A 129562-nucleotide genomic window follows, 5' to 3' on the forward strand; every position below is an offset into this window, starting at 1 on the left:
TTCTGCTTCAGACCTCTTCCAACCCTGAAAAACAATTTCGTGATCTCATATCCACTAACTTCTCAGACTTTCATATTATTTTTACTGATGCAACCCTTAATCCAAACACCAATTGCGCTGCTTCCGCCTTCGTGGACGAGAGCCGCAATTTTTCGTGTGGAACTCCACTTCAACCTTTCGTTACCATTCTTACAGCAGAGCTGTATGCAACCTTTAGAGCTATTTTATACTCACAAAAACTTCACTCTTCTAAAACTCTGATTGTCTCGGACTCTCTTTCAGCGATCAACAGAATCAGGGACTGTCTTCTTTTTAAAGACAACCCTCAACTTGTTTATAAAATCCGTGATCGAATTTTTCTCGATTTACCCTCTATTAGGGATCTCAGGTTCTCTTTTATGTGGGTTCCCTCACATATGGGCATTTCGGGAAATGAAAGAGCTGACGCGACTTGTCGAGAGGCTAACCTTCATGGTAATAGAATCAACTTTGGTGCCCCCTTGAGTGATATCAACAAGACCGTCCTGATTCCTGACCGGCTCTCATGGTCCTCTCACCTCTGGCCTTTTACTGAGGTTGATCGAAGTAACCATCGATACCTGTCCAGGGTGACAATCAAATCGGTTAAGCCTTGGTTTGGTGAACTTTCCTTACCAAGAAATTGGATCAATACTATAACACGTGTCAGATTTTTTCACATGTATACTGCCGACCACTTTGAACGAATAGGCTGGGAGGTGGCCGCAGGATGCCTGTGCGGCGTCGAAAGACGGACCCTCCACCATATTTTACACGATTGCCCTAGATTGGGCCCTTATAGGCCTAATTTCTATTGCTTTCTCAACAAAAAAATCCCCAACACAAACCCGCGTGATGTCTCAGTTGTCGATCTTGTCTTTAACCCTAACGACGAAGTGGTAAGGGAACTGGGAGGCTTTATCTGCAGGGAAAATCAAATAGTTTAAAATTTAAAATGATCTTATAATTAACTTTGTCTCAGGGGAGTTACTTCCCATTCTCCCTTTTCTTTTCGTCTTCCCTTACGGCTATACTTTCAGCTTGGTTTGAATTTGGCGCCATTGCGATCCATACTTACTCAACGGCGCACCGCCTTGCTGTTGGGAGTACCATCATTTCAAACTTGCCTTAATTCATCTACTCCAGCACTCAATATATGTACGAAGCTTGACACACATTCTAAAGGTGCTTTTATACCTCAAATTTCGATCAGATGAACATTATTTCTGGACCGTGAAAATGCGTGAAAAGTCGTTTTCACGGCGGGTATTTTTGAATTGTTTTAAACAAAAAATGTTTTTTTAAGAAATATAATATTAAATAATTGTTTTAATATGTAAGAACACTTTAAAATAGTGATAGAGAGATGATTTGATTAAAAAATTTAACAAATTTTGCTTTAAAACGTTTTCTGATACAAGAAAGTGTAAAATGACGATGTTTGTGAAATGGATTGTACAGTGTACATGTGTACATGTTTCTTTCAGTTATTCGAAACAATTGAGGAGGTCAATCAAATAACTCGATTAGCGCTTAAAACATCGCCCTTATGGTATTTCGCCGCTTCAAAAAAGGAGAAAAATTCAAACTCAAAATTTGAATTTTTGGAAAACGCTATCTTGTAGTAAATAAAAAAACGCAACTTTTTTCTTAAATACTTTTTTTCGTAGGACGAATATTATTTGCATTAGAAATTGAAAACAACAAAATTTTTCTTTTCAAATTTAATTAAATTTTAAAACATAAATCGTCGTTTTGAAGACAAATGTGAATGGATTAACTTGGAATTTGGTATACAATCTCAGTTGGGTCTACTGAAACGAAAAAAATCATAGAAAACTTAAAAATTATTTATTGTTTAATTATTTTTTATTGTAAGCAATGACGTGTCAGCAATATAACTCTTTTACATTCAATGACAAAAAGTATCTAGGGAAGTTTTGAGTTGAGCAATCTTATCGCAAGGAAGTTGTTCCTCAGTATTCAAGGAAGTTTTCTGGAAAATTCCAAAACAATTTATTGAAAAATAAAAAAGTAATGCAATTTTCAAGGAATACGCGCCGCGCGTCGCTTTCGCTGCAAAAGCATCTATTTGGAAACATGTACTAGTGTCATTTTTATGTTGTTAAATTATTGTCATTATTATTACTGTTATTGTTTATTGTTATTATTGTTATTAAATTATTATTCATTTTTATTTATTTCCAAAAAATTATTATTATTATTATTATGGTTAATAATTCTATAAGCTTTTTTCTCGTTTGTACATGAGTATTTATTTTACAAATTTTTTTATTTCTACAACTTTTTTATAGTGCACATTTTTTAGTAATATTAACTTTATAAATTTACAACATGCTTTATGTTTTTACTAATTATTATACATATATTCAGTTAACAAAGAAATAGTTAGATGATTTTAAATAAAATTATAAAATATAAAAATAATACTTTATAAAGTTGTGTTAAACATTCTTACAATTTTCACGGATATTGTCAATTTTTTCAATAATTTTAATCATAATGTTTTTATTATTCTACAGTTTGTTAATAATAAAATAATTTCATTTTTTAAACGATATAAAAGTTTTTAAGTTTAACTCCAATCTTAGAATAACAAATTTTTAACTTGTTTTATATAATCTTAAACCATTTTTAATGGTTTTTTTATTTTCTTAACATCTTTTTTAATAGTTTTACTTCTTTTCGCAATTGTTTTAATAGTTTTACTTTTCTTTGCAACATTTTTAATAGGTTTACTTTTTTCACAACGTTTTTTAACTGATTTCGGTTCAGTCAAACTAGTTTCAATTGATTTAATGCAGGATTTTTCAATTAAATCATTAAAAAAAATTTTGCCTTTAGGACTTAAGTATTGAAGTAAAGACTGTACATCCTGTATCTTTTCTTTACTAATTCCAATTGGTAGAGCTGGACGCGTATTTAACAAATTGTCAAATTCAATCTCCGAAGTTAAAATATAATGAAAAGCGCTTTCTGTATAATTTCTAAATAATACGATTTGCCCGTTTGGAAAATAAATTATTCTCACGGCTTCGCTAACTTTCACTTCGTCTTTTGGAATATTCACATTGTGTGGAAGATGAACTTCAAAATCATGCACACTGATTTCAGAATCTTTAATAAGAATAAATGGAGGATTTCTCGAGCTTCTAATTATTTCAAAATAATCCTGATCCGTTTCGATTGTTTCCATTTTTTTCTTTTTCGCACCGTACATTCCAAAATTTCTGTCGCAAGAACAATAAGAATGTCCACGCACTGGATACAAGTGTTGGATTTCTAGCTGAAGTTTTTTCGAAAGCAGAGATAAAAATGACATCATCAAATAATTTTTATTTTGTCCACCGCAACTGTCAGAAAACAAATAAATTTTGTCGTAGCAATCAAGGTCTAGTTCGCGTTGGATGGAATCAAAAAGAAAATTACAGACAGTGTTGCCACCTTTTTTTAAACTTCCTTCTAAAAAATTGTACATATAACTGCGCTTACGTTTACCTAAAACATTTACATTAAATATGTGCAACCAAATTAACCTTTCATAAAATTGATCGGAAACTGGTAATTTTGGTACGCCCAAATTTTGCCCAAAATCAAATTCGAGACACAATACATTATGTTCAGATATCATAGACGTTTTCAAAAGTTTATAATCATCAACATTTTGTTTGTGGCGGGTTAGATCCTCATTAGTTTCGCCGATATTTGTAAATTTAAAACACAAATCGCAAACATCTGTTTTGGGCTTGGAAAAAGAAAAGTTCAGATTGTAATTAAAATAATTGCAGTAAGTTTTCTTTTTTATTGATGGCGGTTTTCCAAATTTTTTTATGTAATATTCAACAAATAATGAATATAATTTGGTCAAAGTCAATTCTGAATTTTCAAAATATAACAGTTTTGTTTTTTCTAAACAGTAGTGCGAAGGAGAATGAGGAATAGTTAAACAGTGTTCAAGAATATTCTTCTTTAGATCCTCAGTTAAGCGTAAAACGTGGTTTTCATGTCTCCCAGTATTATTGTCAAGAGATTCATTTTTAACACTTTTTTTTTGTATGGTGGTGAACCTTCCTATTTTTATGCTTAGCAAAGTACATAAAAACTTTTGACAAACAACGAAACGATTTACTGAAGAATGGAATGAATAGTCCCACAAAATTCTATTCTTTCCCTGAGAATTCAGTTTAGTCGAACTTCGAGATTTTTTTGTAATTAATTCACTTAGTAAAATGTTTTGTGATTTATAATCACCTGCATTTTTCCAAAAAGAATAGAAAAATTTTTCTTGTTCCGAATCTTCTATCATTTGATAGCACATTTTTGGGCATCAATATTGCACAGGGTGAAAATGCTTCGCAGAAATTAATTTTCCAGTAACAGAAGTATATTCTTCTCCCTATTATAATAAATAAAAAAAATTGTAAATATAAAAAAACAATAATAGATAATAAAATAATAAAAAACGATAAAAGTAAGAAACATATAAAAAATATAAATTAAATAAATAAATAAAATTAATAAAAAAATATCTACATTTTGAACATTTATTTATATTAATATTTTCTCATTAAATTAAATTTTGCTCAATTTTTTCTAAAATATTTTAAATTAGAATTTAATTTAATTTTAGTTCAAAAATTCTTAGAAACATTTGTTTCAGTTAAAAAAATTTATGTGGCACAAACTCTTTAATACTTATTTTATTTGTAAATACTATCCATTTAATTAATTTTCATATTCCATTCAAACACAATCAGTAAAGGAAAATCAGAAAACTTACTGTATTTCTATCAACTTTTCTTTTGTTCTGTTTCCAAAAATTGTAATTTCTTGACCTTTTTCTTCCTCTAAAAAGATTTCTTGACATCTTTTGTGACAAGAACAATATACAATAAAAAATTTCCACAAATATTTAAAACCACAAAATTTACACAACAGAAATGTACGATAACAAATTCAAACCAACACTAACTTCAAATTTTATCAAAACTTCGATTCACAGGTGAAACTCATGTTTAGATTGTTTATAAATAAACAGAATGTCGCGTATCAAATCACACAAATTCACAATTTAATACAAATAAACAATAAAGAGTATTACAGATTTTATTATAATTAACTAATGTTTTTAGTTTTTATTTCATTATTTTAATAATAAATTTTATTATTTTTATGAACTATTTTTATAATTCTTGTTACATTTTATTATTTTATTAACAAAAACCTTGTTTGAAATGTCATTTTCATTATTTCTAATATTATAAATAAAACTTATAAATAAAGTGTTTAAAAACATAAGTATCAGATAATATTACTAAAAAATGTGCACTATAAAAAAGTTGTAGAAATAAAAAAATTTGTAAAATAAATACTCATGTACAAACGAGAAAAAAGCTTATAGAATTATTAACCATAATAATAATAATAATAATTTTTTGGAAATAAATAAAAATTAATAATAATTTAATAACAATAAACAATAACAGTAATAATAATGACAATAATTTAACAACATAAAAATGACACTAGTACATGTTTCCAAATAGATGCTTTTGCAGCGAAAGCGACGCGCGGCGCGTATTCCTTGAAAATTGCATTACTTTTTTATTTTTCAATAAATTGTTTTGGAATTTTCCAGAAAACTTCCTTGAATACTGAGGAACAACTTCCTTGCGATAAGATTGCTCAACTCAAAACTTCCCTAGATACTTTTTGTCATTGAATGTAAAAGAGTTATATTGCTGACACGTCATTGCTTACAATAAAAAATAATTAAACAATAAATAATTTTTAAGTTTTCTATGATTTTTTTCGTTTCAGTAGACCCAACTGAGATTGTATACCAAATTCCAAGTTAATCCATTCACATTTGTCTTCAAAACGACGATTTATGTTTTAAAATTTAATTAAATTTGAAAAGAAAAATTTTGTTGTTTTCAATTTCTAATGCAAATAATATTCGTCCTACGAAAAAAAGTATTTAAGAAAAAAGTTGCGTTTTTTTATTTACTACAAGATAGCGTTTTCCAAAAATTCAAATTTTGAGTTTGAATTTTTCTCCTTTTTTGAAGCGGCGAAATACCATAAGGGCGATGTTTCAAGCGCTAATCGAGTTATTTGATTGACCTCCTCAATTAGTTGAATTTAAATTTATTTGATAAACATTTCAACTTACCGATTTATTTTCAGCACTCATTATTTATTACAAGTTAAAAAGAACCGACATAACATAAACAAAACTCTGAGAGACACTCACAAGGAAGAAGCACTGTACAAACCATTTCACAAACATCGTCATTTTACACTTTCTTGTAGCAGAAAACGTTTTAAAGCAAAATTTGCTAAATTTTTTAATCAAATCATCTCTCTATCACTATTTTAAAGTGTTCTTACATATTAAAACAATTATTTAATATTATATTTCTTAAGAAAACATTTTTTGTATAAAACAATTCAAAAATACCCGCCGTGAAAATGACTTTTCACGCATTTTCACGGTCCAGAAATAATGTTCATCCGATCGAAATTTGAGGTATAAAAGCACCTTAACCCTCTTCTTCATTTTGTGGTTGTTCTGACAGTTGGCTATGCCTCAAGTCATTTAAGAAGAAGAAGAAGAAGAGTGGGTGCTCCTTATACTACTTCATGGTGCGGTAACCAAAAATGGTTTACTGCGCAAGTATATATAGAGCCATAATATAGCAGAAGAGAATGTGTCAAATCGCACAAGACAATGTTATGATAGAGAGGTTATAAGTAATAATATTATTGTTAATTATTATTATTATTGTTACGATGGTAAATAGGTTTCTCCTATTAAGTATTTCATTAACCTGATCATATCTGATAAGGTAGAAATTTAAACTCGTACAAATATTTTTCGTGCATGGTTTCTGAAAAAAATGGATCGCCTCTCGCTGCTGGGGTATGATCCCAGAACCTTCTTATTGCCGGTAAGATGATCTACCAATTGAGCTACAGAGAGACCCGATTCCACTCAATTCAGAAACCATGAACACGACTTTTCAACGTCAATATTAACAACTTTAGAAAATATCTAGTGAGGATGGTAATTTTGTTTCGTACATACAAATTTGACTGTTGGTCAATTAAATTTCTACCTTATCAGATATGATCAGGTTAATGAAATACTTAATAGGAGAAACCTATTTACCATCGTAATAATAATAATAATATTCAAAACAAAATTACCATCCTCACTATTATTATTATTATTATTATTAATCAGAATAATATTATTATTACAGTTCTTGGCGAATTTTCAAACTGCAGTTCAAGGTATTTTATATAAATTGCAGGTCTCGGATTATACGACTTTTTCCAATTTTTTTGATAAAATACGATTTTTTTCGACTTATTTTAATAAAATGCGATTTCTTTTAATAATTTTTTTTACAAATTTTGAAACAAATTACGGTCTTTTATTATACAATGCAAATCTTCGTTAGATCTTCTTTATTTCCATTATTATTTAACTTAACTAAAATTTTAATTTTAAAAAAATAAGAAAATAAAATTATAAAGAAATTTTAATTCAAAATGTCTTGAAATTTAATTAATTTCAAAAATTTCAACTTTAACTCTTTCAAAATTATTATTTAATAAAAAATTTTATTTAAAAATCTGTAAAAATTGATTAATTATTTCCTAAAATTTTTTTTACCGTCAAAACTAAAAACTGTGACAAAATTTTAAATTCTAATATATTGCTTAAATCATACTTCCAAAGATTATAAAAATGGAACTTTAAGAATTTATTTTAGAATTTTGTACTACTTAAATAAAATTTAAAAAATTTTTCTTACAATTAGTGAATTTATACAAATATTCTCATTATAGAATTAATAAAATGAATTTAATATCTAATAACATTAGTTATTTAAGAGAGAAAAGATGTTTTAAAATTAAATTATTTATTTAAAGTAAAATCAGGGTGTCCAGCAAGAAGTACAATAAAAATTCCCTGACTTTTTCCTAAACTTTTTCCAATTTTTCTTTAATAAAGATTTAATATTAAAAAAATGAAAAGTATAAATTATTAAAGTATTTTTAAGATATTAAAAAACATTTTATTTATTAGCTTTATACACTTTTTCTTGCACCAGATAATTTAAAAAATTCATAAAAATGTTCATTTTTGGCAAATTTTTAAAAAGTTCTCTGACTTTTTCCTGACCGCTAGACACCCTGAAAATATTCATTAACCAATTAAATTTTGTTAAAATAAAAAAAAAATTTAGAAATTATATTTACTATCTGCAGAAAAGATTTCATACAGCTAAAGCTTTATAAAAAAATGTTGAGGATATTTTGTAAATAAACAAACATTTACATTTACATTTACCCGAGGTGTATCAAGTTAGAAAAACAACTTTTGTAAAATCAAAAATCTCATATTGGAGAATTTGCCGCTAATCATTCGTCAAATTCCCAATTTTGCCGTGTTTGATTTTTTAAAATAAACAGGGTGCACTGCTAACTTGATAACAAGTTAGCAGTGCAACCACTGTAAATAAAAGGATAAAAAAATCTGAACACACATAATTTTGCCGTAATCAAATCCCACAATTAGTTTCTCAAAATATTTAAAAATGACACAAAACTTCACAATATTCTATCAGAATTTTGTAAAATTTATATTCTTTTATCCTCAAAATCATTTTAATATAATTAGTTGGTCGAAAACGACTTATTTAACAATAAATCTATAAACTCAACTATCAGACTAACGACCAAATTAATGATAAAAAATTACTAATCGAATCTTATTTTTGACAAAGATTTAAGACTCTACTGTTACATTTCTTCGTTTTTAATTCTTACAAAAGTCAAATATTTTATTTGACATATTTTTCCTTCACGAATAATTAAATTAGCTGCAACGGCAAAATCCCAATGCATCGAAAAAGTGTCAAAATTATTTCTGACCGAGACAAAAAATACGTCATATTAATTGTATAATTGATTTCTATAATTAAAAAAGAAAAAATGTATCAAAACAGTCGAAAATTACGGTCAGAAGTAATTTTGACACATTTCCTTTGCTTTAAGATTTTTGCCGTAGCAGCTAATTTAATTATTCGTAAAGGAAAAATACGTCAAATAAAATATTTGACTTTTGTAAGAATTAAAAACGAAGAAATGTAACAGTAGAGTCTTAAATCTTTGTCAAAAATAAGATTCGATTAGTAATTTTTTATCATTAATTTGGTCGTTAGTCTGATAGTTGAGTTTATAGATTTATTGTTAAATAAGTCGTTTTCGACCAACTAATTATATTAAAATGATTTTGAGGATAAAAGAATATAAATTTTACAAAATTCTGATAGAATATTGTGAAGTTTTGTGTCATTTTTAAATATTTTGAGAAACTAATTGTGGGATTTGATTACGGCAAAATTATGTGTGTTCAGATTTTTTTATCCTTTTATTTACAGTGGTTGCACTGCTAACTTGTTATCAAGTTATCAGTGCACCCTGTTTATTTTAAAAAATCAAACACGGCAAAATTGGAAATTTCACGAATAATTAGCGGCAAATTCTCCAATATGAGATTTTTGATTTTACAAAAGTTGTTTTTCTAACTTGATACACCTATTTTCCCGGTCGATGGTAAGTATTGTCAATTTAGTTAATATGGTATATACGTGATGCGGTTACTTTTTACTAGATATTTTAAGAAAAAATGTGAAAATCCAGGATTTCCTATTTTTTTAAAATTAATTATTTTCATCTTTTCTGTAAATTTTTTATATTTTGTGTCAAAAAAATAGAAATTAATTTTTTAACTTTTTCTCTTAAAATATCATGTAAAAGCTTATTAGAAATAATATTGAGTTGTTTACTTAATCTAAAAAGTGTAAATTTAAACAAATTTACCTTTTTAATAAGTACAGATTCTATTTAAATGAAATTTTAATGGTAGTTTTCAAATTTGTGGAACAATTTCCACAAAAAAATTAAAAAAATTTTTTTTGAGGCACTCTAGACTATCTATAGAAAAGAATTCATTGGGATAAAACAATTAAAAAATATTTTAGGCTATTTTATAAATGAAAAAAATTTGGACTGTATAATAGTTTTTAAAAATAGCCATACGAATTATTAGTGGAAAGGAAAGCAATAATTTGATTTTCTTAAAATTATCTATCCAGCCAAAACTATTGAAACATTAATTACGAAGATGATATTGGAATGAGAGGTGAATGGATCATATATTATAAACGAACCTGCTTTAATGAGACTATTTCACCAGTGGATTTCTTGAATTTCTTTAACTGCCTCAGGAAATACCAGAAACGTGACTTTGCTACAATTGCATCGGGTGCGAAGATCCTCATCTTATAGAGAGGTGTTGTTTTCTCCTTCTCCGTGGGCAATTTCCGCCCAATCACCTCGTACTCTTTCAACTGTTGGAAAATATTTTAATTGTTAATGTGGTTAGTGTAATTGGTGTCTTAATATTCTAAAATACTTTTGCTTTGCAAACGTATTTTAAACAAGTTATTACATTTTCTGTGTTATAATATTATCACATATTTGAATGTACTAAGGAATAGGATTTATTCTCAAGATCAATAAAATAGTTCATTTTAATAGTTATATAGAGATTAATCAGTTAGAAAATTATGTTTTTCAATTTTTAAGATTCTCAAAAATAATCTTGCTCGACTACGAAAGCGACAACGAAAATTGACTATATTGGGAAGTGATAAATTTTACAAACTGCTTTACATAAGTGTATTTCAATTGCATATGTTTATAGGTTAGGGAGCGATTTATTGTTATGCATGTTTTTTGTTTATTAAAGGATAGTTATATTATGGCATATCAAAAACTTTAGTATTTAGGTAACATATATTTCGGGAATGAAAATGTGTAAGCAGGTATATATATATATTTATATTTTGTATAAAACACGTGGAAGTGTCAAGCAGTCATAAAGCATTCTCGGAATTGATGGTTGTGACATTGTAAATCAGTAACTTTCATTAGATTTCACTATTACACTGATGACATAAAACAAGTTTTTTCTAGTATAATTTTACGAAATTCCACTAAAAAGATTTAATTAACTTACTTCCCCTTTTGCTTTCATCTTTACTGCCTGTTTCTGTTTTTTCAAGCAAAGGGTTTGTGTACTATGATTTTGCACACAAAAAAAATATACTTTAGTATAATGCAGGTACGCTAGGTGGCGACGCCGCTGTATGAATGTTACGGGCGGAGTTACGTAAATAACGCGTTTTACTCGGTGTTATGGTGATTCCACAAATGGAACGCGCGTCTGACGCGCGACAATTGATCGTACGTATACGGAGCAGTATACGTATTATGCGAGAGAGTCCGTCTGTTGAAGTACAGCAAAGTACGCTCCGTATACGTATTATGCGAGAGAGTCCGTCTGTTGAAGGCCTTTCTCCAATAGGAACCTAAACTTTTGCGTTGCGTAACTGACGCGTTGATTTTAGCATTGGTTGCCAATAGCAACCGACGCAATGCATACGCAACGCAAGAGTTTAGGATCCTATTGGAGAAAGGCCTTGAAGTACAGCAAAGTACGCTCCGTATACGTACGATCAATTGTCGCGCATCAGTCGCGCGTTCCATTTGTGGAATCACCATTAATCAGTGATGGGTACGTATAATACATGACGTATAATACGTGGTTTTCTACGTGTATAATACTACGTATATTACGTGCCAAGTTTTCTACACGATGTATATTACATTTGATCACGTGATTTAAGAGCGGCAATTTTAAATTCTTCATTAAAATACATCATTCATTACACTTTCCCAGGGCAAACCCTCTTTAAAAGATTTTCTTTTACTTTTTCTGACCATTTCTATTTTATTTTAAGACTTTAATTTAAATAGAATGATAAGAAAAATTCGTTATGGCAAAAATCAGAGGATCATAAATAGATGTCAAAATGTCAGTGGTTTTCTACATGGTTTTATACATTTTATACGTATATTACGTCGAAAACGTATTATACGTACAAAACTTCGTGTGACGCGTCACAACCCATCACTGGTATTAATCCTTGAGAGGAAGCGGGAATATTGAAATGAAAACAAATGTAAATTCCGTGAAACGGAGTGGAAAATCCTCTTGAAGGAAGACAATTAATCAATTATTAATCATTCTAACTTCTAGATTAAAACCACATAAGTTTATTGAAAAGTTCGGAGATACATCGACCATTAGAGGGACAGAAGCGAGAGAAGCTCTCCTTTAGGAGTAAGGTTAGAGCGAAGACACAGCTCTCGCTACGAGTTCAAATCAATCACCATTGCGCATGCTCCGGTATATAGTCTGCTCTATGCTGTATCCAGCATCACTGCACTGTATTTATACATTTTCACTGTATTAATCTAATTCCATATATACTTATTTCGCACGTTATACAAGATTATAAATTAACTATATAAACACAAATCAATAAATAAGTAAATAAATATATGCATACATATACACATACACACACATACATATACACATATATATACATACATACACGCAAACATATACATAAAACGTTGATTTAGAGATGATGATAATAACGTTTTGCATTAATTAAATTAGGATTTGAATTATAATATGAAAGAATTGTCGTCGCGAACATGAAGTTCTTTGTTTGCCTAGTCTGTGGCTTTTCTATATTTTATGAGCCGAGTTGCGTCTGGTCAACACGTGTTTAGTGTCCTATAGAAAAAGAATTCACAACCTTTTCAAGTGGATTTTTATGATCTTTTTGAGGTTTATATTTTAAGTTGAGAGCAAGGGAAACTTGGGATCGTATTTCCTATTGCCATTTTACCAAAATGTTTATTCTGAAAAATGTTTATTTTGTACATTTTGGGAACAAGAGTTTGAAAGGAATTAAAGCGTGACGGAATTATTTAAAATTAGTCATGCTTTTTATCAATATCTGAATAGTTTTATTTTAAGAAGAATAAAGTATTAAGAGACAGTTAAATTAATTCTTAACAATTTTTAATATTCAAATTTAGCGCTTTGATATATCGTAATTCGAGATATCGAAAGTAAAGTTGAGCGAGAATACAGTCGCTCGTTACATGAAGGTATGGATGGGGCTGTATGCACTGAACTCTATATATCTGGAATGCTGTCTGCCATTGATGGTCGCGAACCGAGAGAGAGGTCTGATTCTTGTATCCCTCTCCTTCTTTTGTTAAACTGCGCAGGCGTAGTACAATACGTTCCAAAAGTTTACTGTTAACTGTGTTAAGTCATGTTCACGTATACATACTGTTAAATATTTTCTAATGGACCTGTACCGACAAAGAGAGGAATACAAGAATCGACCCTCTCTCTCGGTTCGCGACTTTCAATGGCAGACAGCATTCCAGATATATAGAGTTCAGTGGCTGTATGAAGGTACTATGGGCCACCCAAAGGCACGTACACATGTAGGCTAAATGTAGCAAAATCGAGTTGAATTGAACCTTCCAATTCTGTAACTCGTTTAGCGCTCGGCCGTACGCTCACTGAACTCTATATATCTGGAATGCTGTCTGCCATTGAAAGTCGCGAACCGAGAGAGAGGGCTAATTCTTGTATTCTCCTCTTTGTCGGTACAGGTCCATTAGAAAATATTTAACAGTATGTATACGTGACAAGAAGACTAGAACCAGGAGGTGAAACTTCCACGCTTTAGCACAGTGAGTAGTGGCATGGTAAACGTGCACACGGTGGGCGTGTCATTTAAGTTCGTGTACTGCTAATAGAACGAATTTAAGAATTCTGCGCATACTAACCTTGTAGGTTTTGCAGGGGAAATTTCGTAACAAACAGCTGCAAATGTTTGCGTCTGCTTGGTTAGATTAGAAATGTCAAAAGCGAGATAATAAACATAAAATAGTATTTCAATTTTTTATAGATTATTCTACTTTCAAACTGAAAAAGTCACTAACATAATGGATCAAAGTACGATGCAATTTAATTTCAAAAATATTGAAAAGAATATGTCTATGTTAAAATTACCGAGCAAAAAGTGGATGACAGTAAAATTTTTTTTATGAAAAAGCAACAATTTTATTAAATAATCGCATCAAAAAATTTATGGGTAAACCATTTGCCATAACCGCATAAACAGAAACTTCTTCTTCTTCTTAAATTACTTTAGGCGATGCCAACTGTCAGAACAAACAAACAGAAACTTAAAAACAGCGTCTGCTACATTTCAAATATCAGTGTCAAGAAAGTATGCGCAGAACACTCAAATTCGTCTGAATAGCAAAGCACGAACGATAAGCCACGCCTTCTAGTGGCTTGTTTTTCACGCCGCATCTTTACAACGGAGTTTCCCCTCCTCTTGATACGTGAACATGACATAACACAGTTAACAGTAAACTTTTGGAACGTATTGTACTACGCCTGTGCAGTTTAGCAAGAGAAGGAGAGGGATACAAGAATCAGACCTCTCTCTCGGTTCGCGACCATCAATGTCAGACAGTATTCCAGATATATAGAGTTCAGTGCGCACGCTCTATTGGTAGTCGGGTAGCAGCAAGGGAGCCATTGACGATCGCTGCTACCCGACTACTAAAGGCGCTTGTACACCTCACAAATTCTGAGTATCCTCGGAATTTGTTAGAAGTTTCACTAACTTTGATTGGCTTTGCTCATAGAGAATTTCTAAATTTTTCTATCTTTTAGAAATTCTCTATGAGCAAGGCAATCAAAATTAGTATAACTTTTGACAAATTCCGAGTATACTTAGAATTTCTGAGGTGTACAAGTGCCTTAATAGAGCGTCCGTCCGAGCGCTAAACGAGTAAAAGCGGTTCCAGAATAGGTGCAAAAGTCAAGTGCAAGTACAAGTCCAAATGCAAATCCCATGAGTGCAAGAGAGATAGATAGGCTACCTATCTCTTTCGCACTTATGGGATTTGCATTTGGACTTGCACTTGTACTTGGCTTTTGTACCTATTCTGTACGGAAGCCTGTACGGCTTACGAGCGTCTCGGACGCAAGTGGCGGTGTTTCGTACCACAAGTGGCTAGTGTTCTAAAGACGGTAAATTACGTCAAGAAGAAAAAGAAGATTGCGGTAATTTACCGGTAAATTACCGCTTCATTTTTTCTCAGAGAATTTACGAGAATTTAAAAATTCTTAAATTACTATAGTATTTCTGCATACAATGACCAAAGTTATTGAAAAAGCATTGCAAAAAGGTATTTTTTCTGAATACAGTTGTTTTAATAGTGATCCAAAGTTTTTGAAATTATTTAAAGATTTTTATTTAAAAACTTCGCTATTTTAAATTACTAAGACTGTTTAAAAATATGTTTAAAGAGTTTAAATATTAAACAAGTTAATATTTTAAATCACTAAGATTGTTAAAAATGTGATATAAATTAGAGGTAGAATTTGATACACGTGATACAGAAAAAAAATTGTTAAAAAAGCGTCTAAACTAGACTAGCACTTCTGAATGGCTATGTAAATGTAGTTTTATTTTTTGTTTCATTCAAATAATTTAGCAACCAAAGATAAGGTTATTTAAGGCGGCTTCCATAAATGATGTCACACTTAAAGGGGGGAGGGGGGGTCTAGCAATTTGTGACAACATATAGAAAAAATGGCGCTAATGTATGTAATAAATGTGACAAGGGGGAGGGGGGGTCAAAAATCCCCGAAAAACCCGTGACATCATTTATGGAAGCCACCTAAAAGGAATTTAAAAGATTCATTTTACGCGTAAACTAAAGTTGTGTGAATTTTATAGTGAACAACATCGTTTAAAAATTCAGAACATAACGTGTTTAATTACAAACAAATAATTTTCCAAGGTTAAATATTTTACTCAATTTTGCAATTATTTAGACTGTTAGGAATAATTTCATGTGATATAATTTTGTAAGTCAGAACAGAGAAGAGTTACGGTTTTTTATATTCATTGTTCAAGCCATATGATTCATAAATTATATAATTTTATATAATAACACTTCTGTCAACTATTTTTAACCTACATACTATAAAAATACATATTTAAATTAAAACAAGTCAATTATAAATCACTTAAATGAATATTCTCGTATATTCTCGTAAATTCTCTTGTCATCGATAATTTACCGCAATTTTCTTTCTTACCTTCTCCAGTTTCAATTTTACCGAGAATTTTAAAACACTACAAGTGGCACGAAGTCCGTCCAACTTGTGGCAAGTTCGTTAGTTCGTGCCACTTGTTGGACAGACTCCGTGCCACTTGTGGAAAGTGGATTTTTTGAAGGGTCATTCACAAATATGACAATTCCGTTGGATCCTGTTGCTATCTATTTCGTCAGTGCTTTTCATTTCAATTTCATGTGAAGAAGAAATGAATTTTATAAGATATTAGTAATATTAGCATATTAGTAAATGTCATCGAACAAACTTTTTATAGTTCACACATAAATACTCATTCCAAACGTAAATATACATATTAATAAACTAAGGATTCCAGTAAGAATTAAGCGCGGAAGTTTTTTCTTAGTTTCTTTAATTTTTCTTAGTTTAGATTCAAAATAAGATTTTTTGGTTATGTTGTCATTTTTTAATTTAAAATACATGCAGAGAATTTTATTTTTTAAAATCAAAAGTATATTTTTATGAATATTAAAGATTAATAAAGATGTCAATATCATTTGATTACACTGAAATGTAATCTTTTACATGTATTTATTTATTTAATTAAAAAATAACAAATTCATTTTTATTCAAAAACATTAAACGGACTTGCCCGGATGAAATTATACTTGAAATGAAAAGCACTGACGAAATAGACGGCAACAGGATCCAACGGAATTGTCGTGTTTGTCAATGATGCTTCAAAAAATCCACTTTCCACAAGTGGCACGGAGTCTGTCCAACAAGTGGCACCAACTAAAGGTGCTTTTATACCTCAAATTTCGATCAGATGAACATTATTTCTGGACCGTGAAAATGCGTGAAAAGTCATTTTCACGGCGGGTATTTTTGAATTGTTTTAAACAAAAAATGTTTTTTTAAGAAATATAATATTAAATAATTGTTTTAATATGTAAGAACACTTTAAAATAGTGATAGAAAGATGATTTGATTGAAAAATTTAGCAAATTTTGCTTTATAACGTTTTCTGCTACAAGAAAGTGTAAAATGACAATGTTTGTGAAATGGTTTGTACAGTGCTTCTTCCTTGTGAGTGTCTCTCAAAGTTTTGTTTGCTCACAAGGAAGAAGCACTGTACAAACCATTTCACAAACATCGTCATTTTACACTTTCTTGTAGCAGAAAACGTTTTAAAGCAAAATTCGCTAAATTTTTCAATCAAATCATCTTTCTATCACTATTTTAAAGTGTTCTTACATATTAAAACAATTATTTAATATTATATTTCTTAAAAAAACATTTTTTGTTTAAAACAATTCAAAAATACCCGCCGTGAAAATGACTTTTCACGCATTTTCACGGTCCAGAAATAAAGGTGCTTTTATACCTCAAATTTCGATCAGATGAACATTATTTCTGGACCGTGAAAATGCGTGAAAAGTCATTTTCACGGCGGGTATTTTTGAATTGTTTTAAACAAAAAATGTTTTTTTAAGAAATATAATATTAAATAATTGTTTTAATATGTAAGAACACTTTAAAATAGTGATAGAAAGATGATTTGATTGAAAAATTAAAGGTGCTTATATACCTCAAATTTCGATCAGATGAACATTATTTCTGGACCGTGAAAATGCGTGAAAAGTCATTTTCACGGCGGGTATTTTTGAATTGTTTTAAACAAAAAATGTTTTTTTAAGAAATATAATATTAAATAATTGTTTTAATATGTAAGAACACTTTAAAATAGTGATAGAGAGATGATTTGATTAAAAAATTTAGCAAATTTTGCTTTAAAACGTTTTCTGCTACAAGAAAGTGTAAAATGACGATGTTTGTGAAATGGTTTGTACAATGCTTCTTCCTTGTGAGTGTCTCTCAGAGTTTTGTTTATGTTATGTCGTTTCTTTTTAACTTGTAATAAATAATGAGTGCTGAAAATAAATCGGTAAGTTGAAATGTTTATCAAATAAATTTAAATTCAACTAATTGTTTCGAATAACTGAAAGAAACATGTACACATGTACACTGTACAAACCATTTCACAAACATCGTCATTTTACACTTTCTTGTAGCAGAAACGTTTTAAAGCAAAATTTGCTAAATTTTTCAATCAAATCATCTTTTTATCACTATTTTAAAGTGTTCTTACATATTAAAACAATTATTTAATATTATATTTCTTAAAAAAAACATTTTTTGTTTAAAACAATTCAAAAATACCCGTCGTGAAAATGACTTTTCACGCATTTTCACGGTCCAGAAATAATGTTCATCTGATCGAAATTTGAGGTATATAAGCACCTTTAGCAAATTTTGCTTTAAAACATTTCTGCTACAAGAAAGTGTAAAATGACGATGTTTGTGAAATGGTTTGTACAGTGTACATGTGTACATGTTTCTTTCAGTTATTCGAAACAATTAGTTGAATTTAAATTTATTTGATAAACATTTCAACTTACCGATTTATTTTCAGCACTCATTATTTATTACAAGTTAAAAAGAACCGACATAACATAAACAAAATTCTGAGAGACACTCACAAGGAAGAAGCACTGTACAAACCATTTCACAAACATCGTCATTTTACACATTCTTGTAGCAGAAAACGTTATAAAGCAAAATTTGCTAAATTTTTTAATCAAATCATCTCTCTATCACTATTTTAAAGTGTTCTTACATATTAAAACAATTATTTAATATTATATTTCTTAAAAAAACATTTTTTGTATAAAACAATTCAAAAATACCCGCCATGAAAATGACTTTTCACGCATTTTCACGGTCCAGAAATAATGTTCATCCGATCGAAATTTGAGGTATAAAAGCACCTTAAGAAAAAGCATGGAAGCATTCGCTCGAAATAAGAAATCGAAATAAGATATCGAAATAAGATATCGAAATAAGGAATTGAAATAAGGATAAACATTGAGAAAGTAAAATACATAAATAAAAAAGGCGACTTTCGTTTTTCGTTAACACTTAATTACACTTTATTAAAAACGTACATATAAATATTACTATTTCACTAATAATGAGAATTATTAAAATCTGACTGAAAGAAGTTTCCGTGATTCTAATGACGTAAAGAAACATAACCTACTAAATTGAAATCACTCGATTGGCTGCAAAAAATTGCGCGCGTTTATTTTGAAATGTGTAATTCAACTTTAATATATTTTCCTACAAGAAAAAAGACATTGAATATATAAAAAAAATTTTATTTATTTAAGTAGTAAAATTACAATTTTTTAATGATGTTAATAATTTCAAATAATATTCCTATTTAATCAAAATTAAAAACATGATATATAAATAAAATTAAACATGAAACAGTTAATATATTTTAATGTTTTAAAAATAAAATAATCATATTATTTTGTTAGAAAAATATTTTTTAGTTTTTTTTTTTTATTTAAATTGTTAAATTAAAAAAAACTGTTAAAATTCGATTAGATAAATTTAAAATACAAATTTCTTAAAAAATTTATATAATATATTAAATTTATTCATTTTAACAAAAGAAGATTAATTTTATGTGCAAAAAATAATTTTTGGAAATAAACAATCATAAAATTAATTTGAATTACGAAATTTTTAATTTAATTTTAAATTCTATTTATATTTATTAATATCGTTATTATTTATCAGTTTTTTTATTATTTAAATTGTATATTAAGAAACAAAAATTATTAAAATTCGATTAGATAAATTTAAAGTACAAATTTTTTAAAAAATTTAAATAATATTAAATTTATCCGTTTTGTAGGTTGTTAGGCCAAATATTTCCTCTTAATTTGATATATTTTACCGAGGGGGAATTTACTCAGGTAGTCAAGTGTACACTCTTCCTGTAATACTTGTGTAATAACGTGTAATAATGCGTTATTACGGTGCTGTAATAACGCAAAAAAATCTGTAATATCTCTGTAATAATGTGTAATACTCTGTAATAACGTGTAATAACTTAGTAATAAGGGTAATATAAGGTGTAATACCGGTAGTCAAGTGTACACGTTTTTAACTAGTAAATTCCCCCTCGGAGATAACAATAAAATTTTTAATTTAAAAAAAAAACTGTTTGATCAACCAAACATTTTTGTTGACGACATAACAAAAAAAAATTTGGTTGAGGTAACCAAACATTTTTGTTAAGCCAACAAAAAACACCTTGTTTTTATTATTTTTTAATTGATATTATTATTATTGCTTCCTCGTAGGAAGCTTTATAGTGATGACAATTTTCGAACTTCCTAAAATCAATTATTTCAATAAATTTTTAACTAATATATGTAGTTATATTTTGACATGAGGAACAAATGTCCGCATGTATGTGTGTGTGTGTGTGGATGTGTGTATGGCACCGCTTCTTGTGTACAAATGAGGACCCCGATTCTTATAAGGAGACTTACGCTTGAAGCAGCCGCCTTGCGACCAGTCAGGTGGTCTAAAAATGGAAAAAAATAAAATTCAAATTTTTTTTAAAACGCTATCCTGTAGGAAATGAAAATCCGCACCTTTGTTCCTGTGAGATTTTTTTATAAAACGAATATTAAAATTAATAGAGGTAAAAAAGTAGAAAATTTTTTTTCTATATAATTTAATGGACTTTTAAAACATAACTCGTCGTAATTTTGCCAAATATTAATGGATTTTTTTTGAAATTTGGTGTATTTTATTCAGTTTATACTATTAAAGACGACAATCATAAAAAAATCATGAAAATTGTTATTATTTAATATTAAATAATAATAAAGTTTTAATTTTGAAAATGTGTTTTTCAACCTTCTACTGAAAAAGTTATCGAGGGAATTTTCATTCTGGAAAAACTTCTGGCGACAAAGTTTTTCCTTACATATTAAAGAAGTTTTTCCAAAAGTTTAGAATTTATTCTATAAAAAATAAAGAAGTTATAAGGAAAATAGTGAAAAACTATTTTTCCTTATGCTGCAGCAGTAGCCATGACACCTCACGGCTTAGTTTCTTCAGGGGCGTTCTTATTATATAATTCGCCCTACACTCGATCATGCTAAATAATTTGGCATACAAATTTTTGATATTACTACACTGAGAGACCTTTTGCACCGTAGCCGACTTTCGACAGGGAGCTGCGGAGCATTCTGTTGGTAAGCTACTCACCAACATTTTGGACAGTCACGCTCCCAAAATTGTACCGCCGCACACCAAAACCATAGTGGCGCTACTGTCACTTACCTTGTTCCGCTGCAGTCCAAAAGGTCTCATCAGTGTAATAATTAAAAAAAAAATAAAACTTTTTAAGCATTGAAAAGTACATGAAAAACTAAATATAAAACCCTTATGAAAAAATAAGATCCCAAAAGTTTTGTAGCAGTTATACGAATTTGAATGTAACCGCCTGTTACCTGAAAAATCAAAATTTCAATCCCCTCTAGTTTTTATAATTTCTTAAAAAATTAGTATATTTTGAGAGTTTGATACTTTCAAATATGACAATAATTTACCAAAGTATCAAGCCAATTCAAGAACTTTTTTTTGGGGTGAATTTTTTCAGAGAATGACTCATGTACAATAAGTTAACTATTTTTTGCGAAAAAATTAGCCTATAATCTTTGCTTAATTAATATATTAATAAAGTTTTAAATCGTTAAAGTGGATATGACTTAATATTACCCATTTTGGGTGGAACTTTATGCAAAATATTAAAAATTATTATTTATTTTTTAGCTAAATTTTATTCCCTAAGTATTTTACTTATCTTAAAATTTATTGTTTTTTTTTAAATTTAAAATATATGTGTGGCAAAATTTCTGAAGTGATCCAATTCAAAAAAAAGTTTTCTTAGATCGGGCTGTAATTTGCATAACATTTATTACTATGGGTAAGTACTTCACCCATAAATTATTATTAATTTTTATTAAAAACTGTAGAGGGGGGAGAGGTTTAAAATTTTGGTGAAATATGAACAATGCCCAATGGGAAATAAACCATTGGTTTAATAATGGCCCAACATTGGTGCAATGATGGCACACAATATTGGACCACGATTGATAAAATCTTGGGATGATCACGCCGTTGCCAATCATTGGTAGCCAATATTGTTCCATCATTGGATACCAAGGCAAAAAACAGATTTCAAAAGCTTGGTTATTAATTGGCTACAAAGATTGGGCCAGTATTGGAAGCCAATCATTGGTTATCAACAATGGTCTAATCTTTGTAGCCAATTAATAACCAAGCATTTGAATATTCGTTATATGTCTTGGCAGCCAATGGTGGAACAATATTCCCTGTTGAAAATTCCTATGTGAGAACACATATGGGATCCCATCCAGGATCTCTTGTGAGTTCTTATGTGGGTTCCCATACAGGTTCACACATAAGATCCTGTATGAAAAGGTTCCTGGGATGAACTTGCGTGAGATCAAGCGCACGATCTTATGTCTCTGTAAAAGCAATAACACAGGATCCCATGAGGTTTCCTGTGTAGGTTCCTATATGAACAACACGATAAATAGGAAACCTCATGGGATCCTGTGTTATTGCTTTTACAGAGACATAAGATCGTGCGCTTGATCTCACGCAAGTTCATCCCAGGAACCTTTTCATACAGGATCTTATGTGTGAACCTGTATGGGAACCCACATAAGAACTCACAAGAGATCCTGGATGGGATCCCATATGTGTTCTCACATAGGAATTTTCAACAGGGTTGGCTATATCAATGATTGGCAACGGCGTGATCATCCCAAGATTTTATCAATCGTGGTCCAATATTTGGTGTCAATAGTAAGACAAGAAAAAACCATTCTTGGCCCATTATTTAGCCAATCGTTACCATTGGAATTTCCCATTGGGTGGATTTTCTGAAAAATCATAACTATTGTATAACAGGGTGAATAAAATTTTGACTTATATGATTTCGAAAGGTTGTTTCCTGCTCTTTCGAATAGTGCAAAATTTTTTTAAAAATTCCAAATTTACCCTTTTTTTGAATATTAAAAATATTTTTGATTTTTTTTTTAATAAAGGACAATTTTTTACCCTCAAAATGAAGCTTAAGATATACAGGGTGTTCCAAAAGTACGGAAACTTGCAAATATTTCGAAAAGTACGCATTTTCGTGATACTTCTTTTTTCACTGTTGGGTCCCGGGACCTATTTTTTGGGTTCAAAAATATAGATCTTTTTTTTGGGAACAACTTTTGTTTTGGATATTTTTTACGAAAATGCGTACTTTTCGAGATATTTGCAAGTTTCCATACTTTTCGAATACCCTGTATACTATCAATACCAAAAAAACTGAAATATCGTTTTTTTTGTTTTCGAAATATTAATTAATTAACTAATTAATGTGAATAAAAAATGAAATATTTGTTAATAAACAGTTAGTTAGCATTGCAATTATTCAGGGCCGGATTTAGACCCACGGTGGCCCTAAGCACTAGACAATACCCAACCAAAAATTTCTGTATTATACCAGAGTTGACTACTGGCGCAGTACTGGTTCAGTATTGGCTGCCGAGGCTGGGCAGTCTGTACTGAACCAGTAATGGTATTTTCATTGTATCCGTACTGGTGCAGTACTACCCTCCCAGTACTGGCAAACCAGTACTGAGCCGATATTGAGCCAGTATTGGCTCAAATAGATTTTCTTTTTGATTAATACTAGTTTACAAAAAGTTCTAGAGTGAACCCGATGAATCTTTTTGTTTAAATATTTTGTTAATTAAAATTTTTTCAATTTGATTTTATTTTTCAAAATTAAAATGTACTTTATTTTGCTTTTCTGTGGGTAAAATTATTTAAACAAAAAGTTTCCTGAGACCAAGTCTAAAACATATTGCAAGATTTTTTTTTGTTTTCAGATATGCAATAAACCAAAAAAAAATTTAAACGATCAAACTAAAAATAAATAAATTTGTTTATAAGATATTAATATTTTTTAAAATAAAATTTATAATATAAATTTAATTTAAAAAATGAAATACAATCGCAAGTAAAATTGCACAAATGTTATATTATCAATAATATAAAATATATAATTAACCTTTCTTAATAGAAATTATAAAAAATAGTTAAACCTACGCAAACTTATATATTTCAATGGTCAATAAAATTATTGTAATTTCTTTCTGGATGTTATTCTTCAATTTTTTCCAAAAGTGAATTATAAAGAAAAATTTAATGTTAATTTAAAAATAATTAGAATAATTTTTTTAATAATTATGTACCTAACTTCAGGAATTTAGTATTCATTATTTATTCAATCATTATATTTGTGATGAGTTAATTTGTAAACTAATTTCGTTTTATGTAAATTGAATTGAATTCAATGTTAATTTATTTATATTTGATATAATAATTAATAAATGAAAGTGAATAATAAAATAATTAAATAGTTAATTGCATAATTATATACATTATATAATTAAGTATAAACATTTTTATTTTTACTGAACTGTTTTTATATATTATTATTCCTAAGTATACCAAAAAAGTATTACCTGGAGTGAAACTTATCTCTGTTACAGGCAAAGTTTTCTTTTCGTATACAATAAATTACAAAACTGCCTGTATACTCGGCCAGTACTGAATCAGTAGTGGTTACCAATACTGGTGCTAACTCTGGTAGCCAATACTGGTAAAATGTTATCATCCCAAAGTTACGCCAACTCTGTCGCTATTACTGGGTTCCAGTACTGCGCCAGTATTTGACAGTACTGCGCCATTAGTAAATTTTTGATTGGGCGTATTGTAGTTAGGATGTGTTAGGAATAATTTTAAGGCAATCAAAGCGTACCAGTTATGTGTGTGTATTAAGAAAGACTCCCACTACCCTCGAATAGAAAAGGAGAGAAAATCTTAGAAAAGAGCCATTGGTGGTTCCGACGTTCTTCTTTTTTTCACGGCTCCTGCTTTTTCGTACAGTTTTAGCAAATTACGAAATGTTCGAAAATTGTAGATTTGAATTAAGAAATAATATTTTCAGTTTTCGTAAAATATTTCCAGTTAAAGGAATTCGTAAAACTATACCAACTTTTATTATCAAACCAGAATGTTTCGCAATTGAAAAACAAATAACCCCTCCCTGGTGGCCACATTTTTTCACATAAAGAGCTCAAATTTGGTACACTTATGTATTTTTACGTGAAAATTACAGGAAAAATATAACAAACATGATTCGAATCGATGTCAAGGAAAAATCAAAAATTTTTTAAAAAAAGCGTTTAATCTTCCTAGCAAACACACTATTTGACCAAGACAGTTTATATTTGGTGTACATGAATATTTTTGCGTGTAAATTACAGGAAAAATATAGCGAGCAGGATTGGAGTTGATGTTCATATTGTTTTTAAGGAAAACTCATATTTTTAGAAAAAATCATGAATTTTATTCAAAAGACGAAGAAAATTTTATCTAAAGGGCTTAAAATTTATACATTTCCCTACTGAAAATTCTCATATAGGATCTTACATAGGATCTCACATAAATTCATATATTAAAATCCACATAAAATCCAATGTGTCATGTAAGAAACTATATAGGATCCTATGAAAAATCAGATAGGAAATTGAGACATGATTTGAAGTAGGATTCGATGTAAATTCTTACAAACGTATTCTTAGGTAATAAGTTATGTAAATTCCTATGTGAAATCCCACAATTTTTTCTGGTCACATTTTTTCCTTCAATTTCTTATGTCAATTTCTCATGTCAATTTCCTTCGTGTTTTCTCATTAAAAAACATACCAAAATTCATTGCTCAATCCTTAACCAGAAATTAATCTTACAGTGATCTTAAAATGTCCGCCTCAAGGTAATATTACCGACTGATTTGAGTTATTCATAAAGCATAAAAAACGTAAATATATTATAAGTCAATTTGGCTTGTTGTTAAAACTCTGGACTCGTGTGCTTTGAGTTCGGGGTTCGATTCCCTGGATGGGTAGATTTTTTTCGTAAAGAAATGTTCCCATAATATTACTGTAATATTCTCTTGTAATATTCTCTTGTAATATTACCTTAATATTACGGTATAATATTACTGCAATATAACTGTAACATTACCTTAATATTAGCGCGTAATATTACAGTAACATTACCGGTAATATTACCTTGAGGCGGACATTTTAAGATCACTGTAAGATTACTGTAATATTACAACGTTATATTACGTGCTTCTTGGGTATATGAGAATTTTCAGTAGGGTTTTACGTATTTTTACGTGTAGATTACAAAAAAATATAGCGATTATCATAGCGTTTTGAAGGAAAAACTGATAATTTTCGATCTATGTGACTATGTATCTAGCTATGTGTTTTTACGCTCATATATTGCATGAAAAATTAAGAAAAATTGGAATTTTTCCACCTTCCTTCATACTTTAACCCCCTCAAATTTTAAGTTTAAAACGGAACCCTCGGTTTTAATGCGAGTGCAATCGCACTTGTCTGATTTTTTTATATTATGTACTTTTATGTACTTTGATGCGCTGATTACGAAAATTATAGTGACAGTACCCGAAAATTTGATATTTATGGTGAAAATTATAAAAAAGTTCCAAAATTTATGGTTTTTTTTGTTTCTTGGGTAAAATATGCAAAATTAAAAAAAAACTTTCAAACAAAATTTATAGATCTTATTAAAATACATTTATTATATCTGATGCATTTTTTTTAATTTTGCATATTTTACCCAAGAAACAAAAAAAACCATAAATTTTTGAACTATTTTATGTTTTTCACCATAAAAATAAAAATTTCGGGTACTGTCACTATGATTTTCGTAATCCGCTCATCAAAATACATAAAAGTACGTAGTATAAAAAAAACCAAAAACATTTATAAAAATTCAAAACTCAAAATTTTTGAAAAATTCCGAAAATATTATAAAAATTGTTTGCCTATTATCGGGAAAAATAATTTGAAAAAAAAGTTTTAAAATTGATGCATTTTTAAGGAAGTTATAAGCATCCAAAAATTAAAAGTCATGAAAATTCTCCAATTTTCAGAATTCTATAATTCGAAAACTGCTTGCTAAAAAAGTTTGAAAAAATTCATGGAAGTTAGTGTCAATTGGTACTAATAGAAAAAAAACTCAAACAATTCGTAGATGCAGTTGCAAATGGACTTTCACTTTGGCGTGGAATACATCATATGTATTTTAATTTCGTTAGAATTATAATTTGTTTATAAACATTCATTAATTTCTATTAAAAAAACATTATTTGAAAAAAAAATTTATCCTTTAAAAAAATTTGGTGGCCCCCGGCAAGCTGGGGCCCTAAGCAACTGCTTATTTTGCTTACGTATAAATCCGGCCCTGCAATTATTTATTAACAATCTACTTATTCAAAATACTTCATATAGGAATCGTTGGATGCGGAATTACGTTATCTTTCAATTATTAAGTTCAGAATTACGGTAACTTTATTTGTTTGTGAAAAATTTAATTTTTTATTAACTTTAATTAGTTAATTAATTAATATCTTGAAAACAAAAAAAACGACATTTAAGTTTTTTTTTGTATTGAAAGTATATATTCTAAGCTTCATTTTGAGGGTAAAAAAAGTATCCTTTATTAAAAAAAAGTCAAAAATATTTTTAATTTTCAAAATAGGGGTAAATTTGGAATTTTTAAAAAATTTTTTTGCACTATTCAAAAGAGCAGGAAAGAACCTTTTGAAATCATATATAGGTAAAAAATTTTTTCACCCTGTTATACAATAGTTATGATTTTACAAAAAATGCAATACTCACATTTTGGCAATTGAAACACTTCAGGAATTTCGACCCATGTAAAAAAATGTTATGTGTTAATTTGACAATATTAAGAATTACACACATATTGAAACTTTTAAATGTGTAGTTATAGTTTGACAATCGATCACCAGATAGCGTGTCATAGTCTGATTGCAGAGCCTTAATGCTAAAAAAATGATCGAAAATGTGAATCGATTTATCGATTAAAATCCTGTTTAATCAGGTTTTGTTTTTTAGTAGTATCTGATATCGTAAGTTTTTGTAACTAGAAAAAATGTTTAAAAAAATTTACTGGAAAAATGAAAAAAATACTGAGAAGGAAGGTGTTGTTTGTTTTTTTATTTGGAAAGGAGGTTGGACAATTTGTTAAAGAGTAAATTTGCTATACAACTGTTGAAATTATTTCTATGTAAATTAGATGTATGCTATAAAGTTTGAGAGTAGATTGGTGGAGAATTTAAGTTGGAATCATTCTGAGAAAACAGTGAGTCGCGCATTGCGGGTCTACCCAGGTCAGATAGTGCCCCCACCACGATGCCTCGTGCTAGGAGCCAGTGACTTGCCAAGAAAGAGCAACAGGCCAACACCACAAGGCACCAGCACCAGCCAACACGCCTCGATGACGCCTCGCCTTGGCTCGGCTGGGTGCTTGGGCGACGTGTGTAACGCGAACGGCACCAATTTGTGATGAAATGCTAATGCCTTTCTTAAAAACCTGTGATGTTTGTGTCGCGTAACATCGACAGTTGTTTAACTTGTTGTTGTACTCGATTTAAATGCAAGTGATCGGACAAGTGTTCTCCGCAAATGTTTTGAGTGTTTGCCGAGGAAAAGAAAGCAGAATCTTGTTCCTTGACTATCAGCGGGTATTGTTCGCGAACCGGAAATTCGTTACCGTTAAAGACAGTGTAATGGCTGAGTGCAGGTAAGAATTGGGAGCACTGTGCTAAAAGCAGGGAAAAAGAGGAGGAAAGAAAGAGAAAGAGGAAGAGAGGAGGTGAAGTTAGGAGCTGAAACGAGCGTGGAGAGGCAGAGACGAGGACTAGCACTCTCGCAGTCGCAGGTAGTCGTGATAAAGAGCGCAGGCCAATAAGATCGGTGCTTGGCGATCGGCGTTGCATAGCAGTGAGCGGACTCTGAAAAGGGCAATTGTTAGTGAATACCTATTATTGAGTCTTTTCGCCGAAAAGAAGGATCTGGTAGCGAAGGAAATATTTGAAAAAGGTAGTGTCTGTTACTGGCACCGAAGAGGGTGGGGCAAAGAGGAGGTGAAGTGCGCGACTCGAGACGGGGACGGTACGTGTGTGCGTGTGCATGACGCACACGATCGCGATAAACACTCGAGCACTGAGGCCAAAGAACGCGAGAAAGAAAGGGAGAGAAGGAGGAAACAAGAACCGTCAAGTTACAAGAGCCGGGATCCAAGATGGCGCTCAAGCAAGAAGTGGATCAGTTGTCTAAGAACAACCTGGTGGTTCGGGTCGACCAAAACTCCGAATCGGACCTGCAGGCGCTGTTCGACACCGTCCTCAAGCCCGACTCGAAGAGGCCCCTGCAGGTGCCTCTTCGCATGCGAAACCTGCCGGATTCCTTCTTCAACCCCCCGTCGACTGGCAGCAAGAGTCCCTCCATTGCACACTCGCGGGAAAATTCGGCCGACTCCGCATTCGGAACCGCCGCGGTGGTCGTTGGTTCCGCGGGTGCGGCCGGATCTGCAGCCAATGGCGGAAACTCGGGGACCGGAAGCAGCAGCAACACCAGTGGTGCCGGTAGCGGCGGTTCTCCAGCTTCTGTGAACCAAGGCTTGACAGTCGCGCATCCCCGTGCTCACAGCAGTCCGGCATCTCTTCAACAGACATACGCTTCTGCACAACAAGCCACACAACATGCACCCCAGCCCCATGCTCGACACCATCACCATCAGAAACAGCGTAGTTACGATGTCATCAGTACTGTCGATGACCTCGGTCCTTTACCTCACGGATGGGAGCAGGCACGGACACCTGAAGGCCAAATATACTTCCTCAAGTAAGAACCTCCGTCTATGTATTCATTTCTTTGCAGCACATTAAACAATACAATTTCCCCTTTTACAATATAATCCATAAAAAGTCTTTTCACAGACTAAATTCAGGGTCACATTCTTAATTTAAAAATGTATAAATCCAATCTTTAATTGTCGAAACCAATTTTAATAATATTTGGTATTTCAACTTACACTAATAAACGAAGGTTAATTTTTGTTTTTTTACCAGGGCATTTCGGATAGACATTTTTTTGCAATAACAAGAAATCCTAAGATCGATTCATTAAAAACTTTAAAAAATTATAAGTTTTAAGCGACAATGCAGGGTAACCATAAGTCAGGGAGAAAACTTTATCCAAATTTTGATGGGTTCTAGTTTCTATTTACTCATATTGGTTTTAACTATGATTATTATTTTGTCATCTATTTTCAGAAAATAATTCACCTTTTTACTTACTTCCAATTGCAAAAAATTATTTAATAATAATTATTATTAATAAACTTTTCAAAATCATTTTCAATACTGATGGATAAAACGATTGCAAATAAATGTGGGGTAAAATTCCTGTTGTTTATTAACAATCCACTAATCCAAAGTACTTCGTATAGGACTTGTTGGATGTGGAATTATGTCAACTTTCATTTAGTAACGTCAGAATTACGATAATTTTATTTTTTTTATAAAATATATCACTTTTTATTAACTTTAATAATTAATTAATAAATATCTCGAAAACAACGAAAAAGGACATTTCCATATTTTTTGTGTTGAAAATACACACTTTTAACTTTAAAAAAAAATAAATAAAAAAAACGACCGAACTTAAAAAAAAGTCATCATTTTTTTTGATTTTACAAAAAAAGGGTCAAATTTCGATTTTTTTGAAAATTTTTTTACACCATTCAAAAGAGCAGAAAAAAATCTTTCGAAAACATATAGGTCACATTTTTTTCATCTTTCTGTTTAAAAGTTACAAGTCTTGAAAAATTCACTGTTTACATTTTTCAAGAAAATTCAACCCCCTCCCTCTCCTTCAGTTTTTGAAAAAACCTAACAATACTTCGTGATTAAAGTACTTACCCCCAGGGCTAAACTATGTGCAAGTTACAGCCCGATCCGATCAACTTTTTTTTCACTTAGTACGCTACAGGAATTTTACCCCATGTATACGATGTAAACTTACATTATTATTATTAAAATATAGTAGAAAGAATATTTTTTTCTATACATTATATTAAAATTGTGTAGTTAACATATACATCTGTAATTGTCATAAGTTATTATGGGACATAGGGGCAAAACGGGATAGTTGCCTTTATTCATACATCAATGAACCAATAATGATCGTATCGCACATAATGTTTAACCAATATGACAGTTTTCAGGTGATAAAAACATTGAACGATTGTACCACGTTTTTTCTTTTTACCACGTTGTTTCATGAAAAAAACTGTGTTCGGTGATTTTCTTCTAACTTATACATTTTGTTCAGAACGTGTTCATTTTGTAAATAACAGCATTTTTTATAACATCTTTGTTTTTCATAAGTGTCACTCATTACTCTAGCAGGTAAACATTTGTTTAATTGTTTGTTGAATCATACTTTTTATTGGTTAACTTTTTAGTGTCATTTCGCATGAGGGGGCAAAATGGGATATGAAGTTTATTTTATCATATAATTAAAAACACATTATTGTAAGTACAAGAGTTAATTAGTTTTGTATAAATGTTTCATTTTTCTTGTAGAAGGGTAAAAAAATTATAAAATAAAGACAAGTAGAGAAAATTGGTCAGAAGAGAGCATGAAAAATGCGGTGGGCAAAAAATGGGTTTCAATTTAGCAGCAAAAATATTTTCTGTCCCTCAAATGATTTTGGAAAAAAAGGTGAAGATGCAACCTTCACTTTTGAAAATTGCAAGCAATAATAGGTTGATTTTTTTGGAAACCTCAGCTTGCTTCTTAAGGTATCCCATTTTGCCCCCAGGGAAGGTAAAATGGAGATATGTAACTTTTTTCAATTTTATTAATTTTATATATTATTATGTAACAAATGTTCACATTAAGACTGCATAATTGAAGACTGGTTCTCAAAGATTATTATTCCAATAAATAATAAAATACTGATACCTATAATAATGTTAGTTTAATTGAACTTCAAACTTTAGCTATCCCATTTTGCCCCTACATCCCCTAATTATATTGTAAATTTAAAGTAAGCTTACTATGTAATATGAATGTAAGTTTGCACTGTATACTTACTTAATGGTGAAAGTATTAAACTTACCGTATATTTTTAAGCTTTTGAAAACTGTGTAGCTCAGGTTGGGGTGCATCTTAACCCTTACTTTGGTCGTTTACTTGCACTCATTGTCAGTATACAGTTAAAACATGTGTCCCTAAGGGATCATTCATAACTACGTCATACTTGTAGGGCGAGGGGGAGGATCAAACTGCCTATAACGAACTGGAAAAAAAATTTATTTGATTCAAATAATCGATTACTTGACTATTATCAAATAATTATTATTTGAATCAATTAAAAGGTATTTGTTTCAAATACAGAAATTATTGGTTCAAATACAGTATTCTCTTTTTTAAGAGGACAATTCGATAATAAGTAGATAGAGAAAAAGAAGGTTTTTTGAAAACTGTTATTTCTCCAAAACTATGACAGGTAATTTTATAAAAAAATTTTATTTTAAAAGTATAGTAACTTATACTTTTTTACAAAAATTGGTTGTTCATATATTGCTGTTACCACCAACCTAATGCAGATAGTAGTAAAAGTATTGCGGGCGTGATATCTTGAAAACTTCTCCACCGCTTTTGCTCAAGAAGGTCACAAAATTTTCAGAACACTTCCCACTATATCGTACGAACCCAGGTATAAATTTCAAGTCGGTACTACAAGCCTCTTAACTATTTTTCAAGATGCTAATAAACCTATGGGTATTCGAAACAAACTTTCAATAAATTTTTTGTAAAATAAATAAAGTTCTTTAATATTAACAATAATTGGGCGAAACGTTTATGTACATGTAATGACCATAGGTCTCAGGTTAAGTAGGTATACATTTTTTAAATATGGACGGTCGATATGTCTTGTTAAAATAACAAATTGCATAATAGTAAAAATTTACGGTTAAGTATACATTTTTTAAATATGGACGGTCAATGTGTCTTGTTAAAATAACAAATTGCATAATAGTAAAAATTTACGATTTATTGCATCGGTATGCTTTTAAAATTAGAAAATAATACCCCTGTACAGACAATAGCCTTTTTCCGTTTTCCTTCAGGTCTCGTCTTAGTGGTTACTTCTTTCCCCTCGCCTTCTTCGTTTTCTTTGACTTCGTCAAGTTCTCACTTTAATCTTCAGGGTCGTAGTATTAAGGGTACGGTTGGATCCACTTTAAAGCCTAAATAAATTTCATTTTTTATTTACTAAAATAAAGAAAATAATTTAATATTTTTTGAAATTATTATCTTGTTTAAATAATTTTCAGCATTGAATTTATAAGTACATTTTCTTTAACAAATTTTGTATGTGCTTGCCGAAATGCAATTTAAAAAAAATTAAGTTACCCTGAGTAAATTCTTAACAAATTTTAATTTATGAACTACATCAACCAGTTATTACTAAAAGAAATAGCTATAATGAATTAATTAAAATTGTCTGTAAGTATTAGCACAGACTTCCTCTTCACAAACAAGAAATTTATTAACAATAAATTCAAAATGAAATACAATAAAATTTAAGTTTAATAAAATATATAAGTTTCTAATTTTTCAATTTTAAATATTATTAAAATTTACTTAACTTTCGTATCGGTATTCAAGTAAAATTTTTTATTTTAATTAATTTTTTTTTACTTTTTCTATAATTATTGTTTAAACGAACTTTGTATTTTGTATACTTTATTTTCAAATAATCAATTTTGTATTTTGTTTATAATTTATTTACAATAAACGAAGGGGAATTTACTAGTAAAAAAATGTAATACTTGACTCTTTATTACCATTATTAGATATTATTACACTTATTACATGTAATACATTATATTACAAAAATACATAGTAGGTATTATACTTTATTAAAGATATCTTACTGAGTATTAAGCTTCATAACTGTCCAAATTTGAATAAGTTAAAAACAACTAATTACTAGTATAATCAGAACTCATTTTTTACTTCAGCAATTAGTGAAAAAGAACTATTTATTAGTAAGAAATAACTGAAAAAAGAGCCAAATTTTATTAATTTACTAGTTTATTTATTTATTTTATTATTATTAAATTATTTGTTAATAGAATTCCTACTTAAATTTTAATTACTTTAACATAATCTAAAATTTTTTTTATGATTCCGATATCAATCTTAATTTCAACTATATTAAGTGTAAAATGTAAAGAGTCAAACCACGTCAATGTATTGAATCATCAACATCTATTAGACATTCTTCAATGATATAATTAAACACTTGAAAATAATGCCATTGTTTCAAAAATTATACTTTACATTACACTTATTTAAGTACAGGGGGGGATATGTATTGAGGTTACATTTCACAAGTGCACTTTTAACTCATATTAAATTATAGTAAGTTTACGGTTATCATTTAAATTAGTAATACAATTTCAAAATATTTTACTATTTTCTCTAGTAAAAACATAAATTCTACTAATTCAGAAGTTAAATATGAAACTGCCAATTAAATTAGTAAAAATTCTATTAATTAAGATTTAAAGAGTAAAAAGTTAAAACTTAACAAAACATTGAATCCTCTACTTTTTATAATTGTTTTTTTCAATGAGTTTGTATTTAAGGTTTTGTTACTTTCATATAGGACAACATACATATTATCAAAGCATCAATCCAATCCCAGAACCTTTTTTTTGAGTTGTCTTTCTTCAGAATGCCTTTTAAAAAAAAATCTTTTAATATCCAATATAGATAAGAGTCAAAAGTCCTTCACGCACCAAAGAAAATTTGCTCGTTATTATAGGGACAGCGAATGGTGGGGTCCAAATTCAAATTTTTTTACACGATTCAGCAAACACTTTAGTTCCTGCTTAAGAAAATTTTTCAGCAAATATTCGTTACTATTATCTAATTCATTCCTTTCGGTGCATAATTCATTTATAATAATAATAATTAGGAAATATTTTACAATAAGCAGAAAAGTATTTTAAAAAATACTAAAGATGTACATTTTCATTGAAATGTTGATTTTTATTAAAATTTATGAGAATAAATGATATTAAAAATTTTCAATTAAAAAATAGAGTGTAAATATATGAATATAAAAACTTTGTTGGTTATTATTTATTTGTAATATAAATGTGATAACTTATATGTATTTCGTTTCGGATATTTCTATACTTCACTTGATCGTTCTTCCATATCGGGGAGAGATAGATCTTTCTACCTGCACAAGAAAACTTGTAGGAACAAGGGATTGTACGAACCAGTTTGAAATGAAAGGATACCTTTTTGAACAGTGACGGATTTATCAAGTGGTCTTGTGTCGGTAATATTAAACTGTTTATTACATTCTAAATTGTTTTGGTAAAAAATTTCCTCAGTATTAACAACAATCGGTAATAGTTGTTTTGAGTTCAGTTGAAGTAATAATAGGAATTAAAAGTTTATTTTGTAATCAATTAATAATTAATAATAAAACGCATTATTAAAAATAATTACAAAAGTTATAACACTTGTTCTCTCTAGGGGTTGATACGTGTATATATTATGTATACAGTGAAAATCCGTTACAGCACCTTTCAATTTAGTAGAAAGTGATGACATTGCCTTCCGTCAAGCGAGTGTGAGTCTGTTGCTCAGGAAAGTATCAAGGGAGTGTTTGTGTGCACCTGTTAACTAAAAATAAATTCGCCCTTAACAATTCATGATGTCTTATAACGATATTACACTTGGTTACATAATAAAAATTAAAAAAACGATATCTCCAAATCACTAGTGACCACTGTTTTATAAGTTACTTTTTTTAGTAATTTGTTAAGTTACTTACAATTAGTAAAGAAAAGTAACTAGTTACAGTTACTTGCAAAATAACTTAGTTTCTTTTAAAGTTACTAAAAAGTTATTTTAAAATGTGTCTTTTCGTAATTCAAATTACTAAAGATTTGCATTCGATGATTAGAAAATTTTGATGTGACATAGTTTGCACTTTCGATTGTAAGTATTTTCTTCCATGGAGTGAAATGTGAAAAATTCTGAAATTCCTATCTAAGGAATAAAAGATTCAGGATTAGACACTTCGTTTTCGTTACTATCAGAATTATGTATTTCATCTAATATCTTCTTGTGCTATCACTTTGCGCGCCCTTTTCAAAATGCGAAATTGTATTTTAGAACGTTTTTAAAGCAATGAAAATTGTGCAAAGAAAGTGAAGAAAACCCGATATAACACTTATTAGAAACAACTTTACAAGAACAAAAGAATGTTTGAATGAACAATGTTTTGCCGCATAGAAAACTATCAAAATATTGGAATGGCCATTGTAAAAGGAATATTTCGAGAGATTTTTCAGAACTTTTAAATTATTGTATTTTTTATTTATTGGTTTGAGCAGAAAAATGTGTATTGCATGACGAAAAACTCTCGATTATTAAAAAAATATTTCTCACAAAATCCGAATATTATTTCAGTATATATCTTACGGGCGTCCTGGTTATATCTGATGTTCCTTGGAAATTAGGATAATCTTACAATAGATAAGATATTTGGATACCGTCAGGATTAATACAATTCATAATAATATATTGACTCATGTATACCTTTTTACTTTGCAAGCAGAATACCTATATACAAATAAGAAAAACACGCAGTGCTACACTGCGTCATTCGTCATGTAATATCTCGTGGAAGAAAACGTCACTATAAAAAACCGTGTGATTAGAGTAAAAGACTTCAGCTTTCATTGTTAAATATATTTCTGAGAGTTAATAAGATTTATTTTTTCAAATTACGCAATTTTGTACCATATTTTAGTTTGAAAAATGAGTGACAATCGATCATATTTTTTCTGATATGTAAAATTTTATAAATATTAAATTATTAAATTCTGTGTTTTGGGAAAATCCATAAAGAATGGTGCACTTTTACGGGGAGGGGAACGTCAGCTATTTGTATCAACCTGTAGAAAAAATCGCGCTAAAGTATGCACCAGTATATGTAATATGGAGGAGGGTGACTTGAAAAAAGACCGAAATAATACAATGTTCTTCATGGATGCTCCCTTTGTAATTCATTGTCACTTTTCATCTTCTCATTGAGAACTCGCATATAATTTCAAATTAAAAAAAAAAATTTTTTATTCATTTTATTATTTGTTAATTTATTAATCATATTATACTTCTATGATTAATGTAGCATTTTTTCAGTGTACACGGAGAAAAAGAAAAAGTAATTTTTACTACTTTCAGAGTAAAACTGGAGCAACTCGAAGTTTCTGCGCATCTCTGGCAATTTTTACTCCAAAAATAGTAAAATTTATTATTTCTGTAGTAAATTTTACTGTTTCCGTAGTAAGTTTTACTATTTCTAGAGTAAATTTTACTATTTTTGGAGTAAAAATTGCCAGAGATGCGCAGAAACTTCGAGTTGGTCCAGTTTTACTCTGAAAGTAGTAAAAGTTACTTTATAAAAGAAATCTTTTTTCTCCGTGTAATTAACAAAAAATATTATTAAACTTTAAGTGAATAAAAAGAAAATTGTCTTTCGTGTATAACAAACGATTTTTTGCGAATATCACTCCTTGTAAAATATTTGTTTCTTGTATCAGCACGTGTGTTTTATAAACGACTTGATAGCACCACAAATCCTTGAAACATTCTAAATATCAGTGAATAAACTTGCATGGGGAACTGTGTCGCACGAGCACCTCAAATTATCGCATATTACGCATTGAGTTATAAGATGTTGAGATTATAAAACTAATTCGTGCGGATTGAAAATTTATTTTTAATAAAGTGTGCATTGAAAAAACGAATTATAATCCTTTCTTAAATTTAATTCTGCAATTTTATTTTCAATGTTATTGATTGTTATTGATTGATTTTTTAAAGTATGAAATTTTCTTTAGTGGTAATCCCCTGACACTTCCACCAAAAATTTAATTTTGTTGATAAAATAAAGGAGCCCAAAAGAACCCCGCACCACGCATACATGGGTAATTGGGGTCCGGTGAAATTTCTTGAAACTTAATAATTTTGTACATTTTGACCTCCTAAACAAAAAATGTGTCCTTAAAAGGCAATACAAAATGAAGAACTATATCTATGGGAAAGCAAAGCGAACACAAACAATTTATTCATCATCTTGACAGCGGTTTTTAATTTTGTTTAGAGAATTGAGTTAGATCGTTATTTAGAATTTCATTAGGATTATTGTATTATAGCGATATCTCAGACATCCTGTATATGCTTCATGTGAATAAACATTACTTCCTTCTGCCGGTAATCAGATATTTATTTGATTTAATCATGAACTGCTTTATGTAAAGACGAACCTGACGTATAACACCTTGTTACCAAGTTATACCGGAAATGGATGTAACAAAAATGGAAGGAAGGAAATTGCGCATCCATCATGTCCAGCGAAGCAATACGGTGCTTTATATGCCATCACGTACCGATTAAAGCACACATACACACAAGTATATAGAAATAGAGATACACAGTGCAGTGTGCTCTTCAAGTAAATCTACTCATGGGGTGATGACAAATTTTACTATAATGTAATTATTATTAATATCAATTGGTGACTCATCTTTAATGTAAATTCAGATTAAGAGAGATTACTGCTTATTTCCAAACAAGATGAGACACCAGAGACTTCATTGGAACTCATTACGTTTTATAATCGTCTTCTCTTAAAATTACGTACTCTCAATACCCGTGCAGAAAATTTGACCAGATCTGGCAACCTGATCTGGGCCCGATCGAAAGGAAACAGGGAACCCGACCGGGGCCATGCCAGTTGGCCCGATCTTATAGTAATTGTAATTTTCAATAAATTATCATTATTTATCTCTAATTGATAAATAAAACAATAAAATTAATCAACATTATTTTATTTTATGAATCTGCATTTAAAAAACACCTTATAAAATGAAAATGAAATAAAAGTTGAAAAAAATTATTTGAATAATTGTTTCGTTTACTCTCTAAATCTGAATTAGTAAACTTGTTCACTAATTTAAATTAGTGACTCACTTTTTGCTTTAGAATTAGTTAAATTTTACTAATTGTTAGTAGAAGTTACTAATAATTAGTAAAATTTTACTAATTCATAAGCAAAAAGTGAGTCACTAATTCAAATTAGTAAACATTCTTACTAATTCAGATTTAGAGAGTAAAAAATGTCATAAAATGCTATAAATGTATTTTTACTAATTTTTTAAAAAAATTTAAATATGGCAACCAGGCCTGGCCCTGGTTGGGCCCGTAGAAATTTACTAACCCGGTGCCAGGTCGGTAATCGGGATGAAAAGTGGCAATTTCTGCACGGGTATTTATAAATTATCGAAAACTTTATTTTACTGATATTTCATTAGAAGTACACACCCATGTGGAAAGATTTCGGAAATTTTCCAGAAGTAATTTCCGGAAATCCTTCCACATAGGCACTAATTTAAAAGTATCAAATTGATATAAAATTTTTTATCAATTTAATACTTTTAAATTAGTGTGTATGATATTACAACATTTTTTATTAAACAACTTTCAAATTATTATTATTACTGAAAACAATCCTACAAAGTAAGTGAACAGAAAGAGAAAATTAATTTAAAAATGAAAATTTCAAACTTTTGAAACTTAAACATTTTCAGTGTAACATTATGGTGTAAATTTTTTTTTTAAATATACTAGATGTTTCGTAAGCTGAAATTTTACCCTTCTTTAAAAACATTACTATATTAATATTATATATCTGAAATTAATAAAGTAGAATATTTTATCAGGCGCGTAGTCATAGGAAATACCATACCCTATACTGACAGTAAAATATTACGTGTTTACCTCCCCCTGCCTCTCAGGACCATTGCGTAATTTAGGAACGGCCCCTTTCTCATTTGAATTCATTATCAAATATTACCATGTAATCCCCTTAATTCTGTTTATTGCAACTGCGGTTAACGTGAATTGAATGCACCCGCAGTTGCCTGAATTTTCATTCAAGGGAAATTACAGAAAATCATTCACTGACTGTAGTGGGTTTTTATTTTTTCTGTCACAGCTAACTTTTTATCAGCCGTAGTAAATGTATTAATTGCTATAGCAAATTTTGTCAGCAAATCCACTGCGCAGGAATAATTTTTTAACATATGTATTAAAGTTCATTAATATTTAGAAATGTAAACGTACAGTGAGTTTATAATAAAGTTCCACTTTAAGTTTTCAACAATCTTATGTTGTAAATTCGTGCCAAAGTGACAATCCAAGCGATTAAAGTTTGAGTGGGTTCAATTGGTTGACAAACATATTCGTTTATTATTCGTTTTTGAAATCTGTGTCCTTCCATAAAATTATTACTCTGAGCGCTGAATCAAAGGAGTAACCGTGTAAAGAAAAGATGGAAAACGGTGCGAGAGCATCTATTTACGAGTTGTCCGGCGCCGCTATGTCCGGAGTAAAAATACATCTTGGTTTCTAAGCTGTAAGCCACCGCACAGAAACACTCTGTGCTCTCTGAGAGCTACACTGGTAACACTTTACTTCTGCAGTTCGTTCCTCTGTTCATTGGAGGCATGCCAAATTTCAGCCCTCGGCCTCTTCGCATTCAAAACTTTAGCTCCAGACCCATTCTTCCATTTGTCTCTAGACCATTATTTCAATGTTGCAAACATATGCTAAAGACTAAAAAGAAATTATCTTGAATAGATAGTAAAAAGAGCAACTTACTCTCAAAGCAAATAAATTTTCATTATTTTAATATTAAACTCAGTCTATTTTTAAGCTCCTTGTGCTACTTTTACGAATGCTCTCTTATTTTTGGATATCTCAAAATTAGTCATTTTCTTTTCTTACTTCAAGAAATCAAACTGACAAATTACTAAACTATTTTTCTCGATCTTTTAATTATTTTGATAGTTCTACTAAGAACCGAGATGTTAAATCAATAGATTCGTTGTTGTATATAAATAACAATATATCCCATATAATTTTCGAAATAGATATCATTATCTTCCTATTTGATAATGGAATAAATTCTTTTATACATTTTTAAAAAGTTGAATTTCCATTGGCAAAATTAGAAATTTACTACTTTTAAAAGAACTTAAAAAATATATCGTGTATGAAGCTGTTTATTAAAAATGTGAATAAAATTCGAGACAGGAATAAACATGGAGAAAGATTGTTTTGCAGACCGCTTATGACGTCAGAGTTCAAATATATACTATACTCTGTTCGACGAGAGAATGCCTTTGTAAAATGACGATTTTCATTCTTTTAACGAAGAATGTCATAAAAGTGAAGGGTTGGCGTGGATTTCAATCTTGGACCACCCCTTTTTAAAAAAATTATGTCCATTCGTGGCCTGCACTCACCCTTTAATATAGACTTGCGATTAACTTTTGCTCCACAGATTCATGAGGATTCTAAAAAAGGCAAAACTCCCTAACTGCTGCTCGGTATAAAGATTGTTACTTAAAATTTTCCCTCACCCTGAAAGAAAAAGAAACTACGTGAAGGAAGGCATTCTTTCGTTGAACAGAGTATACAATACAGAGACACGTGTTGATGTCAGACTAAATTTCTTCGACAAAATAGACTGATACAATGCCCTGCCTAACTGAAGCTGAAAACTAAAAGTGTTCAGTGAGAATCGGTTGTGCAGTAAATGCAATCTTAAACTGTTCACACCTCTTAAATCAAGATTTTTTAGTATGAACATGTGTTTATTTTTTTTTATTTAAAACGAATTAAAAATAAGCCTCTTCGGTTCATTTTGAACGTATCAAAATGAAGCAGACAAGATTCACTTTTAGAATTGAAAATATATCATTAAATAACGAATAATTTTGTAGGTACAAATAAATAAATTTTTTTTAAATCCACAGAGTTTTAAAATACAGTTTTAAGAAAAACGCGTTTAAAGTTTTTTAACAGTATAATTTATTAAAGATAATTTAACTAAAATATTTATTTAACCTTTTGAAGACTTAATTTAAAATCATAATGAAGAATCACAATTTTTTATTTTTAAAGAATATTTCAGCGAAAGTACTTAAAAAAGCCTTGATTTCAGACCATTTTTGAGACTGATTTCATTTACACGGAAAGAAATCTTGTTAGAATATTTAATATTTTGACACTCATATTTAGTATATTAAGTAAATTAATTGTATTATGAAAACTCCAAATGTTAAATTCTAATACGCCCTGTAACAAGTATTAGAATAAAATATTTCATTTTCTATATTTAGAATTCCGTTAACTGGTATAATCATTTTACATTTTGATATAGTCGATAAGAAAGTGGATTGGTGGTAAATCCTTATATTTACATATAATACTAATAGAAACTTTTTCTTTCAAAAAATGATAGAAAAATATCAAAAATCACCGAAGTTTGACGAAGTTAAGCGAGTGAGTCCGACCGGGTTTGACCGATCACTAACGTGTAGTCACGAAAAAAAAATGTCAGAGAAAAGTCAGGGAATTTTTTTCTTTAAGCCTTGCTGGACATCCTGATTTTAAAGTAATTTTTAATACTGCAATATGAATTAAAAATAATTTGAATTAATATTTAATAATAAAATACTTTATTTGTTTGCTCATAATTTTTATATAATTTTTATTTCTGCAATATAGACTAGAAAAAGTTTTGATAAAATTCTTTTTCTAAATATAATTATAGAATATTTGTTATAAGTTTTGTTCTATAATTAAATTAAATGATTTTATGATAAAAATTGTTCTTTGAAAGGTAATAAAATATTTTATTATTTCTTAATAAATAATTATTTTTATTTTTAAATATTTAACAATGTAACATTAAGTTTCTCACAAGTGCAGAAAAATCTGTCTATTTAGTATATAAAGAAGTTCAGAATTTCTCATTTCAACATGAATTATGTATCTATATGCGTTGCGTTTATGTATGCGTATTGTAGTTAGGATGTGTTAGGAATAATTTTAAGCCAATCAAAGCGTACCAGTTATGTGTGTGTATTAAGAAAGACTCCCACTACCCTCGAATAGAAAAGGAGAGAAAATCTTAGAAAAGAGCCATTGGTGGTTCCGACGTTCTTCTTTTTTTCACGGCTCCTGCTTTTTCGTATAGTTTTAGCAAATTACGAAATATTGGTTCTGATTTTTCATATAAATTTAGTAAATAACAATGTGCTAGACTGTTTACTTCCTATACTGTTTTTTCCTAAAGGTTTTTTCCATATTCGGAAACTGTAGATTTGAATTAAGAAATAATAATTTCAGTTTTCGTAAAATGTTTCCAGTTAAAGGAATTCGTAAAACTATACCAACTTTTATTATCAAACCAGAATGTTTCGCAATTGAAAAACAAAAATATCAAAATTTCTATTCAGATTTATTAAATATTCTAACAAGATTTCTTTCCGTGTATACATAAACGGAGTTAGCCCAGCTGGACAGACTTTGTTTTTTACATTGTAGTTAAGGTTTTTTGCCTGAAAACTAAACTTTGGAATTAGAAATAAACGAGATTAAATGAAAAATATATTGTTAATGTTCAGTATGGTGTCTAGCGCAGCGATCAGGGTAGTCATGGAAAAGTCACGGAACTTTTTAAAAATTTAAAAAAAAATCAGAACGAAAAGGTTATAGAATTGGAAAAACTTTTAAGTTTTGGTCATTACTTTAAGTAAGGTTATAAAAAAATGTTACATACTGTAGGAAATTTGTAATTTTAACAAATTAAAAGGGGTTCTTTAATGAATTTAATGTTTGTTTAATTAGATGCGTTCTATAATTCCATTCCCGAACAATGTTTACTTAAATACTTGACGCAAACTATATGTAATATAGGTCAAAACAAGTAAACAACTGTATTAAAAAATATATTTCAGAACAGAATTTGTCAGTATTTTTTTTTAATAACCATATTTCAGATTTTACTTTTATTTTCTATAAAATTTCCAATTCATTTTCACTAAAAAAATGTTTCGACATAAGCGAGTTACCTTATTAACCCTAGACAGTACACTGGGGTAGAAAAATACATTTAAAAAAAATCAAACTTGGGCATTTTTTGCAGATTTTGTGTTTTTTTGTAATTTTTTGATATTTTTGATACTATCAAAACACAAAAAACGCTACCTTCTTTCTTATAAAAAATGAAGAAAATGACATACCTAATAAAGTTATTTGGCATTAAATATAAGTATTCTAGCAACAAAATAATTTTGGGGTGTTTTACTACCTCAGTTGTTGCCAGCTATGTTGTACTGTCTAGGGTTAATTTAAACTATGTCATTGAACTCATATATGCTTAATTTATTTTATTTATCGTTAAAATTTGAGAGTATTGGAACTCACAATTCCTGTATATTCACCATGTATGCCTTGCGTGAAATCGTGTTTGAATGGCCTTTCAATACTTTTTTCACCAGAAACCCTAATTTAATTATCGGAACTAAATATTTGTTATTAGTTAGTTAATGTTGTCATTATTAATCTTCGAAAATTAAATATTTCAATAGCTTGTTTGGAGTGGTTTATGTAGTTAATAATTTATAATTATTTGAGAGATACGAAAACTCACAAAGTTATTTATTTTTAGTCATTTAACAAGAACAACAACATGGGAGGATCCTCGGAAAACGGCAGCAGCAGCAAGCGTGGCGGCAGTAGCGGCAGCCGTTGAAAGCGGGAAATCATCTACAGGAACAACAAATACTCTCGGGCCGTTGCCGGATGGATGGGAGCAGGCACGCACGAATGAAGGAGAAATTTATTTCATCAATCACCAAACTCGAACGACTTCTTGGTTCGATCCTCGGATTCGTAAGTTGCTGTGTTGAAAAATTCTTAAAACATTTCTAGCAATTGATCTTTTGCAAATTTTTTAATTAACTTTTACAATGATTCATTGATATAATAACTTCATTTTTGTAGCTACTCATCTTCAGAGAGCACCTACATCAGGTGCAATGTTGCCACAAAACTGGCTGCAACAACCAAGTGGTGGAGGCATTCAGAACAATCAAACTCTCCAGGCTTGTCAGCAAAAGTTAAGACTTCAGTCATTACAAATGGAGCGAGAGCGGCTGAAACAACGTCAACAAGAAATTATGCGCCAGGTTTAAAAACTATGTTTTATAATTGTTGAAATTGAAGTCATTCAATTTTGTAAAATTTACATGTCCTTTCAACTTAAATATAATTATGATAAAATCCATAAAATGTGGGTTCCTACGTGGAAAACCGAATGGGACCGCATATAAAATTGCCCACACAGCACCCAAAATTCCCTGAAACTTGACAGAACCTGACACGGCGAGGTTAGGAAACTTCAGTGGCAAGGTTCACACAAGTTTAAATGTTTAAATGTCCACATGAAAAGAATATTCACACGAAACTTTGAGGAAATATTACACTATAAATATTCACGTGCAATGTTTAGTCAATGTTGTGTCAATATTGACATTACATTTTCGCCTAGTTATAAAAATTTCGTTTACTAATATAATAAGTATAGGTGAATATTGACACAACATTGACTGAACATTGCACGTGAACATTTATAGTGTAATATTCCCTCAAAGTTTCGTGTGAATATTCTTTTCATGTGGACATTTAAATATCGACACAAACTTGTATGAACCTTGTCACTGAAGTTTCCTAAGCTCGCCGTGTGAGGTTCTGTCAAGTTTCATGGAATTTTTGGTGCTGTGTGGGTGTATACGTATTTGGAACAGGAATTTAAATAGGAAAAAACAGGAATTATATGAATGGCCTTTATGAAATCTCAGGTAAATTCCTTCTTTTAACTCTGATTCTGATATAGGAGGTTTCTCACACATTATAGAGAAAATATACTGCGCAGCCAAAAAAGTTGTAGAAAACTACTGCGCGGGATTTTGAAACATAGTGTGAATTCATATATAAATCTTACTCTTTTTCCTGTTCAAATTCCTGTTCCATATACCTTTAAGGTTTTTTTATTTGATTCCATATAGTTTTCCACCAGGGTAGAGTAGAATCTTAATATACCGAATAGACAATAGTCTTATTTTAAGACATTGACAATAATTTTTAGAAACATAAGTAACGTAAATAAGGGGAGCTTCACTCACTTCCCTTACAAAGTAGGGTAAGGTGAGGAATGAGAGCGCCTTAAGGAAAAATATAAAAAAACCATCTTGTTGTTTTAATAAAATATTAGTTCCAACACTTTTAACTCTTTTTGTTATCTATCTTTAATATTTGATAATATAAACTTAAATAAAAAATTCTAACATTAACTTTGCAAATAGAATATGTAAAAAAATAATATTAAATTTTGCTATATATTGTAATCATAGATTAGTATAAATGACCGAACGACCATGTTAAATCTGCATTAAAAGTGGACCACTTTTTGGTACCTGCTACACATCAAAAAAACACGAAATTGGACCTCAGCTAAAAATTCCAGTTCCATCATCCTTAAGGTATCACATCGGTAAAACCGTTTTCTATAGATTTTCTTGAAAATTTTACCATATGTTCTTATTATCATTCTTGACAAATTTGCAAAATATGAAGAATTTTCGCCGTACGAAACCCGAGATATTAGCAATCAAAGTTGCTTATTTTGTATGGGAGACGGGACTAATGTATGGGGGAGAAGTACATTTTCATAAATATCATCAGAAGTTTTCTATAAATTTTTTTCAAAAACTAATGTTGAATTCACGAATAAATTTGGAACTAAAATATACCAAGAAATTTATAATTTACCGTGCCGTTTATTTGTAATTATAAATTAAAAATTCTATTTCATGACGTCATTTGCAATATATAGCACACCCGCCACTTTGATGTGGCAACATCGCAGGATGGTAACATTAGTTAGAGAGAGACAGTAGTCCACAGTAGTCAAAGCGAGACTTATAGCGACGTTGTCAAACCTCCTACTCCTTCCAATCGCTGCTAGTGTGGGGTATACGTGTACGAGTGTATTTGTAGAAGTAGGTACAGTATGGGCTGAGAGTATAGGGAGTTGAGGGCGAAAATATAGTGCGGGAAGTAGTAATGCGAGCTACAAACTTTTGACTCCGATTAGTGCCGCTGTGATACCTTAAATGATCCCAATAGGTTCCTACATAGGATCCTTAAAGGTTTCCTGAGGGATCCTGTTAAGAATCCTACGCAGGATATTAGACCAGGGATCCTGTGCAGGAACATTAGTTACCTTGGTTCCTCTGCAACTTCCTGTATCTGAAAGTTTAAAACAAATTTTCAAATAAAAATTCCTGTACATGAACCTCCACAGGATCCCATGGGTCTTGTTGCGCAGTAAGTTTCTATGGGTCATGCGAGTGTTTCAAACTCAGATGGTCAGTCAGCCATTGTGAAAATTTTGAAAATAAAGAGCTTTGTATTTTTGAGTTCTGTTCCACATACTTCCGATTTTTCCCACTGTTTACACACTTCCCACATGAGCGCTTGTGTTTTATTCCATGATACTTAGTGGGTAATGAAAAGTGGTCCACTTTGTACGTCGTTTGGTCTCCTTATACTACTCTATGATTGTAATAATTAGAACGATAAATCTCTTAGACTCATGTGAAGTTGGCAACAAAATCTTAAAAAAAAAATCCACAATGAGTTCTGGGTAGATTATCAATAGTTCTAGAGTTTTATAAGTTTTAATTCAATAGTTCCGTAGATTTAGACCAGAAAATATGATATTAAAAAAATAAGGTGCTAACTTCACCCAGCACTATAATTTTCGCAAAAAAGAGTTCTGACATATTATTCCGATAGAAAATACAGAGTTCTAGAGTTCTCTTATAAAACAAAAAATAGTTCCGCAAAATTTAAAAATTTATTTTCCTACACAAGATTTTTGTCTAAAATTTTGAGGGATGATAGATTTTGGTACAAGGAATCTCGCTGTTCTCCGAAAAACACATAATTTTGCGTTAAATTATTAAAAAATGAAGTTTAAAAGTTGCATTTTTAAACGAAAATGAAAACAAAGATGGCGGCGCATACACAGACGTTGCTTGAGTGTGTCAGTGCTCCAGTAAACAGCGCCAACTCAAGCTAGTGGCCGCTGAATGAACTATGATAAAACACATTATTTTACTATTTATTGCCTTATTTTTATTATTTTTGCGTTAAGTTGTAGTAAATAAGTAGAACAGCGAGATTCCTTGTACCAAACTAAATCATTTCTCCCAAATTTTAACCCAAAATCATTTTTTATTTCAGAGAAAGATTCAAACCACAAAAAAACGTCCTTCGCCACATACCCTTAACTCAAAATCAAAACAAGTACTGAACTTTGAAATTTTCGAAAAAATTTGAGTTCTCATGAGTTCTGATTAGAGTTCTGGCATCTTCATCAAGAGTTCTACAACTTATCTTTATCAAATTTTCCTCTAAATTCAAAATCAAAAAAAGTGCTGAACTTTGAAATTTCAAAAAAAAATTTTTTCATGCAAACTCAAATTTTCGAAAATTTTAAAGTTCAGCACTATTTTTGATTTTGAATTTAGAGTAAAATTTGATAAGGATAAGTTGTACAACTCTTAATGAAGATGCCAGAACACTAATCAGAATTCATAAAAACACAAATTGAAAAAAAAAATTTCAAAGTTCAGCACTTTTTTTATTTTAAATTTGGAGTAAAATATAAGAATAATTTGTACAACTCTTTTGATGAAGATGCCAGAACTCTTATCAGAACTCATAAAAACTCAAATTTTTTTTTAAAAATTTTTGAAAATTTTAATTTTCAGCACTTTTTTTTATTTGAGTTTAGAGTAGAATTTTATAAGAATAATTTGTTGAACTATTGATAAAGAGGCCAGAACTTCGGTCAAATCGACTAAAACTTTAAATTTTTAAAATTTTGCGGAATTATTTTTTGTTTTATAAGAGAACTCTAGAACTCTGTATTTTCTGTCGGAATAATATGTCAGAACTCTTTTTTGCGAAAATTATAGTGCTGGGTGAAGTTAGCACCTTATTTTTTTAATATCATGTTTTCTGATCTAAATCTACGGAACTATTGAATTAAAACTTATAGAACTCTAGAACTATTGATAATCTACCCAGAACTCATTGTGGATTTTTCATTTTTTAAGATTTTGGTGCCAACTTCACATGACTGTAAATATTATTATAGAACTCTAAAACAAATCTTGAATTTTTATTCTAACAGCAAGAATTAATGCTACGACAAACAACAACTGATGCTGTAATGGATCCATTTTTATCTGGAATAAATGAGCAACACGCACGTCAAGAGAGTGCAGATAGCGGTTTGGGACTGGGGTCTGCTTATTCTCTTCCTCACACACCTGAAGATTTTCTGGCCAATATCGATGACAATATGGATGGAACAAGTGGTCAGTATTAACACCAATATTCTACCACCACACCCTTCGTACTATTATTTTCATATTCTCAAGAAAAAACAAAGAGTGTATTAGCGCTTCGATAATAGTATCTGGACTGTTGAGAACGTCAAGACTAAGTCCTATTGAAAATCCCCACATGGGATCCTATGTCAAAAACTATGTTTTACCCACTTCCATTAAGGAAACCATATGGTTTCCCATGCAAATCCCCATGGAAAATTGAGACAGGATTTGAGGTAGGAAAAAATTCAAAAAAATTCAGTTTCAGTTTTCCCCAAGTGAAATCCTTTATCATTTTTTTTAAATTTTCCCATGGCAAATCTCATGTCAAATCCTTTTTCGCCCTGTTAAAAGTCCCCACATGGGAAGCCACTTGGGAATCCATGTGGTTTCCCATGTGCCCAACCAGCACGAAAATTTGCAGCAAACTTGCAAGAAGCTTGCTGTGCAAGTAGTGCAAGGTTGCAGTGCAAACATGTAGCAAGTTTGGTGCAAGCAACAAAATGTCCTCTTGTGGCAAGCTTGCAAGACAACGTTGGCGCAAGCTTGCTGCAAGTTTGCAAAACTTAATACGATGCGCAGTTGTAAACGGAAGCTCCTACGGCTGCACAATAAATTTTTTAACCTCCAAAGCAGGCTTTATGTTTATTTAGTAACAAATTGTTTCGAAAAAAATTTTTTTTTTAGTATTGTACAAGTTTGCAGCAAGCTTTATGCAAGTTCTCTGCAAGCTTCCTTAACTACCTTGCCACAAGAGGACATTTTGTTGCTTGCACCAAACTTGCTACATGTTTGCACTGCAATCTTGCACATCTTGCACGACAAACTTTCTGCAAGTTTGTTGCAAGTTTTCGTGATGATTGGGTGGGGACATTCAATAGGGCGAAAGACGATTTGGAATGGAAAAATTTTTCGAAAAAATGATAAAGGATTTCACTTGGGGATTGATATTGGAAAAATTATACTAAAAAATAGAAAAAGGATTTGACATGGGATTTGACAGGGGAAAATTTTTCAAAAAAAAGGAAAAAATTTCACTTGAGGATTGATATGTTTAAAAACAAGCCGTATAATCTGTATGAAATTTTTTGTTTTTCGAAGAATTTTAGACGACACATATTTTCTTATTTAGCTAAAAACATTTTTTTTTAAAAAGATTTAAGGATTTTAATTTTCTAAGTCTGAAACGTCATTTATTTAAAATTTAGGGAAAAACTTTAAAGTGTTATAACATTTAAAATAATTTAGATATCTAATTTTTTCGTTTTGCATTTGAAAGAGCTTTCATTTTTCTTTCAAAATCCGTTGGAAAAATAAAAAAAAATGTTAAAAAATAACAAAATGTCGGCTATTTTGATAAAAACTTTAAATTGAAATTACTCAAGAACCCCACTTTATTTTTTGCTCAAAATTTTTTTGTGGATTGTCTTCATCGTGAAGAATATTTTCTATAAGAATTTAACTTGTGTTCGATTCTGGTAGAAGGAAAAAAAATTTGTTTGGTAATTTTTTAAGAAGAGCTCCATTTTTCTGAAAAAGTAAACTAGTTATAAAAAAAATTCCCTTAAGAATTAAAATAATCCTAAATAAAGTTTCCTGTATGATGAACCAAAAATTGATTTGATATGAACATGTGTTGAAATGTTTATTTTTTGTAGAAGGTGGGGCACCAATGGAAACGCCTGATTTGTCAACTTTAAGCGATAACATTGACTCAACAGATGATCTTGTGCCTTCTCTTCAGGTATAGCATTCATATACTATACTTGAAAAAATTTTCTTTGACATTTAAAATTTTTAAATTCGATAAATTGTAGTAGTAATTTTAGACTCCTAACTTATGTATAAATTGTATAACAATTTAAAATAAAACAATTTTGTCTTTAGCTCGGTGAGGAGTTCTCTAGTGACATTTTGGAGGATGTGCAATCTTTAATAAACCCAAACACCACTAAGCCAGAAAATGTTCTTACGTGGCTGTAATATTTTTCGAGAATATTACATTCATAGCATCAAAACAAAATTACATAATCAATGAGTTTAGACTTTATCAAAGAAATCGTCGCTTCCATCGGGACATAAGTGCACAATAAAATAGTCCGCAACAGGCACGCACACTTATTTTATTGCAAATGTGTGTATGTGCGTATGTTCGCTTGTAAATCAAATCAAGTTAATGATGCAATATCAAAATGAAAAAATCAATTCTATGTCAAGATAAAAAATGTAGAAACGTTGAGTAGTATCGATGTTTTCTCCCATGATGACTTTTTCAAAATTTATTATCAATAGGAATTCAATATTGTTAAATATATTCACGTTTTAATAATAATTTTTTGCAAAGTTACATAAAATATAAAATGAGCACATGAAATTAAATTACATTAAAAAATTCGTTTGCAATCAGACACAGTGTGAATAGCATCGATCAGTTGTAAGAAAAATGTTAATCATTTTAATATTTCATCATTAAAACAAATGTATATAGCTACATGTTCTTTCAATTCTAGCGAGAAATCCCCGTAAAGTTGGGTAAAAGCGCCAATAGATTTGAAATTTAAGGAAGAAATTAGATACACTCTATTTTACCTTGACAATTGTGTCAAAATATGATTACATGTATTCCTGTCGAACCCGCTCAAATTCGGAGTCAATGAGATTCAGATTGTTATTCGACAGTGTTGTAACCATTTTCAGTGGAATAATGTTTGTCCACTGTCGCGTAGTTCAATCGTTTGGAAATAAAAAATGATACAATTTTTACTTGAGATTTAGTCAGCACACTGACAAACGCTACAGTGTTTAACGTTTAAATGGTACATACATTCTTTTTGAGATAATATCGCAAACAAGACTCAAGCATTTCTTTTAGATATGTAGAATCGTAAGTTAATATTTAGCTCCTTTCGCGAGAAAGTTTTCATCAGTCGCGTCACTAAATTTAGGCGACACTTTTGTTTACATAGGTATTTGTCAAAGTGGAAACCTTGACCTTGAATCTTGACTGCAGTCAAGTTCAGTTTCGATCATAGACACTTGGATAAATAGACAATTTGAGTCCAAGGCATTAATGTGGCTAAAAATTCGAATTGCTCTTTATGTAAACAAAAGGTGAAGATGGCAAACCTTCAAACACCGTTAAATGTTTTGGAAAGCAATATGTAGATGATAATTTTGAAGAAGAGGAAAAATGTGCGTGTGTGTATGATTTCAAATGAAATTTTCTTATATGTAAAATCTCTATTGAAAATTCCCACTTGGGAAGTCGTACGAAATCATATAGGCACTACGATTTTCGTAACTGAATTAGTAATTCTCACGTCGATTCCTATGTTTACAATATTTTATGCAACAGAAGTTATATAAAACTAACAGGTCGTTCAAATATGAATTTACGTAGGATTTCATTGAGGAAATTTCGAACGGATTCCCATGCCTAAAAAATTCTACGTAGGAATTTTCAATATTTTCGAATATATGTATGCTGAGACTAACATTTCCTTAAGATTTTTATTCTAAGTACTTATTCATATTGTTTTAATAGTAGTTTAAGGTTCTATTTGTTAAAATCTATTAAATAACGTAATACCTTATGTTACATGCGTCGTTAATGTTGATTCCGATTCAAACCTATTTAGCTTTTAAAGAGAAATTAAAGAATTTCATTTTGCTACAAGTTTAGAGCAAAAAAAATAGATATTTTACTTCAAGTTTTAAGAAAAATTTGGTTTTGGCATACATGTGAAGAGGGATTACTTAATTATTTTTATGCAAAAAATAATGCAAATAAGTAACGAAACTTTCATTTGTAATCGCATATCTGTATGCAGAAAACTACTTTAAAATTTTATTGCTTATATTTTGAAAAAATAATAATCTGAAACAGATTTTGCACATTTTTACTACATAAACTGTATTGTGATACAGCGATTTTCATGCTCATAATATATCTATCTATATATATATATATATATCAAACGACATGTAATGAAAACACAAGTGCCTTGACTTTACAATCGCAATCGCGACAGCCGTCCATATTTTTTATCGCATCAGCGATCATTCAAAAGTGCGCGGCATACTTTAGACCAGTTTAATATTCAAGTATTGAAGTGTGAATGCAAAATATATACAAATATTATATATTTTTTTTTATATATAAAGTCTATAAATGTTATTAGAAATTACCGTTATCGGAAGGACTCGTTAGTTTGTAAAATTTCCTTAAGTTTTGTACTACAGTGAAATAATGCGGCGCTAAAAGGAGGATAGTATATGATGTTAACAGATGAAATACTTAATTACATTTGGCCTTAAGGATCGATTTTTCGAACGAGTTTTTCAATATTGAGTGAAAACATAACCTTCTTACCACTTTTAATCATCTGACATCTTGGCTAAATTTTATTCATTTAGTCTTAGAGTTTTTGAGACTGTTTGTGCCTTACGTCTAAAAAAAATAGTGTTCCAATGTACTAAAAATTTATTTTGGTTGGCAAACTTATGTACAGAATGAAAGAAATAATTTTTCAAAACAATAGTACTTCAATTTAATATTTTAAAAGGAAAAATAATTCCACTGCATTACAATGAAAAATCTTTGTAAAACGATAAAATATTGCAATGCATCTAATCAATGAAATCTTTAAAAAAAATTTTTCATATATGTTTTTCATATCATATATGTACAAGTTTTTTTTATTTATTAAAAACAAGTAATAAAAAGTGACAATACTTTAGAAAACTTACTTAAATGTAAGTGAAAGTATTAAATTCAAAGCATTAAACATTTTTTGTAGAATAAATTCAGAAAAAGGTCTATATTTAGCCTTTCTTTCATTTTAAAATTCGTATTGCAACCAGAATAAGCTTTTTATCAAGTTTTTACTCTTGCCTCTTCCGGAAAGAGGAAAAGTCGCAGAGTGCAATGTGTGAATATTTACGATTCGTCATTTGCACGCTAAGTTTAATGCTCCTTAGTTACAACATTAGTCGTGCGAATGCTTTTTAAGAACATTTTCAGTAAAAGTAAGAGTTTTTTAAATGAAAGGTTGCAAAATTAAGACACATAATTGAGGTTTAGTTTTGAATTTGCAATTTTTAAAAAGGGACAAATTCTAAAAACTTTTGGATTTAATTGTGAAAATTAGGATTTTTTTCCTTATTTAATATTTTAACCTTACTTTGATTTATTTCAAATTTCTCTTAATAAATAATGAAAACTTATATTATTTCCTTAAGCATGATTAAATTTTTTTAAAATTCTGTCTATAATTCGGTTAATTTTGTACAATAAAAATGTTTAATAAAATGTCTTCCTCTATGTGAAACATGATTAACGGATATTATAACTTAGTATCTTTAATGAGATTCTGAAATTGATAGAAGATGCTTACTATTATAACTAATTGGTCAACAAAAGTTTAAAAAATTTGACAAATCTATATTTTTATTTGTAATTAGTGTTTCAAGTATATTAATATACTTTAATGAAAAAATTTTTTAAAATTAATTGCCTGCAAATTAAGTTCAATGTAGGTATGTCTGAGAACTGCCTCCTTGTTGAATCAAAAAAGAAACTTTTTATCAATTATTGAAGAAATTGTATATAATGTATTGGAAAATTGTAAAAAATTTTAAGGAGAAATAAATTTTCTCATTTATACGATTTACTTTTGTAAAAAATAATAAGATGTCAAATGAAATATTTTTATAAAATTGACTTTTAGGTTGAACAACGTCGATAAATCGTTTCTGAAAGCAACATAATGTACGTTGCATCAGCAAGTTTTGTATATTCTTAGAATTGTATTTCTCTGAGAGGTGACTTATTGTGCATAACTATACAATATCTGAGATTATATTTACAGCAAACATGCTATTAGTTAATATGTCAGTATTTAGATTACGCTCATCGGCGACCGTTTGTGACGTACGTTTTTATATCGTTAACAAGTGCCTTAGTAATAATGATAACAATAAATATATTGTTTACTTACGTACATAGCAGTATATTTAATTATCCACACCTTATTTCATATTTTACATACGGGGAAACTGTCAAAAGTTAGATGTTACTATTTAGTGGGGATGGTAGTTTTCACGTTTTTTTCTCTTTCGAAAAAAACTTAATTAAAACAACTTCTTATCATGTTTTTAAATTATTTCTATAATATACACACAAAAATGCGTAAAAATGAATAAATTTTAAGCCCTTTAGATAAAATTTTCTTCGTTTTTGGGAGAAAATTTATGATTTTTTCTATTATTATCAGTTCTTTCCTGACAGCATCAAGACCTTCAACTCTAATCGTCTTCGCTATATTTTTTTTATAATCTACACGTAAAAATACGCAAAAATATATAAATTTCAATTCCTTTATATAAAATGTTCTTCGTTTTTGGTGAAAAAATACAATTTTTCTTGAAAAATTTGATAAAAAATTAATCATCAACTCCAATCGTGACTGGTTTTTTCCCCTATATTTTTCACGTAAAAATACATTTGTAAACTAAATATGAACTGTCTGGGCTGAATATTGTGTGCGCTATTTTTCCTGTAATTTTCACGTAAAAATACATAAGTGTACCAAATTTGAGCTCTCTCCCGGACAGCACTGAAACTTCCCTGAACCTTGACTGAACCTCGCTTGACGAGATTCGGGAACTTGAGTCGCGAGGTCCAAACGAGGTTGTGTTGATGTTTAAGTGTCCGCGCATAATAATGGTCAGTCACAGAGGTTGGCTGAATATTGGATTTGAATTTCTGTTAAATATTAAAATTAAAGATTCTTGGCATATTGTGAGGGGATATTTAAGGAAATTAAAAATTCAAGATTTGTTAAATGTAATCTTTAAATATTCTGGAAATTTAGAAGGAGCATAAATACGGAAAAATAGAAAGAAAGCAAATGAATTTAAAAAACTATTGAAAATTACATTTTCTATGACATGGGAAAGCGTAAATAAAACAGAAATTAATAGACAATCATAAATACAGTTATATTTATTAGTAGTTACATAAAAATTAAATTTTTAAAGGTTTTTTTGAGAGTCTGCAGGCACATTTCATGTGCTAATACAAAATTAAAATTAAAAAAAAATTGAAATTAAAATTAAATGCAAATTTTATTAAAACGAGTTATCAGAATTTTTTTGGCAGAAATCCTAGTAAATATTCTCAACAAAAATTTTATTGAGCCAAAAAAATTCATCCAGAAGAATTTTCTGAGTAAATCATTACGAAAATGCATTTTTTTTGTCTATAGTACAAATTTTGCAATAAACAAAATTTTCTTTTTAAGTAAATCGTTCATTTATTTGAGTTTTTGTTTCATCACACATTGTAGACAACATTTCTATTTGAAAATATTTCTTGTCAAAAGAGTTAAACACTATTTGTAATTTAATGTAATAATAATTTATTACTAATAAATATAACTGTATTTATGATTGTCTATTAATTTCTGTTTTATTTACGCTTTCCCATGTCATAGAAAATGTAATTTTCAATAGTTTTTTAAATTCATGTGCTTTCTTTTTATTTTTCCGTATTTATGCTCCTTCTAAATTTCCAGAATATTTAAAGATTACATTTAACAAATCTTGAATTTTTAATTTCCTTAAATATCCCCTCACAATATGCCAAGAATCTTTAATTTTAATATTTAACAGAAATTCAAATCCAATATTCAGCTGACCTCCGTGATTGACCTTTATTATGCGCGGACATTTAAACATCAACTCAACCTCGTTTGGACCTCGCGACTCAAGTTCCCGAACCTCGTCAAGCGAGGTTCAGTCAAGGTTCAGGGAAGTTTCGGTGCTGTCCGGGCTATGTCAAAAGATGTGGCTGCTAGGGGGGGGGTACATAGTCATTTTTCTTAAAAATTCATGGTTTTTCCTTGACAACGCTATGTTAATTAATTCCAATCAAGTTCGCTATTTTTTCCTGTAATCTACACGTGAAAATACATATGTGTACTAAATTTCATCCCTCTAGATAAATTTGTGTGGTCGCTAGGGGGGGGGGGATACACGATTTCAAAAAAACCGATATTAATAGGGTTCCGAACCGAGTACGGAACCCTAAAAAAAATACCTAACTTAAAAAAAAGTCAAACAAATTTTTGATTTTCAAAAAAAGGGTCAAATATTGAATTTTTTCAAAAATTTTCTGCACCATTCGAAAGAGCAGGAAAAAACTATTCGAAAACATACAGGTCAAATTTTTTCCATCTTTCTATTTAAAAGTTACAAGTCTTCAAAAATTTACTGTTTAAGTTTTTCAAAAACGTACATTTAACCCCTTCCCTCTCATTCAGTTTTGGAAAAATCGTAACAATACATTTCACCCCTTAAATAATACTGTGTTACAAAAAAATTAAAAAACACTTTTTATCGGACCTACTAGAGGTTGTAGGTAACAAAAAACTATGAAGAATGGTATATTAAAAATTTGCTTAACACCCCCAAATTTTGATTTTAGAGCCAAAAAACCGTTTTCACATATATTTATGAATATAATCCCTTGTAACTTTTTAATTTTTCAACTTTAACTGATGTTTACGGCATTAATTATATTTTAAAAATTTTTCTTCTTCATGCCCACATAACACCGAAAGTTTACTAAACCTGTATTAAAGCTGTACGTGTGCCAAGTTGGAAAAAAGTGGCAAAGCTTAATACGGGTTGTGCAAATGTGTAAATGTCCGCACTTGAGTAAACGTTTAGCGTAAAAGTTGCCTAAAGATTTAAATTAAATCTTCGGTAAAGGTTTAGCTTAAAAGTTGCCTGAAGATTTAAATTAAATTAAATTAAGGAAAACTGACAAATACTTAAATTTGCTACTGGTCTTGAAAATAGAAAAACAGCAATAAATCAGTCAATTTTTAAAGAAATCTATTCAAATAGGGCTAGTTCGACGCAGAATTTAGTATGGTTAAATATTACACGAAGAAAGCTAAGATAATAAGAAAATATATTAAGTATAATTATGTTATATAATATATATTATATTATAAACTTTTTTCATAAATAATGATATTTGGATAAAATAGTTTATAGGCCCTGATAGGGTTTGTTAAATAAAATTTACTGCGCAGCCGTAGGTGCCATAAAAAACTACTGCGCATAAATATTAATAAAATTTATTTATTAATAACATTGTAGGCTTACAGTGTAATCTTACAATAACCGTACAGCAAGCTTACAATGTAACCTCCTACAGCTAGACTATAGGGTAAGCTTCCTGGATGCTTACAACGGTCTTACCATGTAAGCTTACCACGACCTTACATGTATGCTTACAGTAAAGCGGACATTTTAAGTTAACAGTAAGTCTACTGACAGTTTACGATGTTACTTTACAATTCTCACATGTAAACTTTCTGTAAACTCGATGTAATATACTGTGCTGTGTGGGTGTACTCTTTGTTACCTGGATAAAAAAATTGGTTAAGACTCTTGATTGATGTGCGATAGGTTCAAAGTTCGATTCCCGCCATGACACAATTTTTTCATTAAATATAAAGTCATGTAATATTATCTAAATAATATTTTAATATTATCATGAGGCGGACAATATGGCTATTTGTTTAAAAAAATACAAGTTTTTCTTTTAAACAAATAGCTATATTTTCCAAACGGTTTGCTTGTTTATTGAAAATTCCCACGGTGAAGTTGTAGAGAATCATTTTCTGACGAAAATAATCAATATTACATTGAAATCGAATCATTTTTAAAAAATTCTGTAGATGCGATATAATAAAAAAAATGTATACAATGTTTTTTGCATAGATCCAGAGCAAATTACGTATACTAAATCTATGGGAAAATCGGTCCAGAAATTTTAAACGATAACACAGGCACACAAAAAAAAAAGTTGTCTGTTTCTTGAACTACACATATATTTCCTATAGTATTTTGGCCCGCTGAAACCGAATCTGAGGTCAGAATTGCTCCATCACCCTCAGTTTTTTTTAAATCGACCAAAACCACCCTTAAACGGACAAATTCACACTTCGGAGATAAAAAATAAATCAACTTATTTTTTAGAAAAACCAAATTTTACATCTACGAAACTTTGCTCCACTAACTCAAAAACAAAGCCAGCATTGATCCAGCACCCCCTGAATTTTTTTAATCGAAAAAACTACCCCTAATCTGAAGAATCAAATTCAGGAGGTAAAACAATAAAATAACTGATTAAAAAATTTTATAACCAGGTATTTTTACTCCAGCAAGGCAGAAACAAATCCAGAAATGCTCCCTCACCCTCTAAATTTTTTTTAAATCAAAAAAACCACCCTTAAATAGAAAAATTCAAATTTAAGAAGTAAAAAAATAATAAATTACCGGCTTTTTTTAAAAACAGAACCTTACATGTATGTAGTTTTGCTTTACTAACTCAAAAAAATAAAGCCAGCATTGATCCATCACCCTCTGAATTTTTTTAAATAAAAAAAACTACCCTTAATCTGAAGAACCAAACTTAGGAGGTAAAACAAAAAAATAACTGATTAAAAAAGTTTATAACCAGGTATTTTTACTAAAGCAATGCGGAAACATACCTGGCTGTAAAATTTTTCAATCAGTTATTGTATTGTATTACCGCCTGAATTTGATTCTTCAGATTAGGGGTAGGTTTTTCGATTAAACAAATTCAGAGGTTGAAGAATCAATGGTGGCTTTGTTTTTGAGTTAGTGGAGCGAAAATACATAGATGTAGTAAGGTTCTGTTTTAAAAAAGTCAGTTATTTAATTTTTAATCTCCTAAATTTGAATTTTTCTATTTAAGGGTGGTTTTTTCGATTTAAAAAAATTTTAGAGGGTGAGGGAGCATTTCTGGCTTTGTTTCTGCCTTGCTGGAGTAAAAATACCTGGTTATAAAATTTTTTAATCAGTTATTTTATTGTTTTACCTCTTGAATTTAATTCTTCAGATTAGGGGTAGTTTTTTCGATTAAAAAAATTCAGGGGGTGCTGGATCAATGCTGGCTTTGTTTTTTTGAGTTAGTAGAGCAAAACTACAAACATGTAAGGTTCTGTTTTTAAAAAAAGCCGGTAAAGTATTTTTTTTTTACTTCTTAAATTTGAATTTTTCTATTTAAGGGTGGTTTTTTCGATTTAAAAAAAATTTAGAGGGTGAGGGAGCATTTCTGGATTTGTTTCTGCCTTGCTGGAGTAAAAATACCTGGTTATAAAATTTTTTAATCAGTTATTTTATTGTTTTACCTCCTGAATTTGATTCTTCAGATTAGGGGTAGTTTTTTCGATTAAAAAAATTCAGGGGGTGCTGGATCAATGCTGGCTTTGTTTTTGAGTTAGTGGAGCAAAGTTTCGTAGATGTAAAATTTGGTTTTTCTAAAAAATAAGTTGATTTATTTTTTATCTCCGAAGTGTGAATTTGTCCGTTTAAGGGTGGTTTTGGTCGATTTAAAAAAAAACTGAGGGTGATGGAGCAATTCTGACCTCAGATTCGGTTTCAGCGGGCCAAAATACTATAGGAAATATATGTGTAGTTCAAGAAACAGACAACTTTTTTTTTTGTGTGCCTGTGTAATAGTATGATATTTATCTTGGTGTATAGATATACATCAAAATACTCCATGACTCCAATAAGTCTACAAAATTTTATGACAGTTTGTCGTCAAAACGCTTTTGAGATAATTTTTTCACAAGAAACAGTGACATACAGTTATCTTAGTTAAGTTTAATTTAAATTTTAATTTACTGTTTAAATGTCTTTCTGACATGTGGAGTAAATGTCTGAAATCTCACTCCTTAGAATAATTAATAGTTATAAAGAATTAAATATGATTGTGTAAAGGTGACATTAAGTATGAATTACTAAGTTTTTTTAACAGTTCTACAATTTTAGTGTTCTGTATTTACAAGAAGCGTGAAGTACTAAATAGTATAATTACTGCGGTTCCCGAGTGAAATATTTAATAAATCTCGACCTCCTTATTGCGGTTAAGAAAATGAAGTCACGTTTGTAAAGCTTAAATTTTTCATATAAAAGGCACAGATAAATTAGATTTAATAAATACTGAAGTTGAACATGCGAGTATTAAGATGGGTAAGATTTCCATTTAGATCTCCACTGTACTGTTTAAAATTGAACGATAAATTGTTTCAGCTCAATATTTTGATAACAGTGACTGTTATCACATCCGTGCCCAGAAAAATACGCCGCCAAGCTGGTTATATTTATCAAAAACCGAATGTGATATTCAAATTACCTTCACCAAATCAAGTGTTACCAGAAGTAATTGAAAGGATTCCAAGTTTTCCATCAACAGTTCAATCATCAATAAATATACCATATTATAATTATCCACCACTTCCTCAGTCACGACCTTCTCCAAGTGGTCCACTACCACCTTTACTGACTCCAGGATATTTACCTCCACCACAACCTCCTCCTCCTCGCCCTTCATACCCAACTTCATCGCCATATAACTATCCTTCTCCTACTGCACCACCACCTCTTCCTCCATCTTTACCGATACCAGGTTACTTACCTCCACCTACTCCACCGCCATTTAACTATCCTTCTCCTACTCCGCCACCACCTGTACCAACACCAGCTTATTTACCTCCGCTTCCTCCTTCTCCTCGCCCTTCGTACCCTACTCCACCGCCATATAACTATCCTTCTCCTACTCCACCGCCAATTAACTATCCTTCTCCTACTCCGCCACCACCTGTACCAACACCAGCTTATTTACCTCCGCTTCCTCCTTCTCCTCGCCCTTCGTACCCTACTCCACCGCCATATAACTATCCTTCTCCTACTCCACCGCCAATTAACTATCCTTCTCCTACTCCGCCACCACCTGTACCAACACCAGCTTATTTACCCCCGCTTCCTCCTTCTCCTCGCCCTTCGTACCCTACTCCACCGCCATATAACTATCCTTCTCCTACTCCACCGCCAATTAACTATCCTTCTCCTACTCCGCCACCACCTGTACCAACACCAGCTTATTTACCTCCGCTTCCTCCTTCTCCTCGCCCTTCGTACCCTACTCCACCGCCATATAACTATCCTTCTCCTACTCCACCGCCAATTAACTATCCTTCTCCTACTCCGCCACCACCTGTACCAACACCAGCTTATTTACCTCCGCTTCCTCCTTCTCCTCGCCCTTCGTACCCTACTCCACCGCCATATAACTATCCTTCTCCTACTCCACCACCACCACTTCCTCCATCTTTACCGATACCAGGTTACTTACCTCCACCTACTCCACCGCCAATTAACTATCCTTCTCCTACTCCGCCACCACCTGTACCAACACCAGCTTATTTACCTCCGCTTCCTCCTTCTCCTCGCCCTTCGTACCCTACTCCACCGCCATATAATTATCCTTCTCCTACCCCACGACCACCACCTCCACCTACACCAACTCCGGGTTACTTACCTCCTCCTTCTTCTCGTCCTTCGTACCCTACTTCTCCGCCATATAACTATCCTTCTCCTACCCCTCGACCACCTTCTCTACCTCCACCTGCACCAACTCCCGGTTACTCACCTCCTCCTCGACCTTTATACCCTACTCCACCGTCATATAACTATCCTTCTCCTACCCCACGACCACCTTCTCCACCTCCACCAACTCCGGGTTACTTACCTCCTTCTTCTCCTCGACCTTCATACTCTACTCCATCGCCATATAACTATCCTTCCCCTTCTCCACCATCCCGCCCTTCATACTCTACACCATCGCCATATAACTATCCTTCTCCTACTCCAGGACCACCTCCTCCACCTGTACCAACTCCAGGTTACTTACCTCCTCTTTCTCCTTCTCCTCGTCCTTCGTACCCTTCTCCACCACCATATAATTATCCTTTTCCAACTCCACCAACCCCTCGTGAACCTTCATATCCTACTCCATTGCCGTATAACTATCCTTCCCCTTCTTCACCATCCCGCCCTTCATACTCTACACCACTGCCGTATAACTATCCTTCTCCTACCCCAAGGCCACCTTTTCCACCTCCACCTGCACCAGCTCCAGGTTACTTACCTCCTTCTCCTCGCCCTTCATACCCAACTCAACAGCCATATAATTATCCTTCACCTACTCCACCACCACCACCACCACCTCCTCCTCCGTCTCCATCTGTACTAATTCCAAGTTATTCACCTCCACTGGTTGTTCGACCAACTCCTAGTCCTTCCTACCCTTCTCCACCTTCATTTAATTATCCTATTCCTACATCACCGTCATCACCACCGAATCGAAGTTATTTACCTCCTTCTTCTCCATCTTCACCACCACCAATTCCTTCTTCATACCCTACTTTACCGTCATACAACTACCAATCTCCTGCTCCTTTACCTTTTCCAGATTATTTATCTCCATCTATTTCTATTCCGGTTAGTATATCGACTCCAGCTCTTACTTATTTGCCGCCATTAAGTTAGACAAATTATGCACTTAAATCCATCGCAACTTGTTCAACTAAGCACTTCTGTTGCAATTGCATTACAGACATTTTTTTATTATTTATTGTGGTTTTACTAATGTTGTTATTGTACATGTAAAAAGGAGCGTTCTTACTAACTTGTAGGGTTAGTAAATGTTATAAAACTTAGAACTATGTTCTATTATCAACCTGACGTCACTTACGAGGAAAACGTTTAATCTTTATTGATTTTTAATCGAGACTTTTTACCACTTTAAGACTAAATATGTATGTATGTATTTTTGTTACTTTGTTCTGCTGTGTATATTATTTACGTAAATAGTAAATTGTTAAATGTTATAATTGAATTGTCAGTAATAAAACATGAGTAGATATGTATAGATATAAAAATTGCAAATTTTTATGATTAATTAAACCCGGTACACTGAAAAAAATTGTATTGAATCAAGAAAATTTTACTTGCTCCAAGTAAATCGTGGTATTGAATGTTAGGATTAGAATTTGATGGGAAATTAATCAATAAAACAAAAAAATGACTTTTCCTTTTACAAATTCCGGTAGACTAATAACATGCCCTTCGGACAGTTTAATTATAAAGATCTATCCACTACCATTCTAATATTCAGAATGTCGTTGAGATTCGTATTCTTAATTAAACATTTAATTTTACCATCTAGAAAAAGAAATATTGAGAACTGGTTTCAATGATAATTGAATTGAATTGTATTGTGAATATTACATATATGGCGTAACAGTTTTAAAATGACGGTAAAAGGAATTTTTTAAAATAAATTCATAATTTTATCTACGAAAACAAAAAAATTTTTTATTTTTTTTGTCACTTATCATCCGAATGTTTTTCGGGTCGCTGATTACGAATCTGATGTCTATTTTTAAAAATTAAAAATAGCGGATCCAATATGGCGGAATTTTTTTTTGAAAATTCATATAATTTTTATAAAACTCGTTACTCGGGAGTTTTTGGGGTCATTGATAACAATTCTAATGTCAATTTTTCAAAATTCAAAATAGCGGATGTCCGTTTTTCATAATTGAAAATGGCGGTTCCAGTTTGGAGCCTGGATTTTAAATGTTATTCACGTTCTTTGGCCATCCTATAATTTTGATGATCCATGCTCCAAATTGGAATCGCCTTTTTGAATTTTGAAAAACAGACATCAGATTTGTAATCAGCGACTCCAAAAACATTCGGATGATAAGTGACAAAAATAATTTCTTTTTTTGTTTTCGTAGATAAAATTATGAATTTGTTTTAAAAAATTCCTCAAATTTTTGACACACGTGAATACAGAGAACGGTGACCTTAAATCTTTGATAAAAAATCTGTTCTTCCCGTCTTTAAGGGGTTAATCATTCTTGTTTATACATAATTATGGCTCCCACAGCACCGAAACTTTCCTAAAGATTTATTTGAAATGTTCGGAATATTTAATTGCAACTTTCCTGAACATTTATTTAATCGGGACATTTAAATCTTTACACAATTTTTACTAAACTTTGCAATTAAATATTCCGAACATTTCAAATAAATCTTTAAGAAAGTTTCAGTGCTGTGGGGGGGATATCATTTAACATTTCATTTACATTTTCAATCATTTTTAAATCTTCATTACTTAAAGTAAAATAATCTTTTACGTTCGACATGGTATTCTTCTTCAAATTTCAAGCTGCTGATAAAGTCATTTCTCAAAACAAATCTTCTATTTCAGTTTCTTGCTTTAAGAAATTTATTTACATTTGTTTCACATATAAAATATTTCATATTTTCATTTTCATATTTCATAATTCATATATATATATATATATATATGAAAGGTGAATTTAACGTTGCTTTACCTTTTTCACATTGTATCAATTTCGATAAAGACTATACACCCAGTAAAAAAGGATTTTTTGAGATAGCAGTTCGGACAATTGAGCAAGCCGTTTGCTCAATTGTCTAAAATGCATTCGGGCAATTGGAGTGTTTGTTCAATTGTCCAATGCATTATGCCCAATCATCCGCAATATTTCTCGTGTCTAAAAAGCTGCTAAAATAATATGAAAAACTATTGAAACATTGAAAAACGGTAGAAAATGCATAATTCTTGATATATACAGAAAAAGAAAGTATAAAAATACCTCGATCGAGGAAAAGGAAAGAGTTTTCCGAAAAATCACTTTTTAACTGACAGCATACTGCTGTACTTGACATTTTATGGGTAAAGAAGAGAAGATTATGATAATGAGTGACATCAGTTCATTATCAACTCTCAATATTTGTCGAATGGTAAAATATAATAGTAGATTTCTTTCTGATTTTTTAAAAAAGGAATAATTATTGAATTAATTGAATTACAAATTTTCCTACTTTTTTATTTCATTTATTGTTATGTTTTTATATTATATTATATTATATTATAACAAAAATATTAAATGCACAATTATAATCATAATACATTTTTTATTAAATTCTCTTTCCATCAAACATATAAACATAGCTTTATATTGCATTGCAATAAATGATTTACATTAAGTATTTTTGGAAAGACGTTCCGGAAACGTTTACACTGTATACATTTTATCAGCTGTGTGAAAATCTCAGGGATATCCAGTGGGATATCGCACAGAGCGGAAATTTGGATATCCTAAAGATATCCCTGGATATCCAAATTTCCATCCACACGGAAAGAAAGTTTGTAGCAATATTTGATATTATGGTGTTACTTTTTAGTATATTTGATTACAATCACTGTTTTCCTAAAAGTATCGTAAAAGTATTGTCTTTGATTTTCTTTAAATTGCACATTGTCTTTGATTTTCTGTTATTTTCATTTTCAAATTAAATAGTGAAATGGTCTCCGCAATTGTAATATTACCAAAATATCTGAAAAAAATTCGTTTAATTTTGAGTCGATTCAATTCGGCCATGATTGATATAAATTGATTAAATTTTTTGCATCAAAAAATGAGACCGTTTCGTGTATCATTTCTAAAAATGATACACAAAACGATCTCTTTTTGATATAACTTATATGCATCAAAACGTTGCAATAGAAAAAGATACAACCAAGTTTACCGTGATTGCGGAACATTTTGGCATGAAAACGATTTTCGGAGATTAAAATAAGAACATTTAATATAGTTGGAAAGAAAATTTGATATAATATTTACGAAATCTGAAATCTTTTTATTGTAACACAAAAATGTCACATTTTAATAAGCTCTTTATTAATTTTTCTAACCAAATATTTCAAATTTCGTAATTAGAATTGTATAAAATGATATAATTATTTCAGATTTTGATATATTAAATTTGTATATGAAGCGTTATTCTGTATAGGTTAGGAATAAAAATAAGCCAATCGTTGTAAAACAATGCGGTGTATGTGTGTGTGTGTGCATTTAAAAGTTCATATCCTCCTCTATCCTCGAGATGAGAAAGAGATAAAACTTTGGCGTAGAATCTATTGGTGTTTCTGTCGTCATCTGTCACGACTGAACCACTTCGAATTTTTAGTATAGTTTTAACAAATTTCGAAATAATCTTTCCAAATTTTCATATAAATTTAGTAAATAACGAAGTGCGCGTCGGTTTAACTTACTTCTGGTTTTTCGTATAAATTTATCAATTTACGAAATAATAATTTCAATTTCTGGAATATATTTACTAAAAAGACTATTGGTAAAAATATACCGATTTTCGTTATCAAACCCAAATGTTCCGCGTTTGAAAAAGAGAATACTAAAATTTCCTATCAGATTTATCAAATATTGCTACTAAATTTCTTTCCATGCAGTGGGCTATCTCAGGGACATCGCGGGATGAAAAAAGGGAAATTCACTAGATATACCATGCTGTGAGGGAGGTTTGGACATTGCAAATCTGTTTGATTTAAAATCCTAGATGATCATTTAAGCGAGATATCGTGAAATTTGTTCCACATGTGCAAAGTTAGACATAAATTTTCTGTTATTCTCATGCTAAACATGTTGATTTGTTGCGGCATCTTCAATATTTTACCTACCCACACAGCACATGAAATTTCCTAAATATTTCTGAAATATTTCATTGAAATTTTGAAATATTCCAATGCGAAGTCCTTGAAATATTGCTGAAATTAGGTAAATGTCCGCCTATAAGAAATATTGCCGTGTAATGTTGCTGAAATATTTCATTAAAATATTATAGAAAAATTCCATTTAAATGCTGCGCACTGGTCGATCTCAGTTTCTATGGCCTGTACAGCTGCGCAGTAGTTTTTAATTTTCCAGGATCCTAAGGTGTTGAACATGTTAGAAAATAACGATTGATTTCATATTTTAAAAAAGTTTCTAACTTTTTTTGAAATGTTTCCTGAATATTGCAGAGTTTTCATGTGTAATATTGCAGGAGTATTAAAGTGTAATATTTCAGCAAAATTGCACGGCAATATTTCTTATAGGCGGACATTTTCCTGTTTTACTCAACATTTCATGAACCTTGCATTGAAATATTTCAAATCTTTCAATGAAATATTCATGAAATGTTTAGGAAATATAATGTGCTGTGTAGGTAGATTGATTTTCCCCTCTGATTGAATGAATGAATGTTTAAAATGCAAAAATCCATCGGCGTGTGAAATTTTTTATTTCTATTTTCTATTAGTTATGCCATATTTATTATTTATTTAACTATTTACAATTTCACTAAAAATAATTTAGGAGAGAGGGCCCCAAGATATATATAGTTTTGATTTTCTGCTCTAGAACACAAATATTTAAAAATGGTGCATATCGTATGAAAGTTACACAAATAAGGTATCTTTTGGCCATAAAGAAAAAATTTTAATTTGCAAACAAATATTTTTTAAAAATGGAAATTTCGATTTGAAAAAATCGAAATGTCCCTAAGATGGACACCATCATAGAATGCATTGAAAAACGGGTAAAATAAAAACTGAACATCATGTAATTTATTATATTTTTTGAAAGTTCTAACAATTTTAACTGTTATAAATTAAATAGCATTTAAAAAAAAATAATTTTAATGGCTATACAAAGAATGTCAAATAACGATCAGAACTGTCGGTATCTATATCGACAGATTTCAATTCTCCAGATTGATAACTACACAGTTTTGAAGTAGGAAAATAAAAAATTTCGAATATCAGGCTCAGAGTTATAAGAAGAAAAATAATTGTTTTCGCTTTTTGTTTATATAAAATAAGCTTCATCTAAACAAACTACATCAGTAAAAAATCTTGGGGCCCTCTCCTAACTACAATTATTAAAGAAGCATACGTCGAATGCCAAAGAGTATACTGAAAATAAAAACAAATGAAATTTTCCTTATTTTAAGTTGCACTTTAAAATTTGCAAAAAATAAAAAACAATTTTCGAGAAAACGAATATTAGAAAAACTGTTCTTTAACATGTTCATTTACACGTTCATGCATCTCTATGTATAAAATTCAGAGTGAAAACTTTAAAGGTAGCACAGTTTATTTATATTATATAAATAAAAATGCAAAAAAGTTAATAAAAAATATAATTAAGAATATGAGAGTATTTTCTCGATTTACTTTTTATAAATCTAAAAATTTGTAATATAAAAATATTTGCATGATGTAAGTTTCTTTGTCATGCCACAAGATGTTTTATTCGAAAGACTGCCATTTTATTATTTGATTGCCTGGTTTTGCGAGAGCTTGTTTCCATTGGTCACTATAAGTTCCTCCAACTTCTGGGCCAATAGCAAAGTGTCCAACTGTAGTTTTTTTTCCTGAAATAAAATAATTATTTTTAATTCTAAATTTGCAAATCTATATTTTTTTGTCGATTTTTTAAAAATTTTAACTTAAATTTTTTGTCCCTATTGAAAATCCCCACATGGGATCCTATATATGATTCCATATAGGTTCCTTTATAAAAACCGTTATGAAATCCTAGGTCGTGTCCGAATTTCATATTATGAAATTCGGACACGATTTAGTGTATGATTTCATGTAGGAATTTATGATGTTGTTTCTACATTGAAATCTATGTGAATTCCTACATTATTTCCTATAATTTTTCTGGCATATTATTTGTGTCAATTTCCTTCATAATCAACTCACATCAAATCTTATAAAAAATATCATATAAAATTCTAAAGATTTCCTTATATGAAATCTTACATACAAGTTTTAATATAGGAAACCATATGGGATTTCATGTGCATTCTTACATATGATTTCACATGGATTTGAACATAGGAAATCACTGGGATTTCATGTTGGCTGTTTTATACAGAAGGCAGTTAACAAAAATTAAAAATTATTTAATGAAAAATTAAATAATATTACTGCAATTTATATGAAAAAAAAATTGTGCTTTGCAATACACCTTCTGAATTAAATTCTCAGCTTATATAGTATTCAATAATGATCTCAACTGTGAGAAAAAAAATTATCACCATCTGGCGGCGGAAGAGTGGAATTATTATTTACATTTACATTTCCTATGTAGGAATCCATGTGAGAACATATATGGGATCTTATGTAAGATACTACATATACGATTTTACATAGATTCCTACATATATGATGGAATCCTAGAATCTTAAGATTTTTTAACAAAAATTTTTTATTTTTATTTATTTATTTTACATCACAAATAAATAAATAAATAATAAATAAATAAATAAATTTTTAACAAAAAATTTATCAAAACAACGAAATGTAAAGAATTATTAATTAAAAATTGAATTATTTATTGTAAAATATGAATTTAAAGTGCTGAAATCTTAATTTTTTAGCCATTAGAAAATATGAAAAAAAACATAGAATTTATCATAAAAATAAAAAATAAATGTTCAAATTTACTAAGAATGAATAAATGTATCATTATCAAGTGATATAATTATTTAAAGATGTGAAATAATATATAAAATATGATATTCAAGAGCATCTGTCTACCTAATTTTGCGATTTTTATTCATTAATTATAAATAATAGGAACCATTAAATTAAATAATAACATACCAAATATGAAGTTCTTGTTATAAAATTTTAGAATTTCTTTGCTCTTTTCTTCTCTCTTCTTCATAAGTATAAAAAATTTAAAACCAAAATAGCCACTTTATTCCTTTCCCTTTTTTTGAACATCAATAACTTTCTTGGAGAAAAATAAAAAAATATGGGTCTTCGAAAATTATTTAAATGGACACGAAATATACATACACTAAAAATTTCACGTTATTCCCGAAGCTATTTTCGAAGATAAAGATGATTAAAAATTTTTGTATTTCTGATGCTATATTTTTTAAACTTAAGAAGAGAAGAAAAATGCAAAGAAATTGTAAAATTTTATAACAAGAACTTCATATTTGGTATGTTTTTATTCAATTTAATGGTTCCTATTTTTTATAATTAATGAATAAAAACCGCAAAATTAGGTTGACAGATGCCCTTGAAAATCATATTTTATATGTTATTTCACATCTTTAAATAATTATATCCAATTGATACATACATTTATTCATTCTTAGTAAATTGATAGTTTTCAGCACCTACCATACTTTAAATTCATATTTTACAATAAATAATTAAATTTTTAATAAAATTCTTTTCATTTCGTGATCTTGATAACTTCAAAATCATTCATGCAAAGTATTATAATTTTTAAAAATTAGTTAGCAACGACTTTAGTCGAAATATAATGGATTGACCCAATTTTATTTTAGTAAGTTGGACAAATAATTATTTAAAAATTAGCTCATACTGGCAATTGTTTGCTAGGGGAATCGTTTTGAAATAGAATGCCTGACATAAAAGTTTAATAAAACGTTTTTTCTTACATAATATCAAAAAAAATTAAGTATAATTTTTATCTTCTTTTGACATTAAAAATACTTTGTTAATATAAATATGTAAAAATTGAATTAATATATAATTATTAGAAATAAATTTCAAATGTACCAGTATTCTTCCACTATATTAACTCTATTGAGTATATTGACAACCAAAATAATTCTAAATACAGAAAATGAGCCGTTGGATTCTAGAATGGCACGTAAATTTTTTCGGCCGAAAAACGAAGACCCCTCGACCCTCAAAATTTATTTTTCGAATTTTAATATTTTTCAAACATTATTCTTATACAGAATTCGATTGCGCATCTTTTTTTCTTAATAAAAACTTTCTATCTTTTTCCGGTTTCGAAATATAAGAGAAAAACTGGTTTTTTGGAAACGTAAAATTTAATTGTTTTTTTGACTTCAACTCGCGCTAGGTCAGTCAATTTTACGAGTTTTTCAATGAGGGGGGGTCAATTAATTTTTGACAACAAGCAGAAAAAATGTCGCTAATGTATGCAAAAGTGTGACATGGGGGTCTAAAGTAATCTAAAATAGTGTGACGTAATTTATGGACAGCCCCTTAATAACTTTTTTATTTTTAATAAAAACTTTTTTTTAAGTAAGTCATTTTGATCCATATATTACTTTGTAAATTTTAATTTCGGATTCTAAGTGTTTGATTCTGCTTTCAGTGGGATCAGATATTTGAACAAAAGCAGCCTGCCAGTTTCTACGAGAGATATTTGTAAAAGTGAAAAATAAAGAAACCTTTGGTTCATCTACAAAAGCATTCTGTTTCCTACCTGTTCCCTTAGCCTTCCGCTTCGTAAATAAAATATAGGTTTAAAAGATAATATAATATAATAAGTTTTGTGCATCTCCTTCTGAAACGTAACAGTAATAATAAATAAAATAAATAATTTTATTTCGACTAATTAGTTTTGCAATTTTTTGATTAAAATCACTGGAAGGCGGAGGAGTAATTATGATTTTTAAATCATTATTATTAACATCAATATTATTTTACACATACATATATAAATATATATAATTATTTATATTAATTAATAATTGTAATTTAATTATGATCAATTGAGAAAAACAAGACTTTTTGTAGATATGCGGGTTCATCAGTAAATTGCATTCGTACCTACAAAAGTGGGGGTATACTCATATTTTCCCTTTGAAGGTATTGTCAAAAACCGACAACCGATGGATCGACCGGCAACAAGACACGAACGCTCTTTCCCTTTTTTTGATCCTTTTAGCTTCCGCGTGGAGGAAGCTTTGTAGTCCTTTCGTTTATAAAATTTTTAAAAATGGTGAAAACAAATTTTCCTCTATATAGAGACATGTTATATGAGATCCTGATCAATTGTCCGGATGTATGTATGTGTGTGTGGATCATTTTTGTGAACACCATATCTTTAGAAGGTTTTAATGGATTTGGGTAAAATTTAGTAGGCTTATTTACCACATTTATCTCTCAAAAATGACGAGAGGATTTTTAAAAATACCCCAAAAAAATTTTATCGTCTTTTTTCCAAAAATTTTTTTTTAATTGAAAAATTTTTTAAATAGAAAAATTTAATGTAATATATTGTTAGCCCCAAGTCGAATGTACGCAACTTTCAAAGACATTTTGGAAACACAGAAAATTAAAAGGCATTAAAATAAGCTGTAACGCTTATTATTTTAATACCTTTTAATTTTCTGTGAAGTACGCAACTTTCACAGCCATTTTGGAAATCACGTAACTTTGTGGTGCAGAGCAGAATGTACATATAACTCTGAGAATCGTTTGGAACTCGCTTATGTTGGTTTTTTGTGTTTTTGCAAAATACAAATTACAATATTTCTGCTTGAAACATAGCAATAAAAAGTGTAAGGCAATGTTCAATAAAATCTCAATTATTTAATCTACACCCGCGTGAAAATGAAACTGGGTAAAATCATAAAAACCATGGGCGAAATCGATTGCCAAGGTAAATACGATTAGACCCATGGTTTAAACCTTGGCAAAAATCTCAAAAACCATTGCTTATGTCCGTTTCCCATGGTACAATCTCCCATAGGAAATTTTTTTTTAATTTTACGGATTTTGGAACATAGCTAAAAACTTGCGAACCATGGGAAACAATTTTTTAATTTCACGGATTTTGGACCATTGCATAAATCTTGCGAACCATGGGAAATTTTTTTTTCTTTTTTACGGAATTTAGACAATGGCTAAAAACTTGCGAACCATGGGAAAATTATTTTGTTTAATTTACGGATTTTTGACCATTGCAAAAATCAAAAATCATGTTCGCAAGTTTTTAACCATGCTCCAAAATCCGTAAAATAGAAAAAAAATTTCCCATGATTCGAAAGATTTTAGCAATGGTCAAAAATCCGTAAATAATCGTCTTCCTTACGTCAAGATGAATCGATTGGTATATGTATATAAAGTATAGATTTGAATGAAATTTATAGAATTAATAAAAGTTAAAAAATCAAAAATTCACATTTTAGCTTAAAAATGTTGTGTTTTCTTAAATTCATGTTTATATATGAAATAATTTTATTCCCTGCATTGAAACGAATTGGTTGATATATGTAAAGTATATATTTGATTTAAATTTTAATAATTAATAAAAATCGAAAGATCGAAAATTTATATTTTAACTAAAAAATTTTGTGTTTGTTTAAATTCAAGTTAATACATAAAATAATTGTATTCCTTGCATTGAAACGAATCAATTCGTATATATAAAGTATATTTTACACCCAAAATTAATTAAAATTTTCTTAATTTTTCAAAAAATTTAATTAATTTAAAACAATTTTCAACTCGAATTTTTTTAAATCAATCAATTGAATCGGAGAAATTCATAGCTTCCTCCACGAGGAAGCAAATTTTTTGCTTCACACAATGAGAAAGCAAAATTTTTATGAAATCAACATAAAGGACCCCGTCCTTGTTTTTGCATAGGTACTCCCATCGTGACGAAAAGTTTCAAGTAAATAGTCAAGACCGAACAAAATTTCCGGTGCCAACTTGAACGCCAAACCCTTCGATTTTGCTGGGAAATTTTGGTGGATCGTCTGACGAACAGGGGAAGAACACATCAGACAATGAAAAAAGTCGGTCATTCGTGTTCGCGCTATGTACGCCTAGTGGATACGCACCTTTAGGAGTGGCATTCGTTGACCAAAATGAGGTGACTTTTTTTTAGTTAAAATTTTTCGTTCTTAAATTCGCCACTGTACCGCTGTTTAAAGACCATAAAAACAAAAGAATTCTTTTGATAATTAAGAAGTAGACTTACCAAGCTTGTTTTTTGAAATAAATTTTATTACAAAACTGACATCCTTCAGAGCACCTTCATAAGGGTTTTCGGCAATTACTTTAGCCATTTCAGGTGCAAACTTTAAGGAAATACAGGGTGTAAAGCGATTGCTTTTCCAAAAATGAGTCACTTTACCTCCCTCGATAACTGACATTTTAATATACATTTGCCCTCTTAGCATTTCATGTTCATGCATTGTTTGCATAGAGCATCTCAATCGGAGCAGAGTTAGCACCAAGGATTCTCCACTTCCATCTTTCTTATCGCTTTTCTCTTGACACAAGGAGATCTCAACTTGTCCTTTCTTATTCTCTCGCTATAAGTTCAAAACACATGGCAATAATTAACACAAGTTTGACCAACCAAAACCAACAGTTTTATAGTTTTATGAAGTTACAAAAATTATTTTACTTAGGTTTTTTTTTCATTCCCAGTGGGTAGAAAACCATGTTCGTTCAAAAAACGTTTCTAGAACTTTTCAAGTCACCAAAAAAATGTTCTAGAACCTTATTTTAACTGTTCTTAAAATGTCTTAGAACATTATTTGTCGGACATGAAACGTTCTTAAAACATTTTTATAACGAACGTGGTTTTTTGACTATTGGGTAATTTCTTGAACCTAGAAATATTTTTTTTAACTTTAAAATTTTTTAGTTTTTCAACAAAGAAAATTTCAAATCATTTTCAATTATTTTTTTTGTATTTAGCCTGTGGGTCCATGAAAAAAAGGAAGAAATGATATTCTTTGGTTCAAACGTTTCCGCATCAGATCCCTACTGAAAAACCCCTTATGGGATTTCACATGGAAACCTTATTGGTTTCCATGTAGGATTCCATATGGAATTCAAAAATTTGACATTTTAAGAAATAAATTTTTTTGGCCATTTTGAAAACCGTAAGATATACACAAAATCTGACAAAATTTTGTGGTCACTCCATAAAGTTGTTTTTTATTTAAATACAAAATTCTATGTGGAATTTTATATTGGATCCTATATGGGATTCCACATGGGAATCCTGTATGGGTTTCCATGTAGAATCCCATATGGAATCCTACATGGCAATCACCCAATAAAAAAACTAATTCAGATGAATTGAAATGAATTAACTTTTTTTGGCAAGGTCCAATTTGTATTTGTATCTAAGCAAGATTCAGTGATGCCATTTGTATATTCAATTCAATTCGTACCAATGAGTTTTCATCGGTTGAGAATTCAAAAAATGACCAACTCGTCTATTGAATTTGTGCTGACGAATTGAAAAAAATTAAAGCTCAAAAGTTTGTTCAATGAATTAGTGCGAATAGAGAGTTTGGAAGTTAAATACAGCTTAGTCGAATTCAGGAGAATTGCAACATAGTTCCAATTCGAATTTGTCGCTAAGTAGGGTTCACTGAAGCCCAAGGTGTATTCATTTCAATTCAACTGAATTAGTTTTCATTTGTTGGGCAATAAGGGATTCCAAGTGGATTCTCATACCAAATCTTGTCCGAAATTCCAGTGTGTTTTTCTATGGGAACCTCCATGGATTCCCACATGGAATCCAATATAGATTTCCATGTTGAATTCCATATAAGTTTTTCCAGTAGGGATGTGATATTATGATTTACCAGTTTAATAATTATATTCAAAGTTCAATCATTGCGATGTTTAATTTTTTTTATTTAGAGTTTATAAACGTCGCATCGACTGCCAGGGTCATTAGCGACGGGTTGCGATGTTTAATGTTGAGTCCAGAATAACTTTCAATGAAGCAGTTAAGTGCATTAGCGAATCAGAAGTTGACCAATTAGAAATAGTCTCTAACGGTAAGTGACTTTTTCCACTAGAGACTTAAATTTGATTGACTCAAATTTATTCTACTAACCTGCTCCATGTGACCATATGCTCTTAGTTGGACATTCTGGACTTACCTTATAGTCCCAAGCACAAGATAGGTTCTCAAATAGCATGACTTCTTGCTGTGAGGTAAGGATATCTGTAGGGTTTGTAAGGTTACCGTCTAAGCTTACCACAACCTTACCATGTAAACTTACCACGACCTTACTGTGTAAGCTTACCTTAGCTTTATTGTGTAAGCTTACTGTAATGGCGGAAGTTTTAAGATGACCTCAAGTTTACTGAAGCTTACACGGTAACCTTACAAACCCTACAGATATCCTTACAGTAACCTCACAGCACCCGGCTGAAACAACTTGTACAAGAAAATGTACAAGTTTTTGTACATCTTCAAGAAATGTTCTTGAACAAGTTCAGCATCCGGAATTGAGACATGTAACATTTAATAAGTTATAATTATAAGACTCTTCACTTATGTATGCTAAAAATTATTGCGCAGCTGTAAAGGCTTAAGAAAACTACTGCGCAGCCATTAAACTTTTTAATTTTTAATTTAAAAATCATAAATGCACATGTACAAGAAAATGTACAAGTTCATTAATGAACATGTACAAGAACTTGTACTTTTTCTTGTACAAGTTTTTTCAGCCGGGCAAGAAGTCGTGCTATGTGGGTTCGTGAACGTGATATATATATATTATGTATATATGAATTGGAAAAAGAAAGAAGTATACTTCCCCTTTTCATCTTATGCAGCACGTTCGAGAATCTGTTGTGCTTAGGGCTTGAGAATCGTTTCATGCAAATGGTTCAAAGAAAAAAATAATGTTAAATAAGAATTCATACATACCCGGTCTTCAGCTCCAGTAATTCCGCTAGAAATGGCTTTCAGTGTTCTCCACATATCGCCAGTTGACACATCATTTTGATGTTTGGCTTTAATTGGTTTCGTGATGAAATTTCTAGAATCAAGGGGAACATTTGTAGCTCCAATGACTCGTCTCTTATCGAAAATTTTCCTTTCTGGAGAATTTTGATCAGCAACTTTGTCTGTTGTTTTGCTGAATATTTGACTGAAAAATTTATTTTTATTTGAATCCTGAGTAGTAGAAGATCCACAATTATCTTCTTTCTTTTTCCCACTTTTTTTGGTCAAGGAATTTTTTTCTTTTGTTTTAGTTTTCTCCTCATTTTCTTTTTTTTCAGTCGCAACTAATGGCTTGTCTTCTAAAATAGCATATAGAGTGGCCACAATGAACCTAGATCCACCTAGCTCTTCGTCCACAACCTTAGTTTTGCCAAACTTAGATTTGGTTTCCTTTCGAAGATTAAAAACAAATTCTTCATTCCATTGAGGCCAGGACTCGTTTTTTGTTGTCGTTTCATATTTTTCTTTTCCTGGCAACAATTTTACCTATTTAACAAACATTAATTTTAAATAAATATAAAATAAATCAGAATTTTTTCGTATATCATGGTCGAAAATACACATATGTAAATGTACCTTTGAAAGTTACCAGCGTCCCTATTTAAAAGATGAGCGTAAATACTACTGTAAATACGACTCATATGTACATATGCTCGCATATGATAAAAGACTTAAGGAACTATTGTTAAAATAGAAATTCTTCTTGAAATTCCATGTCTATTGTATCGCAAGCTAGTGATTATTAAGGGGACTTTCTGGTTTAGAATTGACAAAAAGACACGTTTTAAAACTTTGATTGTAAGAAAAGTATTAAAGATATTGCAAAAATTCTTTTTGGACATTGTTGCACATTAAGTAGAGAAAATTTTAAAAAAATATTTGAGTGTGTTTAGTTCAATTTCGTAGCTGTAGGTGGCGTCTTCCAAAAGGTACCTTCTTTTAGTGCACTTGATTCCGGACAACCAGTAATCTTCTTCTTCTTCTTAAATGACTTGAGGCATAACCAACTGTCAGAACAACCATAAAATGAAGAAGAGGGTTAGAATGTGTATCAAGCTTCGTACATAAATTGAGTGCTGCAATAGATGCATTAAGGCAAGTTTAAAAAGCTGGGACTTCCAACAGCAAAGCGGTGCACCGTTGAGTGCGTATGGATCTCAATGGCGCCAAATTCAAACCAGACTGAAAGTATAGCCGTGTGGGAAGACGAAAAGAAAAGGGAGAATGGGAAGTAACTCCCCTGAGACAAAGTTAATTGTAAGACAATTTTAAATTTTAAACTATTTTTTTTTTTTTTTAAACTATTTGATTGTCCCTGCATATAAAGCCTCCCAGCTCCCTTACCACTTCGTCGTTAGGGTTAAAGACAAGATCGACAACTGAGACATCACGCGGGTTTGTGTTGGGGAATTTTTTATTGAGAAAGCAATAGAAATTAGGCCTATAAGGGCCCAATCTAGGGCAGTCGTGTAAAATATGATGGAGGGTCCGTCTTTCGACGCCGCACAGGCATCCTGCGGCCACCTCCCAGCCTATTCGTTCAAAATGGTCGGCAGTATACATATGAAAAAATCTGAGACGCGTTATAGTGTTAATCCAATTTCTTGGTAAGGAGAGATCGCCAAACCAAGGCTTAACCGATTTGATTGTCACCCTAGACAGGTATCGATGGTTACTTCGATCAACCTCAGTGAAAGGCCAGAGGTGGGAGGACCATGAGAGCCGATCAGGAATCAGGATGGTCTTGTTGATATCGCTCAAGGGGGCACCAAAGCTAATTCTATTACCATGAAGGTTAGCCTCTCGACAAGTCGCGTCAGCTCTTTCATTTCCCGAAATGCCCATGTGTGAGGGAACCCACATAAAAGAGAACCGGAGATCCCTAATAGAAGGTAAGTCGAGAAAGATTCGATCGCGGATTTTATAAACAAGTTCAGGGTTGTCTTTAAAAAGGAGACAGTCCCTGATTCTGTTGATCGCTGAAAGAGAATCCGAGACAATCAGAGTTTTGGAAGAGCGAAGTTTTTGAGAGTACAAAATAGCTCTGAAGATTGCATAAAGCTCTGCTGTAAGAATGGTAACGAAAGGTTGAAGTGGAGTTCCACACGAAAAATCGCGGCTCTCATCCACAAAGGCGGAAGCAGCGCAGTTGGTGTTTGGATTAAGGGTTGCATCAGTAAAAATAATATGAAAATCTGAGAAGTTGGTGGATATGAGATCACGAAATTGTTTTTCAGGGTTGGAAGAGGTCTGAAGCAGAAGGCCAGCCTGAGTATCACAAGGGACTAGAGCAGACAAGGAGCGCCAGCTCCAATCAAAATAAGACGGTTTTTTAGTTTTGAAAAATGATATCGCAATGGGGGAAATGCGGCGAAAAGAGTTAAGCAGGGATATGTTACCAGTTTTAAAGGAGAAGGAGCCCGACGACTCCCTTTCATCCAACAAACGGATTTTGGGAATAAGCGGGTTCTCGCTCCAAGACAGGTTGCGAACAAAAAAGGTGTTAGAAAGATGCGAGCGTCTGATGTACAAAGGGACCTCATCGGTTTCCAATAGTAGCAAATAGGTAGGGGTTGATTTTATTGCTCCCAAGACAGTTCTCAGGGCAGCCGACTGGACTCTGTCCAGAATTTTCAAATTTGAGACAGATGCGTCTGCGAAAAGGGGAGCACCCCAGTCCATAATAGCTCTGATTAGGTTGCGGTAGGCAAGTAAAGCAATACTGGGGGAGGTGCCCCAGGTTGCTCTTGATACAATCTTAAGAATACCGAGAGCCCTCGAAGCCTTATCGGCCAGCATGTGGATGTGGTCCCTCCAGGTGAGACGTCTGTCAAGTAAAATACCAAGGTGTTTCATGGTTTTATCACATGGGATATCCACGTCAGAGATGTTAATATGAAGGTGGTCGAAAGTTGCCCTCGATCTAGAGAAGACACAAGCAGTAGTCTTCGAAGGGGACACATCCATTCCTAAGGTCTTAAGCCAATCCACAAGGTCTCGGAGAATAGTATTGACCTTACCCGAGATGTCCTCATCCTTATTAAATCTGATGTATAATAGGAGGTCATCTGCATACATTGTGAACTTCATGTCAGGCGGGAGTATGTTAAGAATGTTACGGAGATATAAATTAAAAAGAATCGGAGAGAGAACACCTCCCTGGGGAACACCCACACCACAGACCTGTAAGTCGGAACCGTCAGGTCTGAAGGAGATGTATCTCTTGGTGGTCATAAAGTTGATAAAGTTAATTGTGTGGGGATTAATGTTTAAATTTTTTAATTGATCGATTAGGATATTGGGACGTACATTGTTGAAAGCTCCCTTGATGTCAATTGAAATAGCGAGCGTGCTCTGGGATTTCGCGAAGCCATTGTAGATATCGGTAACAAATGTTGCCACCGAATCGACGCCGGACCTCCTCTTACGGAAACCATATTGGTGGCGGGGGATAAGGCCGCGGGCTTCCACCTCATGTTCCAATCTCAGTTGGATGAGTTTTTCGAATATTTTCGAAAAAAACAACCAGTAATATATAAATGCAAACGGGAATCTCTTCATAAAGTTTTCGTAACATAATACATTGAGCCAGGACTATCAAACAATTTTTGATTACAATTTTTGTTTTTTTAAATATTTTTTAAAAAACGTTTTGGGACAGTAATTTTACGATACTAAGGAACATTTTCAAGCAAAAAAAGTCGATTTTTTTGAAATTCTATACCAGAAGTCCCTTTAACCTAATTTTTCTGACTTAAAATTTCTACAACTTGATTATGTTGATTAATTGATTGCATAATTAAAGTTTATAATATAAAAGTTTAGAACCTCTCATATTTATATTTTCTGGTTGCATATTATACCTAAAATGTTTAAATAACTAAAAATTTTTTTAAGTGACAGAATTATTTTTTAAAATGACATTTTACATCTTTTTCAGAATGATATGTTCTGACTTTTGTAATTTTCTTTTAGGTTGCAAAGATGGAAGAATTCGTTATCTACGAGAAAAAACGTTTAAGTATCGCCAGCGTTTACTTTTTTATAGCAAAATGATGTTTACCATTGTTATTGTTTATATTGATTGATAACGACGATCAAAATGTTACTAGAGTTTTGGTTTACTTACCTTTACTAAATAGCTATTAACTCGTGTAAAGCCAAAGGTCTGAGGTAAATGTCTTGCGCCTAAAACAGTTACGCTTAATGTTTTAAGATTCTGTGAATGTTCAATTCTTAAACCGATTTCTGGCTCAAGATGAACTGTGCGCTCCAGTGGCGCCGATACATTCTTGATACTGGTGTCCAAAAAACTTTTAATTCTTGCTATCGCCATTATTGAAGATTTTCATAAACTTTGAGTTTCACATCTGCAACGAAAATTATTTTTCAATTATTTAACATAAAGTATTTGAATGAAATAGATCAAATTGTAGTCACGCTAGTTGCTCGATTCCAAACACAGAATTCCTGCTACGGTCGCTCGCCCCGTTTATTTTTACGAAAATCATGAAATTCATTACTTAAGATCTAATTCTTTCATCTCTGTATTATATCTTGACGATTTTTTGTTGGTTGGAGAATCAAGGGAAAAATGTATCTAAAATATAGCCGTAACTCGAGAAGTCCTTGAAAGGTTAGACTTGGTTGTAAATGTTGAAAAAAGTTCACTTAAGCCAAGTGGTAAAATTCTTAGGTTTTTTATGGGATTCAGAAAACATGCCAATTCGCTTAAAAGCTGATAAGAGACAAAATATTCATTCTCGCGCTCTGAAATTTCGCGAAAAATCTTTCTGTAAAATCAGAGATATTGCTTAATTTTTAGGCATTTTAGTATAAGCGTGTCCAGCTGTGCCACATGGCCCTTTATACACGAAAATCTTGGAGAGAAAAAAATTTTTACTCTTAATGAATAGTAACGGTGATTTTGAGAGGAAAATGAAAATTTCTTCAGTGTGGATTGATAACATTTTTTCCACTGATAATTTAATAAGAACAACTAATTATGAGATAGAAATTTTTACAGACGATTCTCTGTCCGGATGGGGTGCTGCATGCGACGAACAATCGACTCATGACTGGTGGAGTAGGCAACAGCAAGAATCTCACATAAATTACTTAAAACTCGACGCCTCCAGTTGATAAAATGCTTATTTAAAGTCAAATGTAATATATAATCCTAACTCAAAATAAAATGCAATATGAAGTTGCTTAAAAATTTCTGAAATAAAATTCTTTTTCAATTTTCAATGCAAGAAAATGCTTATTCACAATTGCCTGTTAAAAAAGACAAGTGAAGTCAGGGTCGAATAAAAATTTTTATAACATTTCTTGTCATATTGGAAACTGACAGTTTAATTTTATTTTGCATATGAAATGTTTCTGAAATACAAATTAATAAAATAAGTAATAAATCAATTTAATTAATCATGGATTCTAGAGAATCAACTTCAAGCGGTAAGTATTTAAAATAAGAATAATACAGATATATTGATTTTGATAACCACGAATTTTTATTCTTTTTGTAAACCGAATTTATGATTATATAGGGAAAAAATGTTTAAAAAATTTTTTTGTAATGTGAATAAAGATAAAATTCAATTCCTAATTTTCAGAAATTAAAAAATGGTTTTCATTCTATTATTTAAATTGAATAAGTTTAATTTAATAGAAAAATATATTAAAATAAAAATGTTTTAATAATATTATAACAATTAACACAACAGAGTTAAAAATTTTAATAGAGAACAATTTAAAATGTGAGTTTTATATGTAAAATTTATCGTGTTACAGAAGTATTACAAAAAACAAAAAATTTATTTGATATTGAAATGGAAACCATCATTACCATTGGCAACAATGCTTTTTGTGAACCATTTTCAAATATTTCGTCCAGTGACACTCATTCATCATTTTTCAATTTTGATATTCCACAAAATGAATCAAATCTTTTAGAATGTAGCAATTTGAAACATGATAATAATGATAAAAACTTGGAAGCTATGAATTTTTCTGACGATAATAATGAATTGGAAACTATAAAATTTTCTGACGATAATTTGGCCTTAATTGATGTTCATTTATCATCTGAAGAAGAAATTTATACTTCTGACTCTTATGAAACACAAGATATTTCATTCGATATTGACAATCCTGAAGTACACAGTAAAAAGTAAATTATTTTATTAAGACAAATGTCGAACTAAGTTTGTCTAAGAAATAAGATCTATACTAAATTAAATATAATTAAGTATAATAAATAAATGTAAAGTATAATAATAAAAATAAAAAAAATAAAATAAAAAAACATATCTGTTCAGATAATCAGCAAAGGCTGTCTTCAAAAAGTTACAGCTTAAAGTGAAACTCACTTCTATTTTTTAAATAAAATTTTCTTTTTGCAGTATAATTGAATCAAGTAGTAGTAATAAAGAAGAAAAAAGACAGAGTGATGAGACGAAAACTTTATCAAGAAAAAGAATTTGCAATAAAGAAAATTGGAAAAGGAATTCTACAAAAAAAGCAGCGAATCGTGGACTAGAATACACATCATTATTCACAAAAAAAATCGTTCTTGCTCGTTCAATGAAAAGAACTTGTGGCCCTGGTTGTCAATTTAAATGCGAGACAAAAATTCCCGAAGATGCAAGAAAAACTTTTTTAAAGACTATTGAAGTATTCCAGAACACACCAGAAAATATGACTTTCTTCTGAGACACGTCATCAAAGGGTCAGATATGAAGGAAAATGTGGGAAAAAAATTCTACAAGAGATTTCTCCAGAACGTACACCATAAATGATAGAAATAAAAAAATTGTTGTTTGCAAAACAATGTTTTTAAATACTTTAGGTATTAGTAAACAAATAATAGACACTGCTTTTAAGAAAATAAAAAATGAACAGGTAGATTTAATTGATAAAAGAGGAATGTCAAAGTTAAAACCAAAAACTGTGGATGTAAATGTCACAAAAGCGTAATAGAACACATTAATATGTTCCCAAGAGTGGAATCTCACTACACTAGAAAAGATTCTAGTCGGGAATATTTAGAAGAAACCTTAACATTGAGCAGAATGTACATTATGTATGTCAACGTGATGAAAGAAAATGAAAAGGATATTGCAACTATAAGCACCATTATTTTAATACAAAATTTAATATTAGTTTTTTTAAACCCAAAAAAGACCTGTGCAACACATGTGAAGGATACCAGAACGCTTCAGAAAGTGATAAAGAAAAATTAAAAAGTAAATATCAAGTTCTCATTGAGAATAAAGAATAAAAATGTGTCTATGATAATTTTTGATTTTCAAAAAGTACTAACTACTTTGAAAACAGAAGCATGTTCTTTGTATTATAAACGTAAATTGTCAGTATACAATTTTACGATCTATGATGTTATACGACATGAAGCTACTTGTTATGTTTGGAGTGAAAACGACACCAAAAAGGGATCAAATGAAGTAGCAAGTTGTTTATTTCATTATATTGAGACAAAATCTTCTTTAGGCATCACGAGTAGAATTTTCCATGTGGTCAGACAATTGTTCCGGGCAAAACAGAAACGGAAATGTATTTTCTATGTACGTGTATGCCTCTTGTAAATTCAACGTAAAAATTAAGCACTCATTTTTAGAAGTCGGTCACACAAAAAAAGAAAGGGGGTTCAGTACACGCTACTATTGAAAGACACGCTAAAGGAAGGCAAATTTTTACTATGAACGAATGGTGTGAAATTATAAGGGAGGCGAAATTAACAAAACCAATTTATGAAGTCATAAACGTGACATATGATATGATTAAAGACTTTAAAGATTTGTCTCCTAGAATGATTGGTGCAAAAAATTGCTTAAAAAAAATAAAATTCAGTTGCTTCCATTACAAATTTCAAAATTAAAACAAGTATATGTGTGCAAAGAAAATCCTAACCAGCTGAAATTCAAAACAGCTTTCAATATGGAATACGAAACACTTGTTTCAAGAATGAAAAAAATAGTGTTAATGTAAAAAAGTACATTCCAAAAAGAGCGTATTCTAGTTTTCAAGGACTTGCTTCAACGAAAATTAAAGACCTCAAAACGTTGTGTAAAAAAATATTATACCTGCAAAATACCACGATTATTACTCATCTTTTCTGGAAAAAACGTCCGCCAACAAAAATTGTATAACAAGTGATGAAGAAAATTCAGATGAATAGTAAATAAGCATTTAGAGTTTTTATTTTTAAAAAAGATATTTAAGAAGAGACTTCTTTCAGACCTATCTGTATTATATTTACTGTTAACTACTTTTTGTTAAACTCTTCAGTGTTTAAAAAAATGTATTTTCATCATATTTATATGTATAAATAAATAATTAATTATATTAATTTCGGTTAATTATTGTAAAATAAAAAAAATTATACGATATAGTCAACGACTTTGGTTTGCAATTTATTACAAATTTTGTTTTTTCCATAAACTATATTTTGAAAATAATATATAAGCTCAAAATAAATAAAAATATACTTTCACTTTGCTTAAAAGTAATTAGAAAACTTATAGCATTTTTAATGAAAAAATTACCTATACTTAATTAATGTTTTATTTATATGTTTTTTTTTAAATTTTAATGTTTGTTTATAATAAAATTATTTTAAAAATATGCTACTTTAAATATTTTGTTTTTTACCTATATTATTTTTTTAAATAATTAACAAAGTCAGCGTTATAATATTAAGAAATATTAATAACACAGCCCCACAAAAAAAAAAAAGTGTCATGTACTTTTGACCGGAATACCCTAACCCTATGTATTTTGACACGCTGAACACGAATCCGAAGTCCGTTTTGCTCCATCACGTCAGGATTTTTTTCTAACCTCAAAAAACATGTCGGATTTTGTAAAGTAGGCGATTTTTTTAAAAATTGATGTATTAACTTCAAACTTGGTATCTGGGGTTTTTTTGTGTCGCTGATTACGAATCTGAAGTTAGATTTTCAAAATCCAAAATGGCGGATCCAATATGGCGGACGAATTTTGAAAAAATTTTAAGATTTACTTCAAACTTGGTATCTAGGGGTTTTTTGGGTCGCTGATTACGAATCTGATGTCAGATTTCCGAAATTCGACATGTCTGATTCAATATTAAGGAATTATTTTTAAAAAATTGTCAGATTATTATGAAATTTGGTATCTACAGGTTTTCTAAGTTGCTGACAAGTAACACTAGGGAAGTGCCATACGACGATTTTTCTGAAACTTGGCAGTTTTGTAGTTTTTTAAAAACAATTTGACACGTATGTTTTGTTTTTCACCAAAAGCTGATTTATGGGGGGAACTACCCCTTGAATTTTTTTTTGGTAGGGGGACATTATTTTACGAAATTTTTTAAAAATTAATGTGCAATAGTGTATCTGGGGGTTTTTTGAGTCGCTGATTACGAATATGATGTCAGTTTTCAAAAATTGATAATGGCGTATCTAGTATGGCCGATAGAAGTCCATGCTGGATATGCCATTTTGAATTTTTGAAAACTGACATCATATTCGTAATCAGCGACCCAAAAAACCCCCAGATACAGATAATGGCGTATCTAATATGTCCGATAGAAGTCCATGTTGGATATGCCATTTTGAATTTTTCAAATCTGACATCATATTCGTAATCAGCGACCCAAAAAACCCCCAGATACCAAGTTTGAAGTAAATCTTAAAATTTTTTCAAAATTCGTCCGCCATATTGGATCCGCCATTTTGGATTTTGAAAATCTAACTTCAGATTCGTAATCAGCGACACAAAAAACCCCCAGATACCAAGTTTGAAGTTAATACAGCAATTTTTAAAAAAATCGCCTACTTCTCAAAATCCGACATGTTTTTTGAGGTTAGAAAAAAATCCTGACGTGATGGAGCAAAACGGACTTCGGATTCGTGTTCAGCGCGTCAAAATACATAGGGTTAGGGTATTCCGGTCAAAAGTACATGACACTTTTTTTTTTTTGTGGGGCTGTGTAATAATAAATGATTATGTACATAAAACGATTTCCAATAAATAACAGGTCATTTCTATGTCTAAAAAAAATATACGTATTAATTAATACAGAAAATACTTTTAAAAATATCTGCAAAACATTATTTATTACACATATTAACAATTAACTTAGCTTCATTTGTCTTTTTATAACACGCAGTTCTGAATTCTCAGAGTAGATATCACCCGATCTTGCACATGTTCATTCACTAGGTCGTGTACAAGAGCAGCAAGTGAACATGTAAAAAGAATTGGAACAACGATCTTGTACAAGAACATGCATATGTTTATTCATGGTAACTAAAAAAATCAAGTTCTCGAGTCCATGCTCGTGTACTTGTATAAGATTGTGCCCAAGTTTATGTACATGATCTTGTGTTAATTTTTTTATTTTTGCATTTGTGGAGATTTTTAACATTGGTCATAAAGACTCATACATGCGAAAAACAACTGCGCAGCTTTATATAAGCCATAGAAAACTACTGCGCAGCCATTAAAGTTTTTGATTATAAACTGTAAGGGAAAACTCAAGATCATGTACATGAACTTACGCTCGATCTTATACAAGTAAACGAGCATGGACTCGAGAACTTGATTTGTTTAGTTATTACCATGAATAAAAATATGCAAGTTCTTGTACATGTTCTTTTATAAGATCGTTGTTCAAATTCTTTTTACATGTTCACTTGCTGCTCTTGTACATGACCTGGTGAATAATCATTTCGAGTTTGATTTTATTAATAAAAAGTGCAACAAATTTATTTCCTGGAAGAAGGATCCAGACGTATGGGAGATTGATGCTCAATATGATATTGATACAATATGACACTAAATACATATCGCTGCGCGCTATCTTTATAGTCGTTACGGTGGATTTAGGACACGACCCAACAATTAAACTTTTGTGTAAAGGGGCTACTGTAATTAAACCCCAAAAATCAAAGTATAATGACATATGGGATCCAGACATTGTTCTATAACACGAAAAAAAAGTAGAATTTTCACCCCAAAATCGGTATAAAAATTACCTGCAACAAATTTTATCCTAGTTGAGGGCGCCACCGTCTATGTGAATTAGCATTGGTGAAAATTACCCGCAACAAAATTTACCCAGCGTTTTTTCTGTGATGTCATCTATCGACCTACGCGTGTAATTAAGAACTATCTTTGGAAAAATTAACTAAAAAGTTAGTAACGTTTCTTGCACTGGCCATAGCCCAAAGGTTACAGACTCTGTCGAAAATAGAAACTCCAAATATTAAAATTACTGAAACGGCGGTTAAAATCTTTATAACTAGTAGAATTAAGACATCGGCAGTAGGTAGAGAACAGCCTCTTTTGTATGTACCTTATTTAAATGATAAACCCGAGCTTTGCGTTGGGAGACTATAGTTCAAGAATATTTAGTTAAAACAAATAACCTAAGATCCGCGAACGAAAAACTTTTATTTCTCACGTATAAAAATCCGCATAGAGCCACAACAAGCGCAACGATTAGTCGTTGTATTAAAAATGTATCAGAAGAAAGTGGAGTTGAAACTAATATTTATTCGGGTTATAGTACGCGACTTCAGCCGCTGAACGTAAAGGATTCAATAGCGAATGTATTAGAAAAGTTGCCGGCTAGACCGATAAGTCCAATGTTTTTGTAAGATTTTATAATTTATCATTACGCGAACGGAAGAGTACGTTCGCAACTTCTATGTTTAATTCTCGTTCGTAATATAAAAAATAAGTTTTTTCTGTTCTGTTCTAATGATTTAAGTTAAAAAATGATTGAAATTCAAAAATTGATCAATTGTTCAACATTTAATAATAATAAAAAAAATTTAAATATCTTTAACGTGCTTTAAACATCTACAATTTGATCTATTCGACGAGACGTACTTGCATAATTACGATTAAACTTATTCACTTTTACGAATCTGAAGACAAATTTCAAAAATTAAAAATAGGAAAAGAACTAGGCGCAATTGCGCCTACATCTAGGGTTTCGTGGCGCTTTAAATTTTAATTAAAAAAAAATCAAAAATAAATAATTTAAAAAAAAATAATAAAATTTATTTTATAAATTTACCTAAAACATTAGGTAAAATGTCCATTCGATAATGTCCACTATTAAGACATGTCAACTCTTGGACATGTCAACTATAGAGACATGTCAACTATAGGGACATGTCAACTATAGGGACATGTCAACTATATGGACATGTCAACTATTGGGACATGTCAATTACTGAGACAGGTCAACTACTGGGACATGTCAATTGTAGGGGCATGTTAACTAATGGGACATGTAATGTCCATTCGGGAAAATGTCCATTCAGTAAATGGAGATTTGGGATCTGTGGGGCCCCAAAATTTGAATTTGGGATCTGTGGTGCCCCAAAATTTTAATTTGGGATCTGTGCCCTAAAATTTGATTTTGGGAGCTGTGGTGCCCCAAAATATACTACGGACAGACGGACGCCAAAGTGAAACTATAAGGCTTTCGGCCATGGGCCACGAAACCCTAAAAATGGCGGTACCATATGTTTTATTGAAATGTACTGAATTGTAAACTTTTATGTTCTGTTTACATTTTTTTCTTGCATCCCTAGATATAAACACACCCCCTGCTCTAAGGGTACATGCAAACAGTTTGGCATAGGGCCCATTTTAAAGAGCACGATTCAGCCTTTAATTTCTGATGTCAGCGAAGTTCGTATCACGTCAGGGTTTAGCTGTACAATTTTTAAAAAATGATAAAAAACGCTATTTTTAGGGGTTTCAATCCCTGTTTTTTCGAAAACGTAACATGATGGGGAGTTTTTCAATAGGGGTACCTCACAGAATTTGCAATCCTTTAAAACTATAATTCACTCATTTAAATAATCCTACAAATGATAATTCTCATTATTAAAAATTCGTCTATAAAATAATTGAAATTAATAATATTCGAGTAAATCTCAGTTCAAAACTGATAAATTCCGAAACGATGAAAATTTGCCCTGATAGTAATTTATGGACCAATATGCTTGCGTCTCGAAATTATAAACAACTAGAATCATAAGGATTTTCTACTTATTAAACGTGCTAAAAATAAAAATGTTCAAAATTTTATATATAGTTTTTAAACGACGCAGTACATATGTTACGAAATTATTCATTCTTTGAGCCATCCAATGAGACAATTGTACTGTCATAATTATTACATTCCATCACGTTTTTCTCCGCTGATAGAAACGATTAGTAAGTAGGTGCAGTCATTTCTGTTTTATCTAGCCATGTTATATATGGGCGATTCCACGTGAAATTTACCTATGACATTTAAATTCGGTAAATAAGTCATTTCATTTAAATTGTCATAATCGTGTCCTTTACCAATAAAAACTTTTTGTTATAATTTTTGGTAAAATTTATTTTTTTTAGTAAAATGCAATATCTTAATATTTTTCAACTTGGAAGCATATAAAGATGATGTTATATGACAGAACGAAATTCAGACAAAATATTATGAGTGTCCTAATGTCCAAGGATGAATTTTTAGTTTTCGAATGAACATATTGTCGTAATTTTAATACATCACAAGCGAAACAAAATTTTATAGTGAACTATAACTTCCATATATAAGGAAAATCAACTGCAGATAACTTTATTTAAAATAATATAAAAATTACCTGTCCCTCACTACAATATTTTACTTTTAATGCAAAATTTTGTATTTATGCGTGTCTTACAATTGAGCTGCTCGGAAGAAGAACTCGCTTTTCGTTCGGAATGGACAATTTCATTCCAGTTTTAGGCATAGAAATAGGAAAAAAAAATTTCAAAATTTTGATTTTTAAAAATTACTACCTTGTATAAAATATTAAGGCGCATCTTTTTTTCCTTTGAAATTTTTTTGTAGAACGAATATTTTAGTTAATAATAACAGAAAACTGACAAATTTTAATTCTTCAATTTCATTCAATTTTAAAACATAAATGGTCATATCTTCAAAAATTATTAATGAAATTACTTGAGAATTGATATCCTAACACATTGAAGTATAGAGAAAAGGATAACATAATAACAATGTTCGTAATTATCATTTGTTTAAAAATTTTTAATTGTTATTTAAGGACCTATCGATAATCATGTTTTCTTACCTTTGCCGACAAAAAGTCTGCGGGGAAGTTCCGAGTTTCAAGAACTTCCAGTGAGACATTTGTTTATCAATGTGTAATAAAGTTTTTTGTAAATTTCCAAAGCGATTTATTAAATAGTTTAAAAAATAATCAAGTTTTAAGGAAACGCGTCCAGCCGGATATCACGTCGCCACGTAGAGTAGAGTCTTATTACTCGCAGGGCGTGAAAACATCATCTTCCCATTACTTCTAAACAATATTATTAGTTATTTTCATAATATTATTAATTAAATTCTTTAAAATTATGAACAATTAATAAAAAATTAATTAACAACATTATTAAAAATAATTAAAAAAATTTTTAAATATGTATATCTATTGTATCTAAATTTTTATTAAATATATTATATTATTAAATATTTTTAATTTTTATTACAATGAAATAACAAATTTTTTAGTAATAATTATTATAAAAATACAAAATAATTAAAAATACAATAAAAGTGATGTACTATAACTTTTCATTGTAATATAAATCATGTTAGTAAATAAAAGTGTAGCTACAACGTTAAAATATTGTTAAATGTTCAAATATTAAAAACTATTATTGTTTAAAATTATGTTATCTGCAAAAACAAATAAACGTATACTTTACAAACAATTTTTCTGAAACAGTATTATTTTACTTATTAACTAACTTCTACGGTATATCTACATACTTATTAATTCTTTATTAATCGTTCATAATTTTAAACAATTTAATTATTAATATTATTAAAATAACTAATAATATTATTTAGAAGTAATGGGAAGATGATGTTTTCACGTCCTGCGAGTAATGAGACTCTACTCTACGTGGCGACGTGATATGAAAAGTTTTTCAAAGTGACATTAGTTTTTAAATTCAATCGCCCAAAGAACTAAAAGAGACCAAAAAATTGTATTCTTTTGCAGAATATAATGCAATAGAAAAAGTATTTAAAAAAGTATTTTTTAAATTATAACAATTACCAATTAAGCGTTATATCAAAAAATTGAAATGTCTTAATATTATTATTGTTTGAACCAAATGTACCATCTTTTTATATTTACCCAATTTTTTAGTTAGTTCAAACAAAATTTGTTTAATTCAAATAAATATATATTTGATCTAAATAACTGTTTGGTTTATTTTAATAAATTTTTTGAACAAAGAAAATATTTGATTGAGCTAAATAAACGTTTGTTTTATGCAACCAAATGTTTGGTTAACTGTATATCAATGCATTTATTTTGTTGATTTAACCAAAATTTGGTTGCTTCAAACGAATTTTTTCTGAGTGTAAACTAGTTTTTCACTTTTGGACGGTCCCAAAGTTTGGAAATCTTTCATTAACTTTTTCCAAGATTTCACGAACGTTCATCACTCTCTTCATGACGATCAATGTCTGCGCACGCGCACAAAAAAAAGTTTGTGGAATCTTGAAAAAAGTTAATGAAAGATTTCCAAACTCTGTGCTCGTCCAAATGTGAACAACTAGTTTACGAAAGTTTCACGAACTATTTTTTTCCGTATACTACCAAAACACATTTTTCCATACTAGGTCACGTGGGAGGTTCCCACATACCCTTAAGAGTAGAATTTCATAAGAATAATTTGTTGCACTATTGATAAAGATGCCAAAACTTTGGTCAAATCGACTAAAACTTAAAATTTTTAAATAAATTTTTAAATTTTGCGGAACTATTTTTTGTTTTATAAGAGAACTCTGTATTTTCTATCGGAATAATATGTCAGAACTCTTTTTTGCGAAAATTATAGTGCTGGGTGAAGTTAGCAACATATCATGTTTTCTGGTCTAAATCTACGGAACTATTGAATTAAAACTTATAGAACTCTAGAACTATTGATAATCTACCCAGAACTCATTGTGAGTAAGTAAGTAAGTATAAGTAAGTATGCATAAAACAATTTTTTTTAACCTTCCCGTTAGAAAAAAGTATAATATAATATAATATTTATAGCAAAATCTTAGTTTCTTAGCGAAATGTAAATGTCAGTTTTTCATTTTAACTCACTCTTCTCTGTGTTTTGCTTAGTTTAAATTTTTTTTATCTAGTCTGAGCTTATAGTGGAATTTATGATATAGGTTCGAGTTTTATAAAACTGAAAAAAATGACAATTTAAATGAAATGACCCAAATATATTTTTTTTCATTCTTTATAAAAAAAAGTTTCGTATTTTTTTATAAATGCTCAAATTTTTTAGTATTATATGTACGTTTTCTATGTCTTTCAAATGTGGTCTGTTATGTACGATTTCGAGAATAACTGAATATTTTGATATAATAAAATGACGTACGCTCAGCCACACAGTCTAAAGCGAGTCAAACGAACAAACACTTTTTTCTAAAAATATTGAATTTCATTGAAAAGTCAAATAATAGGGGAGACCGAGGAGGAAAGTAACAGAGGAGGAAAGTAACAAAGCTTATAACTTTTAAACAAATTATCGGATAGACATGGTTCAAACATATTTTTAGTCGGCACTGTTCCCCCTTCCTCCTCCATAGTGTGTCCGAGCCTGACAGGAAAGGTTAGGTCTGATTCCGGTGTGACGTGCAGAAAAAACGTCAAAAGTAAGTTTTCGTTCAAATTTTCAAAGTCTCGTATTTCTTTAATTTTATTGTTTTTCAAAATGTGCCTTTCGTTATTTTGTAGCCTTATTATCTGTCTTTAAGTTGTGCTTAAACAAACAATTTAACATTTGTGTAGTTTTAACTTTTTTGTTGACATACAAGAAAAAAGCGACCGAGGAGGAAAGTAACACGCTACTTTTCTCCTGTTGTCGATATTGTCCATGTTTTAACTAATGATTGAAGCAAATCGTATTTAATTTTACGAATAACAGAGATTTATTTAAGAAAAACCTGTGATCTAGGTAAGCATAAAATACGTTTAAGAAAAAAAATGAGCTAAATTCATAAAATGTTCGAAATATGTGCTAAATATGTCCCAAATATGTGCCAAATAAGTATAAAGTGTACTTAAACTCTTATGTGTTCCTAATAAAAATATTTCTAATTAATAATAGTCATTAGTCTAAAAAATTTTACATAATTTTATACTGTTACTTTCCTCCTCGGGGGTGAGGAGGAAAGTAACAGATGAAGAGCTTGCGTAAAAGTTATACTGTGAACTGTCAATTTATTATAAATGTTTAATTCAAATTTTATTTAAAAGGTGAATGTCCAAGCTTTCATTTAATATATTGGACAAATTTATCCGACAAATATTTTTAATGCTAGCATAAAAAAACTGATTTTTGTTACTTTCCTCCTCGGTCTCCCCTATCTTAAATTATTATTCTACTTGCATATATATACCATATAAATTTCCTTTTAAAATTCTTCTGATATAGCTTGTAATATGTAATCGCACGTGGGTTTCCTTGCACGTGGGTATCTTCTGTAGAGTCACTACACATATTAGTTAATTTTCCCAGACGCACAAAATTTGTCTAATAATTTCCAGACAAAAACAGTAGATTTTTTAAGACTCTTGTTGCGGTATTTGAATAAAATAATTTGAAAAATTGGTAAAAAAGACTGATCTGATAACTCCGCTTCATAAGTTTTACGATATTATTATATTGATTATCGATCGTTGATATAAATCAATTTTAGAGACCGTTATAAATATATATACATATATATATATTTCAATTAATTTTTTAAGACTTGTTATCTAAGTAAATTTTACAAACAAAAAATTTATAAGAATTAATAAATTTTTGAGTTTTACTCTTGACATTTTCACTATTAAAATCTGTATGTAATGTGTAAGTATATAGAAATAAATTTTGTGCAAATACTATAATGAAATACTGTCGTCACCATGGACACTTACTAGTGTAAACACAAGCAGAATTCTCGCGCACTTTCAACATTCACCGGATGAATTAAATGTTTTTGTTTGACATGTCAGTTGTACACACTGAGTTTGAAATTCCTGCATGTCTTAATCAACAACATCCACTTTAAAGAACCTTAAAAATAAGTGAACGATAAGGCATATTCACTCACAAGACCAACGCCTCACTTGACATATTACGTACATGAGTTTTCTGTACATAAGGCGGGCCCAGACTGGGTTGTGTTGTGTAGACGACAATCACATAACACGACGTTGAATGCAACAGGCGAAATTTCTGAATCTGCGCATGCTTCCTATTTATCACGCTACTTCAAGAGACTCGCCTTAATTTTTTAAAAATACTTCAAATTCTTCAATTTATCATAATTTTACGTATACCCACACAGCACCAAACTCCTCAACATTTCGTGTACCTTAACATGGAGAGTTAAGAGATTTAACTATTCTTCACATTAAATATTTAAGTGAAACTATGCGTGATACCTGCTATATACCTGCTATATACATATAAAAACTGGATATGTTTATTAGAACATTTGTAGCGCAGTTGCCTTTCAAAACACATTATTTAAACTCATTGTGTTATTAAATATAAACAACTTTATTTTCGAGTTTTTAATAGAGCATTTACTTCCCGAGACAAGAAATAACTTTTTAAATTTTCTATTTCCATAATTATGGAAGTGTATTTCATAAATAAAAAAATATCTGTGCAAAGAATTTCAATTTTTGTGCGATTCTTTTTTTTATTATATTATTTTAGTGAAATAAATATTTTCACTTATCAAAAATATATCTACATTTTTTAATTTAGTACTTATTATTTGAAAAATAATGACATTGTTTGTAGAAATATTCTTTATAGCTAATAATGGTATTGGAAAATGTTTCATTTATCTTTCAAAAATTTTTGGAGCTCACATATTTTGTAATCTCTTAAAAGTAAGAGGTTTTCTAGATACTTTTACTATATTTATTATGCTAATAATAAAAATAATTTAATTAATTAAGTCAAATTGGTTAAAGTTGTTTTTCAAACTAATCTTGAAAAAAATTTACCGCGTACATATGTACGCGAATTTGATGTCAGAATTAAAAATTTCAAAATGGCAGATCCAATATAGCGACATAATTTTTTTAAAAATTCATCAGATTCCCTTAAAATTTGTTACTTGTGATTTTTAGGATCGCTGATTAGTCAGTTTTACAAAATTCAAAATGACGGATCCAATATGTAGGACTTGATAATTGCAAATCAATAGTATTCAAACAGATTTACTTAAAATTTGTTATTAGAGGGTCACGAATTTGGCAACAATTTTACAAATTTCAAAATGAGGGATCCAATATCCCACACAACACCGAAAATTCCCTAAAGATTCATTAAATGTTTAAAGGTTAAGTTGGGAGTATTGAATTAGGGTTAGAAAAAGATTATTTAAATATTAAAATATGTCCGCATGTGAGAAAATGATTAACGCGAAAGTTGACCGAATATGTAAATAAGGGGAAGATGGGAGAATTGGAGCCCCTTAAGAAAAATGATTAAAAAAAACCAACTAATTCTTGTAATAAAATATTGTTTCGGTCATTTTTTACTCCTTTTGTTATTTATCTTTAATTATAATTAATTAGAAATTAAGAACAAAAAAGTAAATTTGCAAGAAAAAATGTTTTTTAAAAAAATGCATTTTCTCTTATTATTGAGAGCTCTCCCTTGAAATTCCAATAAAATGATATAATTTATATTTTCTTTAGATATTTTTCTTATTTTGTCAATAGTTCTCGACAGATAAACATTTTACAAAATATTTAAGACATAAAAAAGACCTACAGCTTCTTTAGTATTAAGATATACAATAATAACACATTTTAGACAATAAAACACAAATATGGATTCTTAGCAATTAAATATGCAACAATATCAAATCTTATAAATGCATCTTTTTCAATTTTCAAATAAATAGGAAAAGCCATATATACCCCAAAGAATTTTCACAGGCCACAATTTGAAAAAAAGAAGAAAAACATAAACAATTTTTATTATTACCTCTATTTTTATTCATGTATCTAAATCTACACATATTTATCTCTAATAAAATCACAAAACAATTAAATAATAAATTTTCAACTATTCACTTTGATCTCGAGAAATATTTTCCATTTAAGAAGAAAAGCTCGAAAACTTAATTTTTCCTTGTAGTTTCTACAAATCTGTCAGAAATGTGACCGTTTGTCTTTGTATGACATACAGGAAGATAGTTCAAGTTTTCCGAGTTATTTCCACGAAATTCAAAGTCTTTTTGTACTTGAAATTTAAAATCTCCCATTACCCCACCTTCCACTACGAAATGTACGAATTACATTTTCGTTATAAACGAAAATGTACGAAATGAACATTTTCGTTATATATACGAAAATGTAATTTACATATTCAGTTAACTTTCGCGTTAAACATTGGCTCACATGCGGACATTTTAATATTCAAATAATCTTTTCTGAACCCGACGAGTCCAACTCCTACGGGAGCCTAAAATTTTTTTGTAAAATAGGTGCAAAAAATCAGTTTTAAATTGACGCTTTTGTATTACATTTTAGCGTAAAAATAGTTAATTCATAGAAAAAAGAAAGCGTAAAAAATTTTAAGTAATTTAAAAAAACGAACCCTGTAGTTCAAAAATTGACCGAGATATAGCTTCCGCAAAAAACACATTTTTTTCGTGATTTTAGCCAAAATCCGGTATTTTTCAGTTTTTCAAATATAGCTTTGAAACTAACGATGTTTTGAAAAAATGACCAACAGGAGAGGTAAAGCTGAATAAATTCCTGACAATTTGCAAAAAGAACAATGTAATAGCTCTGATAATTTCCTATTTAGGGAAAAGGGAGGCAAGATGGGATAGCGGGCAAGGTGGGATATCTGTCTTTATTCACAAACTAATTGACCAATTATGATCATATTGCGCATAATGTCGAACCAATATGACAGTTTTCAGTTGAGAAAACATTAAACGATTATACCACGTTTTATCTTTGTTTTATGAAAAAAACTGTTTTTGGGGATTTTCTCTCTAAGTTGACCCTTTTGAGAAACTGTATCTCGGAAAATATTAGAGCTTTCACGTTGTTCTTTTTTTCAAATTGTCAGGAATTTAGTCAGCTTTAACTTTCCTGTAGGTGATTTTTTCAAAAAATAATTAGTTTCAACGCTATATTGGAAAAACAGAAAAATACCGGATTTTGGCTAAAATCACGAAAAAAATGTGTTTTTTGCGGAAGCTATATCTCGGTCAATTTTTGAGCTACAGGGTTCGTTTTTTTAAAATTACTCTGAATTTTATACACTTTCTTTTTTCTATAAATTATTTTTACTCTAAAATGTAATGGGGAGTTTGAATTTGAAAAAAAACTGATCTTTTGGGCACACAATATTTCCGATAAGCGGAGATAATCATTATTCTGTAATATTGCCGTGCAATATTTGCAATATTGTCATTTTAATGATAATATAATATTGTTGCAACGATGTTCGGCTATTTGAGTTTTAACACTAAAGAAAACATTACATTTTTATCAGAAATATAATTATTATATAACATTTGTCTGAATTTAAAGGTATTAACCTTTAAGAAATTTCAAAATTATTTATTATATAAAAGTTTTTATAATGGATTAAATATTTAAACTTTTTTTCTAAAAATGGTTTTCAGATTATACCAAATTGCATTGAATGAGAATTATTTATAATACTTATATGTGTTAATATTAGCCCGTAAATGCACATTGAATAGAAATCATTTTATCTTTAAAAATTACGTCACATTTTTGAGCATATGTTATTTTTGATTATTAAAAACTATTTAAAAAATTAAAGGACCCCGCAGGATTTTCATTAGTTTTGGCTCTCAGTCGATTTTTCTGTAACTTTAGGATTTTACAGTTTTTTTCATTCTGAACAACTTTTTCCTTTGACAAATTGCTAGATATGGACAAGATTTTGAACAAGTAAATATACTGAATATTCGCATAGAAGAAAATGTACATGTTCTTGTAAAATAGGGTGGCCCTTATTTTTCGAAATTTGGAATTTCTTAGGTCGCCGGCCGGAATTCACTTTAAAATGTCAAAAAAATGACCTGTGCACAAGGGCAGCTAAATTAATGAATATTAACCCGTGCCACCGAAGGTATATAGTTTAAATGGGGTTTACCACAGGTTTAGTCCACTTTTTTACAATTTGTATGTTAATATTTTTATTTATGAATTTTTTTCTTTGACAATATGTATACTTATGGTTTAGAATGTGCTGAACACGAATCCGATGTCAAAAATAATTTTTCATAGCATCCAGGTCTCAAAAAGCTGTCAAACTTTTATCAACGAGAGTTTATAAGGGTTTTTACACCTATTTACGCAAAAATGGTTGTTTTTCGAAACATTATAAGTATAAATGAAAAATTTGAAAGCTTTTACATTATTTTACTCAAAAATAATTAATTTTTAAAACATTGAGATCAAATGAAATAACAGTATATAAAATTTTGGAAGTTGTCAGTGGTTAAAGTTTTTAAATTACAAATTGATTTTTCAATTGGACTCAATGTTTCGAAAAACAACCATTTTTGCGTAAATAGGTGTAAAAACCCTTATAAACTCTCGTTGTTAAAAGTTTGACAGCTTTTTTGAGACCTGGATGCTATCAAAAAATATTTTTGACATCGGATTCATGTTCACTACATTCTAAACCATAAGTATACATATTGTTAAAGAAAAAAGTTTATAAATCAAAATATTAATATACAAATTGTAAAAAAGTGCACAATCTAAAATTCTGGTAGTAACCGTTTTTGAGGGTTTTAATTTTTGGTATCTTAAAACCAGCTCCATATCTAGCAATTTCCGCCATAGGAATAAGTTGTTCAGAATGCAAAAAATTATAAAATCCTAAACTTATAGAAAAATTGACTTAGAGTTTTGGCTAATAAATATGGAAAACCAGGAGTTCTCACCATGACTGACCGGTGTCTGGTCAATTTTGGTCAATTTCTACGAGGAAATTAACCTAAGTTAACAAAGATGGAAAACTAGAGGGTCGATAATGTGATTACATTTCCATTCTCAATTCCAGGTTATCTAATTTTCATTTCCACTTCCACTTTTTTATATTCATGACTACATTCACTTCCACTTTTTCTAATTCTCATTCCCACTTAAACTTTTTCTAATTTTCATTCCCATTTCCAATTTTTTATTTTCATTGCCGCTTCCACTTCCATTTTTTATCATTTTCATGCCGCTATTTCCACTTCCACTTTTTTATTTTCATTACCACTTTCACTTTTTCTAATTCTCATTCTCACCTTCATTTCCACTTCTACTTTTTTATTTTCATTATAACTTTTTCTTATTTTTACTCCCACTTCCATTATTCACTTTGTACCTTAATGAACAACTTTCTCACTGGAAGTTTGTTGCTGCTGAAAATTTGTCGAACTTCCCCGCATTGATAAAATTGCAGTTCACGAATTTTGTAATGTCTTAATAAAAAATTAATAATTTTTTTATTTTTAATCAAAACAACTTTTTTCTTTTTTAGTCACTCGTAGAATATAATAACGCGTATTTTCGTTTTTAACCAACCAAAAATTTCAGTATTATACCAGAGTTGACTACTGGCTCAGTACTGGTTCAGTATTGGCTGCCGAGGCTGGGCAGTCTGTACTGAACCAGTACTAGTATTTTCATTGTATCAGTACTGTTGCAGTACCACCCTCCGAGTACTGGAAAACCAGTACTGAGCCGATATTAAGCCAGTATTGGCTCAAATAGATTTTCTTTTTGATTAATACTAGTTTACAAAAAGTTCTAGAGTGAACCCGATGAATCTTTTTGTTTAAATATTTTGTTCATCAAAATCTTTTCAACTTGATTTTATTTTTCAAAATTAAAATGTACTTTATTTTGCTTTTCTGTGAGTAAAATTATTTAAACAAAAAGTTTCCTGAGACCAAGTCTAAAACATTTTGCAAGATTTTTTTTTGCTTTCAGATATGCAATAAACCAAAAAAAATTTTAAACGATCAAACTAAAAGAAATAAATTTGTTTATGAAAAATAAAATTTATAATATAAATTTAATTTAAAAAATTAAATATAATCGCAAGTAAAATTGCACAAATGTTATATTATCAATAATATAAAATATATAATTAACCTTTCTTAATAGAAATTATAAAAAATAGTTAAACCTAGAAACTTATATATTTCAATGGTCAATAAAATTATTGTAATTTGTTTCTGGATGTTATTCTTCAGTTTTTTTCCAAAAGTGAATTATAAACAAAAATTTAATGTTAATTGAATTCAATGTTAATTTATTTATATTTGATATAATAATTAATAAATTAAAGAGAATAATAAAATAATTAAATAGTTAATTGCATAATTATATACATTATAATTATTTTATAAACATTTTTATTTTTACTGAACTGTTTTTATATATTATAAAAACTTTGGTTTTATAATAAACATATTTTTACATTTATTTTTTGATTTTTTAAAATAATAATTTGCAATATATATTATAAGAAGGAATGAAAATTCTTTGTGTTTTCGATTTTATATAATAAAATATTAATTAGTTAGTTGACTAATTTAATTAATATTTAACCCTTTGCGGCACAGTGGTAACACAGATTACTACCTATTTTATTTACAACTTTTCTTACTGTATTTTAAGTTTTTTAAGCAATATTCATTAATTTTTTTTTAAGTGAATGAGAATATATTATTGAATGAAACGAAAATAAAAGTAACAATATTTACGCAAAATTATAAACAATTATAAATAAATAATTGTCAAAAAACTCATTATTTAAAAAAAAAATTAATTACCGAAAATTTAGGTATAAAGGGAACCGATATTTTGTACTCGGAGGTTTTTGGGCTCGCTGATTACGAATCTGATGTCTGTTTTTAAAAATTCAAAATGGCGGATCCAATATGGCGGACAATTTTTTAAAACTTGCTTGGATTCGCTTGAAACTCGTTACTCGGCGGTTTTTGGTGTCGCTGATTACGATTCTGAAGTCAGTTTTCAAAAATTCAAAATGGCGGATCCAAAATGGCGGACGACTTTTTGAAAATCCAATGCACTTCGTTTGAAACTTGTTACTAGGGGGTTTTTAGTGTCGCTGATTACGAATCTGAAGTCAGTTTTTGAAAATTCAAAATGGCGGATCCAATATGGCGACCGAAAATTTTAAAAATCCACGAAATTTGCTTAAAACTTGTTACTCGGGGGTTTTCGGGTCGTTGATTACGAATCCAATGTTAGTTTTTCAAAATTCAAAATGTGGATCCAATATGTGCTCATTGTAGTACAAAAGCTGACCAAAAGCGAGCGGCCTGGATTTGTAAAACTTGCAATGTTCCACTCTGCCTATTGTCAGCAAGAAATTGTTTCGACGCTTATCACAACTAAAAATGGAATTTCCAATTCCAATTTTAAAAAACAAACTTGATATTTGTAATCAGCAACTATAACAATCAGCCTTTTTCAAGGCTACCAAATAATCTTGAAAAACCCCGAGTAACAAGTTTCAAGCGAATTGCATTAGATTTCAAAAATCGTACGCCAAATTGGATCCGACATTTTGAATTTTTAAAAACTGACTTCAGATTCGTAATCAGCGACCCCAAAAACCCCCGAGTAACAATTTTCAAGCGAATTGCATTAAGTTTTCAAAAAGTCGTCCGCCATATTGGATCCGCCATTTTGAATTTTTAAAAACTGACTTTAGATTCGTAATCAGCGACCCCAAAAACCCTCATAGGTGTGATCATCTGTATTTTTGAATGGAATGAAAAATGTGTGCCGCAAAGGGTTAATTTGTGTTGGGTTACTAAAAATTTCAGACACTTTTTCCAAAGTATACCAAAAAAGTATTACCTGGAGTTAGTGATGCACAACGATACGAGAAGATCGATTATCTCGCGCAAAATATCTCGTTTTTAACTGTCATTTTTTAAATAACAACTCGAGCTTTTATTTGTTTTTATCAAATCGTCTCGTCCCGAAAACTAACACAAAAACGATCGAGTTCTCGGAGTATCTCGGAAACGTCAAAGATAATGGGAGAATTATTAAAAGAAACTCAAAATCTTAAAAGATCCTTAGAGAGGTATACTAGCAATATAAATATAGTTTTTACCATGATAATCAAATTTGCGCCAATTTTCACTATCATTTTCGTAATCAGAGCACCAAAATACGTTAGTATACCAAGTTTTATTAAAATCGGAGGTACCCCTACTTCGGAAGTACACCCTATTTAATTTATAGTTTGTAACAATGTGTAATTTTTAAAATTTACATGATTAGAATTATACCTAACTAATTTTAATTTATTAAAAAAATTACCACTAATTCGATAAATTTATTTGATTTATACTTTTTAACAATGTGGAATTATCAAAATTAACATGGATTGATTAAATTTTTTGCATCAAAAAATGAGACCGTTTCGTGTATCATTTCTAAAAATGATACACAAAACGATCTCTTTTTGATATAACTTATGTGCATCAAAACGTTGCAATAGAAAAAGATACAATCAAGTTTACTGTGTATACAATAAATTACACAGCCACACAAAAAAAAAAAGTACCCGGGCCGGGAAATGAGACCATCATTTCTTGATGTATTTTGATGCGCTGAACACGAATCTGAAGTCCGTTTAGCTCCATCACGTCAGGATTTTGACATAACCTCAAAAAACATAGCTGATTTTATATGACAGGAGAAATTTTTTAAATAATGGCAGATTTGCTTGAATCTTGTTACTCGGGGGTTTTTGGGGTCTCTGATTACGAATTTAACGTCAGATTTAATAAATTCAAAATGGCGGATCCAATATGGCGGACGAATTTTTAAAAAGTAGTTGGATTTTTACGAAAATTGGTATCTAGGGGTTTTGGGAGTCGCTGATTACAAATTTATCGTCAGATTATTCAAATTCAAAATGGCGGATCCAATATGGCGGACAAATTTTTAAAAAGTAGTTGGATTTTTACAAAAATTGGTATCATGGGGTTTTTTGGAGTCGCTGATTACGAATTTAACGTCAGATTATTCAAATGTAAAATGGCAGATATAGTACGGTGGTCAAATATCTTTATGTTTCTACATGTGTCTGCATCCAGGGTACCTCCACGCGGTGACGGTGGACAACGGAGTTTGTCCGCTATCCGGCTAAGTCCCTGGATAATGGCTTTGATGCCGTCATGGCAGACACACGTAGGAAACGTATTACGATGCAGGGACTCTGAACCCCAGTATCGGCCAAGTTACATAAAAATTAAACTACTTTTTAAAAATTCGTCCGCCATATTGAATCCGCCATTTTGAATTTTATAAATCTGACGTTAAATTCGTAATCAGCGACCCCAAAAACCCCCGAGTAACAAGATTCAAACAAATCTGCCATTATTTAAAAAATTTCTCCTGTCATTTAAAATCAGCTGTTTTTTGAGGTTATGTCAAAATCCTGACGTGATGGAGCTAAACGGACTTCAGATTCGTGTTCAGCGCATCAAAATACATCAAGAAATGGTGGTCTCATTCCCCGGCCCGGGTACTTTTTTTTTGTGTGGCTGTGTTACAAAACTTCCAGTACTCGGCCAGTACTGAACCAGTAGTGGCATCCCAAAGTTACGCCAACTCTTGCGCCAATACTGGGTGCCAGTACTGCGCCATTAGTAAATTTTTGATTGGATTGTTTCATTGAAAGACTCGTAAAATTGACTGAGCTAGCGCGAGTTGAAGTTAAAAAAACAATTAAATTTTACGTTTCAAAAAAACAGTTTATCTCTTATATTTCGAAACCGGAAAAAGATGGAAAGTTTTTTATTAAGAAAAAAAAGATGCGCAATCGAATTCTGTATAACAATATGCTCGAAAAATATTAAAATTCGAAAAATGAATTTTGAGTGTCCATGGGACTTCGTTTTTCGTCCGAAAAAATTTACATGCCCTTCTAGAATCCAGCGGCTCAATTCCAGCTGGTTTCCCATCTTTGTTAATTCAGGTTAATTTCCCTTGTGGACCTTTCTTTGATCAGAAATACAAATTTTCGGAATTTTCTCCCGGGAACTTTTTCACGTAGGTGTTCAGAATTCATTTGTGTAGAGTTTAATTGCGCGTGGAATCGCTGCCACCCCAATAGATAGAAGTAGATATATTTACAGATATAAAATATATGTATCTATATATAATTTAAATAAAAAAAAAAAAAAAAAAAAGTTCACAAAAGATGTGAAGAGGAAGTACAAAATCTAAGAAAAGTGTGTTTTAAATATTGCCTTGGGCCGTTTCCGAATTGGGATTTGTAGCGCATACTTGATAAAGTGTATACTCTGGAAGTATGCAGTGTCTTTGTTTTTCCGTGCGAAAAAAAGGACACTGCATAGGGGAGACCGAGGAGGAAAGTAACAAAAATCAGTTTTTTTATGCTAGCATTAAAAATATTTGTCGGATAAATTTGTCCAATATATTAAATGAAAGCTTGGACATTCACCTTTTAAATAAAATTTGAATTAAACATTTATAATAAATTGACAGTTCACAGTATAACTTTTACGCAAGCTCTTCATCTGTTACTTTCCTCCTCACCCCCGAGGAGGAAAGTAACAGTATAAAATTATGTAAAATTTTTTAGACTAATGACTATTATTAATTAGAAATATTTTTATTAGGAACACATAAGAGTTTAAGTACACTTTATACTTATTTGGCACATATTTGGGACATATTTAGCACATATTTCGAACATTTTATGAATTTAGCTCATTTTTTTTCTTAAACGTATTTTATGCTTACCTAGATCACAGGTTTTTCTTAAATAAATCTCTGTTATTCGTAAAATTAAATACGATTTGCTTCAATCATTAGTTAAAACATGGACAATATCGACAACAGGAGAAAAGTAGCGTGTTACTTTCCTCCTCGGTCGCTTTTTTCTTGTATGTCAACAAAAAAGTTAAAACTACACAAATGTTAAATTGTTTGTTTAAGCACAACTTAAAGACAGATAATAAGGCTACAAAATAACGAAAGGCACATTTTGAAAAACAATAAAATTAAAGAAATACGAGACTTTGAAAATTTGAACGAAAACTTACTTTTGACGTTTTTTCTGCACGTCACACCGGAATCAGACCTAACCTTTCCTGTCAGGCTCGGACACACTATGGAGGAGGAAGGGGGAACAGTGCCGACTAAAAATATGTTTGAACCATGTCTATCCGATAATTTGTTTAAAAGTTATAAGCTTTGTTACTTTCCTCCTCTGTTACTTTCCTCCTCGGTCTCCCCTACTTCCCGAGTATACACTTTATCAAAATGCGCTAAAAACCTCAATCCGGAAACGGCATTGAAGACGTGTTCGATAACTATTGCACTAACACCAAGATTTACTATCACTTGTTAATAGTACTTACTTGACAATTTATAAAATTATATTGACAAAAAGCGAAAGAATAGAGCGATCTCGCGCGCATCGTTAACTACACGGAGAGAAATTTCTCCCTAATTTCGTATGAAAATTACTTACTCATTTAGTAAAACAACTATTGAGACTTAATAGCATAAAATTTATACCAATACCACTCTTGGACATACTAAAATATTTTGGGTTGTTCTCGAGAGATAAAGTGTCGTTGATATTCTTCTATATTCGTATAAATGTCATGTGAATATAGTTCTTCATCCTGACATGCGAATTTCGTTCAATGCACATACTAATATAGCGTCAAACGTCGAGCGATTATTTGACAGTTAATTGGAATAATCGCTCGATGTTGACGCTGTATTGGTATGTGCCTTGAACGAATCTCGCACGGAAGAGCGGGGAACTATGTTCACTTGTCATTTGTGCAATATAGACATAAAATTGCTACTAATAACGTTAATACCAGTGATCTTTTAACGCATGGGAATTTTTGTAACTATTTTAGTATAAATTTAAGCTTTTTTGTTAAGAAAACGGACATACGAAAATCGTTAGTATAGTATTGGTACTTTTAAAGTGAAAAATTTCTCTCCGTGTACATTTGGTACTAATTGTTTGAATAAAGTATTTCATTTCATCTATTAGAAAAAAATTTGTAAAACTATGCTTTTTTGGGCCTGCGAAATCCACCTAACCCCTTAAAGTAAAAAAAAGAATGTAAAAAAATTTCTTTTACACGAGTTCCCCCATTTGACAGTGTGCAGTAAATAATAAAGATTTTAATAAAATTCTTTCGATTTTGTCATCTTCGATATCGGTTAAATTGCATTTGTTTATGGAGTGAAATAAAACATTACCCAAAATAGTGTCGAAAAAAATATTCCAGATTTTTTCAATTGTAATTTCACATGGTTGAAAATTGAGGTACAGATCACCTTAAATAATAACAATAAAAAAACTCATAAATATCGATATTTCAAAAAAGAGTGCAGCTAGGATTTAAAATTTTCCAAATTCTAAATCTACAAGCCATCTAGAAACACCCCCCATAACCAGATTTTGGATCCATTTTCATTTCATTTTATAGTCCTTCAAGACCACTGATATTGGTGCTTCAGATTTAGATAAATAAGTATGAATGCCTGATTTTTCATTTTAAAATATATGTACAAATTGTAAGAGCCATGCATTTTTTGCATAGATTCCGAGCAAATTACGCATACTTAATCCATGGAAAAATCGGTTGAGAAATTTTATGCAATAATAGTATGATATTTCTCACGGTATGGAATAAGAATGTATTCATTTTGTCAACTGATTTTTCTCAACTTGAACATATACACTACCGTCCGAAATTGTGCGAACTCTGCTTTTTCAACAACTATAAAACTGTTCAAATCTTCAAAAATATTAAAACTAAAATTTTTTCCTCTTTATTTTATTAAAGATAATAAAATTCTGAAAGAAATGACACCTTGACAAAGAGAATGTGTTAATTTTTCAATTAGATATCTAAGAAAAACCCAATTTTCAATGTTTTTACTATTTTTTTTATTTCTCTGGCAAAAATTAATATTTTTAAACGTTCTTAGGCTCATTGAAATCGTATTTTGTTATGCAATTCAAATTATATAAAACAATTCATGTACACATTCTTCGCTAGCGTATGCAAACCGTAAAAGTTGGCTCATAAAATGTCAAAAAATTGAAATTTAATTCTACAATAAAATATAATGTTTAAAAATCAAGTAAATATATCATTCTAAAGTTCTCTGATTTATGTAAGTAAATTTAAGATTTATACATTTTACTGATCATTTTTTGTCATATAAATATTAATCACAATTTTTTGACATTTCATGAGCCAACTTTCAGGGTTTGCATACGCTAGCGAAGAATGTGTACATGAATTGTTTTATATAATTTGAATTGCATAACAAAATACGATTTCAATGAGCCTAAGAACGTTTAAAAATATTAATTTTTGCCAGAGAAATAAAAAAAATAGTAAAAACATTGAAAATTGGGTTTTTCTTAGATATCTAATTGAAAAATTAACATATTCTCTTTGTCAAGGTGTCATTTCTTTCAGAATTTTATTAGCTTTAATAAAATAAAGAGGAAAAAATTTTAGTTTTAATATTTTTGAAGATTTGAACAGTTTTATAGTTGTTGAAAAAGCAGAGTGCGCACAATTTCGGACGGTAGTGTAATTTGAATTTTAACAAAAATATAGAGATTATTAGTAATATTTGAAGCCCTTTAACTTTTTGAATTCACTTCTCACTGAAAAATGTTAAGAAGAATAGTTATTTGCCTTTAATTAAACTATAAAAATATAAAGTCGAAAAATTGAATATTTGATGGAAATAATAAGCTAATTCGTAACCAATTATTATAATACCTTCTCATGATGAGAATGTAAAAATTTAGCCAAATCAAAAGTATTAATTTAAATGTTATGTTGAATGGGTATGGACAATCCTATATAATTTCATTACATTTCTCAGTTTAATTTAATCATTTACAGATTTTAATAAAATACTTTAACCCCTTGACAAAGAATATCAATTTTGTTCGAAATTAATAAAAGTGTTAATATATAAATATTAAATAAAACCAACCCGTGTGGAAAAGTGATGTGGGCACCCAGTGGGGGCCCTTATGGATCGCCCTCATGCCATGAGGGGCGCATATGGATGATCCATATAGGGGCCCCTCATGGAAACGACATGCTCATCGATGAGGGCGCCCTTATGGGTCCTCACGTTTGCCCTCATCTGGCCCTCAAGTTTGCCATAATGTTTTTTAATCAATAATATTAATAATAAAAGTTAATTAATAATAAATAAGCTTAAGTTATGAATAAATAACATATTTATTTAATAATTATTCAATTTTAAATTAAATTCTTACTCAAATTGAATTTATTAATTAACGTTCTAATTAATTAACTGTCGGGTATAATTAAAAGTAATAATAAATTAATTAATTAAAAAATTAAAAAATATGTAATTAAAGCATACTATTAACGGATATTTTCATTTTTCAATTAATTCATACACAGAATTAATGATTAAACGCAAACCTGAGAAATAAATAAATCTAACGCATGGGGGGAATCGAACCTACGACCTACGGACTATGAGTCTAACGCTTTACCAACTACGCTACGCACGCTACTTCAAAACGAATGCTAACTTCTTGATGCTATTTAAACTTCAAAAATACCTAACAAAGAAAAGTGCTTAACATCATTTAGTTAAAGTTAAGATATTAAATTATATTTTCCAATCAAATGCAATTTATAAAATATAATTAATTATATGCTTTATGATTATTATCATCATGAATCATCTCAGGTGAATTTTCAAAAAAAGTGTAAATATATTTTTATTAAAAACGCGTTTTTCGTTGTTTTGAATCATTGGAAACATTCATTTTTTTGTTGACGAAAAAATATTTGAATTTTGGACTTAGAAAATTTTGCTAATCGATTATGAGGGCGATCCATGCGGGGCCCCTACGTTGCCCCTCATGGATTCGCCATATGGATCAGCCCTCATGGGCCCCCGCCGGGGGCCCCGAACTCTTGAGGGCAAGATCGTGGCTTTTTCCACACGGGAAGTTACATAAATAAATAAATGGGAACGTTCACAAATGATGTCACGCACTGAGAGGGAGGGGGGGGGTCTTTGCCAAACGTGACACAATGTATTTTTTCTATAAGAAAATATAATAAAATAGCGTGACAGGGGGGGGGTTAGGGGTAAAAAATTTTGAAAAAGTGCGTGACATCATTTGTGAACGTTCCCTTAAATAGGTCTTTACATTATATTTATAATATGTTAAGGGGAGATTACGGTGATTTTTATCAAAAAATCGTAATTTTAGTTTGTTCATTTTTGATTAGAGTAACTATTTAAGAATACGGTAAAATTAGTCTAAAGTATTTCCAAGGTCTAGAAATGACACAAATTGAGTAGCTACATGCAACAACTTGACCAGCGTGTGAACGCACGCGTATATATACTAGTCGGGCAGCAGTAAATGGCCCAGAGATACTCACTGCTACTTGACTGGCATTAGATCACTTAGGCCGTTTCCGAATTTGGATTTTTTTCGCACTTTTGATAAAGTGTATACTCGGGAAGTATGCAGTGTCCTTCATTTTGCGTGCCAAAAAAAGGACACTGCATACTTCCCGAGTATACACTTTATCAAAAGTGCGAAAAAAAATCCAAATTCGGAAACGGCCTTAAAAATGATCTTTTACAAGCCGAAGAAGGAACTATGTACGGAGCCGAAATCGCCAATTGAGTAAGAATCGCTTTTTTGTTTAATTTCAACTTAAAAAATTTTAAACGCGTATTTCTCGAAACTGCATATTTTCAACTTTGTTACACTTTTATTTTAAAATTATTCAACCAATTAACTTTAAATTTGGACAGTATGTTTTTTGAATGTGTAGTTTTCGTGTGAACTTGGATTTTTAAATTCCATTAATATTTTAAAAAGTTATAAACAATTTAAATTGTAAAATTTTTGTCGAAAAATTCAAAAGTTTTTTTTTTAATAAATATTTCTGTTTCTAGTTTACAGGATAGTCAAAATAGTATAGATTATGAAAAATTTTGGATTTTTCATTTCAAATTAACTGTTGAAGAGAAAAAGTGTGACAAACTTTTAGTGTGTACCACTTTCGGCAGCCTTTTCTCGGTAGTTTATTTAAAAAAATAAAAAAATAAAATTGTTTTCGACTCTTTCAGACATGTATTTTATTATAAAAAAATTGTAAGTAATAAATATTTTCTTTAGTACCTACCAAAAAAATCTTTGAAAAATATCTCAAAATCACCGTAATCTCCCCTTAATAATTATTAATCCTGTTTTTTTATCAGTAATTTTTAGTGACATTTATTTTGTCATTTTTTAAAAATTCTTCCTGTTAACAATTACCGGTATAGCAAAAAGAGGACATGAAAAAATGACAGATCTGGACATTAATTTCCTAAGGACTTTTTGATAAACGAATTTAGTAAGGGTTTACTTCTTGATATTAAATATAACAAACCTTGAATTTGTCATCACAGGCAGGATACAAAGAGATTTTTTCAGCAAACAGTTTCGAGCCTCGAACATATTTTTTTGGTCCTTCTTCTTTATTAAACCTCTTGTTTGGTTTATAACTTTATCACGTATGAATGCCAACGCTACATAACGGGTCACTTGATCTTTAACTCATGACACTATTTAAGCAAGGTACCACAGCCTCTTAAGGTGTTCGACTTATTGACATAATCCCAAACCAAAAAATTTGTTTTCAACTTATCACTAGTTAAATTCCTGTGTTTAAGTAATTTCAACCGAGAGTAAAGTTGACCTTCCTTTTAAAAATCTCAGTAATGAAAAAGACTAACGAAAGTTAGTAACTCTAATTCGAGAAAGATGAAAAGTACGTTGGATGAAATAGAAATACGATTTTTTAATAAAGCTTAAAGAAAGTAGCTCCAAATACAGTATTACAATTTAAAGAAAAAATTGTACAATGTTTTAAGTTACGGAGTAATATAAAGAAACTCACATATTCCATCGAGGCTAATCATTATAATAATTATTATGTTTATAAACAAATTTATATGCCTCAGTATTTTTGTTCTCTATAAAAATGTTAAGAAGTCAATTGTTATTCTTCTATTTTAAACATTTTCATGAATCATATTTCAGTTTGACATTACATCTACAGGTTGAACATCTCTAACAGATCGTAGTTTGAAACTTGCTAGATTCGCGTTAGTAACTTTCAGATGACTCTTTAATTGTTATACGCTAATGTAACACTCAATAAAAAAAGGTTCGATGAGATTTGTACATAATTAGCGAAGTTTGAATATTTTACTTAAGAAAACGTGAGTTCGTTTTTTCTTTAAAGAACGGCATTACATTAACGTATTCTAAAAGTCGTATTAATCTAATACAAAATTATGTTACATTGAGGTAACTTAAGGCCGTTTTATTTATATTAGAGGGACCCGAAATTGAAAATAAAGAGGTTGATTTACTTAAAAATGATGTGCGAAAATGACTTGTACTTTGAAAATTTGCTAACCGAACTTTCAGGTCCCTTATGTGTTTTAGCTTATTTTTCTTTTTTTCCATTTCACAGCACTAGAGCAGCGCTGCGTTTTCGAATTCCATATTTCGATTTTTGGCACTATGCAGAAAGAGCTTTTCTCGAAACTCAAATGTTCAAATTAGAAGCTTCATTGCCTCGTTGAATTTAAGAAAAGCATTATCTCGAGCACACGAGTACTCGTTGAATTTCCATAAAAGGTAACGGGAAACTTCTAGAATAACATATTTAACGAGGTCATTGATTTGCGTGACATTAATTTACACTTAATGATATTGATTTTTAAAATCGACAACATCTAACCTGAGAGAAAATACGAGTGTTTGGGAGTACAATTTTAAAAGACGAATTTCCAGCTTTCTCTGTTTATTCATCATTTTATAAAACAATCGTAGTAAAGTGTCCGCTCTACTGAGAAAGCTGTTTCGTTAAAAAATCAACAAAACATTCTCAGTTCTACCCCGAAGCGACAACAGCCTTGATTTCAATTATATATATTTCAATTATATATCTTTTAGTTTTGTTTTTCTTTTTTTTACAAAAAACTGTCGATCACTGGAATAGTAACAATTTATATTAAAAGTAAAAGCACTAGTAAGATTGACTTAAGAAAGTTTGTAGAAAAAAATTGATCCGTTCAGTAGACTCGACGAAGGCTTTATATGTAGCAAAACAGGTGTTTGACCTCTTAAGGCATAACTTACAGAATTTCTCAAGAAGTAGTTTTTGTTTTGTTATATCATGCCGACAATATAGTTAGAAAATCGCGATTTTGTAGAATAAAAAAATCTCGTATGTGCGAAGGCTTTTTCAATTTTTATTTTTCTTAAAGAAAAGTTGTCGCCGTATTTCTTATATAACAAACAACGTGTGTATGTGTGTTAATGTATGGATAATATGAGATTGGAAAATGCTTTTTCCCAGTCTATAATCACATACATTACTTAAAAACTTTAGTGTAAGTCTGGATAAATAGCATGTAAGTGGATGTTACTTTGTTAAAAAGTTATTTCTCTCCGCTGCTGAGTTTTCGCTGTTGTTGATATTGTTGGCTGTGTTCTGTGTTGACTCGTTCTCTTGATTTGTTTTTACCAATGGAAAGATATCAATTGGCTAAGCGGGTTGTTGGGTTGTAAACGGTTGGAACTGAACACAATTATTTGTCAAGGGCAGTGTTGGTTTTGATGGCGATAACAACCTCCTCCCCACAAGCTTTCAAAACGGTGCACTGGAAAATAAAAAAGTCATTGTTTACTTCTAAAGAAATAAAGTAGGGGAAGGTGGAGCTCAGAAACAGTCAATTGTTTTTAAACTTTGGGAATTTGTAGATCTCGATATTAACTGTTAAGATATTAAATTTCATCGAATTCTATATCTATTTAGTATTTTCAAGTTCCAAATAAAAGTTCTGTTAAACATGTGTTCTTTTATGTGAAAATTTTGTAATTCAAAACTTGTGCTTTATAAAAATTCAGTTAAGCATAAATTTTGTTTTTTGATTTAACAAAAAGTAACTTTAAACGTAAAAATTAGGGAAACTAAATTTTTTTTTGTTTTTTAATGTAGATAACATTTTGAAAAAATATTACCTAAAGAAATTCAATAAGTTTTAAAAAGTTTTTTTGTTATTGAAATTTAAGACTCGCGATTTTTTGGATTTTTAACTATTAAGAATTGTTCAGGGGGTGATGCGGAGTAAGAGAATTGTTCCTATTTTCTTATATGAAACCCGCAAGTTTGCAACTTCTAAATTTTTCCATTTTTAATTGCACGACACTTTCTTTCTATTCATTCTACATAAAATACACTGTTTTTAAGGACTTGGGCAAATTTAAATTTTGCAAAAACTACATGATCAAAAATTCTGAAAAAATCATAACTTAAAAATAAATTTGTAAAAAAGATTATTTTTTAACTAAACAATTAAAAAAAAAAAGAAATACTTTGCTTCCAGTAACTTTACTTCTTTTTATCAATAATTTTAAAAGATATCATACAATAAAGATAAATTTCTGAAATTATTAGTAATATATATTTAGAGGTAAGACCACTCAGCGGCGCCATATTCGAAAAATTAAAAATGGTACATGAGACATTTTTTTGCTCTTTTTTTGCTATTTTTAGCCGCCAAAAATAATTTTTTTGCTCAACGCCGCTAGCTTGCTGGCAACTCAGTGGTCAACTCTGATAAATTCATTTAATTCAAAATTTCCATTGGACCATATTTTTTAATTTTTTTTTGCTTTCAAATGGCACCCCAGTTGATTTTCAAAAATTAAAAATGGCGGAATTTCCATTAAGTCTATCAAATTCTCTTAAAAATTGTTACTCAGGGGTTTTTGGGGTCGCTGAATACGAATCTGATGTCACTTTTCAAAAATTTTAAAAAGCGAAACCAAAATAGAGGAATAATTTTTAAAAACGTCTAGATTTGATAACAAATAGTTACTCGGGAAAATATGGGTTCGATAATTACGTACTTTTTTTTTTGGTCCTAATAAACGACACTCCAAATTCCTAACTAACAAATTTCAAGCAAAATCTGTTAAATAGGAAAAAAAACGCCATCTTTCTTAACAACTTCGAAATTATTTTAAATTTTTTTGCTTATTTCGGTTTTTACTTTTAAAGTATTTTCTTAAAAACTTAGAAATTTTTTTGGTTTTTTTGCTGTTCAACTTTTAATTTTAAAGTATTTTCTTAACAACTTAAAAAAATCCAAAATGGTTTTTAAGTTGTTAAGAAAATACTTTAAAATTAAAACTGAGGAACAAAAAAATACAAAATGTTTTTAAGTTGTTACGAAAATACTCTAAAATTGAAAACCGGAGAGCAAAAATATCCGAAATGTTTTTAAGTTGTTATAAAAATAGTTTTAATTTAATAATCAGAGAGCAAAATAATCAAAAAAATTTCTATGTTTTTAAGAAAATACTTTAAAATTAAAAAACGAAATAAGCAAAAAAATTTTAAATAATTTCGAAGTTGTTAAGAAAGATGGCGTTTTTTTTCCTATTTAACAGATTTTGCTTGAAATTTGTTAGTTACGAATTTGGAGTGTCGTTTATTAGGACCAAAAAAAAAAGTTCGTAATTATCAAACCCATATTTTTCCCGAGTAACTATTTGTTATCAAATCTAGACGTTTTTAAAAATTATTCCTCTATTTTGGTTTCGCTTTTTAAAATTTTTGAAAAGTGCCATTTTAAAGCAAAAAAAAATAAAAAAATATGGTCCAATGGAAATTTTGAATTAAATGAATTTATCAGAGTTGACCACTGAGTTGCCAGCAAGCTAGCGGCGTCCTGGTATCTTGGAAGGGCGTTGAGCAAAAAAATTATTTTTGGCGGCTAAAAATAGCAAAAAAAGAGCAAAAAAATGTCTCTTGTACCATTTTTAATTTTTCGAATATGGCGCCGCTGAGTGGTCTTACCTTATATTTAGTTATCTACATATAGAAGTAGTTAGTTATCTGTTTAAGATTATAATCTAAAATCTCATTACTATTTGAAAGCCAAATATTTCGTTTCAGTTATAACTTTGTATACTTTTTCTACATTATTAATAGACTCTATTAATTTATAATTAAAGAATAGAAAAAGAAGATAAAATTTTGAAAATAATTACTTTACAAATTTTTTTAAATGATTAAACGAAACTTGGTAGCGTTCTTTAAAATTGATTTAGAACGATGCTGAAGAACGCAACGTTTATGATTACGATATTTAAAGAAATAATTTTTAAAAATAAAAAATTCTATAATTTTTTGCCTGAAAAATATTTTTGTAGTTTTTATTAATCGATAAATTATAAAAAAAAATTTAGATAATATTTTCCGTGTTAAATAAAAATTAATTTCTAATCGTTGATCATAAACGTTGCGTACTTCAGCATCGTGATTTAGACTGAATTTTGGCGAAGATTGAAAAGTATATGAATGAAATTAAGTTGTCAACTAACCAATAAGTCTTTTCCTCCGTCAAAATCAGTGCGTATCTGACTTCCTAACTCGCCGTCGGGAACTTTCAGATCCTCACGGATGTCTCCATTATCAGACATCAAAGTTAAGTAGCCATCGTCGGATATATCTGTTAGCTGAAAAAATAAATAAGATTTCTAAATTTAAATATTGCAAAATATATACAACTATAAGATTGATAAACTTTCCCCATGACCAAATTTTTAAAAAATCTAGTTTTAATATATGTGAAACTCGATGATTCCTTGAGTTCAATAACCGTAATATTATGGTAAAATTTTTATTACTTTTAAAAATATTAATTATCAAAAGAAGGAGGTTCACGATGTGATTTCGTAACCTTAAATATTTCAATTTTTTTAAAAACGCTATTATTAAAAAACTATTAAAAAATGGAGGTTAGAACTCACCAAAAACACTTTATTCTGTACACTTGAACGAAACAATTATTACAAAAATTTATTGTTTTCAAATAATATATAATTTTTAAAAAAATTTTCTGGAAAAAATTTCAAAATTCTTTCTTATTTTCAACTTTTTTGTCGGTGTTCAGAAAAAATTGTCGTTTTGCACATATATTTTTAATAATATTCTTTACCTTATATTAGATTAGACCTTATAAATTTCTGTGAGAACAATTTTTTATAATTTTACAACTAAAAAATGATTAAATAATAATTGAATAAATTTCGCGCGCCAATCTAAAGTTCAATCACTCAAACGCTAAAATGATCTTACCTGAGTTTTCTTTAATGTTCCAAAGGAATCCAACTGTAAGTGAAAGTTTAACTTATTTAATTTTAATAATTTACTAGTATAAACAATTGTGATTTCTGCTAGTTGACGTACAGACATTTACTCATTTAGTCCATGAATCACGTCAGCTGGTTATAGGAGAATTCTGCGTGCGCAATGTCGTCTGCACGTCAACTAGCAGAAATCACAATTGTTTATACTAGTAAATTATTAAAATTAAATAAGTTAAACTTGCATTTACAATTGGATTCCTTTGGAACATTAAAGAAAACACAGGTAAGATCATTTTAGCGTTTGAGTGATTGAACTTTAGATTGGCGCGCGAAATTTATTCAATTATTATTTAATCATTTTTTAGTTGTGAAATTATAAAAAATTGTTCTCAAAGAGATTTATTCCTCTTATTTTCCTTGATATTTTAAAAAAAGGAAGACCTCAATTCGACTATTGGAACAGAAAATATAGTAGTTTAAAATTTTTTGTTATTATTGCAAATCTCGTAAACTAACAAATATTTTAAGCTGCAATTTACGTTAAAGATTAGTCTTACTATGTATAACAAAATTCCAAAGTTTCATTGCAATCGGTTAACCTACTCCGAAAAAGTCAAAATCTCACCTGGAATCGCACAATTATATATTATTTGAAAATAATAAATTTTTGTAATAATTATTTCGTTCCTATGTGCAGAATAAAGTGTTTTATGTTTTTGGTGAGTTTCAACATTTAATTTTTAATAGTTTTTAATCTAAGACTGCAAAAAAAAAAAATTTTCGCTGCACATGTCTACATATAGAATTTTGTTAGTTTATCGCGAAAAAACAATTAAAGCAAAATTTGTTTAATGAAGTGAATTTAAAAATATTCTGCTCGTTAAAAAAATACAAAAATCAGTCTTAATTGACTACATTTAAACTTTTGCAAATCCAAATACTGGAAGGTAAAATTAAAAATTTAATAATAAAATTGATAGCACTCGTACAGGGTTGTTTGATATGTGACTCATCAATATTTTTTTTGTCAGAGTTGTTTAATGGTAAATTAGAAACTTAATAATTGTAACTTTCCAGAAAACTTCTTTGGACCTTAATGAACAACTTTTTCACTGGAAGTTTGTTGCTGGTGAAAATTTACGAAAATTCCTCACAGGGTGAAAATTGCAGTTCATGAATTTTGCAATGTCTAATTAAAAAATTAATAACTTTTTTATTTTTAATCAAAAAAACTTTTTTCTTTTTTAGTCACTCGTAGAATATAATAACACGTATTTTCGTTTTTGTTTCATTAAGAAATTCATAAAATTGTCTGAGCTGTCGCGAGTTGAAGTCAAAAAAACAATGAAAATTTTCTTTTTTAAAAAAACAGTTTTTCTCTTATATTTCAAAAACGGAAAAAGATGGAAAATTTCTTATTAAGAAAAAAAGATACGCAATCGAATTCTGTATAAGAATATACTCGAAAAATATTAAAATTTGAAAAATGAATTTTGAGTGTCCAGGGGACTTCGTTTTCAGGCCGAAAAAATTTACGTGCCCTTCTAGAATCCAGCGGCTCATTTTCTGTATTTAGAATTATTTTGGAAGTATTTAAATATAATTAACGTTTTTATTGAAATTTTGATGTCATAACTAATTTAAAAAGTTTACTGATGAAGCCTGGACGGTAATAGAGTCAATATAGTGGAAGAATACTGGTACATTTGAAATTTATTTCTAATAATTATATATTAATTCAATTTTTACATATTTATATTAACAAAGTATTTTTAATGTCAAAAGAAGATAAAAATTATACTTAATTTTTTTTGATATTATGTAAGAAAAAACATTTTATTAAACTTTTATGTCAGGCATTCTATTTCAAAACGATTCCCCTAGCAAACAATTGCCAGTATGAGCTAATTTTTAAATAATTATTTGTCCAACTTACTAAAATAAAATTGGGTCAATCCATTATATTTCGACTAAAGTCGTTGCTAACTAATTTTTAAAAATTATAATACTTTGCATGAATGATTTTGAAGTTATCAAGATCACGAAATGAAAAGAATTTTATTAAAAATTTAATTATTTATTGTAAAATATGAATTTAAAGTATGGTAGGTGCTGAAAACTATCAATTTACTAAGAATGAATAAATGTATGTATCAATTGGATATAATTATTTAAAGATGTGAAATAACATATAAAATATGATTTTCAAGGGCATCTGTCAACCTAATTTTGCGATTTTTATTCATTAATTATAAAAAATAGGAACCATTAAATTAAATAAAAACATACCAAATATGAAGTTCTTGTTATAAAATTTTACAATTTCTTTGCATTTTTCTTCTCTTCTTAAGTTTAAAAAATATAGCATCAGAAATACAAAAATTTTTAATCATCTTTATCTTCGAAAATAGCTTCGGGAATAACGTGAAATTTTTAGTGTATGTATATTTAGTGTCCATTTAAATAATTTTCGAAGACCCATATTTTTTTATTTTTCTCCAAGAAAGTTATTGATGTTCAAAAAAAGGGAAAGGAATAAAGTGGCTATTTTGGTTTTAAATTTTTTATACTTATGAAGAAGAGAGAAGAAAAGAGCAAAGAAATTCTAAAATTTTATAACAAGAACTTCATATTTGGTATGTTATTATTTAATTTAATGGTTCCTATTATTTATAATTAATGAATAAAAATCGCAAAATTAGGTAGACATATGCTCTTGAATATCATATTTTATATATTATTTCACATCTTTAAATAATTATATCACTTGATAATGATACATTTATTCATTCTTAGTAAATTTGAACATTTATTTTTTATTTTTATGATAAATTCTATGTTTTTTTTCATATTTTCTAATGGCTAAAAAATTAAGATTTCGGCTCTTTAAATTCATATTTTACAATAAATAATCAAATTTTTAATTAATAATTCTTTTCATTTCGTTGTCTTGATAACTTCAAAATCATTTCTGCAAAGTATTATAATTTTCTATAATTAGTCAGCAACGACTTTAGTTGAAATATAACGGATTGATCAAATTATTTTTTTCATTAGTAGTTTGAAAAGAGAAAATTATAAACTTTAGGTTGGTAAAAAGAATTTTTTAAAAAATTATGTAATTTTTATAAAAAATTTTGTTTGAAAATTAACAATTCAAATATCTTAAAACACGTTTCAAATGATCAAATCTATGTAAAAAAAGCTTAAATGTTCTAGTTTTTATTTCCGTAAAGTTTATAATGGACATTTCAAAGGATTTTGAAAAATTAATGAAAATTTACAATCATTCCAGAGGTTAAAATATATATGAATTGAAAATCACTTATTGAGCGGAGTGGCATTTGTTCTCATAAAACTTTATAATAGCAGAGAATGTTTGTTGGGTTTTTCAAAAATTTCATATAAGAAATGCTGCTCTGTTCAATAAATTATTCTCAAATCATACATATTTAACCTCTGAAATGTCCATTATAAACTTTACGGAAATAAAAACTAGAATATTTAAGTTTCCTTTTTACATAGATTTAATTAAAATCTGAAACAGCGTGTTTTGAGATATTTGAAATGTTAACTTTCAAAGTAAATTTTTTACATAAATTAAATAATTTAAAAAAAATTCTTCTTACCACCCTAAAGCTTACATTTTCCTGTTTAAAAAGTGCTAATAACAAAAGGAATTTGATTTTAGTAAGTAGCGGAAAGAATTATTTAAAAATTGTTTGCTAGTCTTGAACTTTTAACTAAAATTTGTTTAATTCTATTATTTCCGACTAACAAGCTATAAAAAATAAAAATTTCTACTTTTATAAAATTCAAAATTTTCATTGTAATTGAGTGAGAATGGAAGTAAAAGAGAAAAAAAGTTGACGAAACATTTTCAAAGACAGTAATTAATTATAAAACCTGATTCTTATGAATAATATATTGTATATTGCACAGAAATGATGTTTTGAGAAAAATTGAAATGGATTATCAGGGTTTGTTAACGTGTATCTTATTTACGGAGTAAAATTATTTTTGTCTGCCAATGATAAAGATATTACCTGATAATCTTCTCTTTTAACGAATGGCACATCCATATTGTGTGTGGAAGGGCAAATATCTTCGTATTTTTTGGAATTAAATATATCGATGCCTACGAGGTGGACCTTGGCGTGACCGTGTTTACCGGTCTTGGAAGTTGACATCTCGACAATCTTGCAAGGTCGAGATTTTAACATCACAAATCCATTTTTACGAAGTGCAGAACATTGCATGGGATACGTCACTGAGGCTCCGGAGTCTCCAGACTCAAAATGACTGTCGTCCATAACATCTGCCATCTTTGATTAAATAGATGAGCTATCACAAAATATAAACAATTATATCACTACATGAAAAATACTAATCATTAATATTCTTAAACTCAAATCATAAATTCAATACAATTTTACAAAGCACAATCTACTCATTTCTTATTTTACAATAAAAACAATCATATTCGATAAATGTTCAAAATCAATTAAATAATCAATTAATTAATATTTTTACGTGGTTAGCATACTTCTCAGATTGAAAAAAATATTGGAAATAAATAAAAACATAAAAATTGGAAATGCTAATTGGATGTCCAAGCCATATGTTGTTATCACCAAAAACATAAATTTATAAATAAAGTTAATCCACGCAAATAAAACATTTCAATGTAATATATATGTACATATATATATATATATATATATATATATATATATATATATATATTGCAAAATTTCGTACAAAATTTTCAACTTGGCAATTTCTGTTGAAATCCAACTTGAAATACAGGTGAGTAATTTGTTTTCACGGCACTACGAATTTGAGTAAACCAGTTAATAATAAATATTGGGAAAAAAAAGTTGAAAGTATGTGAGTAAAAGTGGTGAACCAACTTGCAAATACCGGGGTGAATAACCATGTGGCAGAGGAACAAGTTTTAAAGCTTGACATTATTAAATGTAAATGTGAAAAATATCTTAAAGAAACTGCTTAAAATTTTTTTTATTATTTTCGAGTCATAGAAAATAGAGAATATATGAGCTGCAAGGTGAAAAACACAAATCGGAGAAGCTAACCAAAGAATATGAAACGTAAGGTAGCGATTTTACGATAAAAACAATAAATCTACAACCGATTATAAAAAGTCTCCGACAAGAGAAAAGTAAACCGACAACGATTTTAGCACTATTTTTTGATATTCCCGTTGTTTGCAAAATAATTTAGGGAAAGTAAGGGCGAAGATGGCGCGAAAGAGCGTTAGCCACATTGCCAGCGGCCCGTTGTCAACTGTAAGGCACCCGAAATGTTGAATTATACATTTTATACAAAGAGGAACCAACACTTTTTTCGCCGATGCGAATCAGTCAAACTTGAGCTGTGCAATTAAAAGTGTTTTTACTCACGTTTAAGCAAATGATTACTAATAATTTTCACTAAAATTAAAGTCTCAATATACTCACATGTGATCAAAATGGATACTATAACCAGAAAAGATCCTGGTGCGACTGCGCAATACACTGATCATAAACGGGGTCTACTCAAGTGGAATCACGGGTTCTACCTTTTGGACAATTTAGGCCTAAGCACAATAACTTCGGGAATGAATCATTAGATAGAGAAAGACGAATATATTTTTGTCCTTTCTATCTTCAAGCTCTACGTTCAGAAGCGATTTTCCGAAATCTATTATGGCGCACTCACACCTTTTTTGGCTGCCTGCCTGCCTGCAGGTTACCATGGCAACGCACGAGTGTGAGTGAGACAGAAAATTTGAAAATTCAAATTTTTAAATTTTCTGTTGCACTCACTCTCATGCGTTGCCATGGTAACCTGCAGGCAGCCAAAAAGGTGTGAGAGCGCCTTTATGCATTAGCTTTAAAGTCAGTTCTACAATGGGCACGTTTGTACGTGAACGTGTACGTTCCGTGCTTACGTCACCCTTTTGCAGAACATTCTGACGCCAGTACGTACACGTTCACTTATAAACGTGCCCATTGTAGAACCGACTTTTGGGATGTGTCCACAATAGACCAAAAACATTAACGAGAACTTAACGTATCTATTTAAAATACATTGTGACGTTACGTATACGTATTCTGGACAGACCCTTGCAGAACATTGTGACCCCTCTCTCTCATTAGGTACACGTTCCCGTCCACGTCCGACGCGCTTATTGTAGAACCAACTTAAGGCTCCGTCCCATAAGGCTGCAGTCCCATGGCAGCGTTTTGCGTTGCGTTTTGTCACTAGACCCTGAGTGTAAACATAGCAAACATATATCTGCATCTCTTTTACACTCATGGTCTAGTGAAAAAACGCAACGCAAAACGCTGCCATGGGACTGCAGCATAAGGCTGCAGTCCCATGGCAGCGTTTTGCGTTGCGTTTTGTCACTAGACACTGAGTGTAAACATAGCAAACATATATCTGCATCTCTTTTACACTCATGGCCTAGTGACAAAACGCAACGCAAAACGCTGCCATGGGACTGCAGCCTTACAGCGTGAAACGCCGACGTGAAAGCGGAAAACATGCGAGAACGATAAAGATGAACATATCACACTATCTCTTTCGTTCTCATGGTTTCCGTTTTTACGTTGTCGTGGGACGGTGCATTAATGCTGATTCTACACTCACCTAAAAGTGCGCGAGCGGTCCGCATTTGCGTTACGTTTTTTATATATAGATATAGTTAAATATGGGAAGCGCCACGGAAAAGCCGACCGCTCGCTCAATTTTAGGTGAGTGTAGAATCAGCATAAAGACCTTTCTCCAATAGGTTCCTAAATGTTTGCGTTGCGTGACTGACGCATTGGTTTGCAAGCGCAATGACGTCATCAAAGCATTGATACCAATCGCGAACAAAAAGTTTGATTTATGATTTTAAGTCACTGAATTTTTTAAGTATAAATATTAAATAATTAAAATTATTAAATACCGTCGAGAAACATTTGCATTAAAAATTGTAAAGTTGGAAAACAGGGATAAGAGGAACATTAACCAAATTTTTTGTTCGCGATTAGTATCAATGCTTTGATGACGTCACTGTGCTTGGGAACCAACGCGTCAGTCACGCAACGCAAACATTTAGGAACATATTGGTGAAAGGCCTTTAGACAAGTGCCGTTTACGGAATTGCGCTCCATGAGCTGTCTTTTTGCTCGAATGTCTTTCGCGAAGCTATTCTGCTTAGACCTATTGTCCCCACTCGCCATTTGTCATAATTCTCGTCCACTACTGCATCCTGTTCTAGTAAAAATTTAGTGACTTTATTGTTGAAATTAAAAGTTACTAAATTTTTACTAGAGCAGGGTACGATAGTTGACAAGAATTATGACAAATGGCGAGTGGGGACAATGGATACCAACCTTATAAGGTACGGTCATACCTCGGTAGATAGCGAGGCTACCTGTCTATCATGTAATATAACGTATAAGAGTGAGAGAAATAAAAAATGTTCTTATTTCTCTCACTCTTATACGTTATATATTACATGATAGACAGGTAGCCTCGCTATTTACCGAGGTGTGACCGTACCCTAACGGTATACTCGTGGTCAGAATTGCGCTTATCGTCGTGCTCAAGGCCGACTGGGATGCCTAAGTCCTTAAGGACTATAACTCTCGATCTTAAAATAAGCATATCTACCCCCTAATGGAGCTTCTGCAATAGGTCCGAAAGTAAAGTGCAAGTACAAGTCCGAGCCACTCAGGCTTGGACTTGCCTCTCGGATCTATTGTAGAAGCTCCATAACGAAAGAACTACCGACATGTTGAAACGGCAGCGATTTGACAAGCCGCCTCGCTACCGATGCACCATGGGGAAAGAGGAGGGCAAAATTGCCGTTGTAAGGTCCTTAAGGTACGATCATACGACTTTTGGAAAAACCATTCTTGTCTTTCTCTCTCCTAAGACAGAGGCATAAGATTGTCTCACTCTGCATTTTCTTACATTTCCCAAAGACGGAAAATGCAGAGTGAGACAAACTTAGGCATTTGTAATAGGAGAGAGAAAGACAAGAATGGTTTTTCCAAAAGTCGTGTGACCGTACCCTTAAGAACCAAAACGGCGAAGAAGACCGGGTGCCCTTCCAGGAGGAGAAGGTTAGCATTGATTCCCTTCGCCCGTGCAAGTAGAACTTGAGCGGAAGAAGGGAATCAAAGCACCCAGCGGGGACCTCGTAGAGGTTACGTCTCCGAGCTAAGCTCCACCTACCGATGGTCTGGTAGGTCACACACACACTCATACAATAGGGTGCCCAATAGAATGGCGAAACGGTTAGTAACATTCATCTTGGACCCGATAACACCCCAACAGGAGTGGGCGTGAGTTAGCGAGGACAAGAATCCTGCACTTCCAACGGGGACCACGTGGAACATCCGCTCCCAGACCGAAGTGTCAGACCGCAGTCTGAAACCACAACGGTCTCACCCTGCCTCCGGATGAGGAGGCGTACTGCGTTCAAATTTCCCTCTTTAAGTCGGCTCTACAATCCATGGTACGCGACGCGAACGTGAACGCGACGTGCTGACGTCACCCATTTGATTAACATTGTGACGTCAGCGCGTCGCTTTCACGTCAAGCCCATTGTAGCACCGATTTCAGTCCCCTCATACGACACGCGATAGGGTACGGGAAGACAAGTTCTCCGACCGGACTTCCACGGCTACCTTGCACGGGGAAGGTCCCATTTCACATGGTGAACACTTGGCAGGCGTAGTGCGTTCATACATCATCGATAATGTCCCATCTCAGCGTCTCCGTCGAAGCGGTACTTAGCTAGATGGGTACAACCCTCCGCACCCCTTTTAAGACATGCAGTGGGCTACAGGCGCCCTATTCTAAAGCCGGGAGCGCCACGGCGATAAACACGTGGTCAGTTATGTCTACACTTTTTGTCCTTTCCTAACACACGTGTTGACATAACAACATGTGCGTTAGAAAGAAACAAAAAAGTGTAGGGCCGTTTCGGAATTGGGATTTTTAGCGCACTTCCGATGGGCCGTTTCCGAATTGGGTTTTTTAGCACATTTTTCATAAAGTGTGAACTCGGGGAGTATGCAGTGTCCTTTTTTCGCACGAAAAAACAAGCACAGACAAAAGTGCTCTAAAAATCTCAATTCGGAAACGGCCCTACAAATCTGCTCCCTTAGGTTGTTCAAGTTGGGTGGGGGGAAATCCAAAATGGCGATTATACGGAAGCTTCTACGCGAAACCAACTTATGCTCGTTTCATATTTATCATACAGAACATCGATGTTTCAATGTACTTGTCGTAAAGAACACACAAGTTGGTTCGACGGCTCCACTGAATTATATACTATATGGAACAGGCAGTCCTAGTCCAGGCTGTGAGAGGAAAACGGTTGTGAGAGAGACAATCCGCAGGTATCGTCCTCTTTCTCAGTTTTGTTAGTGCGCATGTGCAGAACGCGTCATCACATTGTACAGAGAGAGAAAACGATACCTGCGGATTGTCTGTCCTTTAAGCCGCGGTTAAGGTACGGTCATACGACTTTTGGAAAAACCATTCTTGTCTTTCTCTCTCCTAAGACAGAGGCATAAGATTGTCTCACTCTGCATTTTCTTACATTTCCCAAAGACGGAAAATGCAGAGTGAGACAAACTTATGCGTCTGTAATAGGAGAGAGAAAGACAAGAATGGTTTTTCCAAAACTCGTGTGACCGTACCCTTAGAGATGGACTGCCTGTTCCATACAGTATATATTTCAGTGGACGGCTCAGGTTGGAGTTACATGTTGATGTAAATGCAACAAAGGGTTAAAAGGTAAGTGACCATATTTTTTAATGATATAGTTAATTTTTATTTGTAAATGTATATTATTTATGACTTAAAACATTATTATTGTTTTTAATAATAAAGTAATTTATTTTATATACATTCTGAGGTTATGTTTCAGAAAGTGAGTATAAATTTATACAAATAAAAATTAATTATACCATTAAAAAAATATGGTCACTTAAGTGACCATATTGAAAATCCCCACATAGGTCCTATATAGGAAGCCATATGATTTCCTATACAAAATCGTATACGTAATTGGAACAGGAATTTGAATAGGAAATTAAGTAGGAATTATCCACGAAGTAGTATAAGGAGACGTAACGCCCATAGTAGATTGTGGTGAAAGTGAAGGTGCTTATATACCTCAAATTTCGATCAGATGAACATTATTTCTGGACCGTGAAAATGCGTGAAAAGTCATTTTCACGGCGGGTATTTTTGAATTGTTTTATACAAAAAATGTTTTTTTTAAGAAATATAATATTAAATAATTGTTTTAATATGTAAGAACACTTTAAAATAGTGATAGAGAGATGATTTGATTAAAAAATTTAGCAAATTTTGCTTTAAAACGTTTTCTGCTACAAGAAAGTGTAAAATGACGATGTTTGTGAAATGGTTTGTACAGTGCTTCTTCCTTGTTAGTGTCTCTCAGAGTTTTGTTTATGTTATGTCGGTTCTTTTTAACTTGTAATAAATAATGAGTGCTGAAAATAAATCGGTAAGTTGAAATGTTTATCAAATAAATTTAAATTCAACTAATTGTTTCGAATAACTGAAAGAAACATGTACACTGTACAAACCATTTCACAAACATCGTCATTTTACACTTTCTTGTAGCAGAAACGTTTTAAAGCAAAATTTGCTAAATTTTTCAATCAAATCATCTCTCTATCACTATTTTAAAGTGTTCTTACATATTAAAACAATTATTTAATATTATATTTCTTAAAAAAAATTTTTTGTTTAAAACAATTCAAAAATACCCGCCGTGAAAATGACTTTTCACGCATTTTCATAGTCCAGAAATAATGTTCATCTGATCGAAATTTGAGGTATATAAGCACCTTGAGCCCCAAAATCGTGTCCTAGAGTTTACGCATTTTTCTAATAATGCGATGAGGACGCCGCGCGTGGAGAAATAGAGAATTAAAATTTATCACGTGCTCGCATGTGCTGACAAATTGTCTTGAACCGGTGTTTCGCGCTTGCACTTTGTGCTTTGTTAATGTATATATAGAGAACTGAAAAAAAGATTATCTTTTTAAAACTAAATTAATAAATAAAAGAAAATTTTACTCTGATTAAGTCATTTTTATACTTTTTTATGTAACAGCACAGATAGCGAGGAATTAATAAAATTGTACAGTATACAAGTATTATAAGTACATTTGTTAGATAAAAAACGTTAATCTTTAACATTTATTTGATTATTCTAATTCATCAACAGCT

The 129562-nt window shown here is 30.4% G+C and overlaps 5 protein-coding genes across 8 annotated transcripts in view; 2 read left to right on the forward strand and 3 right to left on the reverse strand.

Annotated features, from left to right (window-relative positions):
- The window catches only part of LOC127278541 (60S ribosomal protein L18a-like), a 13624-nt gene extending 2328 nt beyond the window's left edge, over window positions 1–11296 (reverse strand). Inside the window, exons 1-2 of the mRNA XM_051300301.1 lie at window positions 11141–11296; window positions 10290–10469 (exon numbers count right to left, since the gene is read on the reverse strand). Of these exons, the coding sequence (XP_051156258.1) occupies window positions 10290–10469; window positions 11141–11158 (198 nt within the window). The 5' untranslated portion in view covers window positions 11159–11296. The remainder of the gene's footprint in view (window positions 1–10289; window positions 10470–11140) is intronic.
- Window positions 11297–28598: 17302 nt separating this feature from the next.
- LOC127278530 (transcriptional coactivator YAP1) lies at window positions 28599–55522 on the forward strand. Of its 2 annotated transcripts, none has more exons than XM_051300279.1 (6): window positions 28599–29934; window positions 44726–44949; window positions 45061–45245; window positions 49322–49508; window positions 51179–51264; window positions 51408–55522. In XM_051300279.1, the coding sequence occupies exons 1-6, from the start codon at window positions 29333–29335 to the stop codon at window positions 51501–51503; spliced, it is 1380 nt and encodes a 459-aa protein (XP_051156236.1). In that variant the 5' UTR covers window positions 28599–29332; the 3' UTR covers window positions 51504–55522. The 2 variants fall into 2 exon arrangements, with proteins under 2 accessions (XP_051156236.1, XP_051156237.1); XM_051300280.1 differs by having other exon boundaries at window positions 29332–29934; window positions 51182–51264.
- A 5651-nt stretch (window positions 55523–61173) lies between these two features.
- On the forward strand, window positions 61174–63959 carry LOC127278510 (basic proline-rich protein-like). The gene has a single exon (XM_051300245.1). It carries the CDS (start codon window positions 61584–61586, stop codon window positions 63957–63959), a length of 2376 nt encoding a protein of 791 aa, XP_051156202.1. The 5' UTR covers window positions 61174–61583.
- Window positions 63960–66405: 2446 nt separating this feature from the next.
- On the reverse strand, window positions 66406–96280 carry LOC127278532 (uncharacterized). Of its 2 annotated transcripts, none has more exons than XM_051300281.1 (5): window positions 95887–96280; window positions 82008–82248; window positions 77801–78364; window positions 75092–75428; window positions 66406–69725 (listed from the first exon to the last, which is right to left on the reverse strand). In XM_051300281.1, exons 2-5 carry the CDS (start codon window positions 82212–82214, stop codon window positions 69601–69603), a joined length of 1233 nt encoding a protein of 410 aa, XP_051156238.1. In that variant the 5' UTR covers window positions 82215–82248; window positions 95887–96280; the 3' UTR covers window positions 66406–69600. The 2 variants fall into 2 exon arrangements, with proteins under 2 accessions (XP_051156238.1, XP_051156239.1); XM_051300282.1 differs by lacking the exon at window positions 95887–96280 and adding an exon at window positions 95364–95880.
- A 17627-nt stretch (window positions 96281–113907) lies between these two features.
- On the reverse strand, window positions 113908–123920 carry LOC127278542 (eukaryotic translation initiation factor 5A). 2 transcript variants are annotated; one of them, XM_051300302.1, is made up of 4 exons: window positions 123766–123920; window positions 122332–122629; window positions 117518–117652; window positions 113908–114786 (listed from the first exon to the last, which is right to left on the reverse strand). In XM_051300302.1, the coding sequence occupies exons 2-4, from the start codon at window positions 122608–122610 to the stop codon at window positions 114715–114717; spliced, it is 486 nt and encodes a 161-aa protein (XP_051156259.1). In that variant the 5' UTR covers window positions 122611–122629; window positions 123766–123920; the 3' UTR covers window positions 113908–114714. The 2 variants fall into 2 exon arrangements, with proteins under 2 accessions (XP_051156259.1, XP_051156260.1); XM_051300303.1 differs by having other exon boundaries at window positions 123709–123786.
- Between the last annotated feature and the right edge of the window lie 5642 nt (window positions 123921–129562).

This window comes from Leptopilina boulardi, unplaced genomic scaffold (genome assembly GCF_019393585.1).
Source record: "Leptopilina boulardi isolate dan_hultmark-lab unplaced genomic scaffold, ZJU_Lbou_2.1 LbouV2_204, whole genome shotgun sequence".
NCBI classification, from domain to species: Eukaryota; Metazoa; Arthropoda; class Insecta; order Hymenoptera; family Figitidae; genus Leptopilina; species Leptopilina boulardi.

Excerpts from the sequence above, each read along its gene's own strand:
- LOC127278530 (XM_051300279.1), top strand. The coding sequence starts at position 29,333 with ATGGCGCTCAAGCAAGAAGTGGATCAGTTGTCTAAGAACAACCTGGTG. Across the intron at positions 29,935-44,725 it reads GGCCAAATATACTTCCTCAA|TCATTTAACAAGAACAACAA; the intron begins GTAAGAACCTCC and ends ATTTATTTTTAG. Across the intron at positions 45,246-49,321 it reads AACAAGAAATTATGCGCCAG|CAAGAATTAATGCTACGACA; the intron begins GTTTAAAAACTA and ends TTATTCTAACAG.
- LOC127278510 (XM_051300245.1), top strand. The coding sequence starts at position 61,584 with ATGCGAGTATTAAGATGGGTAAGATTTCCATTTAGATCTCCACTGTAC.
- LOC127278532 (XM_051300281.1), bottom strand. The coding sequence starts at position 82,214 with ATGGCGATAGCAAGAATTAAAAGTTTTTTGGACACCAGTATCAAGAAT. Across the intron at positions 78,365-82,007 it reads TTAATAGCTATTTAGTAAAG|GTAAAATTGTTGCCAGGAAA; the intron begins GTAAGTAAACCA and ends TTTGTTAAATAG. Across the intron at positions 69,726-75,091 it reads TATTTCAAAAAACAAGCTTG|GAAAAAAAACTACAGTTGGA; the intron begins GTAAGTCTACTT and ends ATTTTATTTCAG.
- LOC127278542 (XM_051300302.1), bottom strand. The coding sequence starts at position 122,610 with ATGGCAGATGTTATGGACGACAGTCATTTTGAGTCTGGAGACTCCGGA. Across the intron at positions 117,653-122,331 it reads TTAAAAGAGAAGATTATCAG|CTAACAGATATATCCGACGA; the intron begins GTAATATCTTTA and ends TTATTTTTTCAG. Across the intron at positions 114,787-117,517 it reads ACGGAGGAAAAGACTTATTG|TGCACCGTTTTGAAAGCTTG; the intron begins GTTAGTTGACAA and ends TTTATTTTCCAG.